Here is a 144,179-nt window from a genome sequence, read left to right on the forward strand (position 1 = left end):
CATTTACATTCCCAACGTTGAGTACAATTTATTTATTTAAAAATAAATTATAATTAAGCAGATTATTCCTCTATCTATTGGAAAAAATAGTTAAATTTTGCATTATGTTATATTATGAACACATTTTGGTAGTTTATCAGTTTGATTTGCTCTATAACTAGTCATATCACTAAATTATAAAAATGCTTTAATTCTTACTTTTGTTTATAATCTTCTAAGTACAGCTGGTTCTTGAGATTTGCTCTGTTTTTGAGATTCCTTCAGCTATAAAAATTCCAAACAAAATGTTTCAAAATTTTCAACTTTTCAACATTTCAACAAATCAGAATCTTATCCTTAACTCTGAATTAGTGATGCATGTAAACATTAAAATTTAACCAAATTTTTATTAGTTCATCAAATAGTAGCCCATTGCATAGACAAAGGTATGAATTTTTATATTCTGTCACTATATGTAATGCAAAAACATTTTATATGAGCATATACATCCAACATTACATATATTAAAAAATCTATGATTTTAGGAGCACAGGACACTTTATCAGTATAGATGATGATTTTACATAATTAGAAACCCTAAAGAGTTGTCTGGCACAAATAATCTTGAGAAAGTTTCTTGGGGTCTTCTGGTTAGTAAATAATAGAAAATGAATTGAACTTAATTTTTCTATTCTAAACAATACACTACACCAAAGATAAGTCTTGTATACAATAATCAAGGCTCTGCTTGTTGATTATAAAGCTACATAATGAAACTCCCACTCTAAGGAAAAAACACATGATTTACAGAAAAGCAGCCTTTGAAAAAGTAACTTTCTGATTTAGGTTTTTGATACATTTATATAATTATCTAAAATATGTTATTAAATTTACATATTTGGCAATTTCTTTTTCAATAGAGTTGCTAACTCAAATTTTGCAATGGATATTTTTTTTTCATATTGGGAAAAAGAACTAGATTAAGTACCAACTAATCTTTAACCATAGTGATCTTTCTCTCTGTTTTTCTCTGTCTCTCTGTCTCTCTGTCTGTCTGTCTGTCTGTCCGTGTGTGTGTGTGTCTCCCACCCTCTCTCCCCTCTTCTCTGTCTCTTTGCTTTGACTCTTGCTCTCTTAAATATATTACTTATATAACAACTCACTTGGTGCTTGTTTACACGATAATTTGCTTCATGATAAATTATGTCATTACATGATAAATGAACTTTCCCTATTTTGCATTGGTTTCCCAGTAAGACTGCAATTTCTTTAAGGGCAAGAGAATATGGCTTTCTCATATTCTTGGTAATCTAGTCAGAACCTGTCATAATTCCCTAGAACTGACATTCACTAATTGATGGACTAATTGTTGAAAAAAAAACCCAGAATTTTCCCCCAATTCTATAGCTTAGTTACTGGCATAATTAGGGAAAGAAGAAAAGGAAGAAATAGTGCCACTTTGCCCTGAATGTCATATTACAGAACTAATTCAAATGGACAATGATTTATTGCTTCTTTCCTGTTGCTTATAAAGTTCAGTCCACAAACTGGGACACTAACGCATTGTTGGTGGAGTTGTGAACGAATCCAACCATTCTGGAGAGCAATCTGGAATTATGCCCCAAAAGTTATCAAATTGTGCATACCCTTTGATCCAGCAGTGTTTCTATTGGGCTTATATCCCAAAGAAATACTAAAGAAGGGAAAGGGACCTGTATGTGCCAAAATGTTTGTGGCAGCCCTGTTTGTAGTGGCTAGAAACTGGAAAATGAAAGGATGCCCATCAATTGGAGAATGGCTGGGTAAATTGTGGTATATGAATGTTATGGAATATTATTGTTCTGTAAGAAATGACCAGCAGGGGCTTGGAGAGACTTACATGAACTGATGCTAAGTGAAATGAGCAGAACCAGGAGATCATTATACACTTCGACAACAATATTGTATGAGGATGTATTCTGATGGAAGTGATCTCTTCGATAAAGAGAAGATCTCAGTTTCAATTGATAAATGATGGACAGAAGCAGCTACACCCAAAGAAAGAACACTGGGAAATGAATGTGAACTATTTGCATTTTTGTTTTTCTTCCCGGGTTATTTTTACCTTCTGAATCCAATTCTCCCTGTGCAACAAGAGAACTGTTCGGTTCTGCAAACATATATTGTATCTAGGATATACTGCAACATATCTAACATATATAGTAGGACTTTTTGCCATCTAGGGGAGGGGGTGGAGGGAGGGAGGGGAAAAATCAGAACAGAAGCGAGTGCAAGGGATAATGTTGTAAAAAAAATTACCCTGGCATGGGTTCTGTCAATATAAAGTTATTATAAAATAAAATAAAATATTAAAAATAAATAAAGTTCAGTCCACACCTAGTTCCTAGACTACAGCCTGAAGATAAAGGCTTTTTTGAAAGTTAATATTTTAATTAATGTGGTCCAAAAGGAATGAGTGAGAGAGCAAACAAAATGATTTGGTAAACAAAACTTATTCCATCCAATATTGAGTTCTGAAAACTAGAAATATTTCTCAAGCATACCAATATGAAAGAATAAGTTTTGAAAAGACGAAAACTAATAATAAATCTTTTACCATTATACTGAAGTTAAACAGGTAAAGAGAACTGTTTTTCAACATTAGGTGGTGTTTGTCAAAATATAAGAGACAATGATTACTTTTATAGATAACTGAAAATATTGACTTTTATGTTTCTGGAGCAGAGAAACAAGCATTCATTAAGTGCCTACTATGTACCAGGCACTGTGTTAAGAGCTTTAAAATTATTTTCTCATTTGATTCACAACAACAACTCTGGGAGGTAGGTGCTATTATTATCTTTATTTTATAGTTGAAGCTGAGAAAGATTAAGAACCTGAGGCCACTTTTGAACCCAGATTGTTCTAACTCCAGATACAAAGTTCTATTCATATTTCCAACCAGCAGCCTGTCTGTGTGTATGTATGTGTGTGTGTGTGTGTGTGGTGTGTGTGTATATATACACATACATACATACATACATAAACATACACCCATATATATTTATGTATATAATATATGATATATACATTATTTATTATTCTTCCTTAGAAAAAATCTCATTCCTTCTGTGAGGATAGGTAAATACAATTATGAGTGAAAATAATTATCTCAATGTACAAAAGGTATAAATGTACAAATGGAAGTTGTTATTGATATTGTCTGTCAGTTTAAATATATCATAATATTGGTAAAATAAAAAGTGTTAGAGTGAAAACACTCCATTAATCAATGAAAAAAATTTGAATTTTTGCATACTTACTTTTCTTTTGCTTTGACGTACTTCCTCTATTAGTTTTTCCAGTTTCAAATGGTTTTGATTAAATGACTTAAGTTCTTGTGAATTCATGAGTTTTTCTTCTGGGGAATCCATTACGAGTTCTTCTTGAAGCTTTTTTATGATATCCTGATTGAAATATGTACATAGAATTTCTACTACTGATTTCATATGTCAGTATTAGCTTATATGAAATAAATATATCTTCAAAGTTAACTGATATAAATATTTTCATATACAATTTAATTGAATGAACATATATATGATCATCATAGATTTAGAAATAGGAAAAGTCTTAGGGACTATTTAATGCGATCACCTCATTTTACAATTGAGGAAAGTAATCCAAAGAGGTTACATCAGTTAAGTCCTAAAAGTAGGCATTGAGAAAAAGATCAGAACTTATTTTTTAAGACCACAAAGCTCTTTTGACTATACACACACCCTCCATTCAATATGGACCAAATGCTATCTTCCTCCTTATCATAAACATTACTTTCTGATATCCACATTCCATCTTCTTGAGAATTTTAAAACCTCCAAAGGCACATAGAGAGTAAACCTTTTTATGTACATTTCATATGGAAGGTGGGAGAATGGTGGAGGGTAGAATATGTAGCTTCTTTTATCTGATAGAAACATTAGGAATTTTACCTTCTATTTTTCAGAAAAAAGTTCTTTGCATGTGCCTTTAGATGAATAAGGACACCTATTAGAAAAAGATTCATTTTCTTTCTTTTCAGTTTTCCCTGGAGAATGATCATATGCATGTTATGCTTGTCAGGCCTAGATAAAATTACTTGAAGGAATTAATCTGATTTCATGAAAACAAAAAGTCGGGGAGGAGAGGGAGTTCATATCTTCAACTATCCTTGTGAAGTCTTAAAAGCAGGTCCTTTTTATGCAAGGAGATAATTATACTTTTGGTTGCAGTCAATGGACAGAAAACAAGGAAAACTATAGAAAATATGATAGCTCTCTTATTTATGGATATACTGTATGGTGAAAAGTCACTGCTAAAGGAAAGGAATTTCATTTCATCCTCTAACATAGAATTAAAAACCAACACACACACACACATATATACATACATAAATGTATAAATGTACACAGAATACAAGCATATTTTAGATGTGTATTGTGTTTTAATAGTCATGTTATAAAAAAAATCCGTGAATAATAGTAAATAAAGGTAAAATAAAATAAAAAAAAACTTTTTAAAATTTTTTCTCATTAGATAAGATTATCTTATGAAAAAAATTCAACTAAAACCTATTAACCTTTTGAAAGGAAACAAGCTAAGACAATGTAAAATTGTCTAAAGAAATTAATTGAATTACTACAAAAAACTAAATTCCACTGTGAAATAGATTCAACCACATGATTATAAAGACTAAAATTAAAATCTAATTTTTTTTTTTAATCTGAAATTGTTACTCAGTACAATAGTTAGTAGTCCTTCCATGCACTGCATACATTTAAAGCTTCACAACTTCTCTCCTCCTCATCCTGCCACAAAGTGAAGTCTGGCCTCTCTCACCCCACCCTCTAATCCTTGCCTACCATTATCTTAATATCAAACATTGAGCAAGTTTGCACCAAACAGTGAGAAGAGCCATTTTTCCAAACATATGCTAATAGAGTCATTGTCTCGTGGCAAATAGGTAATTAGCCTTAAGTGCTCAATTGTCTGACTCAATAATAAATCCTTTACCATTATACTGAAGTTAAACAGGTAAAGAGAACTGTTTTTCAACATTAGGTGGTGTTTGTCAAAATATAAGAGACAATGATTACTTTTATAGATAACTGAAAATATTGACTTTTATGTTTCTGGAGCAGAGAAACAAGCATTCATTAAGTGCCTACTATGTACCAGGCACTGTGTTAAGAGCTTTACTATTATTTTCTCATCCTTATTTTATAGTTGAAGCTGAGAAAGATTAAGAACCTGAGGCCACATTTGAACCCAGATTGTTCTAACTCCAGATACAAAGTTCTATTCATATTTCCAACAAGCAGCCTATCTGTGTGTATGTATGTATGTATGTGTGTGTGTGTATACATATATACACATACATACATATACATACACCCATATATATTTATGTATATAATATATGATATATACATTATTTATTATTCTTCCTTAGAAAAAAATCTCATTCCTTCTGTGAGGATAGGTAAACACAATTATGAGTGAAAATAATTATCTCAATATACAAAAGGTATAAATGTACAAATGGAAGTTGTTATTGATCTTATCTGTCAGTTTAAATATATCATAATATTGGTAAAATAAAAAGTGTTAGAGTGAAAACACTCCATTAATCAATGAAAAAAATTTGAATTTTTGCATACTTACTTTTCTTTTGCTTTGACGTAATTTCTCTATTAGTTTTTCCAAATTCAAAAGGTTTTGATAAAATGACTTAAGTTCTTGTGAATTCATGAGTTTTTCTTCTGGGGAATCCATTACGAGTTCTTCTTGAAGCTTTTTTATGATATCCTGATTGAAATATGTACATAGAATTTCTACTACTGATTTCATATGTCAGTATTAGCTTATATGAAATAAATATATCTTCAAAGTTAACTGATATAAATATTTTCATATACAATTTAATTGAATGAACATATATATGATCATCATAGATTTAGAAATAGGAAAAGTCTTAGGGACTATTTAATGCGATCACCTCATTTTACAATTGAGAAAAGTAATCCAAAGAGGTTACATCAGTTAAGTCCTAAAAGTAGGCATTGAGAAAAAGATCAGAACTTATTTTTTAAGACCACAAAGCTCTTTTGACTATACACACACCCTCCATTCAATATGGACCAAATGCTATCTTCCTCCTTATCATAAACATTACTTTCTGATATCCACATTCCATCTTCTTGAGAATTTTAAAACCTCCAAAGGCACATAGAGAGTAAACCTTTTTATGTACATTTCATATGGAAGGTGGGAGAATGGTGGAGGGTAGAATATGTAGCTTCTTTTATCTGATAGAAACATTAGGAATTTTACCTTCTATTTTTCAGAAAAAAGTTCTTTGCATGTGCCTTTAGATGAATAAGGACACCTATTAGAAAAAGATTCATTTTCTTTCTTTTCAGTTTTCCCTGGAGAATGATCATATGCATGTTATGCTTGTCAGGCCTAGATAAAATTACTTGAAGGAATTAATCTGATTTCATGAAAACAAAAAGTCGGGGAGGAGAGGGAGTTCATATCTTCAACTATCCTTGTGAAGTCTTAAAAGCAGGTCCTTTTTATGCAAGGAGATAATTAATTATACTTTTGGTTGCAGTCAATGGACAGAAAACAAGGAAAACTATAGAAAATATGATAGCTCTCTCATTTATGGATATACTGTATGGTGAAAAGTCACTGCTAAAGGAAAGGAATTTCATTTCATCCTCTAACATAGAATTAAAAACCAACACACACACATATATATACATAAATGTATAAATGTACACAGAATACAAGTATATTTTAGATATGTATGTGTTTTAATAATCATGTTATAAAAAAATCCGTGAATAATAGTAAATAAAGGTAAAATAAAATAAAAAAAAAACTTTAAAATTTTTTCTCATTAGATAAGATTATCTTATGAAAAAATTCAACTAAAGTCTATTAACCTTTTGAAAGGAAACAAGCTAACACAATGTAAAATTGTCTAAATTAATTGAATTACTACAAAAAAACTAAGTTCCACTGTGAAATAGATTTAACCACATGATTATAAAGACTAAAATTAAAATCTAAATTTTTTTTTTATCTGAAATTGTTACTCAGTTCAATAGTTAGTAGTCCTTCCATGCACTGCATACATTTAAAGCATCACAGATAACAAGAACTGTTAAGTCCAAGCTATCTCCCTGGATGCATTGGGATGAGTCAGAGTCAGGATAAATTAAAGTCCTTGATCTTTCGGGAGGGGGGGAAGGGGAGGAGTGAAGGAGACAGACAAACCTCCACGAGGCTTGCCACCAACTTCTCTCCTCCTCATCCTGCCACAAAGTGAAGTCTGGCCTCTCTCACCCCACCCTCTAATCCTTGCCTACCATTATCTTAATATCAAACATTGAGCAAGTTTGCACCAAACAGTGAGAAGAGCCATTTTTCCAAACATATGCTAATAGAGTCATTGTCTCGTGGCAAATAGGTAATTAGCCTTAAGTGCTCAATTGTCTGACTCCTTTTACACCTTTTCATAGTTTCAGCCCTTTACTGAGAACTGCTATTAGACATTTTCAATAAATGAAAGGCATAATCCCAGAAACTAAAATTCTAGACATTATGTAAGAAGTATTAGTAAAAAGATGAAAAAGTATTGACGTAATAAATATGTAATAGGGAATCAAAAGCACAATTTTAAAAATGGCTATATTATCACACACTAAAATTATTTCTTAATGTGTAATCATCATCTCTTTGAACAGAATTATTGTCCTAAATTTTAAACAAAAATAGTTACTCATAACTTATCTACAAACAGTGATCAACTGTTTAATATTTCTAAAATCAGTTCACAGTAATTTGAATGAAGGGTAAATGCCCTACACTATCTCAATTTGGATGACAAATTTGAATTGTTATATTACTCCTAGCATATTTTTTTTCGTGATTTACCTTGTTTTAGCATTTCTAACAATTTATTGCATTGCAGCATTAAATAGAATACCAAGCAAATTATTAGAACTACAAATTTATCAGTATTAATTCACTTCACTTACAAATAAATACTATGCATTCAAAATTTCATGGGTTAGCTATATAATACTTTTAGTCAAAATGAGTCAACTTAAATTAAAAAATGGATATTGGGTTGATTTTTATCACAAATGCTTCCTCATTCTCTTTTCTTGCATGTCAGAATTTTTACACTGAAAGTTACTAATATCAGAAAATTAAAATTCCTAATTTATCTTGATCAAAATAGCTTTGAAATTCATTTCAAAAATTTAAATGTTTGTCAGATGATATATAAAGACGTACCTCTGTATCTGCCTGTTGATCTTCATATTTACAGATTTGCTCTCTTAAGTGGATATATTCATCAAGTGATTTTTTATTTCTCTTTTCTGTCACACAATCTTGTTTTTGAAAGTCAGCATAAAGAATCATGGAGCAATCCCTAAACTGCCCCCCAACATCACTTAATATAGCTACTTGGAAGACCCTTTTGTTTTGGGCATCTTCTGATGGCTGTTGAAGCACCTGAATTTCCCTCTGTATTTGAGCTAATATTTCTTGCATGGACACTTTGAGAAATGGTCTCTTCAATTTTTCCTTTTGTATTTGATGTTTGTCTTCAAGTTCCTTTAGTTTATTCTTGATCTGGATTAATTCTTTTTTTGCGTTTTCTAAAATAAATCTCTTTCTCAAGGAATCATATAGTTGGTATATCTCATTTTCAATTTTAGAAAGCCGAAGTGATAGGATGACAATCTTATATATTGTTTGGTGCTTTAAAAGAAGCAACACATCTAGTTTTTTCTGAAGTTTTGATAGTTGATCACATGCAGCTGCATAGGAAGAGTAATTAATTTCTTTCTGTTGTTTTTCTCTGTTTTGTTTTTCACTTTGCAATCTAGAGTTCAATATTGCATTTGGGGAAAAAAAAATTACAAGTAATTGTGTTATATAGTCTTGAAAGATTACAAAAAATGGATAAAAGTTTAAAATAGTCAAAAAGAAATTTTGCAGTGAATTGTGAGGAAAACAACTTTTAATTTTTAGGATTTTTTAAAATATTTTTTTCATATTCCATTGTATTTTTTAAATAAGTTTTTATTTTCAAAATGCATGCAAAGATATTGTAACCCTTACCCTAGTTAAAACCTTGTTTCTGAATTTTTTTCTCCCTTCTGTCCCCCAGCTCCTGCCCCTAGATATGTGCAATTATTCTGTACATATTTCCATATTTATCATGCTGCACAAGAAAAATAAGAAAAACAAAAAAGCAAGCAAACAACAACAAAAAAGGTAATACTATGTTGAGATCTACATTCAGTCCCCACAGTCCTCTTTTTGGGTGCAGATGGCTTTTTTCATTACAAGTCTCCTGGAATTGACCTGAATCACTTCATATTGTTGAAAAGAGCCAAATCCATCAAGATTTTTTTTTTTTACCTTTAAGATATCCACTGGTATTTTAAGTCCAATAGTCTACACATCTGCTTACAGGCTGCTTTTACAACTATGCTTAGAATTTGAAGATGTAAAATGCATGCTAAATGGAGGTACCTGAAATACTGAGGAGTCAACAATCCTGTCTGTACTATTCATACTGAAAAAAACAATTCTCTGAAGTGTTAATCAGAATTTGAAATGATTTTCAGTAAAAATTAAGGAGACCAATTTTCATTACAAACATTCTTATTTTTGACTTATTTTCAGTATTTCACAATCCTGCATGATAGAGGTATTGAGACACTTTTCATAAATTTCAAAGATGAATGAGAAAAAATAACAACAACAACAACAACAAATAAGGAGTATAACTTTCAACAATGTTAAATTAAAATCATATGAAATGATTGTCCTACTGAAAATATAAAGGACAGGTTATATTGTGACTGAAAAAATCATTCTCAAATACTCCTATAGGAAATTCAAGAAAGATTCTGCAGGCTGTTTATAAGCTATTATTGTATATCATAGAACTCTCAATGAAGTCAGCCATTATTAGTAAACAAGCATTCATTAAGTGCTTCTTATGTATTGAGTACTGTGATAAGCATTGAGGATATAAACAAAGTCAAAAACACCAATCCTCAAAGTCAAAAACACCAATCCTGTCCTCAAGGTGCTTGTATTCTAGATGTAAAACAACATGTAAATAAAATACATGAAAGCAAGTTACATATTGAATTTCTGGGAGGCAATATCAGAAAATAAGGCATTTAATTATTAAAGGGACTGAATAGACTTATATGAAGTGATACAAAATTAAGTGAGCAGAATGAGCACATTGTCCATCAATATTGTGTGACGGTCATCTATCAATAACTTAACTCTTTTCAACAATACATGATCTAAGATAATCTCAAAGGACTCATGATACTATCCACATCCAGAGAAAGAACTGATGGAGCCTGAATTCAGGTCAAGTATACTATTTTCATTTTAGATTTTTCATGCTCCCCTCCCCCCCCATTTAGATTATTTCTTCTCTCATACCATGACTACTATGGAAATATTTTTAACATGATTACACCTATATAACCTATATCAAATTGCTTACTGTTTTAGGGAGGGGGAAAAAGAAGAGGAAGAGAAAATTGAGAATTGAAAATGTTTAAAAAACCAATGTTCAAAGAAGTCTTTACATAGAATAAAGGAAAAATACTCTTAAAAAGAAGAATGGCCAGTAGGGCTGGATTTCAGTGTTAGGGAGAAGAATAAAATGTAAGAAAACTGGAAAAGCAGGAAGAGGCCAGATTATAAAGGCTTTTCAATGTCAATGTCAACAAAGAGTTTATATTTGATGAAGTGATAGGGAACCAATACTACTTAAGGAGGAGGAAAATGACATTCTAAAATTTATGCTTTTGGAAAATCACTTTGGCAGTTTTGAAGAATGGATTAGTGTGTGGAAGGTCTTCATTCAGAGAAAGAAAGGAAGGCAAGTGCAATAATATAAGCAAGAGGCAATGAATGCCTGCATTTTACTGACGATTGTTAGTAGACAGAAATGGACTCCATGAAAGATGCTACAAAGGCAGAAAATTTGTCATTAGATTGAATGTGAGGAGTAAAAAGGAGGAGTTAAAGATGAGGAAGGTGGTGTCATTGATAATAGGGTCATTCACAAGAGGACAGGGCTTAGGAAGAAAGATAATTCTGTTAAGGTCAAGATGCATATGGCACATCCTCTTTGAGATATCCACACACACACACAAAAATTAATGACATATGAAAGGAGCTCAAGAGAGAGACTAGGGTTGAGTATTTATCACTGTGGAAATCATTCCTCCATAAAGATATTAAGGAAACTCATGAGGAGCCGATGAGATCACCGAGAGAAACAATACCATTTCCAAGGTTGTAAGCTCCATGACAGCTCAGGCCATGTCATATTCTTCTCTTATCTCCCATAAAGTTTCACAAAGTATTCTACATATAGCAGGGGACTAGGGCATTTAATGAGGAATTTGAATAAGCAGATATTTATGGCATATCAGAAACAGAAACTACTTTCTAACTTTATTATACATTACTTCCCTTCTTGCAAGTCTACAATCCAGTCAAAGTGTATTTCTTTTGGTTCTACACAAGACAACACAGAACTCCATTTCCCAAGGCACCACACTTTTGTGTTGAAATTCTTCTCAGCTTGGATTGTAATGCTGCTTTCCTAATCTCCCTGTCCGTTCAAATTTCTTTATTTTTTTTTAACTACTTAGGTATCTTCTTCTATATGTTACTGTTAGTAAGTACTCTCCCTTGAAATCCATGTCTTGCTCCCTGCTCCAAATTTCCATGACTCTATTGTATTTACATTTGTATTTATAGCTTATATTCTTGTATTGAATGTAAACTTCCCAAAGGCATTTCATTTTTTGTCTTTGAGTCTCAGTGACTAAAACAGTGCTTGTCACATAGAAGACACTTGATAAATGTTATGTTGATTAAAGACAACTATATGTCCTTCAAAAAATAGCATAATGAAGTGACAGTGGGCACTCTCTGAAAATTATTCCAAACAGGAAGATGGGTCATATCCCATAGAGTAAAAAAGTATTAAGGAAGGCTCATTAGTGAATTCTTTTAAAGATTTTTCATTTTTGACTTCCTAACCTCAAATGCTTCAATGTAAGAGATGTAAAAGAAATACTTTCAAGTCTTTATTTAAACTTATGAGTTCAGGATAGAAAATAAACCCACATAAGTCATCAGCATTCTTATATATCACTAACAAAACCCAACAGTTAAGAGTTACAAAGAGAAGTTCCATTTAAAGTAACTACTGATTATATAAAATATTTAGGAATCTATCTGCCAAGGGAAAATCAGAAACTATGAGCAAAACTACAAAACACTTTCCACGTAAATTAAGTCTGATCTAACCAACTGGAAAACTATTAAATGCTCTTGGATTGGGCGAGCAAATATAATAAAGATGACAATACTACCTAAACTAATCTATTTATTTAGCACTATACCAATCAGACTCCCAAAAAACAATTTTGATGACCTAGAAAAAATAACAAAATTCATATGGAAAAACAAAAAGACAAGAATTTCAAGGGGATTATTGAAAAAAAATCAAATGAAGGTGGGCTAGCTGCATCAGATCTAAAATTATATTATAAAGTAGCGGTTACTAAAACTATCTGGTATTGGCTAAGAAATAAGACTACTTGATCAATGGAATAGGTTACGTTTCAAGGACAAAACAGCCAATAACTTTAATAATCTAGTGTTTGACAAACCCAAAGACCCCAGTTTTGGGGATAAGAATACATTATTTGACAAAAATTGCTGGGAAAATTGGAAATTAGTATGGTAGAAACTAGGCATCGACCCACACTTAACACCGTACACCAAGTACGGTCAAAATGGGTTCATGACCTAGGCATAAAGAATAAGATTATAAATAAATTGGAAGAGCATAGGATAGTTTACCTCTCAGACCTGTGGAAGAGGAAGGAATTTATGACTGAAGAAGAACTAGAGATCAATTGACTACAAAATAGAAAATTTTGATTATATCAAATTGAAAAGTTTTTGTACAAACAAAACTTATGCAGACAAGATTAGAAGGGAAACAAACTGCAAAAACGTTTTTTACAGTCAAAGGTTCTGATAAAGGCCTCATTTCCAAAATATATAGAGAATTGACTCTATAAGAAATCAAGCCATTCTCCAATTGATAAATGGTCAAAGCATATGAACAGACAATTCTCAGATGAAGAAATTAAAATTATTTCTAGCCATATGAAAATATGCTCCAAGTCATTATTAATCAGAGAAATGCAAATTAAGACAACTCTGAGATACCACTGCACACCTGTCAGATTGGCTAGAATGACAGGGAAAGATAATGTGGAATGTTGGAGGGGATGTGGAAAAACTGGGACACTGATACATTGTTGGTGGAATTGTGAACACATCCAGCCATTCTGGAGAGCAATTTGGAACTATGCTCAAAAAGTTATCACACTGTGCATACCCTTTATCCAGCAGTGTTTCTACTGGGCTTATACCCCAAAGAGATACTAAAGAAGGGAAAGGGACCTGTATGTGCCAAAATGTTTGTGGCAGCCCTGTTTGTAGTGGCTAGAAACTGGAAAATGAAAGGATGCCCATCAATTGGAGAATGGCTGAATAAACTGTGGCATGTGAATGTTATGGAATATTACTGTTCTGTAAGAAATGACCTGCAGCATGAATACAGAGAGGACTGGTGAGACTTACATGAACTGATGCTAAGTGAAATGAGCAGAACAGGAGATCATTATATACTTCAACAACAACACTGTATGAGGATGTATTCTGATGGAAGTGATCTCTTCGATAAAGAGAAGATCTAACTCAGTTTCAATTGATCAAGGATGGACAGAAGCAGCTACACCCAAAGAAAGAACACTGGGAAACGAATATGAACTATTTGCATTTTTGTTTTTCTTCCTGGGTTATTTATACCTTCTGAATCCAATTCTCCCTGTGCAACAAGAGAACTGTTCGGTTCTGCACACATATATTGTATCTAGGATATACTGCAACATATTTAACATATAAAGGACCCCCTACAGTGCTTTTCAGTTCTCAATCTGTGCTAGAATAGTAGGAGACTGGAGACTTGAGCCTTAAATCTTCTCACTCCAAGACTGGGATTATTACTAATGCTTGGGTATGTATGGTGAACCACTTTCCATAGACCAATGTCAATCCTGCTGTGCCCTGTCACCAAAATGACAATGGCAAGTAATGTGGTATGCATAGAAAAGGGGAGTCTGGAACCCTTAGCTTTACTAGTAATAATTAGCTTTCCTGGCATTCCTACAGTGCACATCACACAACACCAATGTTCTTAGAAAGAACATTCAACTTGAACGATAAAAAAAAAAAAAAAAAAAAAAAATCAGAACAGTCGTCTACAATGAGAAAAAGCACACATTGCTAATGGTTTTCTATTAGCTACTCCAGTAGTAGTTTACCTTAATTCATCAGGATCTGTCTCACTTAAAGTTCTTTTATCACCACTCCGGAGTAGGATACCATTTAAAGAATCCACCTTTTCACAAGTCATACTAAAATCCTTGGAAATCCATTTCTCATCTTCAGGCTTTTTTATATATTTTCTATCCCTGACATTGAAACTCAGTGCCTAGAACAATGCTTGTCACATGGAAGTCACTTGATAAATGTATGTTTTAAAGAAACTATCTATCCTTCAAAAATAACATGATGAAGTGACATTGGGCACTCACTGGAATTTATTCCAAACAGGAAGAGGGATCATACCCCATAGAGTAAAAGGGATTGGAAGGCTCATTCTAGTACTTTTAAAGATTTTTCATTTTTGCCTTCTTAACCTCAAATTCTCTATCACAATGCTTCAATGAAAGAGAAATGCTTTCAAGTTTTTATTTAAACTTATGAGTTCTATACCTTGCTCCATACCTGAGGTCTCTATCACATTCTACTTTTTGATGCTTTAGTCGAGATTCAGTTTTGCTGCTGAATTTTTCCTTTAGTCCCCTAATTGTGTTTTCTAAATGCATAACATTTCTTGTCCATTGTGATTTTTTAATTTTTGTTGGTAAGTCACTTGTAAGGACTGCATTATCTTCCCAAAGGCAAGTAGAACCTATAGAGAGAAACACAAGTAAATAAATATATTAGGATTTTAAAATCTGCACAATAGTAGCAGTATAACTAGAATTCAGATCCTCTGGCACTAATAAAATAGTATCCACATATGAATTCTAAGACATAAAAAACATTATTTTGCTAGAGATTTAAATTAAATTTTAAATTACCTACTTCCTTTGGGGTATTGTAGACAGTTAAAGAGAATCTCTTAAATTACACATTAATTTTTTTAAAAGTTATTTGAAACCTCAGAATTCCTCACCATCTAAGAAAAATATATGTGAAAAGTAAACATGCTGATGTGTACTGTGAGTGGGACAAATAAGATTAATAAAATAGATTATCTATACATTATTAGTATGCTAAATTACTTTAAAAGTAACATAAATGTATTTTACCCCAAATAGTTCCATGTAAACACCTTTTATTCTTTAGAGACTTATAATGTAAATTGGTACACAACATTCATACAATAGCTTTCTTCCTCATTTATTCATTGGTTAGACTTCTGGTATTTTTAACCAAAATATAGCTGAGATACCAGAAGAAAGTGAAAAAAAATCACTTGTGCTACAAGGAAAACAATTGCCAAAAAATCCAGACATTTTATTTTTCAGAGAGATACACAATTAAATTTAGAACTTACCCAGAATTAGAAAAGTGATTTATATAAAGCTATAGATTGAAAACACTTGATTATCTGGTTTTCAATTCTTCATATATTACAGTGTTTAACAGAATTGAAGCACCAAGGATGTGGGGGAGAACAAGGTTGTTTATGGATACTGATTGTAATAGATGGTGAAGTTGACAGTAAGGGAAATCTGAAATCCAAGTTTCAAAGTAAAAGAAGATTACCAACACAGAGAAGTTAGAAGACTTATTGAAATTCACAGTTAGTAGGTAGATAAGGCAGAATTTGTAACTAGTTATTTGTGACATCATGTCCAGTACACTATTGTATAGGCCATGCTGACAGAAGAATTATAAAAAAAAAATTTGCAAATTTCTTCCTATTTTTGATCACTTCATGATTCACTTTTCATGAAAGAGATTACTTTATTCATTTAGTTAATGCTAATCTCTTTAATGTTTTTCTATTATCAATCATCTCTTATACATTATCTCATAGAATTCTCACAACAATTTTTGTGAGAAAAGCACTACTCATAATTATCTTACAATTGAGAAAATGCCTGGTAAAGCCAATAGCCTTGGCCAGAGTAACATAGATTCAAGTGCTGCTGATAACACATACCAGCTAAGTCTAATTGAATGACTTTGACTGGCTCTCTATCCTATTATATTGTCAGTTTTTATTGTGAAAGGATAATTTTCACAATTTCACAATAATTTCAGAATAAGACAGACATATGAAGGTATAGATGAGCCAAGAGACCCTAATCATGTATTCATACACTTTACCCTACTATTCAATATATATAACTCACATTTACTAATATAGCACATATAGGCTTAAAAATAATCCCCTCAAAATTATCCTCTGAAGTAAAATATTTTAGAGATTAATAAAATGAAGCGCTAAGATTAAATGATTTGCCTATAGACACAAAGCTACTTCCTTTGCAATTTTAATACCTTACTTTTTGCTATTTACTTCTTTTGGCTATATATTGTCCAGTAAACCTGGATTTTCACTCTCATTTTACTGCCTCCTTGCTCACAATTTCCATGTTTCAAACATTCATTTCAGTCCCCTAAGTAGCCATGATCTATTGAATTCATATCCATCCTTTAAATGCAATACAAATGCTATCTTCAAAAAAGTGGTTTTTAAAATTCATGATAGCTGATATTTTTTCATACTTTTATGCCTCAAATAGCAGTATGGTTATACACTGTATTTACTTATCATATAATTTATTAAATATTTATTTATTTTTTCTAATACAGTTATCTTCTTAGATTCTATCCCCCTAGTAGATTGCACACTCAATGAGGATAATTTGTGTATTTGGCACAAACTAGGTTCTTAATTCTTCCTGCATTGAAACAAGTAGGAAGTCATCCTTGAGAACTTCTGTGGCTGAAAAATCACCACTCTTTTTAACTTGGCAAACTCTTTCAGAGATTAGACTCTGTCAGATCCTCCAAGAATCCAAAGTCATTTTGTATTCTACTATGGGTCAATGGAATAAGATATTTCAGTGTTTTTCTCTTGACTGTAAACACATAGTTGATTCCTGTTTAACATTGATTCCTGCTGTTAGAAAATTTAAAAATATTCTTTAACATATACTTTAACATATTTAACATGTATTGGTCTACCTGCCATCCAGGGGAGGGGATGAAGAGGGGAAAAATTGGAACAAAAGGTTTTGCAATTGTCAATGCTGAAAAATTACTCATGCATATCTTGTAAATAAAAAGCTATAATAAAAAAAGAAAGAAAGAAAACACTCTAATGGCTATAGACAGCTGGAAAATGCATGTTTAATTTCCGGGAGAAAGAGAAAGTCTATTTTGCTAGAGGTGATTTGTCCTAATGTGTAGTATTCTGTGGGGGAATCATTGTAAATCTAGCAGTAAAGTAACATTTGTTTTTTTCACCTCAGAAATTAACAAAGTAGACAATATAATTAAATAGGGTGGGTAGGGGAAGTCACCTTCAGTCTATCAGGTTCCAGAGCATTTAGCCCAATGAACTCATGGGATCTTAGAATAAGTAAATATTTATATATAATTTTTGTTATTATTTTACATTTGATCTATTTTTTCCCTTTAGGAAAAGTTCAGAAAAACAAATGGGTATTGTGTCTAAGTTGAGTAAACTTTGGGATAGATTACGGTGTCATGTACATAATAGTAGGTACTCTAAGATTAGTTGATCATATTTATAATGAATTTACCTTTAAAAGAGACCAACAAATTGATAATTGCCAGGAAGACTAGTAAACTTCAGAAAAAGATTTGTAGAATTTACACATGAGAAAGTTTCTGGAAGAAGAAAAATGGCCTGGGCAGGACAATATATAGGAAAATGACCAAAATAGTTTGGCAGAAGAGGGAGAAGACAATCAGTATGAATTAAGGCTGTAAAGATGAATTAAGAGTTCTCCTGTCCAGGGCTTTGGGAGCCAGCTTCTGCATCTGCTAAATGATTACTGGCAAGTGATTCTCCTCCGCCCCTTCCCCAGATATTGGGGAAAACAGTTTCCAGAGCATCTAGACAAATGCATGGGATCTGGGGATAAGTGAATATTTATATGTAATTATTTTTGTTATTATTTTATATTTGGTCTATGTTTCCTTTTAGGACAAATTCAGGGGGGAAAAAAACCCAATGGCTATTGTATCTAAGCTGAATAAACCTTGGGATAGATTAGTATGTACATAATAGTAGGTGCTGATAATATTTATAACAAGTATACATTTAAAATAAACCCAACAGATTGAGATATTGGGAAATAAATTTTCAGGAAGACTAGTAAAATACAAAAAAGCTTAATATATTTTACATGAGAGGTCTATCACCAAAAATTATTATGTGACATGGAATGCAATATAATGTCACATAATGACTTCGCAGAGAAGTCATCTGTATAACCAGCTAATTAAATCAAAAAGCTCATTCAGTTTGCTCAAACTAAATACCATGCAAAGGCTAGACTAGTATTAACAGAGATAATTCCTAGAGCCAATTGGTCACTTTACATCATACATATCTATTTCTGTTCTCTCTCTTTGTTTCTCTCTCCTTTCAATACCTCTTCTTCCTGTTTTGGTTTTTTTTTTTTTTGTTTGTTTGTTTGTTTTTGTTTTGGTTTGTTTTGTTTTTTTTTGATTGTTTGTTTGTTTGTTTTTTTTTCCCTGCTCAGGTAAGCCTTCAGTTGATACTGTTTATAGGTCCTGTGAGTGGAACTAGGACATCATGCAATTTCTTCTTTTCTACATATTTGATGTTAAATTCTATTCCAGCCCCTATGATCTAGTCCCTATTTCTCTATCTCTTAGAGTTCATTTTTCTTTAAAAGAAACCTATCTCACTTATAATGTATTTAATTTATACTTTAACATATTTAACATGTATTGGTCAAGCTGCCATCGAGGAAGGGGATGGAGGAAAGAGGGGAAAAATTGGAGCAAAAGGTTTGGCAATTGTCAGTGCTGTAAAATTACTCATGCATATAACTTGTAAATAAAAAGCTATTAATAAAAAAAATACTAAGGTTGCTATATATAATATTGAATAAAATTAAAAATAAAAGAGACCTATCTATAATTTTACCTTCATGTTGTCTCATTGAAATGCTTTCTTTTATGTTTTGATTTGGGACTCCAACTCTATTTCTTGCAGAGCCTTCCAGGAGACTTTCAGAGGAACACTAATCAAATGAAAAGATCAACAAAATAGTAAGCCGACTGATAGAAAACAATCCTGAATGTTTTCTGTTGATAAAAGAACTACTTCATGCTTATACTTTTTAAAGTTTACTCTTTTGTCTTTTTACTTAAAATGAGATAATTCTGGTAAACAGTGTTGCAGGCTGGGATGTATACTTTTTCACACAGAAATGGCTAACTTGTAAATGATAAAATTCTAACTCAGGATATTATCATATGATAGTCATGATAATTTTACATAGTACATGTAAAATACTATTTTTCACAAGCTGATAATATGAGAGAAGAATATATGATTTCAGTTAAATGCCTAGTATATAATATACCCTTAGAAAAGAGGTGGCACATTTGATAGAGCCCTGGGTTTAAAATTAAGAATATTCATCTTCATGAATTCAAATCTTGCTCAAGACATTAGCTGTATGGCCCTGGCCAAGTCATTAAATCCTCTTTGCTTCATTTCCTTACTAAGAAGGAAATGGCAACTACTTCAGTCCCTTTGCTAAGAAAACTTCCACATTGGGTCTCAGACATGAAACTACTGAACAAGCAACAAGGTCGTGCACAGAGCAAATTGATCTAGTTTTATCCTGTCAATCTATGTATCTCTCTATCTTTTTATATATTTACAAACTTGTATATGTAATATATATGCATATACATGTAATATGTACATATAAGTCTAATAGATATATATACACAATATATATACATTCATACACACATAAACAAGAGAACAAACACAAACAGAAAAAAAAGAGGGTCAAAAAAAAAAAGTATAAAAAGAATTGAGACTAGGCCTTATATAAAATCCCCAGGAGCATTTCTCCTCATCACAGAAACAGAAAATTTTAGCTTACCATATCTTCCATATGTATTATACTAAAAAAATCATTGTTGCTAGTTCAGTATTCAATACAGTTATCACTTTCTCTAGAAGTCTCCCACACTTAAATTATGTTTTTTCCCCTTTTTGTTTAATTTCTTCTCCTCATACTTGATATCTTATAATAAATACACCTGATTGCTTCCAAACCTCTTTTGGATTATGATTTTTTTATATCCATATTGTGATATCTGGTTTAAAAAAAGTCTCAATTCTCTATTTTGCCTACATTCATAAACATCATACATATCATATAGATTGTATTTTTATTTATTTTGTTAAATATTTTCCAGTTACATTTTACTCTGGCTTTAGAGTTTTGACACCTTCGTTTTACAGTGTACTTGACACAAATAGCAGGCCTGTGAAATACTTGTTGACTTAAGGAAGTACTGTATATATCAAGCAGGGACCAGAGAGAACAAAGGGTTAGAGTACTTTTAGAGTAATTTCCAGGGGCAGACAGTGCACTCTCTCTCTCTTTCTCTCTCTCTCCTTTCTCTCATTCTCTCACCTTCTAGTGTTATCTCTTTTCTCTCACTTTTTCCCTTTTCTTATCTTCATACTTTATGCCTCTCTCTGCCTTTGGTTATTTCCAATATAAAAGAGAACTAATCCCTTCAACTCAGCCTATCACAGCTATAAAAGAGATTGTATTGTGACCCAGATTTCTGATCATTTTTTTTGCCAGGAGAGATGGAAACCATCTGATTTTACTCTCAAGTTCCTAACATGCAAACAGTCTCTGAGATAACTCCACTGAAAATTTTCCTGTCAGTTAACACTAAACAGTTACCTTAGTCTGTAATCCTGTAAGCTTTCCTCATTTCTATTCAAGATACCTTCATTTTTTCAGGTCCTTAGCCTTAAAATATTCAAGTTATCTCCTTTGCTCTCTGCATCCAATTAATAGTAATATAGTGCTGAATCTTTCTCTAAATAATAAGCAATTTATTATTTAACCTTTCCTACTTCCACACCCTACTCTAATTTTTCACTTTACACCCTATTGCAACTTTTTTTTTCCTATCATGTACCTCTGTTCCAGGTAATGTTTGATAATGAACACAAAAAAGCTTTTTTATGGAAAATAATCAATACCTTTTATTAGTGGCCCTCTGTAAAAGCTAAATTTCAAGATTTACATTGCTTCTAAACATCATTACTCTCTCTCAACATGTTTTCCTCCTTCCTCTGTCAATCCAAATATGACTATCATTACGCCCTAATTATTACCTCTATCATTGTCTTTCCTGATTAAACACAAATAATTCTGCCATTTGCTTTTGTAATGGCTTTAGCAGTTATATACAGAAGTTACACACAAATTTGTGAAGTTAGCCATAAAATCAACTTATAGATGTGCCTATGTCTTATCCCCTAACTTATAGATAAGTTAATTACGTAGTAGGGAAATAATGCTGTATTTGTCTGAAGTCTCTTTCTTTGCTGGAATATATTTTAATACCTAGAACAAACAGCTTAAGGTACTATGGTCCTTATTCCCTGAATGATTGACTAACTAAATGGCATTTTGAAACTGGTAAGATGTTTAAGGAGTAGAGTGGAAAGCCATGAGGTCCTGAAAGTTAGGATTGGCTTCTTGGCTCTTCACTAGTTGTGAGATCATAGGCTAGTTAGCTGACTTCTCTAGGTTGCACCTTACCCACATCTTCAATGGGTAATGGTACTACATTATTTCTGAAATCCCTTCCAGCTCTAAAATTCCCACTCTAATTCCACCCAGCCAATTGCATTGATTAGTGAATAAATCTAAAATGTGATTTTAAAAGTAACAATTGAGATTAAAGTTTCAAAACGACTTAATAGAAAATACCTCTAAATCCGAAAGTGTCTCTGTATCATCATCATCTTCTTTTTCTTGAAGAATTTCTTCTTCTTCTTCTTCTTCTTCTTCTTCTTCTTCTTCTTCTTCTTCTTCTTCTTCTTCAAGAATTTCTTCTTCTTCTTCTTCAAGAATTTCTTCTTCTTCTTCTTCAAGAATTTCTTCTTCTTCTTCAAGAATTTCTTCTTCTTCTTCTTCTTTTTCTTCTTCAAGAATTTCTTCTTCAAGAATTTCTTCTTTTTCTTGAAGAATTTCTTCTTCTTCTTTTTCTTGAAGATTTTCTTCTTCTTCTTGAAGATTTTCTTCTTCTTCTTCTTCTTCTTCTTCTTCTTCTTCTTCTTCTTCTTCTAGTTCTAAGGTTGACATCATGATTATAAATTATAAGTAAGTAGTCACATTAACAATTGGAATATGTGCTAATGAGAATATGAAAGACTATTCAAATATGTCTACTCAGAATTGCTTCAGGAAAACTTAAATGAAAATAACAACAGAAAAAATTTCCAGGAGATAAAATTAGATTAAAAGAACACCATTTGGATTTAGGGATTAGGGTCTTTAAAAAAAAAAAAAAGCTAGAGGCTAAGTGATAATTTTATATGAAAATATAGAACATTTTTTCCAAAAATAAACTTGACATTTAATAGTTTACCAAAAAGGACATTTTGTAAGCATATTCTACAATTTGAGGCATAGCACAATATAGTAGATACAGAGCCAGTTTGGAATTAGGAAGCCTGGATTCAATTTTTATTGCTAATATTTTGATTATGTGACCATTTGTAAAGCTGAACTTCTTAGCCCTCAGGCTACTTGGTAATACTATATGCTATAGGCTACTTAGTAATACTACATGCTATAAGACAGGAGCCAATGTGAATTACTAGAAATTTCTTTTTTGAGGATTTCCAAAAATGATGAAATCAGGAGTCCTGTCAAAATAGTAACTTACTTTTTCTATCAGCACATTTTTCTGATGTACTGTGAGTCTGTACTTCATTGGGAATATCTGGAGTTTAATGAGCTGTTTGTTTAGTAGTATCATTGCCAACTAGTACATTACCTTTGTTTTCTTCTTCCTCTAAGTCTGTTATGTATTCCTATAATTAATGAGAATGAAATATACCATGTCATCCAAATTTTTCCTTAATCTATGGCTAGCACAGATAATACAAACCTATATACCATAATTCACTTGCTAGATCGTGATAGATCTAACAAATCATGCAAGGAATTAAAATATTTTCAGGACATTTAGATGATGCAGTAGCTAGCTCATCAGCCCTGAAGTGAGAAGGACCTGAGTTCAAATGTGGCCTCATATACATAATATCTACTAGCTGTGTGGCCATGAGCAAGTTACTTAATTAACCCCAATTGCCTCACAAAAAAAGCCATTAAAAAAAGAATTTTAGACATTTGATTTATAGAAAAACTTTTCCATAAATATCAATTTACCTTAACACATATGCTGATGAATGTTTTAATTCTTACTTCAATAAATTCAAGTAGTAGGAATGGAGAAAAATAATAGGATCCATCCACAGTTCTTATCCTCAAATTATAATAATCTAGGAGAGAATATATAATATGCCTTCTGTGGAAGGGAGAGCCATGAATTTCAAAGGAGGGGACTCAGCACAGACATCTCATTTCTCACTTTGCTGCACGCTGCACTCTTTGTGACTTCACTATGTCACATCACCTGGTAGATTCCTTCAACCCTCACTTTCTTGGTTTCTTTTTCATGTGGCATGTTGTTTTCCTCTACTAGATTGTAAATCCTTGAGGGCTTTTGTTTTTTATCTTTCTATCCCTGCAACGTAGTATACTGCCTGGCATGTAGTAGATATGCACTTGGAAAGACTGAATTTTATCCTCTAAAAATTATCTGGTAAAAATTTGCTCTTAAGATGTAGTTTAATGATGGATATTTTATAATGTACAGTTCATTGCTTTTAAGTCAAATGACAAAAATCAAGCATTATAGATATCTGATGGGAAAAAATTCATTTAAAATAGATGTTTTTTTTACTATATGTGTGTGTTTGTGTTTGTGTGTATGTGTCATGGGCCTATTTTGCAGTTTTGTAAAACCTATGGAGCACTATTCCATGAAATATTTGTAAATACATGAAATAAAATACATGTTTAATAAGAAACCAATTAAAAATTAGAAAATCCTTCAACCATTTTAAATGAGACCACCACTATTTATGATTTATAATCTCAACTAGACCTTCACTGTTTTTTTTTTCATCTTCTCTCATTCTTTCCATGATTTTCCTTCTCCCCCATACTTTCAATTGAGAAACGTGCTTCATAATTTACTAAAAAAATTGAGGGCGTTTGCCATGAGCTCCCTCATATCTCCTCTTGCACATCTCCTATCACTCAGATGCCTTCTGCCATTAACTCTTTTATCCCTACTTTGCATAATAAAGTGAGTTTACTCCTTTTCATGGATGATCTTTCTATTTGTTCTGGTGATCCTGTGCCACCCCATCTCCTCCAATAGATTTGCTCCCTCTCATACCAACTCATCATTTATTTTTAATTTCTGCAATCTACTAGATCATTCCGTATCTTTTACAAACATATCCATCGTGCCCATATACTGAAAACCCTCCCTAGATCCTTCAATCCTTTCTGTCATCCCTTCTGTTCTCTGTTGTGCCCTAAGTCACTGCCACCACATCATATTGTCTCTTTTTTGCAAGCAGCCAGCTATAACTAAGCAGACTTTTCTGCAGGCTTTGCAAACAGACTTTTCAAGAATGTAAGAAAAGGACTATGAAATTGGAAAACAATATTTACAAAATAAATAAATATGGGTCACAAACCCCAAAATATCTATCAAAAAATAAAAGGAAGGAAATGGATATTTGAAAAATAATGGTTAGATCGCTGGGACTGCAGTCACAAAGTTCTGAGTTCAATTTCTACCTTAGACACTTACTAGCTGTGAGACCCTGTTTATCTCAGTTTCTCTATCTTTAAAATGGTGATGATAACAGTACTTAGCTCTTAAGGTGTGAATCAAATGAGATAATAATTGTAATGTACTTAGTATAGTATCTATCATGAGATAAGTATTATGTAAATGTTATTTATTATTAATTACATTTAACACAATTACTAATCCAATTCATTTACTAAGAGAAAAAAAAGTTATCAATTCTTATTCTTATGTGTAAGTCACTCTTCTAGATTCAATGGGAGATAAGATTTTCTGTCCCCAAGGAGCTATAAAATATTTACACTAATAATTATAACAAAGCAGTGGGGAAAAAAAATGATATTAACAGATATATCAAAAGAGGAAGAACTTAACTTCCATAGAGGAAGAAAGAAATGATTCAAAGATTTCATGAACTAAGTAGTATTTGAACTAGGCCTTAACTTATACATTATTGTATGTTTTTTACAGGATCAACAAGTAAATGGTGGAGAAGAAAATCTTTGAGTAAAGTCTTGGAGGTTAGAAAGTACAAGGCATAATTAGAGAATAAAATTTCCATAGTGCTTAGGATTTCTTTTGGCAAACAGTGAATGGTAAGGATTAGAAATAAGATTTATATCTCCTATTATACACTATAATGAATTCTACCAATATTCATTAATTTTTGTTGAGGCAATTTGGTTTAAGTGACTTGCCCAGGGTCAAATAGCTATCACATGTTAAGGATATGAGATCATATTAGAACTCAGTTCTTCCTTATTCCAGTGTCACTGCTCTACAAATAATGCTACATCTATTTAATTTAAAAATCTGTAGTGAATGAATAAGACTTTTGATCAACTAAGGAAAATACATTTAGCAGAGTAAGTAGTGGTGACAAAATTAATAGGTTAATTATATAGAGATCTGTATAACAAAAAAAAAGTTATGCTTTTACAACTTAAAAAATAGGAAAAAAATTGGAAAAATATTTCAAATCTCTACATAAACTAAGTTGGATAATGACAATATGTAATATTCACCCCTCAACATTCACATGCTTTAACTTTTGCGAATTCAAGCATTGAGTGATTTAATTAGTAACCTCATTTTTATTTTCATGATGACAACCTGTGTGCACAGCAAAGAAAAAAAAAAAAAAAGAGCCACAATGCTGCAGATTTGTGGAACAGCTGACATCTACTAAGCCCTTCATTGGTCTTTCTCATTCTATTTTTGTAGATTAAAGAAATCTGTGCATTCTGTTGTCTGTGAAATTTTTTATCAGTCTTTAAAATTCAAGATTTCTATTATAATTATGCAACCAAATTATAATGCAAATCTCATTACAACAAGAACATTGTATAAATATATCTCATCTCATAGAACCTTTAAAAAAGTAGATTAGGACATATTTAAATAACTTAACACAAACTTTACAAGCCATACAACAATAAAACTATAATCAATCCTGGGATTACACAATTATGTAACTTAGAAAAAATACTCATCCTTCACAAAAACACACACACATATATATGTATATAGATATATGTGTATATATATGTATGTCAGAGTGTTAAGTGCTGGGAATATAAATACAAGCAAAAGGGGACAGCCTTCCCTCAAGGAACTTAAATTCTAATGAGAAAAAGGAAACTGGAAAAGGGTCAAAGTCAAGGGATCCACCTGGAGGCATGTCAGAAAATTAGTCCAAAGAATAGGAGGCTAAACTGGGATAGAAATGTTATTATCAATCATCTAGTGAAAGATTACAAACTAGTGATCATAGGAACCTAACTCTCTCTTTCCCAAATGTTCAATGTATAGTTTGATTGTCAAGTCATTTTCTAACAATGCTACCTGCACAAAAATTTTAGATTGACTGTCTCTTGATACATATCTCTAAATATAGTAAAATACATCAAAATGAAGAAACAATTGAATAAAAATATCATTAACGTCATTAATAATATTCCAATTTCCCAATAGTCAGAGAAATGTGAAAATAACATTTTTATTATATCAATTAGATCAAAAATAACAAATTGTGAGAAATTTTAATATGCTAGTAGTAGGACTGCACATTAGTCCAGGTGTTTTAGAGAACAATATACAAGAATCATAAAGCTGATCATATTTTTTTTTATTCCATTGTTATGATTCCATTGCTGAGACCATCCAAAAAAGAGCACAAGAAAGAAAAATAGGATCTAGAAAGACAAAAATATGTATAGCTGTTCTTATTTGTAATAGCAAAAATTTGGAAGCAATCTCTTGTAACCAACATTTGGAGAAAGTATTATTATGGATGGATCATAGAGTTAGAGCTAGAAAGAGATTTTAAAAACATCTAGGAAACAAAAGATTTTAAAATGTCATGTTAAGAGTGGAAGTCATGGGATATGAAACCTGGCCCTCTACTGCAAATCTAATATTCCTTTCAGTGCATGGATAAATACAAAGATATAAGGAAATATGGAGAATTATATAGAAATATTAGCAGGAAGTAAATAGTATATAAATTGATTTTATCTATAGTTTTTTTCAGAAAAAAAAAACAAAACCAAAAGAACTACAACAAAACTAAACTAGAGGTGGGGAAATGTAAAAGAAAGCCTCACAGAATAAAAGCTTATTTGCTTTTAACTCTTTGGGGTGCATTTAACTCTTTGGATCTTTGATGCAAAATACAATAATTGTTTTTAATAACATTTTTTAACAAAGCACCCTCCAAAATGAAATTTAACAGTAAAAAAAAAAAAAAAAAAAAAAAAAGCAAAAATGATACTTTACCACCATATGAAAATCTAATTCATCATCTGTGCTTGGCCCTGATTTGTTAGAGAATCTTTAAAAAAGAAACCAAAAATTAGTACTTTTATACCCAGAAGACAACCATTAAGAAGAAGCCCTCTTAGTTGTTGCAAAGTGCTTTACTACCAAATGATACATTACAAAGGATTACTTAATAGAACAAGATATATCAAATATTCCTACTCCTTAGCAAAGAAAATAATGGTGTACCAGCGAAAGAACACTGGGAAATGAGTGTGGACCACATTATAGCATTTGCACTCTTTTCTGTTTACATTTTTGTTTTTCTTGCCAGATTATTTTTACCTTCTTTCTAAATACGATTTTTCTTGTGCAACAAGATAACTGTATAAATATGTATATATATATATATATATATATATATTGTATTTAACATATATTTTAACATGTTTAACAGACTGCCTGCCATCTAGGGGAGTAGGTGAAGAGAAGGAGGGGAAAAGTTGGAACAGAAGTTTTTGCAAGGGTCAATGTTGGAAAATTACCAATAAAAAACTATAAAAAACTATAATGATAATAAAAAAGAAAATGATGTAGATGATGCTCTCAGTGTGTCTATCCTCCAGAACAATCTCACTCCCTTTCTTTGATAAACCTCCAGCCAAAACAAACAAACAAACAAAACAAAACAAACAAACAAAAAAAAACATTGGGTATTAGAGCACAGAATCATCAAAATTCTGCAACCTATTTGTAGTATGTCATTGTCCTCTATGCTTTCCTTATTAAGTTCTAACATTTTCAGCATGACTATTTTTCCCTAAAGTTACCCTCCAAAGAGTTTTAGCTCTAGATAAGAGTTGTATTTTTTGCTGTTCAATTATTTCGGTAGTGTCTGACTCTGTGAACCCATTTGGCATTTTGTTGGCAAAGGTACTGAAGAAGTTTGCCATTTCTTTCCTCAGTTCATTTCACAGATGACCTGATTAAATGGGACTTGTCTGGAGTTAATATTTGATCCAGATCAGAACTCCAAGAAGAATCTCCCCAATTCCAAGCCCAAGATCCTATCTATTGCTTTGCCTAACTACCCTTTAGATATGTGAGTAGTTCATACATTCCAATCTCAGAAAGGTATTTGTTATAAGGCAACAATTCCTAGATATAATCATTGTGTGGGATGAACTGAGTGAAGACCCTCTCATGGGAATATGGCTTTAACCTATTCCCTATTTATGACTTGCAATAAGTTTAGATATAGTTAAAAAGCTGCAGGCATTTCCATTTTCTTGAATGAACATTTCCTTCCTGTTTCTGGGATAGATTTCCTTGTTTAAATTACAAGCCTGGACTCCCCCAAACAATGGGAGAAAAGGTCAAGGGGGAGGGGCATCTGTTCTACTTAAATCTTGCGTTTTGTACTCCTTTACTGACAAACACCTTGTCAAATAAGAGATGTGCTTTCTCTGGAGTTTGTAATAAGCCTCTTTTTGCTTTTTCTTACTCTGAGAGTCTGTTTTTGTAGTTGCTACTGTCCCATACATTGATGAACCTGATCAGACAGTATATAATAGAATAGAAACCATTTGTATAGTAAATTAGATATATTCATGATGTCTTTTTGGTTTGGAATGTCCATTTCCTATCTACTACTAACTCAAGTGCACCATTTCCTTCAGGATCTAATATAAGACTTATCTTCTTATAAAAAAAAAAAAACTTGCATAAATTATAGAATCAGAAAATCAATTCAGGTCAATAAAAAATTTACTCATTTCATACAATGTACATGAAATAATTATCTTTTTAAAATTATCTTCCTTGCTAGCACAAGTTCTGTGGCAATCTGCTTTCAGGAAATTTCAACTCCAGGTTTGTCAATTCACCTGGAGCAGAGGGAGAGGGGAGTTGGGTTCAGAATTCAAGGAGGATGGGGTATATGACTTGTGACTTACAAATGCACTTAACTTCCAGAGAGAAAATAATGCAGATGAGCAACTGCTGTGTGTCAGAGAATTTCTAGGGAACACTTGCTGAGGGTGACAAAGGGGAAACTTGAACCCAGTTTATCTTTACTCCCAGACTGACCCCCTGTCTATTGACTCCAAGAACCTTCTCTTCTCAGCGCATTAGGATCTGTTAGCACCAAGACAGCTTTTCTTTTTCTTTTCTTTTTTTTTTTTTTTAAGCTCTAATTCTTTGGCATGCCCAATTTCCTTTTCTTTTTCTTAAACTTGCTTTATTTGCTCTTGCTTTTTAACATCCTTTTTCGTCTCCTCTTTCAGTTGGATTCCTTATCCTCCTCCTCTCCTTAGCCTTCATCTTGTCTTCTTTATTATGTCCCTCTCCATTTTTTCAAAACCTTTCCCTTGGGCTCACTCTTTTCTTCCTTTAGATGGAGGCTTTCTCCTTCAGCTCAAATCACTTTTTCTTTATTATTAAATTTCAATTTTTTAATTTCAAAATTCTCCAGGCTTCAAAATAACATTCACAAGTTCTTAAATTCATATCCTCCAGCAACCTTTTTTTTCTCTGAGTCAATTGGGATTAAGTGACTTGCCCAGGGTCACATAGTAATAAGTGTTAAGTGTCTGAGGCAAGATTTGAATTTGGGTCCTCCTGACTTCAGGGCTGGTGTTCTATGCATTGCTCCACCTAGCTGCCCCTCTTAGGTATCTCTTTCAAAAAGTCTTCTTGACCTGAACTCTAAAAACAGCTCATTTTTTCCCCATTAATAGTAATAATGTAAATGCTGTAACAGATCTATCAACCATAATCCCATACAAAAGGTCAAATTCCTAGGACTGTCTTGTTCTAAAATTGATTTAATCATCTCATTAAACATCCTGCAATTACTCTGAGACACAATGTACATTGTATAATGAATTTGTTTCTTACCTAGGCCCCTCCCTGTACTTTCTCTTAACTCTTCCCTAATTGCCTCCTTACTCACTAGATCCAGTTCTTATTCCCTCCCCTTCTTCCCTCTTAAGACTTTACAAAGTCATGTTACTGAAAGCATCTTGCTTAATCATATATGATCTAACTTTCACATTAATATCATTCTTTATTGCTTTGATAAATATCACAGATTAATTTGCCACATTAGGAACTGCTCTCCCACTTGGTCCCCAGGTATTCATTTACCCAATACTTCATTCTTTGGACAAAAGTAGTAAGAAAGGTTCCAAATATTAAACGTCTCTGTATCACAGGATTCTTCCCATCAACCTTCTAACACTATCACTCCCTGCTTTTTCCTCTTGTGTGTTCTCTTTTCTCTTTATTTTTTTTCAAAAACATTGTATCATATCTAAGAATATTTCATTCTACTTGATTATTTCAAAAGTGGGAAGACTTTTTCCCAGACTTTTCACCTTTTTCTTTAATAAGATTACCCATTACTGGCAACAACAAAGAACACAGAATCTTTAGGTCACTGCAAAATAACATTCTGTGCAGTGGGAAAATGAGCTCACTGGAAATGAAATACTTAAGTCATTCTTGTTGATGGCCTGTACATTTAATGCTTTACCACATCTCTTTTTCTAGAAGCTCCAGAGAGGAAACAAAAAAATTTTGAGGCTTGTCACTTCTTCTCAAAATACAATGCCAGCTTGCCCACATATCATTAATTGGGAATAAGAATATTCTTGTCAAAATCAGTAGCAGCTTTCTGCTACTGTTTTCCACAAGAGTTCCAAGCAGAAACCACTCAACAGACACTTCCCTTTTCTTTCCTATTACTTCTCTCCTAGCTGAAAAAACATTTACTGTCTTAACTTAGGATACTGAAGCCAGTGACTAAAACCCACCCTATATTGATAACTCTCTGAGCATTTAAGACAAATTTCCTCAAATATAAGATAATACATATTTGTAATGCAAATGTGCCTTAAAAGGCTATTTAGGAATCTATTCCAGATGGCATTTTTTTATTCATCCAATAATTACTTAATAATAGTTATATTAGGCCATTTTGGATAGGAAGTATGTATGTGGTAAAAATATAGTGGATTCAAATTCTTCCTTTGTTACATACTGGTTTTGTGAGGCCAAACAAGTCACTTATTCCTTTTGCATTCCCAAGCAATTCTCTTAACACAGAAGAGTTGCCAAGATGATATATACAGAGTGTTCATATATATATATATATATATATATATATATGTTTGTGTGTGCATGTTTATGTTTATATATTGGTATGCTATTTGCATATTTATTTTGTATAGTGTGTATATATAGATATATGTATATACATGTATAAACATTCTGACTCTATATAAACATATATATTGAGTGTTTAGTAAACCTAATTTTTTAAAAAAAGATAATGAAGTAAAAACATGATTAATGTGATAGTGGGAATTGATTAAATTGAAGTTATGTCTTTTGGGGGTACAAGAGTCTGCTTTGCCTTGAAATGAAAAACTTAGTGAAGACTGCACCATAAGGATTAATTAAAAGAAATGTTAATCTGCTATGAGGCCTACCTGATTATAGGATCTTCTGTAGAACTTTCTTCTGCTATTATAGAAAAAAGTAAAATATATTATTTATAACATTAATAAATAAATGAAAAATAAATAATAAAACTTAAATGTTAATACATGACATTAATATGAAAAGCATAATTTTAAAGCACTGCTACAATGTGTTTTTTGAGCAATGAATATGATTCAAATGGAATTATGCTATAGATAAATATATTTAAGTAGCAAGAGGTGGGTAGAAATAAGTGGTCCTAAAGTATTAGATATTTGTCAGTGACTTGGTTATATTAACCATTTCATGAGCAAGCTGCTTCATACAAAGCACAATATCTCTAGCAGATAACAAATAGAAGGAACAAGCTGCCATAACATGAGTCATCTTAGCTTTTATGTAGTTTGAGAAAAATGAGGGTCTTTTTCACCACAGTCCTCACAGATGCAATGTTTGTAGATATAGTACTGCCACATTTACCATGACATGGCATGGCCTGTTTGTTCCATTCTGTAAATCAGAGCAAATCCAGAAACTGTTCTGTTTAGTATGACATAATATATTTCTAGCTCTTCTCCATGGCCAAGGGGTCCAAAACAATGTAACTTGTCTAGACCTCCACTGTCCCTAAAGAAAGGAGCTGATGAGTTGCAAACCAACATACTTTCCAATTGCATTTTTCCTTTTTCATGACTTCCTGGAGAGGGAAGCTAAAAACGAAAGTAAAACATATTATATACAATGCACACCCATTATTTCTTCTGACCTTCTCATGCAAAATATAGTTTAAAGATATTCAGACAGGCACTGAAATATTCTTTTTTTCTGTCAGCCATCATATTCGTCTAAGGGAAGGACTTAAGAGGTGATCATTTGCCCATTTCACTGGGTATATTATTTTATTATTGGATTCATAACCATTCATAACCAGTAAATTCAAAATTTACTTTCTCCAAGCCATCCAGAAAGATGCTGCCAGATTACTTTTGAACTAGTTGTGTTCAACTAGATATGAGATTTCATATGTATGGAAATCACAGTGATAAAAACAATTTCTCTGCAAATTATATTCTAAGTGAATTAGTAACAAGGAACAGAGGTAAAGAAACCTGTATAGTCAACCAGCTGGTATGTATCAGAAGTGGGTTTTTAACCCATGACCAGTTTTTCCAACTGGTTAGGACCTACAAGAGTATTCACTATGTCTGCTCAAACTGAAAACTTAAGAGTTCCCTTGACTCCCTGATGTATTTTGGAATTAGACTTCATTATAGAGCATAATACATATCGGGTATTAGTAATGATTATGTGAGTAACAAATGTGACCCTTACATTCTTCTTTCCATTTAAACATAGCTAGCTAAAAATGTTATGCCATATTGTACAGGATTAAAATGGTATTACTGGATATTTTCCCAAAGGGTAGACAGTCAGAAGAAAAGTCAATTAAATTCACACAAAACAAAGTATCTAGTCCTTCTTCCTAGTTAGACATGATCAGGAAATATTTTACTGTAGTAGTTTTTAAAAGGATAAACCCTTCAAAGTTGGTATCACATTGTCTCCAGTCTCATTTCATATCATAAACATGATTCCAAGAGGCAGTCTTAAGTTATATGGCAAAGTAAAATTTATATAATAAAGCAAAGTAGAAAAATCTTGTTTTATAGGCTTTATAGTATATTACTTATATATTTATAATACATATGATATATATAAATATGCTATGTAACATATATATATTATAATATATAATATACTTATAGTATATTACAATCTCTCCAGAGTCTCTTGTGGGGACAGAATTTCAAGCAATTTAAGTCCCATGGTTTAGAACCACATTCTTTTGCTTCCTTTTTAACTCAACCAACACAATGATTGTAACAAAACTTCTGTATAGTTGGCAATTACATGGATATATTGAAAATTAAATCTAGATCAGAGTAGTAGCACATAAGCAATTAACCTGAACTGTACACATAGATAACAAAATGAGACAATCTACAAAACTATCTTTTTAGTTTATCTTTTTATATATAATGTGGAGTGTACTTATAACAAGATTATGATAATGAATATAATATCAATATAAACATGAATAGACTTAACTTTATCCAATAATGAATAATGCAAAAAACTACCACTACAAAATAGTTTTAACAATAGGAATTTCAAACAAAAATCTTTATAAAAGTTCAAACTCAAGATATTTTTTCAAAAAAAAAATGCTGGAAATGCTAAAAAGATTTAACTACTACCTTTCCCCCACCAAAATCATCTTTTAATCATTCTTAACAAAATGTTCAAAGCTTCTCAAGTTAAATAACTGTACACAATTTTCTAATGGAATGCCAAAAAGAAAATATCAATATAATGGATCTTATTCTATTTTGTTCTATCTATGTAAGATTAAATTAAACAAAAATAGTCAGAAAACACCCAAAATAAAATTTGAAGTTAGAGTAGCACCTTTAATAGTTTATTATTTGAGCAAACATATTTGGTTATTTCACAGTATATGATTTCCTGAAATTCTCATACCTGATGAGTGCACTGAGTTCCTTCTTGTACCTGGTGAGTGCACTGAGTTCCTTCTCTTACCTGGTGAGTGCACTGAGTTCCCTGCATTTTTATATCCGTGTAGGAATAGGCATAAAAGTGATATATCAAACAATGAAATCAGAAAAAAAATATTTAGACAAGTAACTCTTTTCTAAAAGGAATGTAGGAATTGCTAGTATAGCTATTTGATTTACTAATTATTAAAGTACATAAAGATAAAAAAAGGGGGGCATTAATGAGGCAGAATCAACTGATTTTCTCTGTGTTACAGTTCCTCATTTCAAGTTTATGTGCCAATCTGCCAACTGGGATGCCTCCAATACATAGTCACCATCCATAAAGTTAATCTACTACTTATAATTTGGTTCTCTTTATTTACTTCTAATCTCATTCCTTATCTAATAGCACAATAGCAAAAAGATAAATGCTGTTATTTAAAGAAACTTATGTGCTACTACACAAAGAACAGGGAAAAACGTAAAAACCAATTTATCCAAACAATACAAGATGGCCTCTTTTCCCTTTGATGACCGTTGAGAATATTAATATTAATAATTTACTAAGGGAATTTCTTTTCTAGAAAAAATAAAAATTATTTCTGTCATGCTTTCTCATTCTATAATGAATGAACTATTCTTTTAAATGAAATACATGTCATGAATATACATATGTATGTGTGTCTGTGTGTATGTATATGTGTGTGTATATATATATACATATATATATTATAAATTATCTTTTTCTAAGAAAAAACTTTATGGATATTGGCTTAGAGAATCCCATGAAGTTCATCATAGAAATAATCCAATGTAGATTAAACGTGCATAAATTACCAATTTTCAGTAAAATAAAATGCATTTGACTCTAAAACTATTAAAAATTGAATAAAATTTAATTTCTAGAGAATTTATAACATCCAATATTTCACCTTTATAAAGTTATCATGGATATAAATTACCAAAATAATATGAATATATAGGAAATTAAGGTTGGTCCAAAGCATCTTTTTTTGATGTTTACTATTATTTAGAACAGATAAAATCAGTTTAACAAAATAAACAAATTAAGTATTGGTCACTTTGGCTATTAACTTTGATAATAATTGAGAACATTTTATTTTGTCATTTTCTTCATCCTCCCAAAATAACATTCCTTTGAATTATCTTGAATATCCAAAATTAGTTTTGCAGACTTTTCATTTTCTGCACAATTCTCTACTTAATTTGGGCAGAAAAGGTATAGGTTAAATCAACATAATTCTTTTCTAAAATGATTTTGTTTTAAATACATATAAATATCAACCTTCAAAATATTAACTATTACATATTAAACAATCACTTATTTTATAGATGATTTCATAGAAATCACATGATTTCATAGAATCATATAATTTAAAACTAGCAGACTTAGAAGTCATCTTATTTATTAATACCTTTACCTTAGAGGTAATAAAACAAAAATTTGGAGGTTAAATGATATATGCCTAAAGAAATCCAGGATTTCCTAACTCAAAAGCTGGTCTTTTTGCCACTGTAAAATGATGTTTCTTAAAACAACAAAACCAAATCAAACAAACCAACCAAAAACTCACAATGAACTATGAGAAGTACATATTCTTGGCCAAGACTGAAAGAAATAAAAGGAAAGTGATATTCAAAGAGATGAAAGAGCTAGTTTGTTGTAGAGCCAGGACTAGAACACATGATCCTGCCTGCTTATCTATCTACACTACAGCATGCCTCAGTTGAGAAAGATGGTTTTTACTTGTTGGTATCATCATTTAGTGGCTCATGTCATCCATATCATCTTGTGCAGCAAGATGAAATTACACAATTAAAATAATAGTTGTGCAAAAAGCAAATTGAGCACCAATTTTCAGAGTAGAGAAAAAGGATTTTGGGAATCCAATGTTATGGGTAAATTGAGGCTTTTTCACCAAAATCCTGAATTAAAACATCAAAGTAAGAAGTAGAAATAACCCCAGAATGTAATAATTTGTGAAAATACCAGGAAAGTCATAAATGGTTTTCTGACAAAACTGGGATTATTCACAATTAAAGTCTACAAAAAATGTGCTAATTAATGGTAAGAAAACAAGATAATATTCCAGGGATGTATAAAAGACTCAGGCTCCATCCAGGACTAGCCTCTAGGCACACTCATTCTTCATGACAAGAGTTTGGTTCTCCTTGAACATATAATTTATAGGAAAACTTTTATAAAAAAACTTTTATCTCTTTGTAAAACTCAAGAGGGAAATAATATCCTCACCTTCTTGTTCTATTACCCAAAACAGCCTATTTTAGATTTATAGTGATAGATCATATAGTAGGTAAGTCACTCTTACTTCACATTCAAAAGAACTGAGACATAGTCAGTTTTGAGTGTAATGTTAAGCAGTATCATTCCTGCTATACTTACCAATCAAATAATGAATTTTACCAATTTTTGATGAACATTAAATAAGGTGGAACAAGTAAATGTCTTATGGTAGAAGATGAATATTTAAGGAAAAGCAAATATATTCTATAAGAGCAAATCAATATAATTAACTTCTTATATCCTAGGATTTTTTAATCCTTTAACACTAACATTAATACACTTAGGAATAAGCTATAATTTTGCCTTATAAAGGAAGTGTTATTGGTTACTGTATATTTATAAAGTATCTATAGTCTGACATCTTCCTTGAATATATTTATGAACATTTCAGTTACTTATAAGTCATATTCTTCAATTATACTTATATTTGTTAAGACTACAGACTATAACTTTTTCTTCATTGATAAACTTTACTGACACTTCACTGTCAATGAGAATATTAATTATTATTATTTTATTAAAATTGGATTAGGGATTTTAAAAAACTGTTTAAAATTTTTATATGTAGTTAACATGATAAAAATATAATACTACTTATTGAATAATAGAACTTTAAAACACTTTTTCCCCTTAAATCTTCTCAGAACAATTTTGTGTATGTAACTAAAGATATATATTTTTTACAAAATAATAAGGGAAAGTGAGGATCAATTTTCACCTGTCTAGCAAGAGGAATTTAGAATATTTTATTGGAAAAGGATGTTTTTAGGCAATAGTGAGATATAATTAAAATTAATTTTTCTGCCACAGTTATTTCTCATTTCTTCTTTGAAAGGTTGACATAATTCATCTCTCTCTGATATATAGTGTAATGGCCAGTAGTTGAAAGTGCACAATCACTCCTTCCTGTGCAGTTTATGTAAGCTTTTTTGCTTTCATTAGCATTCAAATAGAAGTCACTAAAATGCCTACACTGTATTTCTCACAAGGTAAATAAATAAATTGATTTGAAAAAAATCTTATGAGAGATTAATTTATTATTATATGCTTAGATCATTAAAATTACAAATGGTCCAACTATCAGGATATAATATTAGAAATTAAATCAGAAAATTTATTTTTCTAAAGTTTAACTGTCTAAAATCAGGAGGCTGTAAAGTCTTCCACGTGTTATGCTGGATGAGGACACGTATGAAATTATCCATGGGAAATGTAGGAACATATGCATTATCTTCCAAACCTGATCTTTTGATCTTTGGTCTCCCTAATTCCCATGACTTTTTCTATTCTCACTAGTTTGTGTGAAGGGAAAGCTTTATGAACATTGTAAAATTTTGAAAACATTTAAAATGCATTTCCAAAGGCTGGATATGCAGAGTTCCAAAGAAGAATGAGGAATCTATTCATCTGCTGTTTGACTTATGTGTATACACATCTATATACCTATCTTTATATTCTATCATAAATAATATTTATCATTATTGTCCCATATTTCAGAATAAGAAGCAAATACTTATTGCTAAATATAATATATTTTAAAGTGTTAAAGTTTTCCTATGATTTGGTAAAACACATTTAGAATAATATAGAAATCAGAAAATTGATATTGTAGCCTATCTAAAAATATTTTTTTTGATAAGTCAGATAATAATAATACAAAAGGTCTTGATCGTGTTTTGCAGTTTCAGGTAGATGACCTAGAAGGGTAATTAAGCAATTTTCCAAAAATGAACCATTTCTTATCCCATTAAGATTAAAAAATGGAAATAGAAGAAATAGAAAACATATAAATTTTAAAATTGCTCTTCATTATTTTTTAAATTAACTATTTGGTTTTGTCAGTTCTACCTTCTTTGAACAAGGCAAATCCACCCAAAGGAAATCGAGTACCAGAAGCCTTCTCTGAGCCGCTAATTTGGGATGAACAGGGCTGTTCCTTTTGTAGTTTTTGTTCATCAATTAGAGAGTGATAACTATATCTAAAATAAAATATAAAACATATTTATTAAGTCTACATCAACCAAGGTAAATGTTTATGTAACAAGTCTTTTTGTATGTTAAATCTTAAATAATCAGATTATCATTAATTTTTTATTGTTTTGATTAAGTCTGTATAGCAAATTAATCATTCAATTTAAATGTAGTGCACTTTTTTTAAAGTCACAGTTATTATAGAATTATAGGCTTAAAGCTGAAAAGATTCATTTAGGTCATTAGCTTTAATCTCTCTATTTTATCAATTAAGTGATAGAATCCCAGAAAAATTTTGTTTGTCTGAGGTCACACTTATAGTGAGAGGCATGATTTCTCCTCAGGTCTTCTGATTCCAAATTGAGCACCCTTCCTCCTGCAAACTATTTCTCTGTGAATTCTAAAGTTGACTATTAACATTTGTGATTCTTTTTCGTTAGCATTCATGTGAAGGCAAACACAAAACTACTACCTCTTTAAATCTAAAATTATTGTCATTATTAAATTGTACAAACATTGTGAAGAGCAAATACTAAGACACATGTAAAACACTAGAATAACTTTTAATACTATAAATATGACAGCTATTATCATCATTACTACTTTTAAAAATTCTGATCTCTGTGAGACCATCATATGTCATATGTCTTGCTTGTGTACTACTGAACTTCGATAACCTAACTTTTCCATTTGTCCAATTTCTTCTTAGTTTTCTTAAGTATGAAACTTATAGAGGTCTGTCCTGTTTAACTGGGGATATGCTGAACTACATAGCAGTTCTCAGAGCTGGAATTTTCCAGAATGTTTGCCAGACAGTCATTATATCATGCAAATATAAAAGTCATTTTCACTCTCAAATTTCATGGAGGAAGATTCTTTAGATGCAATTATATAAGGAGAATAAAAATCATATTAGCACTTACAGTGGATAATTAAAACACTTAGCATACTGTTCAGCTGTCAGTCCATCAGCATCTTTGCAAGTGGGATCAACATTGTATTGAAAAAGAAGATTGACTATGCCCTTTGAGTGCATAGTGATAGCAATCATAAGGGATGTTCTAGAATAACAAAAAAAAATTCATGTTTTAAAATTTAAAGAAATCACATTTAATCACATTTTTCTGGATATAATTCAATAATATTCTTTAGTGTTAATGTGTATGGTCATCATAAACACAGTGATGGATGGAGGTACTTTGACTATTCATTGCAGCATTAGAAATGACAGTGAAGACCAAACAGAAAGAATTTTTTTTGTCTCCTTTCCATTCAGCAGGGATTGTCAAATGTAAGGCTATAAGACAAAAGGAGATTATGTCAACATCAAATGTGTTGAAATTAGTTAAGGACTTCAAGCTTGTTTATGGGCCTTTAAAATAAAGTAGAAACTCTTTGGAAAAGATTAAAAATAATCTTGGTAACTCACTCCACTAAATTCCTAATCTAATGGCACATCATAATGTAGTGGTGGCTGTGTATTTCCTAAAAATAAACCAAAACAAGATGTTTTATGTCTTAAAACACTTTCTGTCTCAGATCCAGGATCTTAGTTTTACAGTGAGACATTTTATATATTTTTTTCATTCTTTTTAGTTTGCTTGACTGACTCGATGTCACATAGATCCATTAGCTTCCATTTTCCTGTTCTAGTTTTTAATATGTGATTTTCTTCAGTTAGATTTTTGTTATCTGGAAAATGAGTAGATACCACTTGGGGAATGTCTAAATAAGTTATGATATATGACAGAAATGGAATTATTATTCTATAAAAATGATAAACAAGCTTATTTTAGAAAGCCCTGGAAAGATATACATAAACTGATGCTCACAGAAAATAAAGTAGAACCAGGAATATATTGCACAAGTAATAGCAACACTATCTGATGATCAATTCCAGGGGCAGAGCCATAATGGCAGAGAGTAGACGTGACTCTCTGTAACCTCCACTGACTTTCTGTCAAAACAACAACAGATTAAGTCTGCAAACTGGTTTTGAAGTCAAGGAATCCACAAATATTTGAAGTACAAAACATTTCTAGAAGATGATACTTTGGAAGAACTTCAAAAACAGGTCTGTTTCAATCTGGCAGGGAGACAGTTTGCCAAATCCAGACTGCAGTGCAGGGAACCTGAGGCAAGAAGCTGGCATGGAGAGTCAGAGTATTGTAGAACCTGGGAATCTTCTGTGAGCCTCTTAGGCCACTCTCTCCTGGTGGCAATCAGGTGGTTTGGCAGATTTCCCTTTTTTTAAAAGACAAATTGTAAACCACTGAGCCCCAGAACAACATTGGACCTAGCTGCATTACCCAACACTAGAAATCTTTTAGCAGAACTGCCCCATGGCAAATTAAAGCAGCTGTCACTCCTTTGCATTAAACAGACATCAAGCCTTAAAAAAAAATGAATAAAAAACAAAAAAGAACTCTTACCACAGATAGTTTTATGGAGAAAGAAAAGAACAGACCTCAAAATCCTCAGGTTGCTAAAGACAAAGTAACTCCAGAAGAAGCCCAAAAGAGAGGCATTTCACAAGGTTTTCTTCAAAAAATGAGTAAAGGATCTTAAAAGAGAGTTAGAAGAAAAATGAGGAAATGAAATGAGATCATTGCAAGAAGAAATGGAAAAAATGGAAAAAGAATGCAATGAAAAAAAATTTAATTGGCCAATTACAAAAGGAGTTTAAAAAGGAAACTGAAGAAAATGATGTACTCAAAATTAGAATTGAACAAATGGAAATGAATGACTCAATAAGATTTCAAGAATCAGTCGAACAAAACCAAAAAAAATGAAAAAAATAGAAGATAATATGAAATATCTCCTAGGAAAAACAACTGACCTGGAAAAGAGATCTAGGAGAGACAATCTAAGGATTATTGGGCTTCCTGAAAGCCATGATGAAAAAAAGAACTTAAGACATTATCTTACAGGAAATCATAAAAGTGCCCTGATACTTTAGAATCAGAAGGTAAAAATAGCCATTGAAAGAATCCATTGATCACCTCTTAAAAGAGACCCCAAAATTAAATCCCCAAAGAATATTGTGGCTAAATTTCAGAACTATTGTACCAAGGAAAAGATTATTGCAAGCAGCCAGAAAGAAACAATTTAAATACCAAGGAGTCACAATGAGGATTATCCAGGACATAGCAGTTTCTACTTTAAGGGATTGAAGGGCCTGAAATGTGATATTCCAAAAAGCAAAGAACAAACTATCCAGCTAAAATGATTATTATCTTTCAAGGAAGAAGATGGGCATTGAAGATATAGGTGAATTTCATCTATTTCTAATGAAAATACCAGAACTTGAACAAAAAAAATTGATTTCCAAACACAAAACTCAAAAGAAGCATAAAAAGGTAAAAAAAATAAAACTCTTGAGAACTATAGTTCTGTTATGAGTATACTTAGAGAATGCAGGTATAATTTGATTTTTTTTGATAATATGAAAAAGGAACTAGAGGTGGAAAGGGGATCATATTGAAAGAAGAAGAAAAAGAAGGTAAAATAAGGGAAACTGCATCCCACAAAGAGGCAAAGAAAACCTATAATAATTGAGGGAAAGAAGGGAGGAAGATAAGCATCGTGTGTATCTTACTCTCATCAGATTTGACTCTAAAAGAGAATATCAGACATTTTTGGATCATAAAGAATCTTATCTCACCTTATAGGAAAGTAGGAGGGAATGGGGGAAAAGAAAGGGAAAAGATTAATAGAAGGGAAAACAGAAGAATTAAGTGAAAAGGTATAAAAAAGGGGGAGGGACTCTAAAGGGGAAGGACTGTTTGACTGAGTGGTCATCAAAAGCAAAATATTGGGGGAAGAGGGAATGGGGATAGGAAAGAGAAAAGCATAACCTAAGGTAAATGTGAAATATGGGCTAGCTCTCTGGAGGGCTTCAGAGTCAGCCAGAGTCAGGATAAATCAGGAGAAGTGAAAGAGGCAGTCAAGCAGAATCCTGGATTCTCCAGTCCAGAGTCTTCCCTCCTTCTCTCTGCCCTCTAATCCTTGCCCTATGATGATCTTAACACCAAACATTTAGCAAGCACGCAACAGTGAGAAAAGCCATTTTTCCAACATATGCTAATAGAGTCATTGTCTCACATTGAATAGGTAATTAGCCTTAAGTGCTCCGTTGTCTGATTCAAGCACACCTTTGTCAAAGTTTCAGCCCTCTATATCCCCTTTTCAGAGTTTCAGCCCTCTATAGGTAAATAAGAAGACAGGAAATACAGAATTAGTTGTTTTAACTATGAATGTGAATGGAATGAATTCCCCCATAAAATGGAAGTAGTTAGCAGACTGGATTAAAAGCCAGAGTGCTACAATAGGTTGTTTACAAGAAACACATTTAAAGCATGGTGATACATACAGAGTAAAGGTAAAAGGCTAGAGCAGAATATTTCATGGTTCAGGGGAGGAAAAGAATGCAGGGGTAGCAATCCTGATCTCAAATCAAAATGTAAAACCAAAGATAGATCTAATTAAAAGAGATAAAGAAGGAAACTATATCTTAATAAAGGGTACCATAGATAACGAAGCATTATCAATATTAAACATAAATGCACCAAGTAGTATAGCATGGAAATTCCTAGAGGAGAAGATGAGAGATGCAAGAATAGATAGCAAAATTATACTAGTGGGAAATGTCAATCTTGCTCTCTCAGAACTAGATAAATCAAGCCACAAAATAAATAAGAAATAAGTTAAGGAGGTAAACAAAATGTCAGAAAAACTAGGTATGGTACTTCTTTGGAGAAAATTAAATGGAGACCAAAAGGAGTTTACTTTTTTCTCAGTCATTCATGGAACTGATACAAAAATTGACCATGTGTTAGGACTATGTGTCAAATGCAGAAAGGCAAAAATAGTAAATGCATTTTTTTCAGATCATGATACAATAAAAATCACATGTAATATAAAGCCAGGAGAAAAAAGAGCAAAAAGTAATTGGAAACTAAATAATATTATCCTAAAGAATGAATGGGGTAAAACAGCAAATCATAGAAAATCTTTTAAAAATAAAATTGACAAAATGGAAAAAAAAACCCACTGAACAAAACATTTTTTTTACAAGTCCAATTGACCAAATGGAAAAGAAAATAGCAAAGCTAACTAAAGAAAATAAGTAAAAAATTATAATTGAGGGGAGGATTCTGTTAAGATGGAGGAGTAGGTTGGTAAATTTCAAGCTCTCCTGATTTCCCCCACAGATAGTACAAATTTGCATCTCAGAGTGAACATAGACTGGTAAAAAAAAACAAGACGACTTGGAACATAACAGGAGTTCTCATGAAACAATTCAAGACCATCTGAAGAAAGGCTCGAGAACATTGAATGAAATCTCAGACTTTGTGAAATAAAAACACTTCCATCTAGCTCCTTAGACATAACAAGTGGAGAGTCCTAGGGCTAACAGGATGTGGCTAGAGTCTTAGTAGGAACCACAGAAATTTTTACCTCTTGGACTGTTTGCGGAGTCAGGGTTTAATTAAGTCTGGGAAGACTAAGGGAACCTAAGCTTATTAGTAATACTAGGCCCAGTTTTAGGGCAGAAACTGGCCCTGGGTGAGAAGGAACCAGCCCGACTGGTGAGGGCAAAGGCAGTGAGGCAGGGATTCTGACTTTGGGCACTTAATGGAGAAGGGGAGTTCTTGGTTTAGAACTCCTGACAGAGGAGAGAGCTGCAGTAAAGCCATAGACCTTAATCCCCCCTATCCCAGAATTACAATTGCTTACACTAATAATTCTTATTTTTTTAAAAAATGGACCAGAAAAGAAAGAAAGAACCCAACCTTAGAAGCTTACTATGAGAACTTGGAAGATTGGGGTTTATATTCAGAGGACAACATTGAAGTGAAAAAAGCTTCTACTCCAAAGAGTAACATGAAATGGCTCCTTGCCCAGAGAGAACTTATAGAAGAATTCAAAAAAGAAATGAGACACATTGTGGAAAAAACGAAAAAATAAAAATAAAAACCACTCAAGAAAACGAAGATGATTATGAGGGAAAAAAGTTAATGAACTTTTAAAGGAGTTTAACTTTTAAATCTCCTTTTTTAAAGGAGATACAGAATATCAAAGATGAAAATAATTCTTTGAACATTAGAATTGTCTAAGGAGAAGAGAGTGAAACTTTGAGAAACCAAGAAATACTAAAACAGATTATAAAGAATGAAAAAATAGAACAGAATGTGAAACATAAGGAAAAATGAAAGATCTGGTGAATAGTTCAAGAAGAGAAAATATATAATGTGTGATATTAATGTAAAATAATTATAATTAGACTGCCTGAAAGTATTATGCCACAGTTCTCTTTTATTGTCTTAACTCAGTTTTCCTAATTATCCTGACTCAGTTTCCCTAATTGTTCTGCCTCAGTTTATAATTATTCTGCTCAATCCTGCAAAAGCACCCCTCCCTCCCTTTTTTATCATAATATTTGATAAGGATAAAAGATTTTATATTTTAGAATATCAGAATACCTCTCCCCATCCTAAACTATCAGAATATCAGATACCATCTTACCAAGATTAGCCCATCTGAAGCTTTGGTAGAGGCAGCATGGCCACACCCATCCCCTCCCTCGACTGAGCATCTGGGATCATCCTCAAAATGAAGCAATTTTTGAGAGACCACTGCTTCTGATGTAATTTGGACTGATAGAAGGGAGTGGGAAAATGGTTGAATTACTGTTAAAATTTTAATTCTATTACTGTGTTTAAGATTTGTTAAAACTGTATAAATATTGCTATATGTTTGAGGGATTTTAGGAAAGTTATTGTACTAGTCTGTTATGTATAGGAATTTTAATTCACTCTGGGGATTTATATGTGGAATGGTTACTTGATAATTCCTTTCTATGAGAAAAAAGGGAGGAAGAAATGAAAGAAACTGGTTGGGAAATTGGGGAAACTGATGTATTTTTTAGGCACTTCTGCCCTGCCCCCTATCTCATTAGTTCAGACTAAGTTGGAAATTATTTAAACAGTCCTTTTCGTTTTTACTCCTTGCTTAAAATTTACTGGACTATGATTTGCTGGTTATGTTTTAAGTTTGAAATCCCTTATTCTGCTGAAATTGCCCTGGCAGACTCAGTTTTGGGATTATTTTTTAGAAATAACTAGAAATCATCACCTGTCTGGAGACTGACAAGTCTCTCTGATTTATTTCTCCATTCCTGTTACACCCCAGTTTCTTAATTAGTATTTTAGCATTCATATCAGGCCTTTTATAGTTCAGGGTTGTCTGCCGTGGTCTAACTGCATAAACTGCTTAGAAATCTGTTTCCTAGTAGCAGCTCCTATTCTATCAGAGGGGACAGGTGGAGCTATGCCAGGCCCCACTTTTCCCCCCTTTTGGAGTCCCTGACAGAGTTGGGGTTCCCTCTTAGGATGGTCAGCAGGACTGTCTTGAGCACTGCTACTCAGCAGAGGTGAGTTAAATGCATAAATGATCACAAACCTAACTCACAGTGAACTGTCCTTCTCAAACTGGATTCTCTGGTTGAGATGCTCCCCAAATGCAGAGGACCTGCCATTTCTGCAAGAGGCAGGCCTGTGCACCTCCCTAAATGATGAATGCTATTTTAATTTTTTTAAATAACTTTTTGTTCACAGAACCCATGTCAGGGTAATTTTTTTTTACAACATTATCCCTTGCACTCGCTTCTGTTCCGATCTTTCCCCTCCCTCCTTCCACCCCCTCCCCCAGATGGCAAGCAGTCCTTTACATGTTAAATAGATTACAGTATATCCTAGATGCAATATATGTATGCAGAACCGAACAGTTCTCTTGTTGCACAGGGAGAATTGGATTCAGAAGGTAAAAATAACCCAGGAAGAAAAACAAAAATGCAAGCAGTTTATGGAATGCTATTTTTATGCTAATAACTCTGGAGTTATCAGGGAGAGATTGGTCCTTGCCATAAGTCCTTGCATTTTTCTCCTTTAGTTTGGTTTATTTGTTTTACATAGGGGTTGGTCAAAATTATGGTGCTAAGACCTTCTAGAGGAAGGTAATTCAATGATTTAAATATTCAGAAGAGAGAGAGTATGGAATATTATGCCACAGTTCTCTTATTGTCCTGACTCAGTTTCTCTAATTATCCTGACTCAGTCCTGCCTCTGTTTCCCTGCTTCTCAGTTCTGCAAAACCTCTCCTCCCTCTTTATCAGAATACTTGATAGAACATCAGAATGCCTCTCCTCATCCCAAGCTATTAGAGTATCAGATACTGTCTTATCAAGATGACTCTCCCCATCCCCAGAGTGTCTCCCCCATTATGTCATCCCATCTCCTATGTCATCCTATCTCACCCCATCCTGTCAAGAGTCCCATTCCTGTTCTCAGCACCCTGACTCCGCCCCTGCCTCAATCTACCCCCTGAATCTGAGCCATGTGTATGTTTGTCATTGAGAACTCACATTGTTTGCTGGATTCTTGGAGACAATAGTCTCATTCAACCCTGGGACCAAACCATGGATCCATTTGATTTTTAAATACTCTCTAATCTCTACCTTGCCTCAGTTTCTCCAGCATTACAAAAGTTGTGAACAAGAAAAGGACCTTGATACAATAATGCAAGAAATAATACAAGAAAAATTTCCTGGAATGATACAACATGAGGGGAAAAGAATAGAAACCATCACCTCAACAAAATCCTTTCTGGAAAATGCATAAGAACATTATTGCCAAATTTGGAAGCCTCCATATCAAAGAGAACATTTTGCAAGAAACAAGAAAAGAAAATCAGGGATGATGAAGCTAGAATTAGAATTATGCAGGATTTATCAGCAGCTACAATAAAATACCACAAGTTCTGGAATCATATTTACTCATGATCAAAAGAATTAGTCCTGGGGGCCAAAAATATCTTATTCAGCAAAATTATCTGTAACTATTATAATATTGAATGAGAACAAATGGACACTATGAACTTGCACATTTTCAAGACTTTCTATCAACCAAACCCCAACTTAGAAAATTTAACAAATAAGAGCCATTATGAAAGATGAGAGATCCAGGGGTGGGGAAAGTTAAGTAATAACAAAGCAAGTTAGGAGGAGAATTAAAGCAAAAGATCAGTAGGGATGGAAAAAATATATGTATGTATGTGGGATGGGCATGCGTGTGTGTGTGTGTGTGTGTATGTGTGTGTGTGTGTATATATATATGTATATATATATATATATATATATATATATATGTATATATGATATATTCTTTCTTAACTGTAGTTTGCTTGGGGATGATGGGGATGAAAGGGGGGGAGAATAAAGCAAAAAAGGTGTGCAGCAGAAAACAAAACCACTATATACAAGGAAGTAAAGATCAACAAGTTCTTCTAATAATATATATACTTTCTTGAACTGGTGTTTGTTGGGATATATTTTGAATCTGCCATGATTGTTGAGCACATGATAATGTTTCTTTTGTTTGGTTTTGTATTCCTTCTGTGTGTTTCTTTTTTCTTATTCTGTTTCTTTAAGTAAAATAAATAAAAAAATAAAAATTAGAAATATAAAATATTCATTGAAAGAATCTACCACTCAACTTCTAAAAGGGACCTACCCCCCAAAAATGAAAACTGAAGGAATGTTATAACTTTTTCCAGAATTATCAAGTCAAGGGAGAAAATACAGCAAACAGCCAGAAACAAACAATTCAAATATTAAGAAAGTACAATCAAGAATACTCAGGCTCTATCTACTTTCACATTAAATCATTGGAGGGCCTGGAATATGACATTCTGTGAGGCAAAGGAATATAGACTATAACCAAGAAACAACTACTCCATAAAATTGAACATTATCATTCAGGCAAAAAATGAAAATTTAACAAACTAGGGGATTTTTCGTCATTTCTGGTTTTTTTTTTTAAAAAAAAGACCAGAGCTGTATAGAAAATTTCATCTTCAGATTGAAGATTCATAAAGCAATGAGAGATTCAAGAAGTATTAAAAAGTTAGACTTAAAATGCTTAAATATTTACATGGAAGATGGTACTTATAATTCTTAAGGACTGTTTGTCAGAGGAATTAGAAGGGGTATACTTAAAGCATATATATAGACTTTAATGTGGTTATATAAAAAGAAATTAGAGGTGGAAAAGGAATTGTACTGGAAAAAGAGTAGAGGGAGGTCAAATGGGGTAAATTTTATCACATGAAGAGGCACCAAAGAATTATTACAATTGAGGGAAAATAAGGAATGAGCATTATTTGACCTTTAATCTCATTGAATTTGGCTCATAGAAGGAATACCACATATATTTAGTGTGGCATAGAAATTTACTCACTATACAAAAAAAAAGAAGGCAAAAGGACAAAGGAAAGTTAGAGGAAAATAGAAGGGATGCCAAAACTAGAAGGGAAATTGGATAAAAAAGGGGGAGCTGACAAAAGAAAGGGGAGATTGAGGGAGTTCGTGATCAAAAATACTGATCAAAAAGGAAAAGGATAATCTGGGGGAAATGGAATGTCAAGAAATAGAGAGCTGGTGACATTCACTATGAACATGAATGGAAGAACTCTCCCATAAAACAAAAGCAGAGAGTAGTGTGGATTAAAAGCCAGAATTTTACAATATGTAGTTTACAAGAAATGCATTTGAAGCAGAGAGATACATACAGAGTAAAGGTAAAAAGGCTGTAGCAGAATATATTATGCTTTAGCTGAAGTTAAAAAAATCAAGGTTAGCAATCTTAATATTAAACAAATCAGAAGCAAAAATAGATCTAATTAAAAATGATAAAAATGGAAACTACATCTGATTAAAGGAGACCATAGAATGAAGTCATATCAATACTAACCATATATGCACAAAATGTAGAGCATCCAAATTCTTAAGAGAAGTTAAGTGAATTGCAAGAAATAGACAGCAAAACTTATAGTTAATGGGGGAATCTTAACCTGCTATCATAACTAGATAAATCTAAGCAAAAAGTAGCAAGAAAGGTTAAGTAGGTGAATAGAATTTTAGAAAAGCTAGGTATAATTGATCTTTGGAGAAAATTGAATGGAGGTAGTAAAGAATAGACCCTTTTCTCAGTGATACATGATGCCTACATAAAAACTGGCCACGTTTTAGGGCATAAAAAGCTCACAATCAAATACAGAAAAGCAGAAATAGTAAATGCATCCCTTTCAGATCATGATGCAATAAAAATTACATAGGGCCATGGAAAAACAGACCAAAAATTGATTGAAAAGTAAATAATCTAATCCTAATGAATGAATGGGTCAAACAACAAATCACCGAATCAAGAATTTCTTCCAAGAGAATGGCGAAAATGAAACATCATGGAAGACATGATGGGATGCAACCAAAGCAGGTCATAGGGAAAATTTTTCATCTCTAGATGCTTACATGAGTAAAATAAAGAAAAAGATCAATAAATTGGGGTTGCAATTAAAAAAGCTAGAACAAGAACAAATTAATTCCCCACCCCAATTCAACACCAAATCAAAATGTCTGAAAATCAAAAGAGAGATTAATAATATTGAAATTAAGAAGAGGACACAACTAAGAGATGGTTTTATGAAAAAACCAACAAAATAGATAAACCTTTGGTCAATGTGATCAGATAAAGGAAAAAAAAAGAAATCCAAATTATCAAAATGATCAAAATCATGAATGATCAAAAATGAAAAGGGTGAACTAACTACCAATGAAGAGGTAATTAAAGAAATTATTAGGAGCAACTTTTAAAATTGTATACCAATAAATCTGATAATCTAAGTGAAATAAATCTGATAATCTAAGTGAAATGAATGAATGGGGAATACAGACAAAAATATAGACTGAGGGCAGCTAAGTGGCACAGTGGAGAAAGCACCATCCCTGAAGTCAGAAGGACCCGAGTTCAAATCTAGCTTCAGAAACTTAATACTCCCTTGTTGTGTGACCCTGGGCAATTCACAATCCCAATTGCTTCAGCCAAAAAAAAAAAATAGGTAGATAGAGATATAGATAGATATATAGACTGTCCAGATTAACAAAAGGGAAAACAAAATACTCAAATAATCTCATTGTAGAAAAAGAATTTGAACAACTATTAATGAACTTCAGAAAAAAATTCTCCAGGGCCAGATGTATTTCAAGGGAATTCTACTAAAGATTTGAAGTACAATTAATACTATTTGGAAAAATAGGGAAGAAGGAATTCTATCAAATTCCATTTATGACACAAATATAAACCACAAAGGACCAAAACAGAGGGAAAAATGATAAACCAATTTTCCTAATGGATTTTGATGTAAAAATCTTAAAAGTATTATATATATAGAGAGAGAGCTAAGGTGGAGTCAAGATGGTGGAACAAAAGCAGGAAATCTGCCCTACCTCTTCTCCAAACTATTTCAAATTCCTTTAAATAATGACACACTCTAAACAAATTTTGGAGCATCCAAAAAGATGGAGAAGAACATTTTCCAGCCAAACACATCTTAGTTCAACATAAAAGGCTGTGACACAAAAGTGGGAGTCCAGCACGCAGTACTTGTATATAGTCTGTGGAAGCATGACCCTAGCCCCAGTTCACTCCAGCTCCACACCTGTAAAGCAGGAACTGGTCTGAGGACCATCAGTACTGGTGGTTTCTGGAATTCTCAGTCCAAAACCACTAAAGATGACTTGGAAGGTCTGCAGAAAATGTCTGTGGAACCACTGTTGAAGCCCAGTGCTCAATCCCAGTACAGGCTGAACTAATAAGCACCAACCATAGTTCCAGTATCAGCAAAACAAACTTGAATCAACCACAGAATTGGTGGCTTCCAGATTTCTTGGCCCAAAAGATGCCAAAATAGACTCGCAAGGTAAGCAGAAAAAATCTGGGATAATAGAGTGGAATAGAGTCCAGCACATGATCACAGCATAAGCCATGTCAGTACAGCCGCAGCTCCAGTCCCATTGCCAGCAAAGCAATATTCTATTGCTTTAGCCCATCAGATCTTACAGCTTTGGTGAGACAGGGATACTCCTAACAATTCTACGGCTGTAAAGAGTGCTTGCAGTCAGGTCCCTAGGACTATGAAAACAGCTGCCCAAATCACTGCAGTCCAGGATAGTGCACCCTCCACCCTGGAAACAGATCCCTACAAGTAATAAAACTAGGAAAATGAAGAGACAACAAAAAATTGTTTCTGATCAAAAAAAATTATGGTGACAAGGACACACACTCAGCAGAAGATAACAAAGTCAAAGCTTCTGCAACTAAAGCCTTCAAGAAAAATAAGAATTGGGCTAGACCATGGAAGAACTCTAAAAGAATTTTGAAAATCAAGTAAGAGACATAGAGGGAAAATTAGAAAAAGAATTGAGAGTGGTACAAAAGGAAATACAAAAAGCTAAAGAGAAGAATGCCTTTAAAAGCAAAACTGGCCAATTGGGAAAGGAGGTACAAAAGCTCACTGAGGAAAATAAGACCTTAAAAATTATAATTGAGTAAATGGAAGCTAATGACTTTATGAGAAATCAAAATACAATAAAGCCAAACCAATGGGAAAAAAATATATAAAAAATGTGAAAAATCTCATTGGAAAATCAACTGAATTGAAAAACAGATGCAGGAGAGATAATTCAAGAATTAGTAGTCTAGCTGAAAGTGATTAATAAAAGTCTTGAAAATATCAAGTGAAAAATGCCTAGAAAAATAGATGATGCTGGTTGGATGCAGATTGAAGCATACTTTTTTAAACTTTTTTTTTTGCAAGGGTCTTTTTTTGTCTATTTTTTCACAACATGACTAATATGGAAATGTGTTTTGCATGATTATACATGTATAGCCTATACTGAATTGCTTGCCTTCTCAAAGAGGGGGCCAGAGAGTGAGGAAGGGAGAAAATTTGGAACTGAAAGCTTAAAAATAAATGTTTAAAAATAGTTTTACATGCAATTGGGAAAAGATAAAATACTAATAAAAAAACAAAAAACCAAAACAAAGAAATCATCAAGTTCTGATATTCTAGAGTAAAAGTGTAAAAATAAAAATTGAAAGAATCCACCAGTTACCTCCTGGAAGAGATCCCAAAATGAAAACCCCCAGCAATATTATAGCAAAATCCTGGAATTCCCAAAGTGTTAACACAAGATAACACAAGAGTTAACAGCTTTAACATTAAAGAACCTGAGGACGTGGAATGTTATATTCAGGAGAACAATAGAGCTAGGAATACAACCAAGAATCATAATCCATCAGGAGAAAATGTAAGCATTCAGTGAAATAGAGGATTTTCAAGCATTTGTAATGAAAAAAGAACTGAATGGAAAATCCGATTTTCAAATACAGGATTCTGGAGAAACATATGGGCAGAGAGACAGGGTAAAGAAAGAGAATTGAATAAATGATGGGAAATATATTTAACAATTGTAATTCTGAATTTTGAAGCCAATTTTACTAATAAGGTCTTATTTCTCCAACACAGAGGAAATGGAGTCAAATATATAAAAACTAAGAGCCATGGTCCAATTGATAAATGATCAAAAGAAAAGATCTACTGCCCAAAAGGTATAGATCTATTCCCAAGGGATGTAAATGATAAATTCATGCATATCCTTTGACTTAAAAATATCACTAGGGATGAATACTAAAAGAGAATTTTAAAAAGAAATATAAAAAAATATTCATAGCAACTATTTTTCAGGGTAAAAAAAAATTTGAAAATTGAGGGGATGCAAATTAATTGGGGAATGGCTGAATAAATTATGGTATATAATTGTCATGGGATTTTATTGTCCTATGGGAAATGAGGAGGATACTCTCAGGAAAAAAAAACCTAGAAAGTCTTATAAAGTTATAACTGTATTCTGGGATAATCAGCTATAAATGACTTTGCTATTCTCAGTGGTACAACGATCCATGTCTACTCTGAAGAGCTTATGATAAAAAATCCTATCCATATCCAGAGAAGACACTGTCTGAATACAGATTGAAGCATCTTCTCCCTCCTTCCCTGCTTCTCTCTCTCTCTCTCTCTTTCTCTCTCTTTCTCAAATCTATATATTTTTTTCTCTTTCTTTCTCTTTCTCTGCAATACCAAGCTGGGTTGGGTCTGCTGCACCACCCCAACAAGTGCCTACTGAACAGGAACCTGAAGAAGAGGATCCTTCCGTGAACTCATCCCCCTGTTAAGGAGCTCCATATCATCAATGGTGTAAATTAAGGGAAGGCTCGGAAGAACTGTAATGGCAGCATTTCACTTTAGTTTCATCAAAGCCCAAGCTTCATTAAGGCACAAAGCTGCATAAGGCTTTCACAATTTGAGGCTTATGCAGGAAAGCTTTGTGTTAAGGGCTAAAACTCTTCCAGAATGGGACAAACACAATTCAAAATGAGAGAAAGGGAGTCATATGAGAAGGTGCTAAAGAATTTAATGAGAGAAAAGGAGAGAATTGTTCTTCTAAACAAATTATTGAATTTTTGGAGATTATTCATACATGTTCCTGAAGGAGGGCATCATAGATATAGCAAAAAGGAAAATAGTTGGGGAGCAAATGAATTCTTACTATGAGGAAGTAGGACCAAAACAATTTCCTGTTGCCACTTTTTTATAGTTTAACGTGATAAAAGTATGATTAATGGAGCCTATCTCCTGTGGCCAAATGCATACATTCAATCAGTGCACTCAAGTAGATCCAGAATAAATGGGATCACATGAAGTTTTCTCACAAAGTCTGTGAGATGGAGTAGGTCAAGTCTTACAATTACCCAAATTGTAGGAAGTCATATGATCTCCAGGCCTAGAGTTCTTTAGAGTAGACCCTAGGTGTAAGCTTCAGGATGTGTTAGGAAGTCACATGATCCACAGGAAGCAGACAACATTAGTGACCATTGGTCAATAATGGTTACTTCCTTTTTAGTTCATCTAATGAAAAGACTTGGGTCTTTTACTAATTAACCAGTTTTACTAGTTCCAGATTCCTAGACCAAAGCACATGTTGGGAGATGGGAGCTGAGAGGAGGGGAATTTTTTTACATTATCCCTTGCACTTGCTTCTGTTCCGATTTTTCCCCTCCCTCCCTCTACTCCCTCCCCTAGATGGCAAGCAGTCCTATATATGTTAGATATGTTGCAGTATATTTAGGATATACAATTAAATATGAGGAAGTTAGACCACAAAAATTATGGACAAGAGGAAATTCTCTTAGAGCCTCTAAATGATTTTCAAAAATTGATAGGGGATCAAAATTGGCTGAGACCTTCATTAGGAATTCCTACACATCAACTAAAGGCTCTATTTGTTATCTTAAAAGAAGACCAGACTTGAAATTGCCTAGACAATTAACTAAGGTATCAGAAAAAACAATTGACATATGTTTGTAGAGGGCTGCTTCCATAAACAGTCTTTAAAAAGAATTGATGATCAGAAAGGGTATGATATTTCCCTATCAAATATACCAATCATGCACTGAGGATGCATTCATCAAGAATTGAGTTAGAATGGCTGTTTCCCTATGCCAACCTAAAAAAAAATCTATCTTTTCTTATGCTTGTAGTGTTGCAGAACTTACAAAAAGAGCATTAAAAAGGGGAATACGATTGACTAGGGAATGCCCAAAGATGGTATATGTGACAGACACTAATACACAAAGAGATGAGTTGTTTTTTTTTCAAATAACCAAAATTGGTAAACATTATTATTCGTGAATCAGGGACCATATGATAGGTATTTAACAAAATATTATAAACAGCCCAATTGTATCAATGGATTTGATTTATTCTTCAAAAAAAAATGTCCTTTCCAAGAGGCCTTGTTAGACTTTACGGAGGTCACAAATAACAAAGGGACCTCGTATTTTGTTCCCACCAAAAAAATTAGAAAATCATTACACCTTTTGAATCAACTCAAAAAGTGTGCTATTATCACACTTGTAAATGACATAGGAGAAATATAATTTTAAACAGAAAATATGCAATGTACACTGAATCATATTGAGATGGCTCACCTTAAAAATCAAAGAGGAGACATGGGTAGATTGGCTAAAATGACAGGACAAGATAATGATGAATGTTGGAGGGGATGTGGGAAAACTGAACACTGGTACATTGTTGGTGGAACTGTGAACAGGTCCAACTATTCTGGAGAGCAATTTGGAAATATGCTCAAAAAGTTATCAAATTGTGCATACCCTTTGATCCAGCAGTGTTTCTACTTGGGATTATATCCCAAAGAGATCTTAAAGGAAGGAAAGGGACTCACATGTGCAAAAATGTTTGTGACAGCCCTCTTTATAGTGGCAAGAAATTGGAAACTGAGTGGATGCTCATCAGTTGGAGAATGAGTGAATAAATTATGATATATGAATGCTATGGATTACTATTGTTCTGTAAGAAATGACCAGCAAGATGATTTCAGAGGGGCTTGGAGAGACTTACATGAACCGATGCTAAGTGAATGAGCAGAACCAGGAGATCATTATACACATTGGCTAAAGACTATATGATGATCAATTCTGATGGACATGGCTCTCTTCAACAATGAGATGGTTCAAACCAGTTTCACTTGCTCAGGGATGAAGAGAGCTATCTACACCCAGAGAGAACCATGGGAACACAACATAGCATTCTCACTTTCTCTGTTATTTGCTTGCATTATGTTTTCTTTCTAAGTTTTTCTTTTCCTTCCTTCTTGATCTGATTTTTTTTGTGCAACAAGATAACTGTATAAATACATACATATATATATATATATATATATATATTGGATCTAACATGTATTTCAACATATTTAACATGTATTGGACTGTCAGCTAGGGGAGGGGGTAGAGGGAAAGGGGAAATTTTGGAACAAAAGGTTGTACAAGAGTCAATATTGAAAAAATTACCCATGCATATGCTTTGTAAATAAAAATATTTAATTAAAAAATAAAAGGATACACGGGGCAGTTATTTCATACATTACAGAAAATAAGAGAAAGGAACCAATCTATTTTCATTATGCATGTTCCATTTCACACTTCCCTTCCCGGGCCTATATCAGAAGGAAATGCAATTGCACATTCATTGCTTACGTTTCCTTTTTCATCTGCATAAGGATCACATAATCACTTTCACTAATTGGCTGAAATGCTTAGAAAACAATTTGATGATTGTTCTCTAGTGACCAAGCTAGATGTGTTGCCTAATCTTGTCAGAAGTGTGTACTTTTTCATCCTGGACCTCAGAATTCCTCTATTAACCCAAGAAGGTTGCTCTTTTAGAAATATGGCAAATGGTTGGCACTCATTTTTCTGAATTTTGAAAGCTTAAGTTCATTCATGTTTCAGTAGATATTTTTTCAGGCTACACTGCAATGATGGGGGGACCTAGTAATCATTTTATTGACCATTTATTGGGTTGTTTTGCTGTTGTGGGACTATCTCGATGTTTGAAAACTGATAATGAACTTGCTCATACAAGTAATCAATTTGCAGATTTTTGTGCTCAATATATAACAATTTTCAATTATCAATTGATTCATTATCAATTATATAATATACACCAGGTATACTTTGCAATGGACAAACAATTATAGAAAGGAAAAATTAGGACATGAAAACTGTTCTTCAAAAACAAAAAAGAAAGGAGGAAATAAGGATAAGAGAATAAGATGCAGACTCAATTCAGCCTTATAGACACATGGATACAATGAAAGTTATGTGGAAAAACCCCCAAACAGTTGTGTGGTAGGGACTGGCAGAATTACTAACATAGGGCAAGGAAAGAGATGGTGTGGATCCTGGAGAGAAATATTAAACCTATGTTAGAAAATAAACCTTAAAACACAAGACCCTGTTAATAGACAAAAGAGAAGGAAGAGGCACTGGAGCCATCAAAAAGATCCTCACTTGTTTGGCAACTTTATAATTAACAAAAGAAGGACAACAGCCTCTGAATCATTAAAGGACTCCACAAAAATAACATAGTAGGCATTCATCCAAATTCAACTCTCATGGATGAGAGTTATAACATGGGATGAACCTATACCAGAAATTGTTCTGGTGGGAAACACTTCCATGTTTGTGGGACAACAATATGAATAACTTAGAAAAAAAAACAGTACAGGAGGAATTGTTAAATATAATTTTAAAGGTTTGGAAGGGGATGTTCCATTGTGTTTTTTTAGAAAGAACATGATAAAGAAAAGTGCACAATTAGTATCCATTTCAAGATCTGTTTGGACAAAAAGATCACAAATAATGATAAATGGCAATGAAACATTTATACTGACTTTTTTGGGTCTGAAAGGGATTAATCAGAAAAGTTCCGATTCTTTATGTGTTAATTTAAGTTCACATTCAATTCCTACAGAATTATTATCATTTATATCCTTTCAATTCCAAATGAGAGAGGTATATCAGAAAAAATAAAATTATATTTGTAAAACTGGATTGGAAAGGATGGAATGAATGCATTATTACAGAGAGTGGATTAACCTCCTAAAAGATCCCATAGCAAAGGAACTCTGATGAACAATTGTGGAAGGCTTGGCTTTGTTAGATTTATGGAATCTATCAGAATCATATACCTTAGAAAGTATAGAAAATTTTATTTTAGTAAATGAAAAGTTGAGCCCGTCTTGGAGGGAATCATTCATTTATGTTTGGGGTGAATATAAACATAACGAGAGGTGAAGAAAAATGGAACATTACTTGTTTGAATTGCATTATGTTAGAATGTATTGGACCTAAGATTCCTAAGGACAACATTTTTTTTGTTGTTATTACTGGACCTAGATATTAGTCCTATTACTTTGGGCGATATTATTAAATTTGCAGCATATAAGATGAATCCACATAAATCATTTGCATCTCTTTATATGATCAAAACTGAACATAAGTACAAGACATTTTTGACACAAAATCAAATCTAAATATTAATACCAATTGCTCATGGGCAGATCTGCCAGTATACATTAATTTCCTTATTCAGAGCCATGGAAACAAACTATCAAAAAAACCCACTTGATATGACTAGAAAAAACAAAATTCATCTGCTAGAAAAGGTTAAGAATATCAAAAGAATTAATGAAAAGAAAATATAAAGAAAAATAGCCTAGATACCAGATCTCAAACTACATTCTCAAGCAATAATCATCAAAATTTTCTGGTACTGCCCAAGAAAGAATGGAATAGACTAAGTATACAAGATGGTAGTCAAAGTACAGTGCTTGAGAAAACCAAAGACCATACCTTTTGGAATAAGAACTACTCACTATTTGACAACAACTGCTGGGAAAACTGGAAAACCGAAATGCAATTTAAAACAACTCTGAAGTATCACCTCACACCCATTAGCTTGGTAAATATGACAAATTGGGACACTAATGTACAATTGGTTGAGTTGTGAACTGATCCAATCATTCTGGAAAGTAATTTGGAACTATGCCCAAAGGCCAAGAAATCTCTTAATACCTTTTTATCCAACAATAGTAGATTTATATCCCAAAGCATTAAAAAAAAAAAAAAAGGAAAAGGACCTCCATATACAAAAAACATTTACAGCAACCCTTTACATGGTCACAAAATATTGAAAATTGAAGGAAAGCCCAGCAATTGGAAGATGGCTAAAAAAAACTGATATATAAATGTAATAGAATATTATTGTGCAATAAGAAATAATAAATAGCCAAGTTTCAGACAAACCTGGAAAATTTATGAGATGAGGAGAACCAGGAAAACATTGTACACAATAACAAAAACACTGTGTAATGATCAAGTATAAATAACTCTGCTCTTTTAATCTATATAGTTTTCCAAGAGAAGTATAAAGGACTCAGAAAGGAAAATTCTATTCACAGTCAGATAAACATCACATCCAGATGGACTCTGCATATTGCAGCATACTTTTTACACTTTCTTCATTTTTTTCAAGTTTCTTTTTTTCTTTTGATGTTTCTTCTTTGAAAACTAATGTGGGGGCAGCTAGGTGGCACAATGGATAGAGCACCAGCTCTGAAGTCAGTAGGACTCAACTTCAAATCTAGCATCAGGCACTTAACACTTTCTAGCTGTGTGACCCTGGGCAAGTCACTTAACCCAATTTATTCAGCAAAAATAAAAACAATAAAATAATGTGACTAATATGGAAATAAGTTTTACATGACAATAGCACATACATAACCTATATCAATTTGCCTAATATTTTCAGAGGATGGGAGGGGAATCATGGAAGGAGAAAAATTTGGAATTCAAAATTTTGTAAAAGCAAATGCTAGCCCTATTTGTAGTGGCTAGAAACTGGAAAATGAATGGATGCCCATCAATTGGAGAATGGCTGGGTAAATTGTGGTATATGAATGTTATGGAATATTATTGTTCTGTAAGAAATGACCAGCAAGATGAATACAGAGAGGACTGGCGAGACTTACATGAACTGATGCTAAGTGAAATGAGCAGAACCAGGAGATCATTATACACTTCGACAACGATATTGTATGAGGACATATTTTGATGGAAGTGGATTTCTTTGACAAAGAGACCTGAGTTTCAATTGATAAATGACGGACAGAAGCAGCTACACCCAAAGAAAGAACACTGGGAAACGAATGTGAACTATCTGCATTTTTGTTTTTCTTCCCGGGTTATTTATACCTTCTGAATCCAATTCTCCCTGTGCAACAAAAGAACTGTTTGGTTCTGCAAACATATATTGTATCTAGGATATAGTGCAACATATCCAAGATATAAAGGACTGCTTGCCATCTAGGGGAGAGGGTGGAGGGAGGGAGGGGGAAAAAATCAGAACAGAAACGAGTGCAAGGGATAATGTTGTAAAAAAAAAAAAAAAAATTACCCTGGCATGGATTCTGTCAATATAAAGTAATTATTAAATAAAAATAAAAATAAAAAAGTAAATGCTAAAATTTTCTTTACATGTAACTGGTAAAACACAAAATGCTAGTAAAAATAAAGTTATAGCCTTCAGAAATAGCTCAAAAAGATATCATAAACATCATCTGAAATCTCAGCTCAATGAAAATCCAATCTATTATTCTTCAATATTTATATATGTGCTATTTCATTAGGAAGTGTCTTTCCTACTCTTTTGGAATCTTCCCTTCTTTCAAATACCTTTAAAATGATTCCAAAACATCTTTATAAATTATACTTCCTCTGTCATAGATTTTTTTCATCTAGTTCAGGTCTAGCCATTCTTCCTGAATCAGACTTTTGAAGTATCACCTCACTTGCTTCTCAGAAAACATCAGATATTGAGTTGGATGAATCTAGTGTTCTGCTATTGATGCTAATAAAAATAGAAATATTGATAGTTTACTTCAATTTCATATTTATTTATTGTTACTCTTCCCATTTCATAGACAAATCCTCTCAGGATGCTCTGGTTTAGGCTTCATTTGAAACAACCTACAGGATTATTCTCCTCAATGTCGTTTCATTCCTTTGTAAAGCAACAGTAATTTTCATCTTCTTCATCAATTTTTTTATTTTTTATTTATTTCTTTTTACAAATTACATTGTATTTTAAGTTTGAATTAATCTTAGCTATAATAGCTTTCTTTTTGGCAGAGATGATGTTTCCCAACTGACACAACTGTTATTTTGGCCTCTTTGGAACAATGGTTTAGTATTTGATTGATATGTCTATTTCTCATTTTGGAGAGTTAATAGCTAGTTTAATCACAACAGATTATAATGATTATAATCACTATCTGTGTTTAATCTTTATGCTTTCATTTGCATTCATTTTTATCTTAACTCTAGCCAGTCTATGATCTGAATGACCATAGACAATTAATTATGAAATTATTCCAACAGTGGTAACCAGTCATTTTTGTCTAGCAGTATGATGTCAGTTTTATGTTTGGGATTGAGTTGCTGTTGTTGAATTTGTTTTTGTTGTTGTTGTTGTTGTTGTTGTTTTGTGATCAAACCATTTTGCCCCATTTAAATGATGAAATGGAAGATTCAATGACACATTCACTCAAAAGGTTAATTTTGTTCAATAAATAAGCATCACCAAAATGTTTGTGGCAGTCCTTTTTGTAGCAGCTAGAAAATGGAAAATGAATGGATGCCCATCAATTGGAGAATGGTTGGGTAAAGTGTGGTATATGAATGTTATGGAATATTATTATTCTGTAAGAAATGACCAGCAGGATGATTTCAGAGAGGCTTGGAGAAACTTACATGAACTGATGTTGAATGAAATGAGCAGAACCAGGTGATCATTATGCACTTCAACAATACTGTATGAGGATGTATTCTGACAGAAGTGGATTTCTTCGACAAAGAAGATCTTATTCAGTTCCAATTGATCAATGATGGACAGAAGCAGCTACACCCGGAGAAGGAACACTGGGAAATGAGTGTAAACTGTTTGCATTTTTGTTTTTCTTTCCAGGTTATTTTTACCTTCTGACTCTAATTCTTCCTGTGCAACAAGAGAACTATTTGGTTCTGCACATATATATTGTATCTAGGATATACTGTAACATATTTAACATGTATAAGACTGCTTGCCATCTAGGGAAGGGAGTGGAAGGAGGGAAGGGAAAAGTCAGAGCAGAAGTGAGTGCAAGGGATAATGTTGTAAAAAAAATTATCCATGCATATGTACTGTCAATAAAAAGTTATAATTATTTTTAAAAAATAAAAATAAATAAGCATCAGTATTAAGCTAGATGTAAATAATGAGACATATGCTTATCTAAGGTATTTGTTGTCCTGCACAAAGTACAAATAGAATAGATTTGCATGTAATGGCAAAGATTTCTAAGTGCTCCTATTTGGGGATATCAATGTGCTAATTAAATCAAACTTTAGAACACAAAAAAAGGTTCCTTGATGAAATCTAAATTTTAAATTGGCCAAAGAATCCATATTGAAAAAGTAGATAAAAAGTATTTTCCACATTCCCTGAGTTTTAATGGGTAGCTTCACCTAGTTGGTTTATTTATATCTTTGTAGATGTGTTTATATGTATGTATAAATGAATATGTATATGTGTGTGAAAACATACACACATACATACAGTCTCCATGGGCATTGAAGAACAACAATACACTGATTTCTAAATTGTTGGCAAAAGAAGATCCAATTGAATCTCATTTATGAAACTATAGAGCACTCCTAATGATTACATCAAAAGCTCATTTTATAAATATCGATATTGTTTCAGGAATGCTATTTGTCCACAGCAAATTTTTTAAAACCTCAAACTCAAACATATGATCTCAGAAATCAAAATTGTAGATCATTCCAAAGATGTATGGACATATGGATGGGGAGTAAAAGTAGGTGTAGGCAATAATGACTTAGATATAATAAATGGTGTCAAAAACATGCATGAACAGAAAAACAGGTGAGCTAATCCTGTATTGGTAATAAAAGCCAGAAAGCATGACTAAAATATACTGATCCTCAAATATTAAAAGAACAAGGGGAAGGATTCATTATGCTTCCTGTATCCTTTATGGGAAGTTTATGGAAATGACAAAGTCTTGTAGGATGAGAAGGTATGGAAGGATTAAAATCTAAATCTGTGGCATGAGTATCCACAATAATAATATCAAAGGTTCATCAAAGTATTTCATCACATCATTCTTTCACTTATTTGTATTTATCAATGTGCATTTATTTATTTTGCTGAGGCAATTGGGGTTAAGTGACTTGCCTAAGGCAAGATCACAGCTAGGAAGTGTTAAGTGTCTGAGGTTATATTTGAATTTAGGACCTGCTGATTTCAGGGCTGGTGCTCCATTCACTGTGCCACCTAGTTGCCCCTAATGTGCACTTTCTTAAGGGAAATAGAAACAAGGAAAAGCAGAAATTACATGCTGCAATCCTCATAAGTAACATTAAGATCATTTTATAAGAGAATCAACTGAATCATGAGTATATAAGACTTCTATGGGATAATCTTAAATAATTTAAAATCAATTTAAAAAAACTGCAAATAGTAATCATCAGTAAACTAATAAATCGTGTATGCTCACATGAACAGTTGTCTCCCTTTCAAAGTCATTAATGAGTTTTTCTTTTCATAGTTGATCTTTGTTGACAGTTTTACCTTTGTGTAATGACAATCAATTTTAATTATTGTTTATCATTAAGTGTTCCATGATTTAAGGTGTTCTTATTCCTCTAAAAATGTTTTTAAAAAAAAATTTAAGCTTTAATTACTGTACCTTTTACTGTTGTTGGTGGCATTCACATTTGCTCCCATCTTTAAAAAAAATTCTACCAGTTCATAGCTTCTTTTTACAACTGCAACCATAAATGGTGTAAAGCCTTCCTGCAAAATCATAAGATATGGTTACAGCAAACAAGAAATCCATATTTACTTCAATTTAGCTTATGACATTTTGTAAACATCTTGTCAATTTGCTAATGACAGATTAATTAATGTACAGTACAATGGAACAATAGAATAAAAAGACCAGGACAGAAATCCTGTTTCTGATAATTAATTCCTATGAGATCATAAAGCAAATTATTTCACTTCTTTAAGTTTTCTCATTTGTAAAGTGATAGAATGAAACTAGTTATCTCTGGGATTCCTTCTAGCTATTTATATGTTTATCAGAAGGCAGAAATCTAGGATTCCAAGAGACCATTTCATATTACATAAGTATCTTCCTTTCTTACCATATTCATTCCATAATCAATTATTGTCCAAATACAGCCAAACTTATATCCTAAGAATTCTACTAAGATAAAGCTGTATCCTAGCAGAGTTTAAGGTTGAATGGATATGTTCTCATTCCCCTTGAGTATATAACTAAACTCAAAATGCAGCAACTTTAAAAAAATTGCCTTTCCTTGACAGGGCTAAACTTGGAGGAAAGTCATTGGCCTGGAATTTTCCCTCTCTTACCAACCCTCCTAATATGTTTTGTTTTTTGTTTTTTGTTTTTCCATTTTTCTCTTTCAAGTTGCAGTGACTTAAGAATTAAGTCTTTTCTTAGAAATCAGGAGTTATTCGAAAAAAGTAAACATATACTTAAGAATTTGTTCCTATGAAAATTCTTGTCTCTGTGTAGTTACAGCTAGTAGGGGCAAATTTCAAACATTTTTTCCTAAAAATTATAGCAATTCCACATGAGAAATTCAGATTATAAAGGTCTATATATAGAAAAGCATTGTAGGCAATATCTGGTAGAGCTATTGCACGCTGGGGAACAAGACATATATCATTCCAAGAAGATTCTGGAGAGACAAGATGAAATAGAATAGCTAGCTAGCTCCTGCCTCCTGACTCCATCAAAGGCAGCAAGACTTATATTCAGAGCCTACTGCTAACACATATATATACTGACTGAGAGACCCTGCAGTACTCTGCAAGTAGTACTCTAGGATACTTCCCAACACAGGGTTTCTTAACTTCTTGTGTCAAGGACCCCTTTCCAAAATAATGTTTTTAAATGACTAAATATACATAGAAAACAATCAAAGGCAACTTAAAAAACACATAATAAGTTTATAGTTAAGGGATTATCCTTAACTATAAACTTATTATGTGTTTTTTAAAGTTAATGGCCTCCAGTTAAAGAATCCTTATTCTAAGATTAAATCATAGAGCAGGTCCTGATCTAAGTCAGTAGAGGGATTTTCCTCCTTGGGATTTCTAAAGTGAATAAAATCTCCTATGTCCATCATTTTCCTTCCTCACCCTTCCATTCTGAATTAGAAAATTCTGAAGACTAATGAAATTTGACTACAGAATGATTTTAAGTTATTTTCATTAAAGAAATGCTTCCATGGATAAATAAATGATAAAATATGTGAACTGGATCCTGTTTGATTATACATTTTAGCTGATAATCTACTTTATTATCCAAGAAGTTGGCTTCTACCTTGTTTTTTGCTTCGATATTAGTTTCATATGTTAGCAGTTTTTCTACCATGTCTACATTCTGATGAAAGGCAGCATAGTGAAGTGCAGTGTTCTTGTTGCTATCCCTAGCATTAGGATCTGCACCATGATCAAGCAAGATTGTCACACATTCCTCCTCCTGACACTGTACTGCCTGTCAATATAATACAAAAAGATAAATATTGTAATATAAAATTTAGTCTATTCAAGCATCAGTACTGATATTTAAATAAATCAGTAAAGCATATTTTAATCAAAGATTATTTCATTGAATAGCATGGTTAACTAATACATACCTTAATTAAAGGTGTTCGACCATCTTTGTCCCACAGATCTACTTTGCATTTTCTCTCTACTAAGAGAAATACAATAGCTGGATAGCCTTTAGCACAGGCCAAGTGAAGAGGTGTCCTGCAGAAATGAGAAAGCAATGTGATTGATAAGGTACTATTGATTGTACATTACAATGTGATTGATAATTGATAATGAATCAATTGATAATTGAAAATTGTTTATCATTAGGATAATTTTTAATGTAACATGCCTTATTATTCTTATGCCTAAACTATAAATCATTGCCAAAATAAGGAAAATGGTCACTATTATCATCTAGAAAAATACAAAATATGGATTTGATAGACAAAGTTGCCAGAGAGAAAGAATATCCATAGATTTTACTACAGATAGGCACAGGAACTTTGCTCAGTTTCTGACCTCAACTGGTTCACCTCTCCTGAGACATGATGATCATCCCTAATACCTTGGGTCTCATAATACTGACACAAGACTTAATGCAGACACCCTACTGGCATAGACCACTGCAGATCAGAACTCATTAATATAAGAGATCTGCCAATCTCAGGCTCCCTGGTACTTGGGATTACAGGTGGGTTTAACTTTGCCTGGCTGTTAAATATAATAATTTCTTTTCACTAAGAATATTTATCCACAATTACAAATATTTAGCAAAGCAGCTGTCAAAAAAAAACCTCTTACACATTTATATATTATGTATTTGCACAAGCACATGTACATATGTGTGCATTCTCCACTAACTCTTACTGAAATGAAGCATTGTACAGTTGAAGTGACTCTCTTGTTGCCACAGATTATTCCAGTAGTGTGTACCACCACGCTGAAAAGGTTTTCAGTAAGAGTCTGATATATATGCTGTTCACAGCACAACCTAACAAGGTTATAAAGATAACACCAAGTTGGTCAAAGAAGATTAATTTTTTTTTTATTGAGAGCATATCTCAAAGTCCATCTTTGTTTAGTCATTTCTGTCCTGTTAAGAGTTTCTCACCTATGTTGGGTTTTCTTGGCAAAGATATTAGAGTGGTTTGCCATTTCCCTCTTCAGATCATTTTACAGATGAGGAAACTAAGGCAAACAGTATTGAGTAATTTGCCAAGAGCTACACAGTTAGTATCTGAGGGCAGACAAATTCGCAAAGATGAGTCTTCTTGGCATTCTATCAAAAATTATGCTGCTCCTGGCTGACCATCTACCAAGTTTTAAAGAGTATATGTTATGCATTGGTGGAGGAAATATCCATCACAATGAAATCATGTATATTTGAAATGATGAATGTGTGTGTGTGTGTGTGTGTGTGTGTGTGTGTGTGTATATATATATATATATATATATATATACATATATATATATATATATATATATCCCAGCTGCAATAGTGACATTCTTAGATGTAGCCTTAGAAGGATAAAAAAATAGCATCTATTATGTGTTTACTCAGCAGTTTACAAATATTACCTCATTTGATCTTTGTAATTACCCTGGGAAATAGATATTATCTTTTTTTATAATTGAGGAGACTGAAAAATAAATTTGCTCAGGGTCACATAACTAGAAAATGTATGAGGTTAAATATGAATTCAAGTGTTTGAGTACTTAGTATTTAGTAATTAAACAAAGGAGAAAAACAATGAGACTTTTGCATCTCTTAAAAAATAGAACTGCTAATGTTTAAAAATTCCAATTAAAAAAGGGAAAGATGAAATGAAGCCTTTTTAAAACTGAAATTATGAAGGGGAATTTTAAAAGTTAATTGAGATCTGTTAATGCACAGTTTTAACTATTAATTTTCTTTTTCTTAATCCAGATGTACTCCATGCATATCAGCTGTGATAAAAGTAGGCTTTTTTACTCACAAAAGAGATAAGCAAAATAAAAGGAAGACAGGGTAAAAAGAATGATATTCCTGCTAAGGAATGGGCAGAAAAGAGGAAAGAATTTTTATGACATTATTTATTTACATTTGTGAAATTGCTTAAGCAGGAAACGGACAAATAGTGAAAAGGAGGGAGCAAAATAGCATAAAATGCTCATACTAGAGGAAAGAGGGTGAAAAAATAGATGCTGGGTCAACCATTATGACTGGCACCATGGTGGGAGGGCAACTTAGTTGCTGTGCATTTTAGGGGAGAATATAACTGTAAAAGTAGAAGGGAGAGTAAAGAGTCTGAGAGTGTTCTCAATGAATTTATAAGTAACTGGTGCTTGCAGATTCAATGTTCATCGTTTTAGATGTGTTTATACATTAAATAAATATCATCAAAATTAAACTTGGTGAATAATAGTGACATTCTGTTTAGGCTCATTTGCCAGAAGCTCTCTGATCATTATTGAGGACATTTAAAAGTATTTCAACCTTGAAAAGGGAATAACATTTTCTTTTGTTGAATGTCATATTGAATGGCTATAAGATTTTCATTTTTCTTTAGTTTTAGAAAATATTTATATTTTAAATTCATAATTACCTACACTCATTTTTATTATCATTACTATATTTAAATAATTTTTTGATAATCATATCAAAAACTACACACACAGACATATATATATATATACACACACACACACACACACTGTGAGCCTAATTAATTTACAAATTAATATATCCATCTGAAGAAGATCAATAATAATCAGTCATTTCAAGGATCCAATAGTTCATCTGCTTTAACATATAGGACTATTCTTACTTATAAATATCTGCTTTGGCCTTGTAAATGTTAAGAGAGGTACTCTGATGTATAGCTATATGGGCAAAAAATGCTTTTATTTCTTGACTTTTAGGATAAGGAAAACTATTAAGAAAAACTCAAAATATAGCTTGTCACTTTTTATTTCGAAAGCTAATGAAAGATTGATGTTGGAAGTGACATGAAAAATCATTTTACATCAGGACAGGGTTTTATGTTTTCTAAAAACACATTTATTTATTATGTTTTTACAAATTAAGAAAATATAAAATCCAATTTGTACCTTTGAATCATCAAATTTCCAACCAGGAATCCACAGATTTTCAATATATTTAGGAAACAAAATAAAACATACATGTTCTTTGAAAAATACATATGGAGTTTTAATTTCCCTGCATATAATTTCTGTGACTCATGCTTAAGAGATTCTCTTGTATAAATTATTTAATCAACACAAGAGAGGCAGCATAGTATGGTGGATAGAAAACTAGACTGGAAGTTGGGATGACATACGAGGTTCAAGTCCTATCTCTGACACACACTGGCTGTGTATGATCCTGGGCAAGTCAATTTGCCTCTGAGAAAAGCAATTTTTCTAAAGTTCTAGGTTGCAGAGAAGCTACTTACCTGCAGGGGTAAAGGAAGTTCCTTCCTTCATCAATAAAACCACATAAACCATATATCATAACTTCACCTATCTCTATGTTCTAAATCTTTATTTTAACTTGAAAATATGAATAAACTGTTTTTAAGAACTTAGGATTTTTAGAGGGTAGGGGAATTATTAGAATTATTTAAAGAAAAATAAATTGAAGAGATGATAACCCTTTGAATATATGTCATAGATATGAATTTCATTTTTCTATGACTATTAGTCTCCTCTTGCTCTATACTATGTACAACAGATTAGCCTGTTGTCTCCAATAGTTTGGTCAAGAGAGTAAGCATGGAAAAGATTGTTGTTCATCCTAGCACAAAGTATTCCTACCTCCTGATTCCAGGAATTTTCATCAGATGTTTCCCCACTCATAGAATTCTCTTCTATCTCTTGCCCTACCTAGCACAGCTAAAATCCTACCTTCTACAAAAAGTTTTCCCCAATATCCCTTAATACTGATGTCTTTTTCTGTTGATCATTACTAGTTTATCCTGTATGGAATGCCATTTTAAGATGTTTTCATGTTTTCTCCTCCCTTGTAATGGGGGAGTGCTCTCTTTCAGCAGGAACTATCTTACATTTTTTTTTTGTATCCCCAGATCTTAAAGTGTCAGTTACATAGTAGATATATAATAAATATTTGTTGACTGACTGACTGTAGTTCACACATAGTACTCCATCTCCTGACACTAAATGACCTTAATAGCTGTCTCCATGCTTGGAATGCTCCTCACTTCCACCTCCTGGCTTCCTTCAAGTCTCAGCAAAAGTCTTGCCTTCTACAAAAAGCCTTTATCCATCTTCCTTCTAGAGCTATTCCTTTAAGACAACTCTCACTTTAGCTTGTATATATCTTGTTTACACATACATGTTTTCACCCATGTGTTATCTTACAATCTCTCTTCCCTTTCCAATGCATTATACTTCAACACACATTAGCATAACCTCAAATACCTTGACTTCACAGTTCAACTTGCCCATTTCATATGATCTACTTCTTAATCTGATTTCAGCCAGATACAAACAGACTTTTGATAACCCACAATGCAGCACTCCCATTATAAATTTTCAGCTTCTCTTACCTAACTACATTCTATTGTCATTTCTCCTCTTCCTTTGCCTTGAAAACTTAAAATTCTGTTTTTCATCTAGACTTCTAATTCAAGGCCATCACTCCTGCACTAGCTACAACTCCTCTCCTTTCCCCATTTTGATTCCTTGGTGAACCATTTAATATCTTTGTTCATCTCTACTTGCCTTCCATTGAGTCCATTGCCCATTTATCATATTGCTAATTGTGTCCTGCTAAGCCTCAGCTTTGAATGCTTCTGTATATATATATACTGCTAAATAAGGCTGGAGAAAATCATGCAACTGTGCTTACTAGAGCCACTACAAATTTGTTACATGACCTCACTTGGGCTCTCACTGATCCAAGTCCATTATTTTATATCTCCCTAAATGATTTGCTGTGCTACTTACCACTTAAGCTCTTTCAAACCTTTTCATCCCTCCTCAAACCTCCTATGCTTCACTCTTCATCTTCTCAGCTAACAATCGAGCTTCACATTTTACTGGGAAAAAAAACAGGCTATGCAGGGAGATCTCCCTCTTTTTCACCTAATATCTAAATGAGTACTGCCAGTATCTTCTCCTTCACCTGACATGAAGAGTTAGTCCTTTTCCTTGCCAAGGAAAATGCTTCCACATGTACTATCTTAACTATCATTCCTCTAACATTCCTCTTCTTACTTATTTTTCATTTTTTCCCTGCATCCTGGCTATTTTCCTACAAACATGCCTATGTCTTCTTCCCCATTTCCCAAAGAATCCACCCCCACTATCATCCCAAATTTGTCCTGTCTTTTGTAGTTAAATGCCACTAGAAATGCCACCTGTTGACATCAGATGTCTCCATTTAACATTATGTTCTGTCTTCCAAATTCTTCAAAAATATTAATGCCAAATGTAATGGTCTTTTCTCATTTCTCCTTTTGTTAACTTCTCTAAAGCCTTTGAAAATGTAACCTTTTTCTCCTTGATATTCCTTGCTAGTTAAGATTTTTGTTAATATCACTCTCTCCTAGTTCTTTTCCCAAGTATCGGTCCTTTACTGGTCAGTCTCCCTTTTAAGTCCCTTACTTAACTGACCTTCTAAAATAGGAACAATCCCTGCTCCCCTATTCTTTTGTATCTGTTGCTGTTAGCCCATTGCCTGACACATAGTATGTTTTAATAAAAGCAGCAATTAATTTTCTGCCTTGAAATTTTTACTTTTTACAAATTTTTACACATATTTCACCATCTGGGTTATCTAAGTGGCACTATGAATTCTGGACTTGGAGTCAGGAAGACTCATCTTCCTGAGTTCAAATCTGATGTCAGACATTTGCAGTTGTGTGATCCCAGGCAGATTACTTAACCGTGTTTGCCTCAATTTCCTCATCTATCAAAATGAACTGAAGAAGGAAATGGCAAACCATTCCAGTAATTTTTCCAAGAAAATACCCCTAATGTCCTAACAGATAGTCTGACACAGTTGGTTTAGAAATGTCAACATTTCAGCAATAGAAAATATTATTTGCTCCCATGTCGCCATCGATTAAGAATAAGTTAGTTGGACCCTGGCTAAAAGTCAGATGAAGGAGTTTCCCATTCATTAAAACTGGACAGGCAGGAAATAGAGGTGATTCCAACTTTCCGCATCTGCTATCCAGTGTCTAGGAAGCAAAACGTGATCCTGATCTTGTCCCAGGTGCTGAGGAGGATTGCTTTTCTGAGGGAAGCGCGAGACTGGGGAGACACTAATCTCATGTGGAGGGAGGGGGGAGATGTCTTATATTCCTCCGATGGGGGCCTTCCTTCTCTCCCCCTCCCACAACCCTTGCTCTTACCGCTTCATTTTATCTCGATCATTCAAGTTGTGCTTCCCAAGCCGCAGCAACTGATACACTTTCTCCACATCCCCGATGGAAGCAGCTTTGTGGAGCTTCCCATGGTTTTTGTTCCTGATCACATATCCTGGGTTGAGATCTGGTGTTCCATCTTCAAAGTAATTCTGCATCTTAAAGAAGGGGTGAGAAAAAGACGGCTCCTTCTTCTTTCCGAAGTTGAAAATTTTCTTCATCCTGGAGGTAGGCTTCAGGACCGGAGGGAGAACTCGCGGGGACGTCCTCCTTTGGGCCCCTCAGCTTGCTCTGAGGGGGCGTTAAAAAGGGAACTGTCAAAAACCGGAGGCCGGAGGTTTAGAATCCTGTGAGCCCTCAGCAGTTATAACGAATTCAGTCCTAGAGGCGCATGCAACCCTGGCATTGGCAGGTGGGGAACTGAACTGTGCGTGCGTTTGTCAGGTCCCTGGGTCGCGAGGATGCGATAAAGGGAATATGTTTTAAACTAAAGTGATATTTTTCACTTTCAACTAAAAGTGATATTTTTTAATTGGAAAAATATTAAGTGCTCTTGGATAGGCCGAGCGAATATAATAAAGATGACAATACTCCCTAAACTAATCTTATTTATTTAGTGCTATACCAATCAGACTTCCAAGAAAATATTTTAATGATCTAGAAAAAATAACAACAAAATTCATATGGAACAATAAAAAGTCGAGAATCTCAAGGGAATTAATGAAAAAAAAAATCAAATGAAAGTGGTCTAGCTGTACCTGATCTAAAATTATATTATAAAGCAGCAGTCACCAAAACCATTTGGTATTGGCTAAGAAATAGATTAGTGGATCAGTGGAAAAAGTTAGGTTCACAAGACAGAATAGTCAACTATAGCAATCTAGTGTTTGACAAACCCAAAGATCCTAACTTTTGGAATAAGAATTCATTATTTGATAAAAACTGCTGGGATAACTGGAAATTAGTATGGCAGAAATTAGGCATGGACCCACACTTAACACCATATACCAAGATAAGATCAAAATGGGTCCATGACCTAGGCATAAAGAACGAGATTATAAATAAATTAGAGGAACATAGGATAGTTTATCTCTCAGACTTGTGTAGGAGAAAGAAATTTGTGACCAAAGATGAACTAGAGACCATTACTGATCACAAAATAGAAAATTTTGATTACATCAAATTAAAAAGCCTTTGTACAAACAAAACTAATGCAAACAAGATTAGAAGGGAAGCAACAAACTGGGAAAACATCTTCACAGTTAAAGGTTCTGATAAAGGCCTCATTTCCAAAATATATAGAGAACTGACTCAAATTTATAAGAAATAAAGCCATTCTCCAATTGATAAATGGTCAAAGGATATGAACAGACAATTTTCAGATGATGAAATTGAAACTATTACCACTTATATGAAAGAGTGTTCCAAATCATTATTGATCAGAGAAATGCAAATTAAGACAACTCTGAGATACCACTACACACCTGTCAGATTGGCTAAGATGACAGGAAAAAATAATGATGAATGTTGGAGGGGATGCAGGAAAACTGGGACACTATTGCATTGTTGGTGGAGTTGTGAACGAATCCAACCATTCTGGAGAGCAATTTGGAATTATGCCCAAAAAGTTATCAAATTGTGCATACCTTTTGATCCAGCAGTGTTACTTCTGGGTTTATATCCCAAAGAAATACTAAAGAAGGGAAAGGGACCAGTATGTGCCAAAATGTTTGTGGCAGCCCTGTTTGTAGTGGCTAGAAACTGGAAAATGAATGGATGCCCATCAATTGGAGAATGGCTGGGTAAATTGTGGTATATGAATGTTATGGAATATTATTGTTCTGTAAGAAATGACCAGCAGGATGAATACAGAGAGGCTTGGAGAGACTTACATGAACTGATGCTAAGTGAAATGAGCAGAACTAGGAGATCATTATACACTTCGACAATGATATTGTATGAGGATGTATTCTGATGGAAGTGGATTTCTTTGACAAAGAGACCTAACTCAGTTTCAATTGATCAATGATGGACAGAAGCAGCTACATCCAAAGAAAGAACACTGGGAAATGAATGTGAACTATTTGCATTTTTGTTTTTCTTCCCGGGTTATTTTTACCTTCTGAATCCAATTCTCCCTGTGCAACAAGAGAACTGTTCAGTTCTGCAAACATATATTGTATCTAGGATATACTGCAACATATCTAACATATATAGGACTGCTTGCCATCTAGGGGAGAGGGTGGAGGGAGGGAGAGGAAAATTGGAACAGAAGCGAGTGCAAGGGATAATGTTGTAAAAAAAATTACCCTGGCATGGATTCTATCAATATAAAGTTATTATAAAATAAAATAATATATATATATATATATATATATATATATAAAATAAATAAAAAATAAAAGTGATATTTTTCCCCCATTGGACTGCTGGAGTCCCTCCTCCTTTCTGCCCTCTCCATTAGTAACACCACCAATAGGGCATTTTAAATTCTGCAGAATGCAGATTGAGACCAGCTCTCCCCTCCCTAGCTAGGTTCTTTATTCCATAAAAATCTTTCAGTAAAGGGAAAGGAAGAATCCTCGTTTTCAGTCTGGGAGCCTTCGGCTTCACAGAATTATTGAGGACTGCACGAGGCTTGGGAAATTATCTAGTAGAATGTCTTCATTTTAGACAAGAAGAAACCCAGGCTAGGAAGGAAGGTTTAAAACGTATTCTAAGTATTATTGTTCTGTAAGAAATGACCAGCAGGATGAATACAGAGAGGACTGGCGAGACTTACATGAACTGATGCTAAGTGAAATGAGCAGAACCAGAAGATCATTATACACTTCGACAACGATATTGTATGAGGACATATTTTGATGGAAGTGGATTTCTTTGACAAAGAGACCTAACTGAGTTTCAATTGATAAATGACGGACAAAAGCAGCTACACCCAAAGAAAGAACACTGGGAAACGAATGTGAACTATCCTCATTTTTGTTTTTCTTCCCGGGTTATTTATACCTTCTGAATCCAATTCTCCCTATGCAACAAGAGAACTGTTCGGTTCTGCAAACATATATTGTATCTAGGATATACTGCAACATATCCAACATATAAAGGACTGCTTGCCATCTAGGGGAGGGGGAGGGAGGGAGGGAGGGGAAAAAAAATTGGAACAGAAACGAGCGCAAAGGATAATGTTGTAAAAAAAAAAAAATTACCCTGGCATGGATTCTGTCAATATAAAGTAATTATTAAATAAAAATTAAAAAAAAAATACGTATTCTAAGGCTATAGAGGGAGTATGGTCTCATTCAACTCTGGGCTGGTGAGATCCTGTTCAGAGAATGTGTTATTTAAGGATGCCACATTCTAGGAGGGAAATTGATGAATTCAGAAACAAAAGACACAGATAAGGCAGAGAAGATTAAGGGAAGCTATGATGACTATTTTCAAATATCCCCATATAGATACTTTGATTTTCTATATTAATTTATATCATTGTTGCAAGTTTCCTTTAGAAGAGATCATCAAAATCTGCTTTGTTTTTAAGTCACATATAATATAGAGTAGAAAATAGAAGTAGTTTGTTTTACTGACATCAGTTCAACCCCCAAACCGTATGAAAATTTCTGCAAAGAGAAACAGTACAGGTTATTATCTAACTGGCCTTGGCCTTTCACCCCTGTTTCTTTATCCACTTCCCTCTCTACGTTCTATTCCTGAGGTGAAATGTATCTTCTGCATCACTAGCTCACTTTGATTTGTTCTTTCAGCTCTAGGATCACTGAATTTGAGAATATAGAAATGATGCATACCCACCCTGATGACAATTTGCTGCTTCTGCTTGCCCTCCTCCTTCTCTTCTCTCTTCCTCCATCCATGTCTCTACCCCTTTCCTCTTATCCCTTGTCTTTTCTCTCCCCTTCCCTCTTTCTTTTTCCTTTCCCTCTTCCTCCTCCCCTTTTCTTTTCCCCTTTGCCTCTCCTCTTTCTTTTCCTCCTTCTTCTTTTCCTTCTAGTCCCCTTTCCCTTCCCCTCCCATGCTTTTTCCCTTTCTGCCTTCTTTCCAAACAACCAAAATATCAGTTCTTTCCAAACAACCAAACAACCAAAATATCAGTTCATCCTGTAGGTGTTAGTAGGGACTATTTGTGATCCAATGTGTAAATCCAGTCTTCAGTATGTTGTTGGTTATACTTGTGATATGACTTGTCAATATCTCTTCAAGAGATATACCTTTCCCATTACATGTGTCATAACTGATAATATGCTATAAAACTTCAATGCTGTCTCAAAATTGCATATGATGTTCTATAACATTTTCTCTCATTTAGTACCATGATCTATTACTCTGAATACATTTGGACAATGGTTTGGCTATTTAGAAATCCCTTTGAACAAGTTACAGACTCCATTATTATATACATATTATCCTTTGTCTAACTTGTAGAAAGAAAATTTGTCAAAAATTATACATTGATTTGAAAATAGACTTCTTTTTGGAGAAAAATTCCAAGGTATATGAAGAATAAATAAGTAAATTTAGTTTGTTAATACTCCAAGGCAAATCATTAATTAACATCTTCTGACTTACATATCTTTGACTAAAATCTAGTATGAAATCTGGAAGTTAAAAACCATTTTCATGATATTTTTTATTGATTTTCATGATGAAAATCGAGTAGATGAAAATGGACAATTTTTTTGTATTTCTTATTGACAATACTAATAATTCCCACATATCTATTATCTTATGGCTTATACAGCCTTTACACACTTTATTTCAATTTTTACAGAATTTTACAGCAGATAGGCATTTTAAATACATTTTTCTCACTTTCAAGGCTGGGAACAAAGCTAAGAAATGACAGCAGCTAGATTTGAACTCAGTTCTTTGGATATCGAATTTAATAAAGTCATTCTTTTGAAGTTTCTCCTTGGTTTTCCTACTTATAAGAAACATCTGCATTGTGTGTGCCCTTTTCTCCAGCTATTTTTGAGAAGTTATAGATTATGTCTATATCTGATTGAGCCTATATGTGTTGTCTTCCCATTGCTTCCCAAGCCAGAGCTTACTTTAGTTCCAATTAATGAAAATATTGAATCTTGTGAATTGGTCATATACATTAGTTGGATGTGCACTGCATGACTTAATTGGGCTAGAACCAATTATATTTTGCATAAGTGTAATTTCAAATACTCTGAATATGTGAGACAACTTCAAGGAAGTCATTATTTGTACTAATCAAGAGTTATCTGTATACCCACAATTCTGACTAAAGAACCAATGAGAAGGTTCAAACTCCTACTTCCCTCTTCCTTGCCCCCTCCATATTCCTTTTCTTTTATGGCTTCCATTCATAAGGACTCTTCAAAAAGCTTCAAGGGAAAGTAGAGTAAGAGAATGATAGAGGAGTTATCGTTCCCAAAGTCAGTAGATGACTGATTCAAAACACCAAAATAAATGAGTCCAGATAACCTTGTAAGTTTCAGGAAAGTCATGAAACTTTGGAAGGCCACTAAAGCTGGACTGAAGTATTTACTGAAGTGGTCAATTGTAGTAGTAGCAGCAGGCTGAAACAAAAGGAAAATATGGCACTTGAGAAAGACAGGCCACTGAAGAAGACCTCCCTTTGAAACACACACATACACACACCACATACACAGACACCTGTTTGAACCTTGTTCTTGAAAAATGTGAAATTGTTTATTAGAATTGTCAAACTGAATTATGTGTTAAGACTTGTGTTAAGCCTCCTGGAAGATAACTACAAGTTACAACTTGGCTACAAGTTGAATTTACAAATCCTATTTAATTTATTCTCTTAAAATACACTATAATTCCTTTATACTCATCATTGCCTTTTAACTGGGAAGAAAATAAACTTTCCTATTATCTTGTGCATGGGATAGCATTTTTACCTTTTTCTCCTTTGGGGAAACTTTAGATTCCCAAAAGTAAGACTATTGTAAATAGCCATTTTCCCTGTGAAGCAGGATGAAGATGGGTAGAAGAGAGGGAGAGGAGCCAAAGAATATTCTAATAACTTCCACTTTCATACTTTCCTTGTGCCATTTGAATGTCAAGAAGCTCCCAAAATTGAACCTTGGGGAAAGGGTGAAGGCAGGTAAGGACAAAAATTAATGGAGGTTGAGATTCTCTGTGGCTTCTACCAAGGGACATGTAACTAGCCATTGCTACAAGGTGGGGACTTTAGCATAATTTTGGAGTTCTTTGCATCTGTAGGGTAACTAGGGGGCACAGTGGATTGAGTGCAAGACAGGGAATCAAAAAGACCTTATTCCAAGTTCAGGCTCAGATACTTGCTAGCTATATGTAACAAGTTAGTTACATTCTGTTAGCCTCGATTTCCTCTTCTGTAAAATTGGGATAATAATAGTATCCACTTCCCAGCATTGTTATGAGGATCAAATGAGATGACATTCACAAAGTACTTAGTATAGGATATGGCATGTAGTAAGTACTATATAAATGTTAGTTATGATAACAGTAATGATAATTATTGGAGGGATTCTCCATAGAAGACTCTTGTAAATTTGATGGTAGGGGGCTTCCTATATGGAGAGTCTAGCATAGGCTCAACTAGCTAGATTTCTTCCAGAATCTTTAGATTTCCTTTGACTTCATTGTGTATTTTTTTCCCTTTAGCACTGACCTTGAAAATATTGTAAGAAGTGATGGTTGTTGTCCTTCACTTTTGAAGAGGGCCATAATGACATTACTATGTTAGTGACATATTAATGTGTTCCATTGTGGTTGATCTGACCAATATGAGCTTGGAATGCTCTGACTGAGATTGGATACAATTAGTCCCTTTGAACATTTGGGATAGCTTCTCTGATTTTCACATCTCCTTCTTCTAAGCTAATTTAATTCTGCTTTGCTCATGAAGAACAGCACTTTTCTCTAATGAGGGCACACCATGGTGGCCAGTCTCAGTCAGTGTCTCCCATGTCAAAATATCATTTCTAAAGAGAAACCTTGAGAAAGTTTCTGTATTGCTTTTTCTGACGACCTTGTGAGTGTTTGCCCTGTGTGAGTTCTCCATAAAGTAGTCCTTTTGGCAAGCATACATGAAGCATTTGGAACAATGTGGTCAGTCCAATAGAGTAGGGCTCTCTGCAATAGAGTTTAAAGTTTAATTAGAGAAAGAACCTCAGTGTTGGTATGTTATCCCACTAGAGGTGATCTTCAGAATCTCCTCAGAATTCAAGTGGAAGTGATTCCGTTTTCTATTATGGTCTGGTATACCATCCCAAGTTTCATAGGCATGCAACAATGAGGTCAGCACAACTACTCTGTAGTCTAATACCTCTCCTCTCCTGTGCTTTACCTCAAAGTCTCCCAAATACTGAGCTAGCTCTGGCAAAGTTTGTGTCAAACTCATAATGTGTACATTTCTGAAAGTATACTGCCAAGGTAAGTAAACTTATTCACAGCATATGAAACTTCTCCATTTGCTGAAATAATGATCCCACATATGGATGGTTTGGTGTTAACTCATGGAGCACCTGAATTTTCTAGGTGTTGTTAGGTCAAAATTAGTAGAAGCAGCAGAGAATCAATCCATATTTTGTTGCATCTCAGATGCTTCACAAACTATAATGAGTGTACAATCATCTGGAAACAAAAAACAGAAGCAAATGCTTTCATTATTATGATTTTCAACTAATATGATATAAGAAGCATTAATCAACAATTTCAGGAATACTGAGCAGTGTTGTTGATAATTTCAGAGATTTAAATCCAGCCTCAAATATTCTCTAAATGTGTGAATGGATTATATGAGATTTACATATGTAAAGTACTTTAAGACCTATATAAATGCTAAGTATTGTTATAGGGTGATTATAATTACAGCAGGAGGTATGAACTGGGACCAAAGGGAATAGTTTACATGGGAAGAGAAGAGACAAATATTGAAAATGAAAAAGTCAGAGCAGAGAAACTAAAAATCAGAAAATTCTACTAAATTGTCTTATGCCTTGTGAAGAGCAGCACTGAGAAAACTGAATTTTGGCTTCCTAAAGGATCTAAAACACTGAATTCTAGTCTAGCCATTCTATAATTCTCTAATTGAGAAATCAAGTTTTCAAGCCTAATGTGGAAACTTGCACAAACTATATTGGCAAGTAAAAACCTGTTTGGCCCAAGTTGTTGATACTTGGAGCCTTAGCTAAACTGTACCTCACTAGCTGCTCTGCTAGATGTTATGTGGATGGAGAAGATCATTGACTGATTGGACTTCTGTGGAGCCAGAAGAAAGTAAGAAAGTTCAGTTTGTAATGCCGGAGTATAATGTTCTCTTCTCTAAATTATAATCGTTCTCTTGGGGAGCTTCTGGAGGTAGCCTTAGTTTCAGTTCAGTGTAATCACCTCAAATGCAGCCAACTGTTAAAGTCCAGTCCTTTATTGTCTCTTCCAAAATAGCTCGGTTAATTTTCTTGGAGCCTATCTCTCTCCTTGCCGCTAGTCTTTTGCCTCTGCCAGCTTCAGTCTCTTGCTCTCTCTGAATCCAAAGCCTCCAGCCAGCATAAAGGTGATATATGGAATGAATTGACTTCTCCTCCAAGAGTGGGATTGTGGGAGCTGTGATTTGTGAATCTCCTCCACTGAATCCTGACTTGTGAATCTCCCAAAGTCTCTAGTTGGCTTGTGGGAGCTCCTTATATATGATCTCTTAAAGGTGTGAACTCTAAAGGTGTGAGAGTTGTGAACTCTGTAAGTGTGAGTTAATATGTGAACTCTCCCAAAGGTGTGAACCATATACATAAGCATTGTTTCTATCATTTCAGTGACTTAGCACCTTGTTTCAAGTTCTGGAGAAACTGAGGCAAGATAGAGATTAGAGAGTTTTAATATTTTATTTATTAGAGAGTTTAATTGATTGATGAACAGGACTCTTGTCTCAAAGTATGCAGTAGTAAATGTGAGTTCTTAATGACATATGTACACACATGGTTCAGCTACAGGGGTAGATCAAGGCAGGGGCGGAGTCAGAACATTGAGAGTGGGAACAGACTATCAGTCTGGTTCTGACAGAGTGGTGGGAGACACTGGATATTCTGGTAAATTGGGATAAAGAAGAAGAATGACAAGATAGGGAGTAGGACCATAAATTCTTAATGACAGAAGGAGTTAGGAGCTAGGAAGTCTGAACTCCCCCTTATCTGAAGTCTCACATTGACAATTTATAACTTTAGAGCAAGTAGTCCTCAGTCTTAATGAACCAGAGGAGGAGTTTGCGATTAAGGAGATTGAGGCAGAACAGTTAAGGAAACTGAGGCAGAACAATTTAGAGAAACTGAGGTAGAACCAATTAGGGAAACTTAGGGCAATTAGGGAAACTGAGTCAGATTATTTGAGGCTGGATTTAAACTCAGGTCTTCTTCATTGTCCAACACTCCACACTGTGTGCCACCTCTATATTTATCAACAACACTACTCAGTATTCCGGAAAATGTTGATTAATGCTCTTTATATCATATTCATTGAAAATCACAATAATGAAAGCATTATACTTTTGTTAACAAATTTAATTGCAGATGCATTATTAGAAAAGATTATTATGCATCACAATTTTGAAGTTATGATGATTAAATCCAAGAGCTCTCTAAGGTCAGTAGAAACTTTTGTCATGCCTAGAAATCACATATGTGCAGATGAGTTGGTTGATTTCTCAAAAAATGTGTGCTTTGAATGTTTTGGATGATTATACTAATCACAAATCATTTTACCAAATCATCAGCCTTTGTGTTTGAAAGTTGTTTCTTAAAACTGGAAAGTTCAAATTGCCTCTGATGACTATGGATAAGTGTAGAGGGTGCAAAGATAAAATCTAAATCTTTGCCTCAAATATTTCACAAATAGAATTCATACTATTTAGAGGCAGGTGGCATTAAAAAATGAATGCTATCATATTTAATGGGGATAAACTGGAATCATTTTCAATAAGATCAGAAGTGAAACAAGGTTGCCCACTATCACCATTACTATTCAATATTGTATTAAAAGGGCTAGCTTTGGCAATAAGAGTTGAGAAAGAGATTAAAGGAATTAGAGTGGGTAATGAGGAAACCAAATTATCACTCTTTGCTGATGATATGATGATATACTTAGAGAACTCCAGAGATTCTACTAAAAAGCTATTAGAAATAATCCACACCTTTAGTAAAGTTGCAGGATACAAAGTCATGTCATCAGCATTCTTATATATCACTAACAAAATCCAACAGAGTTACAAAGAGAAGTTCCATTTGAAGTAACTACCAATAGTATAAAACATTTAAGAATCTATCTGCAAGGGAAAATCAGAAACTATATGAGCAAAACTACAAAACACTTTCCTCACAAATAAAGTCAGATCTAACCAATTGGAAAAATATTAAGTGCTCTTGGATAGGGCCAGTAAATATAATAAAGATGACAATACTACCTAAACTAATCTTTTATTTTAGCACTATATCAATCAGACTCTCAGAAAACTATTTTAATGACCTAGAAAAAAAACAACAAAGTTCATATGGAAAAACAAAAGGTCAAAAATTTCAAGGGAATTAATGAAAAAAAAAATCAAATGAAGGTGATCTAGCTGTACCAGATCTAAAATTATATTATAGAGCAGCAGTTACCAAAACCATTTGGTATTAGCTAAGAAATAGACTAGTTGATCAGTGGAATAGGTTAGGTTCAAAGGACAAAACAGTCAATAAGTTTAATAATCTAGTGTTTGACAAACCCCCAAACCCCAACTTTTGAGAAAAGAACTCATTGTTTGACAAAAACTGCTGGGAAAATTGGAAATTAGTATGGCAGAAACTAGGCATCGACACACACTTATGACCGAAGCATAAAGAATGAGATTATAAATAAATTAGAAGAACATAGGATAGTTTACCTCTCAGACTTGTGGAAGAGGAAGGAATTTATGACCAAAGAAGAACTAAAGATCATTATTAATCACAAAATAGAAAAAATTGACTATATTAAATTGAAAATTTTTTGTACAAACAAAACTAATGCAATATTATAAGGGAAGCAATAAACTGGGAAAACATTTTTACAGTCAAAGGTTCTGATAAAGGCCTCATTTCCAAAATATATTTTGGAGAATTGACTCTATAAGAAATCAAGCCATTCTCCAATTGACAAATAGTCAAAGGATATGAACAGACAATTCTCAGACAAAGAAATTGAAATTATTTCTATTCATATGAAAAGATGCTCTAAGTCATTATTAATCAGAGAAATACAAATTAAGACATCTCTGAGATACCTCTACACATCTGTCAGATTGGCTAGAGTGACAGGGAAAGATAATGTGGAATGTTGGAGGGGATGTGGGAAAACTGGGACACTGACACATTGTTAGTGGAGTTGTGAATACATCCAGCCATTCTGGAGAGCAATTTGGAACTAAGCTCAAAAAGTTATCAAATTGTGCATACTCTTTGATCCAGAAGTGTTACTACTGGGCTTATATCTCAAAGAGATTTTAAAGAAGGGAAAGGGACCTGTATGTGCAAGAATGTTTGTGGCAGCCCTCTTTGTAGTGGCCAGAAACTGGAAACAGAGTGGATGCCCACCAATTGAAGAATAGCTGAATAAATAAATTGTGGTATATGAATATTATGGAATATTATTGATCTGTAAGAAATGAACAACAGGATGATTTCAGAAAGGCCTGGAGAGACTTACATGAACTGATGCTGAGTGAAATGAGCAGGTTCAGGAGATCATTATATACTTCAACAACAATATTATATGATCATCAATTCTGATGGACGTGGCCCTCTTCAACAATGAGATGAACAAAATCAATTCCAATAGAGCAGTAATGAATTGAACCAGCTTCACCTAGCAAAAGAACTCTGAGAGATGACTATGAACCACTACATAGAATTCCCAATCCCTCTAGTTTTGTCTATTTTTGCATTTTTGATTTCCTTCACAGGTTATTTGTACACTATTTCAAAGTCCAATTCTTTTTGTACAGCAAAATAACTCTATGGACATGTATGTGTGTGTGTGTGTGTGTATAGTATCTAACTTATACTTTAACATATTTAACATGTATTGGTCAACCTGCCATCTGGGGAAGGGGTGGGGAGAAGGAAGGGAAAAATTGGAACAAAAGATTTTGCAATTGTCAATGCTGAAAAATTACCCATGTATATATCTTGTAAATAAAAAGCTATAATAATAATAAAAAAAAATGAATGCTAGATGTGGAGTCAGGAAGACCTGAGCTTAAATCCTGCTCACTGGTTCCTGGACAAGTCATTTAATCTCTCAATTTCAGTTTCCTCATCTATAAAATGGAGATAATACCTCTTAGAGTTATTGTGAGACTCAAATGAGATAATATTTGCAGAGTTTTTCCAACCTTAAAACACCATATAAATGTTAGCTTATTAGAAATCTAAGATAAATTAATGGTATTTCAAAAACAAAGGTTAATTTGAAATTTAAGAAGAAATGAGCAAATTAAAACCATTTAAGATCAGTCTTAGGCTATGATAAAAATGTAAATGTATTTGAACTTCTGGAGCTTTAGTTTTTATCATTTTAACTAAAGCTCCAGAAGTTCAAATACATTTACATTACATTTACAATACAAATACAAATACATTACTTAGGACTGCAGAATTAAAATAATCAGTTTCTGGAAGTGATTTTGAAAATCTGAGGAAATGACAGGTATTTAGTTAAAAATATATAGCTGTGATTGTTTTTTCTTTGAGATCCCATGTAACCCCCATTGACCATGATGAAATGTTTCTGTTTAGATACTGGAGGTCATAAGTTTTTAGAAGTCATCTAATCAGTGAGTCCCAACCTATGGTGAAAATGGTTTGTTAATCCATAAATGTTAAACTGTACCTTATAACAACTGAATGATTTTTGCATTGCGTACTTACTGCTTTTTTTCAATTGTAGATGGATGTATATATTTGTACTTGAGATTGATGAAGTAAAAATGCATTTAAAAGCACTACTAATGTTATATTGCTTTTTGACATATCTCAAATGATGAAACTGAGCCTCAGAGAAAGGAAATATTGGGCCACCCACGTATGACAGTATTTTAAGAGTAAGAATGGACCTCAGTGGTCATTTAACCTATATTTAAACAAGAAACTCCCTTACAAAATAGGAAAGTGGTTTTGCTTTAAGATGTTCATGGTAAAAGACATCTATCAATTTGACACAGTTTAACCTACTTTTAATAGCTCTAATTGTTAGGAATTTTTTCCTTACCTCATTCTAGATTTGCCTCTTTATAATTCCACTTCCTTATACTTCATTACTCCTAATTCTGTTCTATGGAGCTAAGCAAAATAAGTCAATTTCTTCCTCCATAGGAGATCTCTGCAATTGCTTGAAGACAGAGTTCCCAACCATCCACCTGCCATCACTTTTTATCTTCTACAAGCTAAGGAAATTTATTCTAATATGGTATGAATTTAATCATTCTGATCAGCCTCCTCAAGATTTGTTCTTTACCTTATCAATAATCTTCCTAAAGTGTAACACCCAGCACTGATCAGGGCAGACAGAGAGTATCATTGCTTAATTTCTCTGTTCTCAATGTTTCCTAAGATTGTCCTGATTTTTTTGTTTCCTTTGTAGTAAGGATCAGAGGAGAGTCAAACACTATACAATACACACTGTACAACATTATACAAAAATGTTATTCCCATATTAGTAAGAAACTTAAATAAAAATGATTTTCCCATTGATCTAAGAAAATATTCCATAAGTTACATCCCTCTTAGTAAACTCGAGTACACTGCAATCTCTTCTCTAAATAATATGAAAGATATTTCAGCTTTAGTTTCAATAATTAATAAAATAACAAGTCCTACAGATAGTTGTATCAATCGTATCTAATTTACATATTAAACAAGAAACCTTATTTCATATAGACATGTACATCTAGCAACAGAGAGATGACTAAACCAAATTATTCATTTGCCTAATTATACAATATAATGACTACATATTTTCAGATTGAAAAAAAGCAAGATATTACATACTTAAATTGTGCTTATGCTTTCTATTGACCGCTTGCTCTGATTATAGAAATATGCTATAAGAAGAAAAAGCAGGGACTGCATTATAATTGCATCAAAACCAATCTTTCAGGGCTTTAGTCTGAGGACTCTGAAGTCACAACTCATAATTAGTCTTATAGTAACAATTCTTCCTCATAAACAACTCAGCTTTCAAATGGTGAGTTACTAACTTAATTCAAATAACCATTTCCAAATTCAAAACTCAAAACAATATCAGTTATAATCCCAAGAAATTTCATCTCGATAGCAAGTTTCACTAATTGGAGGTTTTTTACCTTAATCCCATGTGCCTGCAGAGCACAGCCAAAACTAGATGCAAGACGTCAAGTTGAAATTCTGCTCTAGGTACTTTAAGAAAGCACAGTTGTTATCATATTCATTAAACAATGAGAATGTTCAGTGTGCTGTAGTGACATAATTATACTGAGGAATTTAAGGGAGTCTCAGACACAGAAGACTCTCAGCCACAGACACAAGAGAAGATGCCAGATTCCAGACTCCATCTTTGACCAGCCATGTGGCCCTCCTGCCTCCTTCACTCCTCCATTAAGACCATGCACTCAGAACATATATTGTATCTAGGATATACTGCAACATATCCAACATATATAGGACTGCTTGCCATCTAGGGGAGGGGGTGGAGGGAAGGAGGGGAAAAATCAGAACAGAAATGAGTGCAAGGGATAATGTTGTAAAAAAAAATTACCCTGGAATGGATTCTGTCAATATAAAGTAATTATTAAATAAAAATTAAAAAAAAAAAAAAAAAAAAAAAGACCATGCACTCAGGCTGATCATGAAGTCCTCCAAAGAACTAGTCCGGATTTTACAGAGAACCATATCCAATGGGGCTTGAAGGGCAGACTAAGCCTTTACCTTCCCAAACCAGCAGATCATGAAAATAACTAGTATATAGTTTTTGATCCTAAATTTAAAATTAACTACCAAAAATCCCAATCAAAAACGTAAACGTGAAGAGACTGGAATTCTACACCCAGAACCAAGCTTTTCCCAAACCCAGTAAGTTCATAGACAAGGTTGAGTCCACCTCCCCTGCCTGTACAACCCCACCTTAGAGTCCCAGAGGCAGGTAGTGAAAAGGCAGTGATAGAGATCAGTTTAGCTCTATGCTCCCGTTTAGGGAGGTGGTCCATTCCTGGTGTCTATTATACCCTCCATTTTGTCTGTAGCCTCTTTCCTAAATAAACGTAACTTTTGCCAAAGAGAATGGCCACTGAATTCATATTACCAAATTCCAACTTTTGGTTCCCATCATCATCTGGTGTGCCAATCCAACATGCTGTTCCTCTCTGTTCCATCATGTGTCTATCTGTCTCTGTCCAACATGCTATCCATCTCTCTCTCTCTCTGTCCAACATCCCTACATCCCTCCTTTCTCTCTGTCAAATATCCCATTTCTCTCTCTACCTAACATCATAATTCACATCAATAATACTTAATAACTTTAGGTTTTGATGTTATTGCAACACCAAATAATTTAATTAGCAATTTCACAATTTTCATTAGTGATAGCCAAATAGATATAACATAGCCTATCACAAAAATGGATAGGAATATCATGTAATTTACAGTCAAATTTCCAATTTTAACATACCAATTAAAAAAAGTTACTTTAAAAAATCAATACTTTAGCTTGTGAGATTCTAACAATGTTGCATTCAAACTAGCAATCTTTCTTGTTCCTTGTTTTTAAAACTACTTTAAAAAAAACAACTTTTAAGATTTACAATATAAGTAATATCTAAATAACTTTGGGCCAAATTTCAAAAAACTTATACATATGTCTAGAAGAGATGACAAAATTTTAAAGCATAGCTCATAATTTTTTACAAATTACCCAATATACATTTTAGAAAGCAATGTATTTCATCTAATGAAGAGATACAAACATGTGATCTCTTTAGGTAAGTTACCAGAGAACTTTGTTTTAATAACCATTTTTTAACTTCAAACCAATACAGATTTAAACTTCTAGTAGCAATTCTATAATATGAATGCACAGATATTTCTAAAATCTTACTCCTAAATGCATCATATACCATTTAAATATAAACACACAGTAAATTAGGTCACATTTTTGGGTGAAAACTCTTCTTTCCCCTTAAAAATTCCATTCTTTTAGCCTACCCAAAATCTTTGAAACGACAGCAAACTATTTGAGACTCAAGATGTAGATAAGGCCCCTGAAAGCAAAATGGCGATGGTTCCTACCTTCCCCACTAAATCTTGTACTCTTCCCCATGTGGATTACTGTTCTGGGAAGGGGGAAAGATACTAAATCATAAACTGGATTTCCCTAGAAATCCAAGCCATGGGGAGATAGACCCTTTTACAGAATTCAGAGTCCCCAGAAAAGAGTTTGGGGACTCTGGGGAACATTGGGACCCATCTAGAGAGAAACTGAGACTGACTCCAGAACATGGTTTTTTGGGGAAACCTATCATTATGATGAAATGTGATTTGGGGATCCCCTGACCTTGGGGCTTCTGTTCTAACGGGTCAATGGTCCTAGGTCTTCTGGCTTGGAATCTGCCTTAGGAAATGGCACACTGAATCTGCCTGATTCTGACTACTCCTTAGATAGCTTTTGGCCTTAGGAAACTCCCACAGATCAAACTCTTGAGACAATAGTGAATAAGACCACTCTTCAATTGATTGCTGAGAGGCCTTTGGTACTTCTTCCCAAATCTCTTCATTGATTGAGAGGATTTTAAGGAAATTGGCTTCTGGAAAGTGAGGTAGTATTGGCTAAAATGAAATTCTATTGTAGTAAGATTATTCATTTGTCTTTATAGCTAGAGTAATTGAAGAAACGGTTAGTATTTCAAAGATTTAATGTACTATTGTGTCTCATTTGAATCAAGATGTGTTTCTAAAGAGTTGTGTAAAAGTTATACTGGAATGGAGAAGAGCTGTTCATTGAAAGGAACCTTAAATTTATTTTTTTTTTTAAGGAAAGAATCCTTTCTCATTTTGGATAATGATTGCTAACAATTTTTTTTTCAATTCAAATTTTCATGTTAGATTTTCTTAAGTGCAAAACATATCTGTGAATAGAATAATACACAATAAAACTTTTTTAATTTTTTGCTAGCTTTAGGTTTGGTTGCTTTGTTAGTTAGCTTGTGTTCCAGGAAAGATTTCTCTGTGTGTTAAAGTATTCAAAAAAGTAAGGAATTTGGTCCCCAGCTTGGTAGCTACATCTTAAAGACGTATTTAACCTTAAAATATGTATTTTAGACTGCAATAATTTGAACAAGTAGAAGTTATATACACTTGCCACAAGAGGGCACTCAAAGAATGTTAATAACATTTATGCCATTTTAAATTTTTTTTTTTTTTTTTTTTGAAAATCAAGTATTTGAAGCATGGCTTATTAACTAATTTTCTATTTTACCTTCCTTTCTGTTCTAGGTAATAGGTGTTATAGGAAGAGCTGAACTTTTATCATCAATCTTTTTTCTAACTGTATTTTTATCATAGACAGAATCTAAAGATCTGAATAATACCCTAAGTAAATATCTACACTTTCTGTTACTATAGAGTAGTAAAGAAAACTACTTTGTAAGAGGATACAAAAATTGCTTTAACACATATACTTCTTTTGGATTTATCATTAAAACACCAGAAGAATGCTATATTTTCCATGAAGAAAATCTGTATATATTTATTTTCTCAATATAAATTTATGATTTGTAGAAATGTCCTCTGATTTAAACGCTTTTATTTATTCCCAGCTTTATGTTTTTAAATATCTCTATTTGGTGCAATTGACTTAACCTTTACTGCTTTCCTTTAGCCATGAGACTGAAATAATATTGGTGACACATTTCTAATGGGGAGCATTAATGATTCTTCAAAAATCTGTTGTGATTATGTAATTGAAGTGAACTAAAAATTAATTTTTACTCTTCAGGTATTTGACAAATTAAAATGTGTAAAGAAAAAATTACATTGAGTTCACTTCATGTGCTTATTAACAACATGTTTTTATTTCAAACTGGCATTCTAATATTTAATGTCCAATATATTCAGAACATTGTAACCTTTTTATACATTATGTACTTGCAGAATACAAAATGATTTTTTGATTACAAACTGCAGAATATGTCAAGCATTTGAAAGGCAAATTTGAAAGAATTCTGATGATGTCTGTACTTTTGAATTAGCCATGACACTATCTCCTCCTTGGTTTGGCTAAAAAAGAATGACTTGTGTGTAAAGTAAGTTTAGAACCCTACGATTTTAGAACAGGAAGGAATATTAAGGCTAGAAAAATGATTAAGAATATAAAATTGTTATGGTTTTATTTCCTCTACTAAATCCAACTCACATTCATACTAGTGAAAATCACAGATGTTTGAAGGAAATTTCATATTTCTAAAATTTTCAGTGGGAATGTATTTAAGCTGATTTCAATTATAGATGAAGAAACTGAAGCCAAGAGTAGTAAAGTAATGTAATCAACATTAGATGATAATGAGAACCTGACTAGAACCCAGATTTAACAACTATACTTGTTTTTGTAATTCAAGCAAATGGATTAAAAATACTCAGTTTTTGCAGAATTACAGAGTTTTAGTTACACAGTCTGCCCATATAACAATGAATGTATCTAATGTCATAGTATACCGTTAGTTAGACAATCTTTTCATGCAATAAATAACTGGTCGACAAACTAGAATTACCAAGTAATTTTTTCCTGTCTCATTTTCTTGGATCCCTTTGGAATGCCATTGCTTCTTAGTGTTCTCCCTTTTGTTAAGTCACTTTGTAATGCTGGAGAAACAGTGAAAAAGAGGTTAGAGACCAATTTAATAGTTTATTAAATGGAGAGATATACGGGACCAAATGGATCTTGGTCCCAGGGCTGGATGAGACTATCATCTCAAAGAATCCAGCCCTAAGTATCAGAAAGCAAGATTTATTATAAGATAACAAGAACAATGGAATAATGGGGGAGGTACCTGGATGGGGATAATCTAATGGGGGGAGGATGACACAATGGAGGGAGGTACTGGAGAAGTTACTGATATTCTAATGACATCTAAAATAGATAAACCTTTATCCAGTCAAACATCAAGAAGGAACATTTATAGCCTAAAGATATAAAACCTTTATCTCATCAACCATTTAAGAGGGAATGATTATAGCCTGGGGTTTTGGGGCATAGCAACTGAGGTAGACCTTTATCTCATCAAACATTAAGAGGGAAAGGTTATAACTGAGGCAGAGTAACTAAATAGGACAATGGGGAAACTAGGTCAAGATATCAAAAGCGAACTGTGGCACAACAACTTAAGTGTCATTATAGAAACTGAAATGAATTCTTCTCTTTACCTGTTCCTGTGTTGTCTTCTTCACTGAAAATTGCTTCTGTCAAACAAATTTTGCTTTGTTTTAATACATTTTAATTTTTGTTTCATGTCAGTCATTTCTGGATATGTTCCCCACACTATACCATCACGGACCTTCCTTTTAGAGAGAACACTCCCTTCTTTCTAAAAGCTGATAATCATGCAACATTCTGTCTTCCTAGACCCTGCTCTATAGAGACAATATTAGTTTTTTAGTTCACTTCCTATTAATTGTCTTTTTTACATTGCTGTAGTAATTATGTTTGTTCATTTGGTTATTTCACTATTATCTGTTTGTCCTGTCTATTCCAAACACTTGCTCTTTGTCATTTCTCATTTCACAATGATTTTCCATTACATTGACTTATCACAGTTTGTTCAATCATTTATCAGTCAATGGACACTCACTCTGGTTCTGCTTCTTTATTACCAAAAAAAAAAAAAAAAAATAGTACTTAGAATATCTTAGGACATATTAGATCTTTCTCTTGCTGACCTCATTAGGATTTGTGCCCAGCAGTGGAATCTTTTGGTCAAAAGCAGACATTCTAAAATATCTTTTCTGCTCTCTTTCATATTTATCCATTTGTCAAGGCCTGCATGAGGTCCTTTCCTCTAATAAATCTGCTCAGTACTGCAGCTTAATTTTCTTCACTGACACTGTTGGAGGAGAAGAAGTGTTCTTATTTTAGAGTTGTCCTGGGGCACTCAGAGGTTAAGTGATCAGCTATTTTGTATGGCAGTATTTGAATGAGCCCAGTCCTCTACTGCACCAAGCTCCTGTGCAATTTAGATTAGAAGTATAATATAGTTAACATTCCTGGCCAAGTTAAAGTGAAGAATTCTCATTAAAATTAAATACATATTATATTTTAAGCAAGAAGGTTTGGGGGAACAGTATGCTACATAGGGCTCAAAAATGTTGTTGACTTTTTCATTAATCAAAAATAGCAATCAAATCTAATTTAGTCTGATGCTGTTATCAGATTATTTCATAAATTGTTTTTGTTCCTTATAATATGAACTTCAATTGCACGGATTGTGGTTCTAGTAACTATTGCCATGTTATGTAAAGAGCAATAGGTCACTGTCACGGGGATATTCTGTCTCTATGAAGTGTTTATGGCATAAGGATTAAGTAGACAAGTAAACTTTTGCATTGCTTCTTTTTTTAAAACAATTCATTAAAATTTTGTTTAATATTTAATAAATAGGATTCAACTTTTTTTTTGCTTTACAGGCAAATTAATTTTAATTACTATTTTTTAAGAGATATTTACATGGCTTAATATTTTAAAATAGGAACTACTACCCTCTTCTTTGCCAATTCTGAAAATTTGTTAATGTAATTGTTAAAATCAATTTCAAACCAGAGGCTTATTGTATAAAATATATTTTTATTGGCCTTTATTATTTTGTTTTACATTTTCAGACTTCATCTATCTCATATTTTTAGATTTCTACCTTTTTCTCACATTTGCAAATTTGTTATGTTTTATATCTGTCTGAATTTGTGTTTAACCTAGTGTTTAATGTTTTACATTTGTTAATGAACTAAGCCATTTAACGCTTTTCTCCTCATCAGTATATCTTACTATTAATTATTATACAATATTGCTATGCAGATTCTTTGTGGAAAGGGCAGTATTCCTTTTTCTCTGTTGCAGATACTACTAAAATTTATTGTCTTGATATTCAGCATGCTGTTGCTTATTGTGATTAGGTTCAGATTACTCAATCTCAGCTTCCAGTATTTACAAGATAAAAAACATACTAATAAGTTTATGCTTTGGGGGTTTTGTGGTAGATTAATACAACTATAAATGGTCAATTATTTCAGAAACACTTAATTTTAAAGTGACATTTTGTGACTTTTTATTCTTAAAAACACTTGTTTTTAGAGCTTAGCCTTTTTATGCTATTTGATTTGCTGTAAGTGAAATACCATTAGACAAACTGGCAGCTTAAACAAAAATTCTGTTTAAGAGAGATTCCTCTCCAGTTGACTGTAATGCTGTACCATTTACAAAGGCCTTATCATTTGTGGTTTAATCAATTAACTACACTAAATAAAATACGTGGGAGGCAGTAAAGTCTAATTGATAAAGTTCTACACTTGGAAGCTTATATTGTCTCTCATTTTAACTATTTTTGACCATAAGCAAGTTACTTATCTCCAAGCTTTATTTTCCATATCTATAAAATGGATATGATAATATCTTGCAAGGTTATCTTGAGCAGATGACATTATTATATAAGCATTTGCAAATCTAAAAGCCATATGTAAATGTTATTTAATAGTATTATTCTAGGAGTTGTGAACTGGGTGGTGATTTTTCAGCAACAAAAATAATATTTATCTTGGATTCTAAGTAGGGATCTAGCCGCAGTATTTATTAATATTAGTGCATTTTTAAAGTTAATTTTATTTGGTAATTTTTATTTAAAAGAAACTGTAGGTATTCATTTTTTTGTTTGTTTGTTTTAACCAAAAAGTTTTAAATAACAATATAACTGAGAGTTATGGTTTCCCATTGACTTAGAAAATAATTTTTTAAATTGTTAATTAGGAGTAAGATTTTGTTTTAATTCTTACTTGTATGTATTGTTTTGAATACTTTAAAACAATTTCAAAATTCCTTTTTTCTCTCCTTTCATCCCTCTAGGTTTGATAATCCAGCAGCTGTAAATCCAACTCCTACAGGTAATTGACTTTTAACTACCTCCTTCCTATAAATACTTGGCTTCTGTTTAATCCCTCAGAACTGTACTGTATTTGGACAATGGGAACAATGTCACTTATAGAGTCCTTTTTAGACATTACAAATCTTGCCACATTTGTTTTCTTTGCTTTTTGGGGCCACTATTAGTATTCAGTGTTCCATATCCTGATAATTCTTCAGACTCTGTGTTAATGATAAGAACTTCTTTGTTGCTAATAGTTTTATTTTTTAAAGTTTTATACTGCTTATTTTTAATACATTTAATGAGTATTCCTTTTTTTAATTAAACTACATTAAAGCAGATAACTTATGAAAAAGGTGTTTTTTAATATTCTCTTTTATTTTTTAAAATTGTAGTTCTATGAAGGCAATTGCTTTATTTTAAATTTATCTACAAAGCTGAGTTAGGTATTTTGTCTCTTTTGTCATTATTGTTTTTTCATTACTATACATTTACAAAAATTCATGAAAGTCTTTCAGTTTTATTTATGTATTGTATTGCTCCAGTAGAATTAAAAGGATTGAGTTAAAAGCCATATGTTTTATAAATCCTGAAGCAAGGAAAAAAATAAGTTTTATCTCAAATCTTCTGAGGCCAGACCTACTTTTGGTTCACTCAATTAGCTACTCTAGATAATGACAGAATAGTGAGATAAGAATGCAAAAGTCCTTAGAGAGAGTAAGGGTTAAATTTATTTCACAGCACAAGGTTTTAGTATAACCATATGGTAACTCCAAGCAGTTAAGAAATATAATAGGGAACTGTCATGTTTTACTATTAATCTTCTGTGCTAATTTGTTGTTGTAATTTTTTAAAAATACTATTTGTCAGTCATCAGTTCTTTGATTCAAAGTAATATATTGTGTTTCAAGTTTTTGAGACTTAATAAGGAACTTTTATCTATGTGCTTTAATGTAGAGATAGAAATATATGCTATTAATTTTTGTTTTAATAAAAGTTTGTAGAAATGGATGCATAGAAAACCAATGAAACTGGATTCTGTGAATAATTCCACAATTCAGATTGAATCTGATGTTAATTATCCTCAATTTAAGTTTTTGTTGAATAATTAGAATACATACATAGATGCATATACAGTAGAAATTACCATTTATCCTTTTTTAGTAACTATTGCTACTCATTCCTAAACAAAATCCATTTTGAGAGTCTAACATTAGTAAAATTTCTAGCATATTCATATGTGCTAATATATTCTGTTACAGCACAAAGCCAGACTCCCCCCTCCAGGTAGTCTTAAGGTTTTCTTAGATCTAGTAAAATATCCTTTACTTTTGCTTTACTTAGTTTTATAATAATTTTCATGTGCAACTCTTCCACATTATAATCCTAAAGTCACTATATCATTTAAATCAGTTAAGAAGATAGATTTAGATTTTTTAAAATCTAATTGAATTTACCTAAATTTCTAGGTATTTTCCTTTATAGGAATTTTGTTTAATGACAATATAATTTGTTCCTGCATAAAAGCTCTTTTTTTCTAATTGGATTTGTGATTGCAGAGCAAGTATTGTGTGTACCAAGAATGGGATTCTGTATTTTAATTGCTCATGTTTGGCAGAAATCATCTAAAAAAAAAAAGTTAAGATTTTAGTTCATTTTGATGATTACCAGTGGTGAGGGGTCACCATTTAATAAAAAAGCTGGAGAGATCTCTGGAAGCAAAGCTAAGTTTATTATACATTCTCACGAAAAGGGCATCCCACCCATCAAGCAGACAATCAAAGGGAGGAAGCACCGTAGGGGGCAGGGGCAACACTTTTAATCCCTAACGCAAATACCCTCTCCCACCACTGACCCTCATCCTTATTGGCTGAGGATCTTACATTCTAAACTCGGGAACTACTCAAGAAATTGAACTTGACCAAAAAATACATAGTTGCCCATATTTGACTAAAATAGGGAGATGCTGATGTCATGGGAGGATAGCAGGATGCATCAAGTCCTTCAGGCCTACTCAAACTCTGAAATAGATGAAGCCTTACTTGATTTTCACAACTGTCTTGAAAGATCTCACCTTATCTCGTTCACCAGTCATAGAACCAAATCCAACAGACCCAAGATTTTAAAGTAGATGTGTGGATGTACTAGAATTATTCTTGTTTGAGTTTTATTTTGATAGTTTTTTTTTTTTTAAATTTCCTTACAATCTTTTTTTAAAACCTTTTTTTTTTTAAACTTTCTCTTTGATATTTGCTTCATTCACTTCTATTGCTTGCTTTGTCAATTTTGGAAATCTTTTAACCTCTCTACTAAATGTTTTTATTAGACTCTGTGATATGAACTAACCATTGCTTGATGTATATATTATGGACATAATAGAGTCATAGACTTAGAGACAAAAAAAAAAATCTGGGGAATCATAACTCTAGAGGTCATATAGTTTAATTCTTTCATTTTACAGAAGTAAAAAACTGATTTGCCTAAAGTCACACATTAGTCATAAGTTGCAGAATCAAAATCTTACAATAAACTGCCTTTCAAATCAAACATGGGTATTCTTGGAAACAGTTTCTATGTGTTTAATAATTGGAATTTATCTTATTCTAGTTCAACCACTCTACTCTCTCTAAATAGAATTCCTGGTTTGGGATGGGCTTAGGGCTTTATCCTTGCTTACAGCTCCTTCTTTGGACCCTTTGTCCCTTGTCTGCTAGGTCTGTTGATATACTGATTGGCTAAAATGACAGGAAAAGATAATGATGAATGTTAAAGGGGCTGTGGGAAAACTGGGACACTGATACATTGTTGGTGGAATTGTGAACACATCCAACCATTCTGGAGAGTAATTTGGAACTATGCTCAAAAAGTTATCAAACTGTGCATACCCTTTGACCCAGCAGTGTTATTACTGGGCTTATATCCCAAAGAGATATTAAAGGAGGGAAAAGGAGTCACATGTGCAAAAATGTTTGTGGAGCCATTTTCATAGGGGCAAGAAACTGGAAACTGAATGGATGCCCATCAATTGGAGAATGGCTGAATAAATTGTGGTATATGAATGTTATGAAATATTATTGTTCTATAAGAAATGACCAACAGGATGAATACAGAGAGGTTTGGAGAGACTTGCAAGAACTGATGCAAAGTGAAATGAGCAGCACCAGGAGATCATTATACATTTCAACAACAATGCTATATGATGATCAATACTGATGGACGTGGCTCTCTTCAACAATGAGAAGATCCAAATCAGTTCCAATTGATCTGTAATGAACAGAACCAGCTACACCCAGAGAAAGAACACTGGGAAATGACTATGAACCACAACATAACATTTCCACTCTTTCTTTTATTGTTTATTTGCATTTTTGTTTCTTTCTTCTCAAGTTATTTTTACCTTTGTTCTAAATCCAATCTTTCTTGTACAGCAAGATAACCATATAAATATGTAAACATACATTATATTTAACATATACTTTAACATATTTAACATGTATGGGACTACCTGCCACCTAGGTAGAGGGAAGGAGGGGAAAAGTTGAAATAGAAGTTTTTACAAGGGTCAGTGTTAAAAAATTATCCATGAATATTTATGTTTTGTATATAAAAAGGTATAATAAAAAAATATAAAATATTCTTCCTTTTCATAAAACAAAAAGTTGCTGATGATTTATAATAAAGAAGATTTTTATCAGATTGGACTTGTTTGCTTCTGAAGTTATTTCTAACTGAGATTCTATGGTAATTTTGATTGTAACAGTATGCTTTAAAAAAGCTGTCCTGGCTTTGTCTATCTATATCTATCATCTTATAGTGATCTATAAGGCAAGATCATTCTTGCCTTAAAAATGCTTCACAGAAACTGGGATTAGGAATCTGAATATACCTTGTTTATGTCTATCTTAAAGGTAGGTAAAGTGTTTTTCAATTATTCTGCAAAGTATATTTCAAAACCACATTTGTGAAGCACAATCAGTTTGTTTTTGTTTTGTTTTACTTTTGACAGTAATAAGAGATTTGTAAATTCCATAGAGAATTTATAAGCTTCACTAAGTATTTTAGCATTTAAATACTCATTGTGCCTGGTTCTGTGCTAAGTTAATTAGGTGTTAATACAAAAGTACATATCCAGACCCTATATTAATACTTTCTCATGTTAAACAAACAAACAAAAAGTTGTACTGGAATTAAAAATAAGAGAATTTATTATTTTTCACAAGTATGTATTTAGAATATATATTTCATATATTACTTTCTGATTGTAATTTGAAAATAAAATACTTCCTGCTAATGTGTTAGAATTTAAAACTGAAAGGTTAGTTTGAATAATAATAGAAAATTAGAGTTCAAATTTAAAACTTGTTATTGGGATCCTTTGAGTAAATAACAGTTTTGATACAATTAGTTTGTTAATATTTGGTGGATGGAAAATAACCACTAAAGTATTTTGTTTCTATGCTGTGAATGCATCAAACAGAATAGGGCCATATGAAATATAAACACATAAACCTGTAATAGAGTAAAAAATATTATCTAAAAAGAGATTATTATGGAAACTTCTTACTTTGATAATATATAGATCACTTAAAGAAATGGTGAGATTTAGCTGGAAATAGTAAAAAATGAGTAATTAGGCCCAGTGGTAATAATTAGAAGCCTTCCAAATTAATGAAATATTAATTAGATGTTACTTATCAGCAATGATAGTACATTACACCTATACAGCATTTTATATTTTATGTAATTTTTCATATCATATCACCTGTTCCTTAGAATATTCCTTCATCTCTAAATAATAGACCCATGGTCACAGGTGGCTAACTCTGAGACTAGCTTTTAATCCACTATGCTATGCTGCCTCTTGGTGTAAAGTTTTTGACATGGGATGAGTCTTCAATAGATATCTCTAGAATCTTTAAAGAAGTAAAATAAATTGGACTCAGTCCTGAGTAGTGAGCAGAAATTGGTATGGCTGAATAATTGTAATGATCCCAACACTATTCATTCCTCACCATGAGGAAAAAAGTAGAATTCATCATACAGCTTGAGTTAAGTTGTAATGTATTATTAGGAAGTATTTGAAAGTTAAACTTTGACAGTTATGATCACCTTATTAAAAGTACAAGATTAATGTCTACTAAGAATTGAAATTGCCAGATATTGTAAAGGATAGGAAAAGACCTAGGAAATAAGTAAAAGGATACCTATATACTAGATTCCCTTTATTCCCTGTATTTGTCTTTGGTTACTAGACTGCCCCTTCAGATTTCAAACTGTCCTTACTTATATTCCAAAACTGTCCAAGAAGAGGACACTTCAGTGTTTCCTTTGCTCTGTCCTTTAACAATAATATAAGTCATCTTGGATATTTAAATGATCATTTATATATAGGCTGTAAAGCTCAATAGGGAAACTTAAAGTGTAGAGAGTTGGGGGTAGTAACGTTTTTAAAAATGTAACAGTGCAGTTTATAAAAGGTTCCTATAGTTTAATCCTCATCTTTTGTGGGTTAAATATATCTACTACTCTCCTTAGATTTCCTCCTGTCTAAAATTCTTTTCATTGCACGTCTTAATTTTAACTCAGTTTTGGTTTGTAGGTCTTCAAAGTAGCAAAATTGCTCTCTTTAAGAGTCTGCTTCTTGACTTTCAGCATCTGGGAGCTTCACAAAACTTGGTTCTCTAGTCCTCTAATTCAATAAACTCAGGTGTTTGCCTACAACCCAATAGCCAGACTTAGAAAACTTTTCCTACTCTAATCATTTCTTCTCTAGCACTGCTCTTTCTTCTTCACTGAAATGAATTGTATAAGATAGATTTTTGTGAATATTTGAGCACTTAATGAAGTAAGATTTGGGATCATATCTCTTACCAACTGTGTGATTTTGAGCAGATTATTTTTTTGTGACAATCTAGGTTGAAATTAGGAACATTATGTAAAATATTTCCTAAACCCTAAAGTTATATATAAATGTCATCAATCATTATTTCAAACAAGTCTGTTTTCCACCTGTATTGTGAATATAGTAACCTTTATTAACCTGGCCAAAACTCTTCCCCTTTATTATTCTGAACATGAGCTTTCTGACCATACTTGAGGATCCAGAGATCAGATTTTTTTTTTTTTAATTTACACAACATTGCTAAATACTAACTAAAAGTGCATTAAAATGTTTGAAAATCATAAAATAGTAGATTCTTAAATCAGATGGAAAAGAAGTAGAGTGTGAATGATGAGGAAAACATTAAAGTGGATAGGAAAAGAATCCAAAGTGTTAAAAATAATAAGAGGGGATATGGGAAGAGAATAAAGTTCAGATCAATAGTTATCACTCTTCCGTTTGGGCATGGCAGGCTCTGTGACCCAGAGTTCAAGAAACATAATTGATAAATATCCAATATAAAGGATTAAAAAATTATATTATCTTTGCCCTTGAGGGATTTTACAGCCTGACAGGGAAATTTAAATAATTTGTTACAGGGTAGTTGAAGTGAAGTTAGTAGGCATAGTAAATAGAGTGCTGGGCCTAGAATCAGGAAAACTTTGTGAGTTCAAATCTAGTTTCATACACTGGTTCCTAACTATGTGACTCTGGGCAAGTGACTTAACCTCTGCAATTCTTCATATATAAAACAATCTGGAGAAGGAAATATCAAGCTATTCCAGTACCTTTGCCAAGAGAGCACCAAATAATGTCATGAAGAGTCAGACATGACTTAACACAATGAAAATAATGTGATATGGATAAGCTCACTTTGAGGTGACAAGTAAAGGTAGAATTGTGCAAAATTACATAGTGGAGGAAGTTCCTCATCTCAGTCTTAATGAAAGAAAAAGATTTTTATAGAAGCATGAAGAGTGCTTGTGAGTACTCAGATATGAAATTAGATTAAATTGAGAGGCTACTTTTCATTTAGATTGACTAGAAAAGTAGGACAGGGAAAAACTCTGAGAAGATAGGCTACAGACATTGTAGAAGGCACTATACATGAAATTTAGGACCTTAATTTTCTAAGTAACAGAGATCTCTGTACATTTTCAACAGGATATAGCAAGACCTGCATAAAAGGAGGATTGTTTACTCATCAGATTATAAGGCGGATTGGAATCAAAAGGGAATACCAGAGGTGGATTATGGAAGGGGAAACCACTAATAAATGTTTCTCTGCCCATAGCAGAAAATGAATTTCTTAGATACACTTGCAATGGAACCAGATTCATATTTACCCTTCATAAGGAATCAGGACATTATCTCATTGAAAAACATCAAGAACCATAATTATCTCAAGTAGATGTACCTTATAAATTGTCCTAGAATGCTTTCAGGGCTCCCCAGATGTAGTTATATCTGGAGTCCTTTTTCAATGAGATACTTTCATTTAGCAATTAGAAATAAAAGATTTAAACACAAATGCTATACCTTTCATTTATATTATAGTATAATAAGACATTTCAAGCAAAATATAATGAGTCCCATTGGGTCTCATATTATTAATCCCCCCTCCCCTCCTTTCCTGTATTCCAGAGTTTCAAAAGCTTTGGAACTCACCAACACTTTGTTCTTCTTGATTCATGCTTAATCACAATTCATCTTTTTTTATACTTATTTGTATACATCTTATAACACCTCTTTTAAAAAAGAAAAAGACAGTAGGAAGATTGAGGAATTTTTTTGGTTTATAAGTACTTAGGGATGCATTTATTATTAAAAGCTAACATGATTTCATCAGAAATAAGTCATACAAGATTAACCTTGACTTTTCCTATTTTAGTAAGTGTATTAGATCTATGAGATCCCTTTCAACTTTAAGATACTGTGATTTTACTGAACCAGAGGCCTGACATATGGATGAATTGGTGATGACTTCTCTATGGCCTAGGGAGTGCTGTGTTGGATGTTACTTGTTCTTTCTACATTTACAAAGTAGTGCTTATCTCGTAGGAAACATAAGAAATACACACATAAGTATAAAACAAGACAAAATATGATTAAACACTTAAAAGAAAAGTATAAATTTCTCTTGTTATTAGTCCGTTAAGAGTGGACCACAGCATCAGGAAGGTGATATCAGGACTTGCAAGTGAATTAGATTTAAATTTAGGAGGGCTGTGCAGTCACTAGCCTCACTCTCTCCTGAGCCATGTTGATGAGGTGGCCCCAAGAAAGAACTGTAGATGCACAAGAGGAAGAGGTCCCCTCATTTTGGAGAGGGACAGGGTTCAGGGAAATGACAAAAGATGTTCAATCTTCTTTGAAGGATCACTAAGCTATGATCAGGTGGAGAGGAGGATGGTCAGAGTTTAGGGCTTTATAAGTGAAAGGAATGGAATAGAATTTTGTGAGGTCAGGAGATTTGTGTGAGATAAAGCTAGAAAGGTAAATCAGGTCCAGATGATGGAAAAGACTTTGAAAACAAACTAAATAAGGAATTTTTATAGTCTTTTTATACTGTTTTCACAATAATTGTGAAACATTAATTAGTATGAATGCTATTACTCCCATTATGTAAATGAGGAAATTAGGTGGATTGTTCAGCATCACACAACTAATGTGTGATGCAGAGCCAAGAGGGACTCAAATTCTTTGATCCAAAATCCACTACTCTTGTTACTACATCATGCTCTTTCCCTATTATTAAACAGTAAGAACCTATAAAAATTATTCAGCAGAAGAGTTACATGATCAAAGCTGTATTTAAAAAGATTAATCTTTAGAATGGTTTGGGATGAGACAGACTGATATTACACTTGTCTTACCAGCAATGTAGAACTGATTCAATATTGGGGGGAGGGGAACTGTGATAGTAAATAACCATATCAATAATAAAAACAACAGAAGTAATGTGATTATCTCAAAAGCTGCAGAAAGGATTATTGACAAATTCAGTACCCATTCTTTTTTTTTTTTTTTTAATTAAAACAACACTAAAATGGCATAGAATCAGTGAATCTTTTCTCAGAATGTTTAGTATTATGAATCTAAAACTAAGGGCAAGTGTTATCTGTATTGGGGATAGATTTGAAACCCAGTAAGATCATGGGTAAAGCAAAAATACCCATTATTATTTGATATTGTATTAGAAACTAGCTAGCTATAACAAGATAAAACTCACTTATTACAGATAATATGATAATATACTTAGAGAACCCTAGAGAATCAATTGAAAAAGTAGTTGAAATAATTGACAATTTTACTATAAATCATTAGCACTTCAACAAAACTCTGCAGGAAGGGATAGAAAGAGAAATTCCATTTAAATTAACTACAGACAATTTAAAATAATTGATAGTGCACCTTCTAAGAAAAACCCATGGATTATATGAACATAATTATAAAACACTTCTCATGCAAAGATAACTCTAGACAACTAAAGAAATATTAATTACTTATAGATAAGCTGAGCCAATACAATAAAAAAAAAGTTCCATTTAACTTACTTATTCAGTACCATATCAATCAACTACTAAAAATATTTTATGGCGTTATACAAAATAATACCAATTTATCTGGAAAAAGAAAAGGTCAAGGGAATTGGTGAAAACATGTGGACAAAAGTGGCCTAGCCATTCTAAGTTTCAAAATATATTATAACATGGTAATCATCTACTTCTGTAATTAGATAAGAAATAGAGTGGTGAAACAGTGAAATTATAATACACAGTAGTAAAATGATCATAGAATCTAGTTTTTTATAAACCCAAAAATTTGGCCTTTGGGGATAAGGGCTCACTGTTATGACAAAAGTTACTGGGAAAATTAGAAAGCAGTTTGGCAGAAACTAGGCACAGAGCAATATCTCACTGCAATTGTGTAATGCCGGAGAAACTGAGCAAGATAGAGATTAGAGATTATTTAATAATTTATTAATTGGAGAAATATACTGGGATCAAATGGATCCATGGTTTGGTCCCAATGGCTGAACTAGAGTATCGTCTCCAAGAATCCAGCAAATAGTGTGAGTTCTCAAAGACATATATACACATGGCTCAGACTCAGGGGGTAGACCGAGGCAGGGGCAGAGTCAGAGTGCTGAGAGTGGGAACAGGACTCTGACAGGGTGAAGTGAGCCACCAGAGATGAGATGACATAATCAGGGGGAGGCACCCCGGACATGGGGAGAGGCATCTTGATAAGATAGTATCTGATATTCTAATAGCTTGGGATGGGGAGAAGCATTCTGATATTCTAAAACATAAGATTTTTTGTCCTTATCAAGTATTCTGCTAAAGAGGGAGGGGAGGTTTTGCAGAACTGAGAAGCAGGGAAACTGAGGCAGGACTGAGTCAGGATATTTAGGGAAACTGAATCAGGACAATAAAAGAGAACTGTGGCATAACATTCTACACTCTTTCTCTTCTGAATATTCAAATCATTGAATTAACTTTCTCTAGAAGGTCTTAGCACCACAATTTTGACCAACCCTATGTAAAGCAAATAAACCAAACTAAAACTAGAAAAATTCAAGGACTTATGTCAAGGACCAGTCTCTCCCTGATAACCCCAGAGTTGATTAGAATCAAACAGCATTCCTCATTTAGGGAAACACACAGGCCCCCCTGTTTAGGTCCTCTGCATTTGGGGAGCATCTCAGCCAGAGAATCCAGTTTGAGATGAACAGTTCACTGTGAGTTAGGTCTGTGGTCATTTGTGCATTTAACTCGCCCTCTGCTGAGTAGCAGTGTTCAAGACAGTCCTGCTGCCCATCATAAGAGGAGCACCCCAAGTTTGTCAGGGACTCCAAAGGAGAAAAAAGTGGGGCCTGGAGTAGCTCCATCTGTTCCCTCTGATAGAATAGGAGCTGGTACTAGGAAACAGATTTCTGAGCAAATTATGCAGTTAGACCAAGGCAGGCAATCCCGAACTATTATCAATGCTGCAAGGTCCTTTTAAGTAAGCTGAAATACTCATTAAGGAACTGGGGTAACAGGAATGGAGAAACAGATCAGAGAGACTGCCAGTCCCAGGACAGGTGTCTGATTATTGGTTGTGTCTAAAGAATAATCCCAAAAACTGAGTCTGCCAGGGCAATTCCAGCAGAATAAGGGATTACAAAGTTAAACCATAACCAGCAAATCATAGTCCAGTAAATTTTAAGCAAGGAGTTAAATAATTTCCAATTCAATCTGAACTAATGAAATAGGGGGCAGGGCAGAAGTGCCTAAGAAAAATCATCAGTTTCCCAATTTCCTGACCAGCTTCAACACACATCATTTTCCTTCTTCCCTTATTTTACATGGAAAAGAAATGATCATATTACCATTCCACATATAAATCCCAAGAGTGAATCAAAATTCCTATACATAACAGACCAGTACAGTAAGTTTCCTAAAAATTCCTCAAACATATAGCAATAGGTAAACAGTTTTAACAAATTTTAAACACAGTGATACAGTTAAAATTTTAACAATAATTCAACTACTTTCCCACTCCCCTATTATCAGTCCAAATTACATCAGGAGCAGTGATCTTCTCTCTCTTTTTTTTTTTAATAACTTTTTATTGATAGAACCCATGCCAGGGTAATTTTTTTTACAGCATTATCCCTTGCATTCACTTCTGTTCCGATTTTTCCCCTCCCTCCCTCCACCCTCTCCCCTAGATGGCAAGCAGTCCTTTACATGTTGAATAGGTTACAGTATATCCTAGATACAATATATGTGTGCAGAACTGAACAGTTTTCTTGTTGCACAGGGAGAATTGAATTCAGAAGGTAGAAATAACCCGGGAAGAAAAACAAAAATGCAAGCAGTTTATATTCATTTCCCAGTGTACTTTCTTTGGGTGTAGCTGCTTCTGTCCATCTTTGATCTGAATTAACTCTCTTTATCGAAGAGATCTACCTCCATCAAAATATATCCTCAAACAGTATCGTTGTTGAGGTATATAATGATCTCCTGGTTCTGCTCGTTTCACTTAGCATCAGTTCATGTAAGTCTCACCAGTCCTCTCTGTATTCATCCTGCTGGTCATTCCTTACAGAACAATAATATTCCATAATGTTCATATACCATAATTTACTCAACCATTCTCCAATTGATGGACATCCTTTAATTTTCCAGCTTCTAGCCACTACAAACAGGGCTGCCACAAACATTTTGGCACATACAGATCCCTTTCCTTTCTTTAGTATCTCTTTGGGGTATAAGCCCAGTAGAAACACAGCAGTGATCTTCTCAAAAACTGCTTTCTGCTGAGGAGTCCATAGAGGGTGTGGCCATGCTGCCTGCTATCAAAGCTTCAGATGGGCTGATCCATGTCTCAGAAGCAAGTCAATACCTGTAATTGACCAAAATCTAGAACAAAAATACAAATCTGATGAATGAAGGTTAGAAAAAACTAATACAAAAAGTGAAGAGGCCAGTATGAATTGGCCCAATGGATAAAACGGCAGTTAAGCTTTTGTCCTTTCATTAGTTAGAGATCTTAAAAAACAAACAAACCAACAACAACAACAAAAAAAAAGACTTGAATATCCAGACACAATATCCAGTAACAGATACTCATTTGCCAAGTAATGATTACATATAACCAGATTGGAAACAGCAAGGTATAACACATAACAGATAATAGAATTGCATAACAGTTTATATTGACCATTGCTCTGATCATAGAAATTAGTTACAGGAGGAAAAAATGCAGGTTCACAACCATAACATAAGCAGTTAAAACATAACTTTCAACAAAACAAGATAAAATAGCTTTAATTCATTTTTACTCCACTTAATTATCTCACTATCAGAGGGCAGATCTTTAAAACTCCCAAATAGCATTAACTATAAGCCCAAGGAATTTACTTCTAATAAGTTCTATTAACCAAGTTTCAGACATATCCTAAACAGATATTTACCATAACCATATATTTATGACAGTAAGAATTTGTCTCCGTAAGTTCACCTCTTTCATATTTCAGTAGATGTTCCCATAAGTAAACATTATACATACAAATCAGATCTGCTTTTAAAAATACCCAATACATAGACAAATATTCCAAATTACATATTGTCCATAACAGAAATGTGTGGAGTAGAGATAGGGTGAAGAACTTCCAATAATGTTTAAATTCCTTTTCTGTATTTTAGTTTCTCTAGGTTTCTGTGACCTGCATAAGTATGTTGAATATTAGCCAATATGTACTTAGATTTTAGATATATGTATTTAACCTAAAATGATGACATTTATCACTGTTCAAGTTATCAATGTTTAGACAACTAGTTGCCTGATGTATGGTTTGTCCAGGAACTAGGGAATCTGCTGTTTTTGGCATGAATAACATCCAATTGGGGGGGACGGAGGGGAGGCACCTATCTCTTTATGTTCCCCCAACCCATGATGTAATCCTTTGTAACTAAAACCTATTAAAAACTGTATATCTTCTCTTAGTTCTTTAGCCCTTCTACCATGAGTTCTCTGTCTTTCCCTCCTCATGGTGGAATTGCTCATTCTCATGAGAATTTATTAAATAAACAACTTTTCTGCTTTTTATTTCGAGAGGTCCCTGAGTAGTCATTTTTGGATAGGATTTTCTATCTCTCACAGAGACATTTTCAAAAGGACTAAAAGTATATTATTTTCAGAGGCTCTTTAAATGATCTTAGGATGACCTAATACTATCAATTAAAACTTAGAATATCCTATACAGAACATCCTATTATCACATAAAAGAATCCAAGAGGTTTTTAAAAATATTAAACTTAGAAATACCATAACCTCATATTGATAATAGCAATAAATTTGTTTCAATAAGTTCACAAGTTAGCTTTCACATTTAACAGAAACATTTTCAAAAGGACAAAAACTATGGGCATAAGCTCAAGATACAATCAATTAAACTTATACAGAATATAATTCTGTATATTCTATAGAAATTCTACAGAATTCTACAGAAAAGAATCTGAAAGATTCTTAAAAATATCCTTCAAATCTTTAGAAACATCCTTACCAAATTATAGATCAATTAACTTAAAAGCAGGCCTATCTCTTGAAATCTTTTGCCAAAGCCAAGCCTCTACAGAAAGAGGCTGGAACACACTTAGTATGGGTGGAGAGGGGAGAATAGGGGAAAGGAGATTTCGCGTGACTGCCCTTCCCAATGGACTTTTCCTAAGCTTCAACTTGGTGTTGAAGGCTTTAGAAAAGTCAGACCTTAATTGGAGACATGTGACCCCTTTCAAGTAAGTTAACAGAACTTCACCCCACCGAGTTCTTAACATCTCACATTCAAAGATAACCAAATCTAGCCTGCAAAGGCAATGGTAAAATTATTTCTCATAGTTTAAAACTGCCCAAAAGAATACTCAGAACAAATCTGGCATGCAAAGGCAACAGTAAAATTATTTCTCACAGTTTAAAACTGCCCAAAAGAATACTCAGAACAAATTTGGCATGCAAAGGCAACAGTAAAATTATTTTCCACAATTTTTAAAATCATCTTAAAATTTCTAATCAGATGTTTCCTCCAGCCAGAGTTCAAATCAATTAGCATAAACTCCTTTTGTTCTCCAGAGCTTTATCTAGGCTAGTTCAACCCAAGCCACGCCTGAATTTAAACTATCCAAGTGTCAGTTTTTTTAAAGTTTAAAATCACAAGTAAATTTTAACTAATCCCAAATTTCTTAATTTAGCAGAGCTCTGAACCAACAGGACAGACAAACAGCATATAAAACCAAGACATTTACTGAGCAGTTATAACATAAAACAAGACATTTAACACAGACCAGGGGCTATCTAGAAATTTTAGACTAGCCCTGAGGGAAGTTATCAGGTTCCGCCCAGACAGTGTCTTAAAAAAAAAAAAAGACATATACTCTGGAATGCCTCTGCATCCAGAGAGCCCTACTCCCAGAATTTATCCCCATCATCATTTCATAATTCTGGGAATCCAGATGCTAACATACACAGAGCAGAACAGGTCTTAAGACTTTACCAGATGGTACCTTAAAAGGTACACAAACAGAGTTACTTTCCATTGGCTGAAATCGAGCTGTCTACCATTAGGCTGTTGTGACTGAAAACTGCTCTCTTTCCTGGAGGCCCTGGAAAAAAAAATCCAGGGGGCCGACCTCTCCAGGCCAAGAGTCCAGATCCCCAGCCATCCTGAGGCCCAAGGCAGAGACCCGAAAGACTCTTATCTCTAATCCAGCTCATTTTCTAACATCTCATCGGAGCCTCCAAAATACAATGCTGGAGAAACTGAGCAAGATAGAGATTAGAGATTATTTAATAATTTATTAAATGGAGAGATATACTGGGATCAAATGGATCCATGGTTTGGTCCTAAAAGCTGAATGAGACTATGGTCTCCAAGAATCCAGCAAACAATGTGAGTTCTCAAAGACATATATACACATGCTCAGACTCAGGGAGTAAACTGAGGCAGGGGCAGAATCAGGGTGCTGAGAGCGGGAACAGGATTCTGACAGGGTGGGGTGAGCCACCTGAGATGAAATGATATAATCAGGGGGAGGCACCCTGGACATGGGAAGAGGCATCTTGATAAGATGGGACCTGATATTCTGATAGCTTGGGATGGAGAGAGGCATTCTGATATTCTAAAACATAAGATCTTTTATCCTTATCAAGTATTCTGCTAAAGAGAAAGGGGAGGTTTTGCAGAACTGAGAAGCAGGAAAACTGAGGCAAAACTGAGTCAGGATAATTAGGGAAACTGAGTCATAATAATAAAAGAGAACTGTGGCGTAACAATTGGAAGAGGTCAAAGTGGTGAAATGACTTAAATATAAAGGGTAATAACCAATAAATTAAGGGAACATGGGAAAATGGACTTTTCAGACCTATAGATAAAAAGTCTTATGACCAAAGAAGAGACAGAGAACATCATGGGAAGCAAAATAGATTATTTTGATTACCTGAAATGTAAAGGCTTTTATACAAACAAAACTAATATAGCCAAAATTAGAATTAAGATGAGAAGCTGGAAAGAAAAAAATATATAACAACCTACTTTTATAAATGCTTCATTTTTCAAATATCTAGGGAACTGGTGCAAATTCATTTTAAAAAATGAATCATTCAGTGGTCAAAGAATATGAACAACTAGTTTTCAGAAGAAAATATCAAAGCTATTAATAGTCACATTAGAATGTTCTAAATTACTACTGACTAGAGAAATGCTGATTAAGACAACTCTGAAATACTACTTCATACTTATCATCAAAGTGGCTAACATGACAGGAAAAGAAATGACAAATGTCAGAGGAGATATGGTAAATTAAGGACACTAGTGCACTACTGATGGAGTTGTGAATTAGTCCAGCCATTCTGGAGAACAATTTGGATGTACTGCTATAAAACTGGATATACATAGTCTTAGGCATAGCAATACCACCATGAGGTTTGTATCCCGAAGAGAACAAGAAAAAAAGAAAAGGAACTGTTTGAACAAAAATAGGGCAGGATATTTTTTGGTGGGGTTGTGTTTGTGTGTGTGTGTGTGTGTGTGTGTGTGTGTGTGCGCGCGCGCGCGCACGCACGCGCGTGTGCATGTGTTGGCAAAGAATTAGAGATCAAAGGGATGCTTATTAATTGAGGAATGGCTGAACTTGTTGTAAGCACTCCTAGTACTACAGGTTACAATATATCTATGCCTTGTCTTTTTGTAATTCTTAGCTCAAAGTTTTCTGTAGAACATATATCCAAGATGCAGTCCTCTGATTCTTTTGATATTTATTGATATCAAAGTAGATACTGTTTATATTATTCACGATTCTTTATTAGATCATAAAGCTCCTAAAAGTGTTTTTCTTTTATGTTAAGAATACAATCTTGTTAGGAATATACTATCACAAATGTAAAATGGGAATTTACTATAATTACTATTTTCATATAGCTGAATCCCCTGGTAGGAGAGAATGTAGTTAATTCCCAACCACAAAGTTCTACTAACCCAGTTTTCTGGGTGGATAATTCACTGTTTTTTAGTCTACATATTAAAAAGTGATCTTGCTTTTTTTTATCCCTCCCCTCCCCCCAAAAGGGGATCTCATGCATTCTAAACATTCCTATATTAAAAAGCCAGTACAACTTTTGAATTTTAATATATTTTCTACTAAGTTTGATATCTTAAAGTATATTGTGCTTCATGGAGTAGTTAAAAAAAGTAATGCATTTGGTATTAGAAGATTCTTTGTGTTTTGAGTAACAGCTTCTATCACTTAGAAATTATGTAACCATAAATGGATCTCTATTTCCTCATTTGTTAAATAGAAATAATAATATTCATACTACCTATTAATGTCAAAGTATTGATACACACACACACACACATATTTGTAAACCTTAAAATATGCTATATAAATGTAAGTTAGGACTATGTAAGCATTGATGTTAGCATTAAAAACAGCTATATAAACTGGATATCTCATATTTATATCATATTTTCGTGTATTTTATACATTTAAGGTAAATAAAAATGCCAAACTACAATAATGTGGGTCATGTTTTGGAAAATGAAAAGAATTTTGAGAGAGCCTTAAAATACTTCCTACAAACAACACATGTTCATCCAGATAAGTAGTATGCATTAAGTCAAAATCATTCTAAAGTAATTATTATTAGTTTATTATTATTTTTTAATTTGACAATATTTGAAAAGTAAAGGCTTTTAAATTTTTTTAGCAAGTCATAATTGAGTTTTCCAAAGACTTTATCCCATCCAATGCTTCATTGCAGTTATTGCTGAATTACTGTGGATTTGAAAGGTAAAGTTCATCTTATCTTGGTTGCTTACTATCTGTGAGGTCTTGAGCAAATTTCTTAAATTCCTTTGTGATTCAATTTTCTTATCTTATCAGTGGGTGAGGTAAACTAGATGATTTTTTTTTGCTTCTTTCCCCCCTTTTGACTGAGTCTATGATTTCCTTGGTATAGGAACTCATAGTAAAGAAACTCCTTACTAATGCAGGTCAACTGCTCTCCTTTTTATAGTTATAGAAAATTGTTTGGGTCCCTAAGAGGTTAACTGATTTCCTCTAGTTCACATATCCATTAAGTATCAGAGGAGAAATTTAAACCTAAATCTTTTTGATTGATTGCACCCTGCCTTTTTTTAGGCAAGTTGATCTTTAATACTCCTACTATATTAATATTAATTCAGAATGAATTAAGCAGGACTAAGAAAACAGTATACTCAGTGACTACAATAGTGTGTCACCAAAATGGCTCTGAATAAGGAGTATGCATTTTCCTCCTTTTTTCTATAAAGTCCTGAGCAACTACAAAGATGGTATACAGCATATTGGTTAGTTTCCCTTCACTGTTTTTATTTTCTTTTTTAATTCTCATTATAGGGGTAGCTCTTGGTGAGGTTAGGAAATTAACATGATGAAAAAAGTATATGTGTGTGGGTATGTACACACACACACACACACACACACACACACACACACAAATACATTCAATAAAATTTTTTAAAAAATTATTTAGTCACAACATAAAAAGGATAATTGACAAAGCATTATAGTACTCAGACCTGGCCCCTGAACCTCCTTTCCATTCCATATGGAAAATGGTCTATTTCGCAGATTACGACAAGTGCCTTGGCCTTAGTTTATATCTGTCAAGTGAACAGAGTGACCTGGAAGCTCCTTCAATATGGTCTGCCACATAAGTTAGGCAATCTCACTTCAGCCTCTTGGCCAATCAAAGCTGGGGACAGATTCTGTAGCATTTAGGAAAAGAACTAATCTAATATACATGGGATTGGGTTGAAGGGAGAAGGCAAACTATGGCCCAATACTTTATATTAACTTTAACAAATACTTTGTCCTAGAAAATATGCCATATGGTATCCATATCTCATCCTATAATCTATTTCCTATGGCTTCTGAAAGATCTGTTTAATGTCTTCAACCTAAGATTCATCTATTTCCATTGTATAAGGATGGGTCTTTGACATTTTTTAATATTATGTTCTCTTAATTTTCTTTTATACATCCTCTGACTTGAACTTCCTCTTTGCCTTCCTCATCAAATTCTTTTAATAAGTTTCTCCCTTCTGTTTTCAAAAGTCTTGTCAGGGAACTTTTTCTCCCACAAGTCTTTCAACAAGGGGAAGTAGAATTTAAAGCTTGTTCCCCAAGCTATACTTTTCTTAAATAGTCTTAAAGTTCAAGTCAACAAAATATTAAACTATAAATTCTGTACTTATTGCCTTCTTTATTCCTGTGACAGATATATAAACTAATAGGTTTGCCTTGTTCCATGGGGCCATCCAGCGTGACTTGGGAGGATAAGAGGGAAGAATGAGTCTCTCACCTGGGACAAAACATACTATCTGTTGATTAAAACAATGCAGAAATAATAGCCAAGAAAGCATTTGTCTTTTTGTGGTGGCAAAGAATTGGAAACTGAGAGAATGCCCATTAATTGCAAAATGACTAAACAAATTGTAATATATGAATGTAATAGAATATTCTTGTTCTATAAGAAATGTTAAGCAGACAGTTTTCAGAAAAATCTGGAAAGACCTACATGTTGTACACAATAACAGCAATATTGTTGCTGACAATGATCAACTTTGACAGGCTTAGTTCTTCTCAGCAATACAATGATGATCTAAGACATTCCAAAAGACTCATGATAGAAAATGCTATCCAGATCCAGAAAAAGAACTATGGCATCTGAATGAAGATCAAAGCATACTATTTTCACTTTTTTAGCTTTTTTCTTTCTAGTATTTTTTCCTTTTGTTTTTGTTCTTGATTTACAATACAAATATTGTAGAAATATGTTTAAAATTATTACACTTGCATAACTTTTATCAGACTGCTTGCCATCTTTCACCCCAAGTCTTGGTTATCTCAGTATGCATAGAGGGGTAAAGGGATGGGAAAATAGTAATTAAAATCTTATAAAAGTAATAAGTTGTCTTTATATGTAATCAGAAAAATAAAATACTATTAAGTGGGGAAATAGAAAAATAAGAAAAGAAAAATTGTCCCATAGTGGGAGGGAGGGAAGGAAAAAAGGGAGGGAGGGGGGAGAGAGAAAAAGAAAGAGAAAGAGAGAGAGAGAGAGAGAGAGAGAGAGAGAGAGAGAGAGAGAGAGAGAATTTTTAACATGGTGATAGTAACAACTGAGTTATAGTCACAAAAAAAAAAAAAAGATCCTCCATCAAATCCTTTTCAAACATGATCGTCTGAGAGTTACATTTACATTGCTAATCAATTGCTATGATAGCACAGAAAAGAGGTGGAAGGAATCTTCAAATACCAAATATGATCATAGATTCTGGTCAGGGAGTGACCGGTGAGAAAGGGAAAAGTTGATTAAAAAAACACAATAGTGAGAAGCTTTCCTAGATAGCAGGTAGATACCAAAGGCCAGATCAACATCACAAAACAGTTGAAAATCTTGGAGGCCAGGGAATCACATATGATGGCAGGTGGAGGTGTATAGTGTGAATAGCAGTGAGGGAAAAAAAAAAAAAAATCCATATAGAGCCTGAAAACCAGCAGATGGCAGCAGAGAGCAGTATTGGGTCATTGCAGATACCCCGAATACTTGCTGAAAGCAATTCTGCAGAGAACAGATCAGCAAAGGACAGCGTCTCAGTAAAGAAATCAGCAGGTTACTTCATCAGATGAAAACAATTTTCCTTTGCCCAGCTGCTATTTTTATATAATTGGCCTTCTTCTTCTTCTTCTTCTTCTTCTTCTTCTTCTTCTTCTTCTTCTTCTTCTTCTTCTTCTTCTTCTTCTTCTTCTTCTGCTTCTGCTTCTGCTTCTGCTTCTGCTTCTGCTTCTGCTTCTGCTTCTGCTTCTGCTTCTTCTTCTTCTTCTTCTTCTTCTTCTTCTTCTTCTTCTGCTTCTGCTTCTGCTTCTGCTTCTGCTTCTGCTTCTGCTTCTTCTGCTTCTTCTTCTGCTGCTTCTTCTGCTTCTTCTTCTTCTTCTTCTTCTTCTTCTTCTTCTTCAGGGTTTTTCCCTTTTGGATGTTGACTCAAAAAATTCTGTTATCCTTTTCTTTTCCTTTTTTCTGGGGTGGGGGGAGGGGGAATAAAATCAAGGGTATTATTGCAATTGCTGGGCTCAGTTTTCAGTCCCATTTTCAACCTTACCCTTCATTTTTCAAAATTTTGATGTATTTTATTATTAGAAGTCCTATAGACCATACCTAAAGGGACTCTTTGAATCACTTCTACTCTTTATTTTTCAACCTCTCAGTTGGACAAAGTGATGGTAGGACATAGCATATTTCTATTCTTAAAAAAAAATCAAACTTTGTCAATCAAAAATCTCTTTCTTGATCCATATGTAATAAATGTACTTTCCACAATAAATATCCTTTCCACTTCCTTCTTTTGTCACATTCTGCAATTGCTCTGTTCCTCATTCCAGCTTTTGTAGAAAGGCTCTTACAAAAAAAAAAATAGCCATCATGCAATCATGTGGGTTCTAATTTTTAATATTTCTTCTTTCACCCTAAGTCTTGGTCATCTCAGTATACATAAGATCCAGGAGTGCTTGAACTCCTTAAGCAAGAGCTAAGAACTTTGAAAATTGTCTCAATCTTAGGTATTATTATCATCCGCAATCAGTGTAATGAGAATGAGTCCATTCATGCACAAAGCACAAAAGCCAGTGGAATGAAGAAAACATATTGTCTAAATGGTGGAAAAGCCAATTCGCTGGATAGATCCATCTACATTACTTCTATCCCAATACTTACATAAACAATGAGCAGGACCACAGTTCACCAACTAAATAGGAAAAGGAAATTTGGCTGAATGGAATTTGGGAAATCATAGTGTTTTCAATGGTCAAAAGCTGCCAATTGTCACAAAATTCTTAATGGCTAAATTGAAAAGAAATCACCCAAAGAACAATGGAAAAATGGCATGAGTAGGATAGGGCATATTATTGATGATAATTATAAGTAGAAAGTGATGTAAAAGACATCATTAAGAATATGTAGCTGTATATGATTGTACATATCTCTGTGTATGGATGTATATGTATTTGTGTGTATATATATATATATATATCTGTGTTTAATATAAATTATTATTTTTACATATATATTATGTTATATTATCATATTATATATTTTATTATATTACATATTATCTATATCTGTGCCTTTGGGGAGGGGGGTAGAAGAAGGAGGGAATAATGAAAATAAAGAGTACACAACAGAAAACAAAAGAATATCTACAAGGAAGCAAAGATGGACAGCTCTGAACACCTTGTGTAGGTTTTCTTGAAATGGAAATTTATTACTTTATATTCTCATATTCTACTATGCACATGGTAATATTTTTATTTTTATAAAGTTTTTTTTAATATTAAAAAAATAATAATATATAACACTGGAAAAAGTGCCTGGACCAGCCATGTAGTATGATTAAGGGATAATAAACTGCCCACATATTGGACTTGAATACACAAATTTTTTAGATTTTTCTTAAGTACAGTCTCATGGGTCTTTATGGAAAAACTTGGCTCAGAGTTGTAAAGATTGCAGTGAGATTCACTGAAGCATTGAAGTGTACATTTACAATTTGCAAAAAACATTTTGCCTTTTTTAACAGCCTCTATCTTTACTTTATCCTTTAAGAGCTTTCTTTAAATCATTTTACAAAATGTCACTATTTTCTGGCACCTCGGGAAATGAAGAAAGAATTGATTATCCTTCTTAGATTTTAAAATTCTTCTCCATTTTTATAATAATTAGTATTCTAATAACAATTAATACTTAGTAATGTAGTACCTTGAGGCAGCCTTGACTTGCATGGAGAGGGAGGGATGCCCAGACAAAGAAGAGATGGAATCTCCTATATGGGGAGCAGCAAGTAGTAGTTTGACTGTAAGGCAGAATATATGAAGGTCAAATGAAATGCCATAAGCTTGGTAAGGTGTTATTATTTGTATTTCATTTTTGAAGAGGACCAATGGCTTCACAACATGATGTCTTGACTTAAATGTGAATTAGATTTAAGTAAGGCAGAGTTACACAAGATTATCAGCCTCAACCTCTCTTCCAGAGTCACTGAAGTGCAGTGGCAAGATAAAAGTTAAAATGCTGGTAATGGCTTGGGATGCAGTGGATGACCTTAGTATCTTCAATGTCTGACCAAGCTCTAACCCATGCTACAAAGCCTGCTTCAACCATCTTCATAGTCACTGGAATAAAGTTTTCCTAAATTTGGCACAGATATCCCCTTAATTCACCACCCCCTCAACCTAGTTCAGCCAATCTGCCGAGAGAATTTGCCAGGATGTGGCTTTGTGCATGCTACTGATTTAGAACAGGAACTTTAATCCACCCATCCTGTTCCCATTGTCACACACAAAGGTAAGCCAACTCCTTCTACTGATTGTTAGCAGTATCTAAAACAGTCTCAATTGTCTCACATGCATCCTCCAACTACTCAAGTAGATGGAATGTGCTTTTGAGTTTGTTCTTGTCCTCTCTAACTCCTCCCTAATTCTTCCCTAACTGCCTAGATCCTGCCTTTACTTCTCTGCCCTTTCCATCTGACTTTAAAAATCTATGTCACTCAAAACAGATTGCTTAGTCATATGTGATTTATCCATGCTTAATTTCATTTGATTTATCCCAGGAGTGTTTCACATTAGTAAATAGCATTCTTTGGGGCTGTGATAAATATCTGCATGAGTTCTTCCTGTTGTGAACTGCTCTCTCACTGGTACCGAGTACTTTATTTATCTGGTACTTCTTCACTACAACTTTTTGGAGCCACAGTTGAGAACTGATTCACCTAGATTAGGAGGGTAGGCAGGTTCTAAATCATGAAGAATTTTATATGTCCAGCCAACAAAAGTTTGTATTTTTTACCTACAGACGATAAAACTCAGTGGCTTCTAAAGTGCACAAGTGACAATGAGCGTGGATTAGAGAGGACAGAGATATTAGGTAGCTCTCCCAATCTGATAGGCAGGAGAGCTAAGAATCTTAGCTACTTTTTTTTTCCATTTTATTCTTACAATGACTTAGGGAATTAGGTGGAGCTATTCTGTCCCAGCTCCTCCTTTAGTTGTCCTGGGTCAGGACTTTCCTCCAGTTAAAAATTTACCAGTCCCTTCAGAGAGAATTACCAGCCTTCAGAGAGAGACCCAGGAAAGAAGTGATTTACCTGATGTTTCTACTTCTGAGGGAAACTTAATTCCTCTTCTACCACTTAAATTGACTTCCTCAGGCAGATTGTTTTTATCTAGGAGTCAGGAATGGGGAACCTGGATTTACTTGTACTTTGCTTTAGAATATTTATCAAATATTATTACATAAAAATCACTGATATTCTTTGTCATTTGGGGCAAGCCTCCAATCAGGATAAAGCCTAGAACTTGTGATTCTAACTTCTGCCCTTCCCCCATTTAAAAAATGTTTGTATGTTCACTGTTCACTGCCATTATTCTTTCTGTTTCTCTCTTATCAAAAACAGATGGGTTCTTAACCTTTTTTTTTTTTTTTTCTGTCATGGACTCTTTGACACACTAGTGAAATGTATGGACCTTTCTCAGAATAGTATTTTAATATATAGAATTACAAAGAAGACCTTTTTAAGTAAAATACAAATATCAAATTAAAAAAAGTTTATGGACCATACGTTAGGAATCCCTATGATAATTTTAAAAAATCTCCAAAGTGCTAATCAAAGCATAATTTTGAAGACTAGACTCTTATCCCCTTGTAGCATCCTATGACTCAGTTCCCTTCATCAAGATAACAGCAACAAGCATTGTAGTACACTGCAGCTCAGAAATTTAAAAAACAAAATGTTAAGGACTGTGCCTAGGTGAAAAGGCAGGTCAATTCTCTGAGAGCCTCCATAGCTGTGACATAAACTTGAAGGAGTTGCAAAGCAGCCTTTGCAGATGTTCCTTGTGGATTGGGAATGAAATAAATTGGAGACAAGAGGGAAGAAGAGAGAGGTCAAAGTACAGCAACTGCCTCTCAGTCTCCTTGCGTCGTCGTAGTCATCATGCTCCTCCTCCTCTCACATGAAGAGATCCATTCTACAGGTTTGAGTTAGACTTCCAGCAGTCACTGGCAGGTAACTGCTGTATCACAACAACAAAACACCTTTATTTTTACCCACTTTACCTCTCTTTCACCCTCCTTCAAATTCTTATGCTGGGCATATTTTCTCTATCTCTACGTTCTCATGCATATCCTCATGAAAACTAAACCTGGATGTCTTTTTCTGTCATAGACATTACCATTTATCTTGACTTTCTCTTTGTCTAAGACACAGTAGTGATTACAACAGCATTCTAATTTATTTATTTTAAATACACATTGTTTTATGAATTTTGTTGGGAGAGAAAAATCAGAGCAAAAGGGAAAAACCATAATAGAGATTAAAAACAAAAACAGAAAAAAGAATTGAACATAGCATGTGTTGATTTACATTGAGTCTCCTTAGTTTTTTTATTTTTTTTTCTGGATACAGATGACATTTTTCTATCCAAAATCTATTGGGATTGCTTTGGATCACTGAATTATTGAGAAGAGCCAAGGCTTTTATGTTTATCATTGCACATTGTTGCAATTGTTGTGCACAATGTATTCCTGGTTCTGCTTGTTTTGCTCAGCATCAGTTCATAAAAAATTTTCCAGGACTTTCGAAAATCAACTTGTTCATCATGTTATATAGAACAATAATATTCCATTACATTCATATACCACAACTTATTCAGCCATTCCTCAGTTGATGGGCATCTACTCATTTTCTAATTCTTTGCCATTACAAAAAGAGCTATTACAAACATCTTTGACATGTGTGTCCTTTTCCCTCCTTTATGATTTTCTTGGGATACAGACCACATAATTGCATTGCTGGATCAAAGGGTATACACAGTTTTATAGCCTTTTAGGCATGGTTCTAGATTGCTCTCCAGAATCAGATCATTTTACAACTCCACCAACAATTCATTAGTGTCCTAGTTTTCCCACATCCCCTCCAACTTTTATCATTATCTTTTCCTGTCATCTTAGCCAATCTGAGAGATGTGAGGTGGTATCTCAGTTGCTTTAATTTGCATTTCTCTAATTAATAGTGGTTTAGAGCATTTTTTCATGTAATTATAAATGGCTTTAATTTCATGATCTGAAAATTGTCTGTTCATATCCTTTGACCATTAATTAGGGAATGACATGCATTTTTAAAATAAATTTGACATAGTTCTTTATATATTTTAGAAATGAGACCTTTATCAGAAATACGATACTTTACTGGTTGTAAAGATGTTTTTCCAGTTGTGTACTTCCCTTTTAATCTTGTTTCTGTTGGTTTTGTTTGTGTAAAACCTTTTTAATTTAATGTAATCAAAGTTGTCCATTTTGCCTTTCATAATGTTCTCTACTTCTTTGGTCATAAATTCCTCCCTTCTCCAAAGATCTGATAGGTAAATTATTCCTTGTTCTTCTAATTTGTTTGTGGTATCATCCTTAATGCCCAAACCATGTGTCTATTTTGACCTTATTTTGGTATGGGGTGTAAGATATAGGTCTATGTTGAGTTTCTGACATATTATTTTCCAGTTATCCCTCTCCCCCACCCCAGTTTTTGTCAAATAGTGAGCTCTTATTCCAGAAGCTGAAGTTTGAGGGTTTATCAAATACAATATTGCTATAGGCCTTGCATAATGTGTAGTGTGTATCTAACTATTCCACTGATCTACCACTCTATGTCTTAGCCACTACCAAATGGTTTTGATGATTGCTGCTTTATAATATAATTTTAAGTTTGGTACTGCTAAAACCACCATTCTTTGTATTTATTTTTTAAATTTCCTTGATATTCTTGACCTTTTGTTCTTCTGGATGAATTTTATTATTATTTTTTCTAGTTCTATAAAATGATGTTTTGGCAGTTTGATTGGTATGGCACTAAAAAGTATATCCATTTAGGCAGAATTGTCATTTTAGTTCTGCCTAGCCATGAACAATTTATATTTTTCTAGTTGTTTAGATCTGATTTTATCTGTGTGAATTTACATTTGTAAATGTGTTCAAATAGTTCTTGAGTCTGTCTTGGCAAGTAGACCCCTAAGTATTTTAGTTTATCTGCCATAATTTTAAATGGAATTTCTCTTTCAATCTCTTGCTGATGGGCTTTGTTAGTAATGTATAGAAATGCTGATGATTTGTATGGGTTTATTTTATATTCTGAAAGTTTGCTAGAGTCAATAGCATTCTAAAGATTTGATTTTATGGGTCATATTGTATTCAAAAAATTTGATTTCATGTGTTACATTTAGATTTTTTCTGATGTTAGAACCAAAATGTAGTACAAGAAATCTTCTCCCAACATTTCTATTCTAATTCAGTTCTAGAAAGCTACAATTATTCTTAAATATTTTTTTTCCATTTTGTATTTCTTTTGAAAGATACACACATTTCAATTTGAGATGAGTGAATTGCGGCTAAGTGAGGAGAATATACCCAATGGTTCGGAGCAATCCAGTATTATTTATTTTTAAATTTACTGACTACCTTTCCCCCAAGGCACTCCAAGGAATTTGTGCTAGATTTAATTGCTTTCATCTTACATTTTAATATATTCTGTAAACTTTGCTAAGACCTAGAGTAGCCTCATGACAGATGTCTTACAAAGTGCTAGATGTGGACATCCCCATTGTGATGAATACTGATGCTCTTAGATAAGGTATGGATAATTATCCCGATAAACCTGTTAAGTTTAAAGGGTGAGAACTTTATTTTGCTTTTGAAGATGTTATCCTATGGGAGATGCAGAAATGCTTATGATTGGTTGAATTTTAGGCCATGAAGATCTAAACTTTATAAAAAGGAAAAAGAAGATAGTATTTTCTCGAGGATGAGAAGATTCAAGTAAAGAAAAGCAGAGTTGAGCCAAATGTCCATACGTACACAAGTGGTGTATGTACACACATATACAAACATACCCATGTGGGCTCAAGTCCTTTGAGAATAAATTTTCTGCATTTGTTTCTATTCTCAATTCCAGATATGGAAGACATGGAAAGTCTGTCACAAAACAGTTTGTTCCTAGAGAACAAAAATATGTGAATACAGAAAAGAAGAGGACTCTCTGGTTTAAGAGATTACAGTGATGAGAAGCCATGGGAAGATTTCCTATAACCCAAAGCAGAAGGATTTTCTAGTGAATGCTAAGATCTTAGACTAATCTCTTGAATAGAAAAAAGAGCAATCATGTGGCTTAAAGGGAAGGTGAGCAGTTATTCCTTTATAAGTCTAAAGTTGTTAGATTCCATTACAAGATAGTCTCAATCATATTGTGACACTTTAAGCTTATAAAATTTATTAGGTCAGAGTGAGAAGGGGTTGGGACTATGAGATTCAAGAAAGTAGAGAGTTATTCTTTTTTCTTTCTACATTTTTATGAATTCTTTTATGGATTCTATTTTGCATTCCTCTCATGGGTTCAAATAAAGATCATTTTACATTAACCTGAGTACTTTATATAGAAGCCAAGGTCCCTGTTCCCCACATGAGCTATATTCGGCTGTCTGCAGAAAAGACCCAGAGAAGAGGAGACAAACTTTGATGATTATAGGAGAAATTCTGGGTAAAGATACATATCATTGAGTGATCAAATTTGAATTCTCTTTATGTAAACCCAAAAATTAGGGTTCTGGGACATAGATTACATTGTTGAAATAGGTCATTTTAACAATTTTCAGCATAGTACATAGTTTAATTACCAGCTGGGAAAGAAAGTATAAACATGGACTACATTCATCTGTGACAATGACATTGGGATGGGGAAAGATCTCTGGTGCTGGGCAAAACAAAGGACATGTGGGACATTTTTATTTTAAATCAGTTTATAAATTGGCTAATGGAAATGAGGACTCTGCTCAAGAAATCTGCACACCTGTCTCCTCAGTACCTATGGGAAAAAAACCATGTACTCTCTATGAGCTCAGGGCAGTATCAATTGACTAGGTTGGAAATTCAGATGGTAAGAAGAATAAAGTTTTTCCTTAGGCCAAAAGTTTCAAATAGACAAGATCTCTATTTCTTCTTGTACTCTGGGAACTAGAAGAAATCAGGTGAATTAATAAAAAAAATATTGTGGCCCCTAAGGGAAAAGTCTTGAGAAGGAGCAAGCAACTTGAAAGAAGTCAAACAGAGAGTTTGATGCTATTGGTATTATAACTTGTGTCAAACCAGTTAAGTAATGTGAAAACATTTCTGTAAATAACTTGTTTCCTGAGACTTCTTAATGCTATAATAAAAGTAGTTGTTCACTTGAATAGAATGTGTATGTATCCTGACTGCTGTAGATATAGGGAAATGAAAAGATCAGACTAAAACCCAGAAGCACATTCTTTACCTCATTCATACCAGATATCTAGTCAGGTCCCGTGTTTTACCAATTTTATTTTTCCAACATCAATCATATTCTTCCTTTTCACTCATATTACTAATGGGACCTCCTTTCCCTTCTTAGACTCTTACATTAGTCTCTTAATTTATTCCTTTGCCTCTTATCTTTTTCTACTCCAATCTGTCCTCCATATACTTGCCAAAATGATTTTTTAAAATTTCATTGCTCCAATATATATATATATACACATACACTACTCCCTTTCATGACTTCTACAATCTAAATCAATTTGCCCATCTTACTGATCCTCTTCACTCATGACTCTCCATTTCTTGCCTTTGACCAGAAATCCTTCATCTCCAAAATGCACTCCTTTTTTACTTCTGCCTCTGAAAATTGGTAATTAGTTTCAAAACTCAATTAAGATGCTTTTTCTGATTTCCCTATCTGCTAATATCTCCCTCTGCAAGAAATAATCTTATTTGCATATGAATACATTTGTCGCCCAGAAAAAAAAATTAAGCTCTTTGAGGGAAGGGAATTAATTTTTGTATTTGCAGCTTCCCATTTTATATATGCTTCGTAAATAGTGTACTTAAGAAAATGATCACTGAATGACTGATGCAATGAAGAAACATTATCCATTGTTCCCTTGTGGATAATTTAGTAGGATGAATTGTTTGTTATTTGTCCTTGCCATGGCATGCAAATAAATTGGAGTTGAGGGAGGGAGGGAAGGCTTTGCAAAGTCACTTGACTCACTTTCTACTCCAGAACCATTTGAGTGACCAGATACAAATCAGGACCACTGGAAATGGCCTTGTGTGCAATGGGAGACCTTGACATTTTTAAGCTAAGGTCTTTAATGAGTCTCAGTTTGACTAAGAAAATGTCGAGTCAATGATTAAAACTAGGTAAGCAATGAGGTAGACAATGGCCTTTTTTATTTCCTCAAACAAAAAAAATCCAATTTGGGAGGGGTAGACCCAGTTGCTATTTACATTGACTCTGAGTCAATCAGGGCCAAAAATATGACCAAATAGGGATTGACCTGGAGCTTGTTGTTGGCCAATCAATGAGAGCCATAGAGATTTAGGTTTTAGTGGACAGTTCCTCAAAGACATCACCAGAATCCTAACTAGTTGTGACAGTCTTCTTGGTAGGATTTTCAAGTCAAATCAATACATCTACAAGCTTTTATTATTCCTGTACCAAGAACTGTGATAAACTGGCTGTCCAGACAATACTTACTTTTGTCCTATTGCTGTAACTTGATTTCTTTCTATGTGGACTCAAACATAATGTTAATACTCTATATTCATGAAAGGGTTTTTTTTTTCCCACTGTGTTCACATCCATTTTCTCCTCTGATTTTTCCAACAGCTCTGTGAAGTGTTATATAACCCCTCAGTCAGACACTTTCCTGACCAAAGGGCCCAGTTGTATACTTTGATGAGTATTTTCACCTCCTTGGCTCATAGCTCTGACCCAGAAAATGGGGGTTAACAGATTCACAGTACTACTGAGAATGATTCCCTGTTCACAAGCACACAGTTCAGAGCACTGGAGGGGAATATCATCTTATAAGAAAACATGACCAAAAAAAAACTCTTGGGAAATAAAAACACCTTTTGCTGAATAACCCCTTCTTGGAGTTTTATAGTTTATATAGCATTCAATATAGTTGAATAAAATATGTATATATGTGTATGTATATATATATATATATATGTATATATATATATATATATATATACGTATATATATATATATATACATATATAAAACTTTATATAGCATTCAAGGATGTACAATCGTAATTAGGTAGGACTGCCAGCAAGAATTGCTACCTATGGTTTCGCCACACTCTTAGCTTGTGTCTCTCATCACAATTCATCATAAATCCTCTTGCAAATCCATCTGATTCTTGAGGGGCAGCATGGACATTGCTCTCTATTATAGCTCTCCATATCTCCTAACACATAATGACCTTTATACACTCAACCCTTAGCACAATGCCTGACACATGGCAGGTATTTAAAAAATGCTATTGACCCTAGGAACATAACTAGAAGGGATCTTAGAGACTATCTGGTTCAAATTCCTCATTTTTTATATAAAGAAATTGAGACTCAAGGAAGATAGATTACTAGTTCACAATAGTATAAGCAGTTAATTTACAGACAATACTGTAACCCATATTATTTTATTCCAGAATCTTTACCACACTGTCTCAAAACCTTGGTTAGAAAACAAAGATACCACCCTTTTTGTCTGCAAAAGAGTTCCACTATCTGCATAACAAATACCAATCTTGAATCCATTCTCCCCAGGGAGAGATATTTTCCCCTCCCAAGGAGGTATTCTCCAACCTCTTGAGAAGCTAATCAAGTATCCCAACTCTTCTCTAAATTCCAAATAATCCCTAAAATAAAGGGTCTGGATTGTTCAAATTAGGTTATCAGCCAAATCCAATATTGAAGTGGAAAGGAATGAATTAGCTCCTGAAGTTGTTTGTTATGAAGAGTTCAGTCTTGAAAATGACTGAATAATAACGTCACAGTAAGGCATCTGCTTTGGATGGGAATTAATAACCTTCCACGAAAAAATGAAAAAATGGCCAATATTGTTATTGTTTGTTATAGACTAAACTCCATATCTTTGGTTGTCTGCCATGCTTGAAATATTCTCTCTCCTAATCTCTACTTCTCAGAATCTTTGATTTTCTCCAGGACTCAGCTCAGGGCCACCGTTCTTCCCCAAATTACTTTATATTCATTTTATATCTAGAATCCCTCAGCTTCTAGTTCCCTCTTTTTCACAATACCTTGCATATGCTATATAAATGTTTAAAGTGCTATAGAAATGCTAACTACTATTATTTAATAACTTCATGAATATTTCTATTTGTTGTACTGTGTATATTTTCATGTGTATTGGGTTCCCTCTTCCTCATCACCCATCACAGTATAATAAGCTTCTTTGTGAGTAATATTTTATTCTTTGTGCTTGCAACCCCAAAGCTTAGTATAGCACCTTATTTTTATTTGCTCCTTTTTAGTCATGTCCAATTCTTCATGACCCTATTTGGCAGGGATAGTGGAATGATTTGCAATTTCCTTCTCCAGCTCATTTTACAGATGAAGAAACTGAGGTAAATTGGGTGAAGTGACTTGCTCAAGATCATACAGCTAGTGTCTGAGGCTAGATTTGAATTCAGGTCTTCTTGACTCCACGCCAGGCATTCCATCCATCATGCCCCCACATGCCCCTTAAACCTTAGTAAATGCTTACTAAAAACTTAATTGATTGATATATACTCATATCTATATTTGTTTCCTTTAAGGGCAGGGTCTGTTTTTATTTTTTATTTTTGTTATGTCCCTAATTCCTCCCAAGTGCAATGCCTGGTACATAGTAGGTAATTAACAAATTCCTTTTGATTGATTGCTAACCATCAGGATTCTTCCCTGATCTTGACATATCATAGTCCAAAGTTAGATGATACACAGAGGTGACCAAATATGTATTTTCTAATACTATGAGTTAATAAAAGTATATTCCTAAAGCAATCAGTCTTTGGCATGGCAAATAATATAATCCTAAATAAAGCATGATAACCAGGTGCAATAATGGGTGGTCATTATAAAATGTTCCCCTGGTAAGGGCATGCTCTAATCAGTAAGTTACAAATATACTAAGCAGAGCATAAAACACATGCCAAGTGTAATGGATATTTTAGCAAGCATCATTTGCCTTGGGTTGGGCCCAGTTCATCTACATCTGGACCAGATGTAGGATGCATCCTTGAGTGAGGGAAGGAAACGGGAAGCTGGTCCAGGAATTGGCTGGGCAGGTGCCCATGATTACAAGTATGCTGAGTCAAGAAACAGATAACTTGTTGAAAACAAGTCCTTAGGCCTCTTAGGACTGAGTCTGGCAGAGCTCTTGGCCTGCTCCATCAATGTTTTTATACTATTATACTACACTATTACATTACACGTCACCAATGTTTTACACTATTATACTGCTCTATTACACACATCATTACAAATCTGGCCTTTCATTGAACCAAAACCTCCCAATATTAACAACTTTACTGAGGAGGAACTTTCAGAAACCATGGAAAGTTAGCTTAAGAAATTAATTCAGTGCTAAGTGGTCTCATCTGGAAGTCAGTCAAACTTTTTTCTGGTCTTGGATAGATCATTTGTCATTCTGTGACTTTTGACAAGCCTCTTAACGTGAACTCATATCTTCATTTCAAAATCTGAAAAATATCGTGGATCCCCTTAGTCTACCACCTTCATAAGGTTGCTATTATTTAATCTCTTACCTTCATGCTTTTGCAGAGATTGTTTCCTATGTTCAGAATGCAATTCCTTCTCAACTTTGCCTCTAGAAATGCCTCAGTTTTTCTAAAACTCAGTCCAATCAGGTACTTTCCACATGAGGCCCTATCTTGATCTAAATTAACTTCTATTCGTTTTGCAATCCCCTTACTTAAAAGACCATGTTTTACTGGAAGCTTTGTGGAATCTTTCTTAATTCTAGTACCTTTCCTTGGTTAATTAGGGTTTTTTTTTGTATATAACTTAATATGTAGTTATTCATATGTATATCACTCCCTCTACCAGATTACAAGCTGTTAGAGAAATGATTATTTCTTATAGTAATAATAAATTATTGAATTGCATTAAAATGAATGGCACTGTTGATAGATGAGATAGTCCAAATATCTAGGGTATATGCCTTTTGATCCTGGGTGGGAAACCCTAAACAACTATTTAACAAATTTAATCAAATCTGAATGAAATCTGACCTTGTTGTGTTCTAAATTAGGTCTGACTGTTCAAAGTCACAGCCCCTCATTAGAAGAAGTCCATTTCTCATTACTTATTAATCAATCAGAATCAATTGCTACCCTTGGGAGTGGCACCCATTCCAAGGGTTCCATGAGGAGTCTTTGGCATTCAAGAGTGCGTCTGACCCCATTATTATAGCATGATTAGTAAAATGATTAATTTTCCTGAAACTATGACTCTTGAACTTTTACATGTCACAGTTCCTTGAGGATAGGAACTGATTTCCTTCTCTTTTTTGTTTTCCCCTCGCTTAGTATAGCATCTTGAACATAAAGGAGCTTATAAATAATTGATGGATTGATTGATACTCAGGCTATCTCCCATGAATTAATGTAATCTTCTTAAGGATAAGAACTGTTTCATTCTTTTACTTTTATCCCTAGTAGCTAGTATGTAATATGCACTAAATAAATACTATTGATTGATTGTGAAGCATAACAAATATTGTTGTTTGTCCTTTATTCTTTAAGAGGACCATGACATCAGAGAAGTAATATCATGACATGCAAGTGAACTGAATTTAATTGAGAGAAGCCTGTACAAGGTTACCTGTTTCATTTTCTCCTCTAGAGCCATCTGGGTCTGTGACATACTGTTGTCCTGAGAATAAAATAATAGCTGTAAACATGAGTGACTTTTGTTCACTGATTTATTCCCTGTTGCCTACAAACGTATCCAAGTTTCCCCCATCCTTAAAACATTTTCACTTGATTCCCAAACTAGCACATGACATCCTTCTCCTTTTTCATAAACAAACTAGAAAAAGCCAAGAACATTTCTTGATTACATTCCCTGTTTCTATTTTCTTATCTCCTATCACTCTTCAATTCCTTGCAGTCTTGAGCTCCCAAATCCAACATTTCTCTGAAATTACTCTTGCCAAGATTATTAATGATCTCTTAACCACATTCTAAAGGTGTCTTATCAGACCTCATCCTTCTTAATCTCTCTACAGTTTTTGACAATATGAACCACCACTTCTTGGAAGCTTTCCCTTTATTTTTCTTTCATGATACTGGATTCTTTTGGCTTCCCTTCTATCAATGAGACCATTTCTTCTCAGCTTCTCATGGTTTTAATCTATATTTCATCTCCTAACTATAGGTATTCCATAGTCCTCTACACTGGGAACCTTTCTCCCATGAGTACATAGATTTTGGAACTGGGAGGGATTTCTGATAACAGTCTACTTTTCCCTCATTTTACAAATGGGGAAATTGAAGCCCAAGAAACTTAAGTGACTGACTCTAAAGTTATAATGTATTGAAAGGGGGAATTTGAAACCATATCTTCCTGGAAGCTTTCTCTTTCCTTTTTTTTTTTTTTTTTCCCCATGACACTGGATTCTTTTGGCTTCCCTTCTACCTGTTGGACCATTCCTCCTATGGTGGGCTTTATTTTGTATTTCATCTCCTAACTCTAGGTATTCCATAATCCTATGCACTGGGCACCTTTCTCTCATGAATTCATAGATTTTAGAACTGGGAAAGATTTCTGATACCAATTGGTCTACTTCCCCCTCATATTATTATAGGTGGGGAAACTGAGGCACAGGAAGGTTAAATGATTAGCTCGAAGGTCACGAGATTTTAAAGGGGAATTTGAACCCATATGCTCTGACTCCTTGGCTGTGCTTTTTCTGCTTCATCATGGTGGAGTTTGATGAAACAAGATCATATAGAATGCTGTTATTGTTTGTATTTCATTATTGAAGAAGTGGTGTCATGATATCAGGAAGGTGAGTTGAATTTAAGTGAGAAGGGGCTAGGGATGGTCACCAGTCTCACTTTCCTCTCCAGAGCCAACTAGGTCCAGTGGCAAGATAGAAATTAGAACTCCTGGAGGTGGCCCTGAAAGCTATGGGAGACTTTGGCCTTTTTAAGCTAAGGTCTTTACCAGGTCTCAGTTTGACTATTGTATTCCTGGATAGCACAGTAAATTCTCACTAAGAGCTCAAGAAAAATACTTTGTCCCTAAACAAATGCTACAATTTGTAAGTCTTGGGGTAAAATATGTAAATAAAAACATACTTGTTCATAGGCAGAAGTGCTGTATTTTTATGCTTTTATTTTATTTCCCAAACCATAGGTAGTTGCTGTTGGTGAGGAACCTGACTCACCCGTATAGATAAGCAGTTCATATTAATCTGCAAGGTTAAAGTTTCCTGGGGGCACTGAGGGAGGAAGAGATTTCTCCACAATCCTATAATCTGTGCATGTCAGAGGAAGTACTTAAACCTAGCACTTTCTGATTCTGACCTTTACTCTAAATCCAATAAATTAATTCTCAAAGGCACATACATACATACAAACACATATGTATATGAATAGGTATACTTATATATGTATACATATGTGTATATTTGTATATATAGGAATATGTATTAAATGTATATTCCTTTGAGGAGTAGGTAATGAATAAAAGCAGTTTGTGCATATATTATATGTGCATGTGTACATATATGTGCATATAAATGCCTGTGTGCATGTATATACACACACATACATACTACTTAGAAGACATAGTGGATAGAATGCCTAGCCTAGGAAGAGTAAAATCAGCTTCAGAAACTTACTAGCCATATGACCCCTGGGCAAGTCACTTAATCCTATTTACCTCAGTTTCCTGATCTGTAAAATGACCTGGAGAAAGAAATGGTGAACCACTTCAGCATCTTTCCCAAGAAAACCTAAAAATAGGATTATGAAGTTGGACATGACTGAAATGATTGAATGACATATACATATGTACTTATATGTTTTATAGATTATTAAAAAAACTTAAGTATTGATGCTGAGTAAGTACTATTTTGGGTAGCTATATTAAGAACAAGGAACTTTTAGAGTAGGTAGACTAAACTATATGTTATTACAGAGTGTATATGTGGGTATTTTAAAACATGGAAAAGGAGAATGAGTTTCTTGAAAGATGGAAGAATTATCACTGTCAGCTATTCTGACAGTGAGAAAACAGGTATTCTTTTACCTGCAGGGATCTGTTGGAGCCAGCTCTTATAGCTTTGGAAAGTCAGAAATTAGACATATCTTTAAATCAGGGTTTAAGTTATTGTTTTGTTGATGGTCTAGACCAAAGATTCGTCATATGGGGTCAAATAATTGATTGCAGGGATTGTGATGTTTTGATTTATTATCGATAAATTTTTGATTTGAATACCTATTTTATGTACCCACATATTTGGAGTCCCATAAAAATTTCTTAGTCAAAAAGGGGTCATGAGTAGAAAAAGTTTAAGAAATCATGGTCTAAATGTTATTCTTCCTGTCAGTGTAATAGTCACATCCCTATAAAAGGGATAATAATACTTAACACATCTGAATATTGTATATTGTGAATATTTTCTCAAAGACCAATTGTTAAACATTTACTATATACATATATATATATACACACATTATATACTTCTATATGTGTGTGTGTGTATATATAAGTACATATATACGCGTACATTTCTTCCTCCTTACTATCTGCATTCCTCCCTCCCTTCCCTTCTTTCTCCTTCCTTAGCTCTCTCCTTCCCTTTTTTCTTTCTTCCCTTTCTTCCTTCCTTCTTATTTTTTTCCTTGCTTTCTTCCTCCTTCCCTCCTTTTCTCCTTTCTCTCCTTCATTCCTTCCTTCCTCCTTTCTTTCCTTCCTCAAATACTCCAAAAAGAAGACCTGGAATTTAGGAGGCAATTGGGAAGAGAGTGCTACTTAACAGTTTGCCTTTATCTATCTTTATTTATTTATTTATTTATTTACTATTTTTAATAAATTATGGTAAATTAACTTTGTCCTATAAGGATACAGGAGGAGGATCATTTGTTGGGGCTAGAAAATGGAAAGGAGAGGTAGGGATGGTACAGCCACATTTTTCATATTTAAATAATTATGACAGGGAAAGATAATGTGGAATGTTGAAGGGAATGTGAGAAAACAGGGACACTGATACATTGTTGGTGGAATTGTGAACACATCCAGCCATTCTGGAGAGTGATTTGGAACTATGCTCAAAAAGTTATCAAATTGTGCGTACCCTTTGATCCAGCAGTGTTTCTACTGGGCTTATACCCCAAAGAGATATTAAAGAAGGGAAAGGAACCTGTATGTGCCAAAATGTTTGTGGCAGTCCTGTTTGTAGTGGCTAGAAGCTGGAAAATGAATGGATGCCCATCAATTGGAGAATGGTTGAGTAAATTGTGGTATATGAACGTTATGGAATATTACTGTTCTGTAAGAAATGACCAGCAGCATGAATACAGAAAGGATTGGTGAGACTTACATGAACCGATGCTGAGTGAAATGAGCAGAACCAGGAGATCATTATATACTTCAACAACGAGACTGTATGAGGATGTATTCTGATGGAAGTGGATCTCTTCGATAAAGAGATCTAATTCAGGTTCAATTGATCAAGGATGGACAGAAGCAGCTACACCCAAAGAAAGAACACTGGGAAATGAATGTAAACTGTTTGCATTTTTGTTTTTCTTCCCGGGTATTTATACCTTCTGAATCCAATTCTCCCTGTGCAGCAAGAGAACTGTTCGGTTCTGCACACATATATTATATCTAGGATATACTGGAACCTATTTAACATGTATAGGACTGCTTGCCATCTGGGGGAGGGGATGGAAGGAGGGAGGGGAAAAATAGGAACAGAAGTGAGTGCAAGGGATAATGTTGTAAAAAATTACCCTGGCATGAGTTCTGTCAATAAAAAGTTATTTTAAAAAATTATGTCATAGTTAATATCATTCCCTTTGCTTAAATTCAGAATCCATTATCTTCACTTTGAAAAGCCATAAAGTGTGTGATGGGAAGGATATTAATCTGCATGTCTATAGGCTGCTGATCCTCTGGTGAGCTTTTAAGATGGTTATTTCTTGAAGTAGCAAATCAATGCGAACAGGACTATAGAACCATAGAGTAAGAGCTGGAAGGGAACTCCTCTCTTTACTAGTGTTGGAACTGAGATCCAATAATGTAAAGGGCTGAAACTCTTGAGTTTATGCACTGAGGTTTGGCAAGCAAGCACTTAAAACTAATTACCAATTGGACAATACTCTATTAGTATTTGCTTGGAAAATGACCCACCCCATCATCCTGTGCTGGCTAGATCTGTTGGTGGATAGAGAGATTGGGAGGAGGGATTAGAGGGTGGAGTAGGACAAGCGAGGGTGACTCCAGGCAGTAGGAAGAAAGAGGAGATTCCTGTGTCTACTTACTCTCCTAGCCCTTTGCCAAAGAATAAAGATCAAGGACTTTTGCTTATCTTGACTCTGACTGATTCTAAAGTATCCAGGGTGCTAATGCGGTCATCACATTTGGTGCCCAACATAGAACCAAGGACCCTACTTTCACTGAAGAAGTCTCCAGTGACCAGGAAATTAATAGACAAACAGGGAACTTACTTTATTAGGGGCTAAACTAGTAACCTTTTCTGGCTGAAATGGGACAGATATTAGGAAAAGATTCTCCTCCATCCCCAGCCCCACCCCTATCCCCACTCCCACCCCGAAGGGACATTATAGAAAACATGCTTAACTTGATCAAAGGACAAGGCTTAATTATAACTTGGGAACAGATTTCTAGACTCTTGGGTACATTAGAACGCATGTCCCCTTGGTTCTTAGAGGAAGAAGAAATTTTGCTAGAGAATTGGAAGCCAATAGGACAACTATGTGAATACTATAATGATAAAGGTCTCGGTTCAATTTCCAACGAAGCATTCTATATATACCACATAATACAGTTGGCCTTAAAGAATCCTACAAGTTATAGAAAAAAGAAAAGTTCTAGGAACAGTCAGATGAGGAAGTATGAGGAAAAAGAGGAAGACAAAGAACAGTTTAATGACCATATTGCCAAAGGGCATGAGGAATTAAGTGAGGTTCAAGGGTGTGGTGATTTTCCATCTCACCAGGCAGTTTCAATCCTGCCTGCAGAGCAGATAATTGACACAACCCCATCAATTTCCCCTTTCAGGATGGAGGAAGGAGGAGTAGTGGGAGGGGCAGTGATGCCACCAGCACTTCCCCTTCAGCAACCAACTCCTCCTATGAGTAGATTGCAAAAGGCAGTACTTAAAGCCACAGAGGAAGGGAAGGATATAGCTGAGTTAAAACTACAAATATATCCTGTGATTCAACAGTTTAACTCTTCAGATCAAGAAAGTAGAAGATACACTCCTTTTGATATAGAAATCCTCAAAGACCTAAAAAAAAAGCTTGCACTCTTTATGGGGCTACATCAGCTTATGTTAAGATGGTATTACAGAATTTGGCTTATGAAAATCTTAATCCCTAGTGACTAGAAATCTATAGCAAGGGTATGCTTAGAACCTGGACAAAACTTGTTGTGGCTTTCTAAATATAGTGAGCTCTGTAGGATACAAACCCAACAAAATAGTCAAAGTGGAGTTAATCCTCCAATCACCTATGACCAACTAACAGGTGTAGGTTCTTGCAGACATTTCAGTACAGATTAATTATTCATAGCATCATATGAGCAAATTGCTGCTGTTGCTATCAATGCATGGGCTTTTCTCCACAATAAAAACAACAAAGGTGAGGCCTTCACAAAAATTGCATGAGGTCCAAATGAACCCTTTGCTGATTTTGTGGGACATTTGCAGACAGCTGTCATACGACTTAATGGTGAAAATGCAGTAACAGACATTTTGATAAAGCAATTTGCTAAAGAAAATGCTAATAAGGTCTGTAGAAGAATTATACTAGAATTATACAAGGATGCTCCTTTAGTTGAGATCATAAGATGCTGTGCCACAGTGGGCACAAATGCCATTTATAGCTAGGCTATGATGTAGACTTCCCAAGATCCCAACATGGGAAGACAGGGTCCCTTCTGACCAGGAACTTCCAGAGAGACTCGTAGATGTTTTCAGTGTGGAAAAGTAGGGCATTGGAAAGCTCAATATTGGCATAGAGACAGAATGAGAAAACAGGGTGGGAGAACAAGACCCAGTAACTCATGTCCAAAATGCAACAGAGGCTTCCATTGGGCCTCAGAATGTAGACAGCTTCAGGGAAACATAATGAGGGGCCCAGCTCCAGGACCCCAGGCAAAAAATACTTGGGGCATGATGGCAGCCGATGGTACACCCAGAGAGTGCCTAGAAGTCCAGTATGATCAATCAGCCAGGCAGCCATCTGATGAGAGAAAGGGATTACACAATAAAACAGCCAGGAAGCAACCTGATGGGAGAAAGGAATTACAGTTGGGGAGAATAGAGTTGGGGAGAAATGCAGCTGGGACAACTGATATACACCCTGGAGAAATGAAATCTGTTCCTCTCCAGCCTATGGATCCCTCGCTTCCAGGCACAGTAAGCTTGACCATTTCACCTCCTGAGAGTACAGTGTCCATCCATACACTGATGTAGAAAACTGGAGAATGTATAGATAATATCCCCGTCACTAATACAAATAGACAATGTGTGACTTATCATCCAGGAGAAATTGTAGCATCAGGTTTACTAATACAGATTCCTAAAAAGCAATCTGGGTGATTATCACCCAGATTCTGCCTCCAAGCAACAAAATCCAGGAATATACTAGACAGCAGCTGACTGATCTATGCTCACTATCTATATAAATGGCAAATCATTAGAAGGAGTGGTAGACACTGGTGCAGATCGTATAGTCATTAGAGGTGCCAACAGACCCAGTCACTGGCCAAAGATTAAGGCAGACATCTACATGTCTGGTGTAGGAGTATTAATAGTAGCTGAAGTTAGTGCTACCCCTTTCAGATGGACTTTTGAAGGTGAAACAGGATTTTTTTACTCCTTTTATAATTGAAAAATTCCCCATCAATCTATGGGGAAAAGACATTTTACAACAATTAGGGTTAAAAATGAGTACTTTGGTTTTTTAGGCAGGGCTGCTGTTGAAGGCCTGCCAATACTTTCACCTGTTCCTATCTAATGAAAAACTGATACACCAGTGTCGATAGAACAGTGGCCCTTGGATAGTGATAAAATTCAGGTCTTATTAGACACAGTACAGGAGCAACTTGATGAAGGACACTTACAACCTTCTCTAAGTCCTTGGAATTCCCTGTATTTGTTGTAAGAAAGAAATCTGGAAAATAGAGGATGTTGACTGATTTAAGAAAGGTAAATTTCTTTGCGAGCCATAGATCCCAATTTTACACATGGGTCTCCATTAAAGATAACCAGACTATTACATAATTGGTGATGGATTTTTGAAGAAAAGGTTTCTAAAGTTCCTCTTAAAGGACCAACTATCTTTACAGATACATCCAAATACAATATTTGTGCTGTATACTCTCATGACTTAACTATAAAGAAAGGAGTCAGAACTCCTTTTCAATCCATTCAGCAGAATGAATTGTATGCAATCATTCTAGCTCTTACTTATTATCCAGGAGATATAAATATGATATCTGATTCAGTAGGTGTAGTACAAAGAATTGCCACAGCCCAAATAAAATTTGTAGCCTCTAATATATATCAGCTCTTTAAGGAACTTCAAGAGCAAGTGAGAAAGTATCCAGGTAAGATTTATATCTTGCATGCCCACTCTCATAATGGACTTCCAGGTCCTATTTGTGATGGTAATTCAAAGACAGATAGCCTTCTAACTATGTTGGCTAATACTCCTTTATTTCAAGAAGCCCAAGAATCTCATTTTAAATATCATCAGGCTACTCGAACTTTGCGTTTACAATTTAGAATAACAAGAGAGGAAGCTAGGAGCATAGTAAAATCCTTGCCTTCCTTTCCATGCTCCTACACTGCCTCCAGGGAAGAACTCTCATGGTTTAAGACCCAATGAAAGTTGGCAAATGGATGTGACCCATTACAAATCTTTTGGTCATCTGTCTTTTATCTATTTTGTGGCAGATACCTTTTCAGGATTCACTTTTGCAATACCAGGAGCAAAAGAGACAGCCCAAGTGGTCACTGAATTCCTTATATAAGCTTTTGCAATTATGGGTGTGCCACAAACAATAAAAACAGATAATGGACCTGCATGTACTTCTAAACATTTTGCATACTTTTGTGCACAGTATAAGATTTTACACACCACTGGTTTACCCTTTAATCCTCAAGGACAGGTGATAATAGAGAGGAGAAACAGAGACATTAAGCCGCTCCTTAACAAAAGAAAGGGGGAGCCACAGGTAACCCTAGAGAACTTCTAAATCTAGCTCTTTATACTATTAACTTCTTGATTTTTGACAAATTTGCACTGGCTCCAGCAGACAGGTTTTATAACTCACTGGAAGGGCAGTGTCCAGTGCAAGTGGCTCCATTATCTTTAGATAATCCCCAGGTGATGTGGAGAGACCCAGAAGGAATGGAAGGGACCTGACAGGCTAACTGCCTGGGGAGAGGGTTTGCTTGTATCTCTACAGATGGAAAAGGAATCAGATGGTGCCAACGAGCCATATTCACCTTGTCCATCAGAGAGAGACAGAGCAGACCCTTGAAACAAAGGGGAAGACCCAAGAAACATTGGATGGTTCCACTGCTTGACTGCGCCCATCACTGAATGAACATGGCAGTTATGGTGATTGACTCATGGACATCAAAAATTGTTGAACTTCAAAACCCTCAGGAATCATTGGATTCTCTGAGACATGATAAGATTGTTATAGGACTTGAAAAACCCTCAGGAGTCATTGGATTCTCTGAGACATGATAAGACTGTTTTAGGATTTGAAAGTCTTCAGGAATCATTGGGTTTTCTGAGAAATGATAAGACTGTTGCAGGATTTCAAAATCTGCAGGAATCATTGGATTCCCTAACATATAAAAAGACTGTTACAGGACTTCAAAAACTTGTGGAGATCATTGGATTCTCTGACACGTGAAGCAATGGACAACAGATTGATTTTGGACTATCTCTTGGCTGCTGAAGAAGGCATATGTGTGACTGTTGTTTACATCCCCTCCTTCTAGGACTTCGGGGAATCTTTTACAACACCATGTTGATTCATATCATTTGTTATATCATTACTTGCATGTACAATTCATGTTTGTTACACCATATTGAGCCTGCACTGGCTATGGGGAGAGTCATCACTAATAGCCTCTGCGTTATTGCTGTGTGCTTGTGTAATACCTCCCATGCTGATGGGTTTGTGCATACCTGTTTCTAATAAGACCCTTCAGGCCCAGAAACCTGCTAGCAATCCCCCACTTCCCTTTGGTATTTTTCATCTCCCTTCCTGAAAAGTCAGGGGGGCGTGATCACCTCTTTTTTGGTGTTTTCACCTCCTTTTCTGAGAAATCAAGGAGGGTATGATCACTTTCATTTGGGGGCTCTCACCTCCCTGAGAAGTCAAGGATGGCGTGATTACCTGTGATCTAAAACAAAAGAAAACAGGAGATGTAAAGGGCTGAAACTCTTGAGTTAATGCATTGAGGTTTGGACAAGCAAGCACTTAAGGCCATTTAATGATTGGACAATACTCTATTAGCATTTGCTTGGAAAATGGCCCACCCCACCATTCTGTGCTGGCTAGATTTGTTGGTGGATAGAGAGATTGGGAGGAAGGATTAGAGGGTGGAGTAGGATGAGGGAGGGTGACTCCGGGCAGTAGAAGAAAGAGGAGATTCCTGTGTCCACTCGCTCTCCCCTCCCTTCAACAAAGAATAAAGATCAACGACTTTTGCTTATCCTGACTCTGGCTGATTCTAAAGTATCTGGGGTACTAATGCGGTCATCTTACAATAACTTGCTCAAATCACTTAGCTGTTGTTGTTTAGTCATTTTTCAGCTGTGTCCAACTCTTCCATTTGGCTCTATTTGAGGTTTTTTTTTTGGTAAAGACACGAGTAGTTTGCCATTTTCTTCTCCAGCTCATTTGTCAACTGAGAAAACTGAGGCAAACAGGGTTAAGTAACTTGCCTAGAGTCACATAATTAGCACATATTTAGTACAAGGCCATTTTTGAATTCACGTCTTACTGATTCCAGTTCTCTATTCACTGTTCCACCACTACCTAAAGTGGATACTTAATGGAAAACTAAATTATTGCATTCTTTCTTTGAGTAATCAAGTGACATCCTGACATCTTGCAGACAATGAGTACTGTTTACATGAATACAAATATAAAAATATAAAATAAAATTTTGCCTTTACAATACCAGCTCTGCAGTCTAGAGTGGGCAAAACATTGACTTTGAAGTTAGAAGATGTAGGATCAAATTGCCATTTACTACTTATTGGCAAAATATCTTGGATATCAATTTCTTCCTGTGTCATATGAGGGAGGCAGAGAAAGTAGCAGATAATCCTTGATGTCCCTTCCAGCTCAAGATGTGTGATCTTATATTTTAATAATACTTTTTATTTGTTAACAGTTTGTAATGAAAACACTTCTCCATAACCCCCTACTCAGTAGTCTCCTCCCTTGTAACCCAGAAGTAAAGCAAGTTAAACAAAGCAATGTATTATACAAGTCTAAAAATATATGCCCCATTCTTCAATCAAATGTAAACTTCTAACACAAATAATTTATACTCAAATTCTTATCCCCAATGGAAAATGGTTAATGAATATGAAAAATAATGTTCCCCAAAAGAAATCTCTAACTTACCAACCACATACAAGATTGTTCTAAATCACTAATAATAAGAGATATAAAAATCAAAACAACTTTGAGCTTCAGCAATTAGCAAAGTTGTTAAAAGAGAGGAATATTCAGTATTACAAGGATTGTAAAAAGACAAGTGTGTTAATATTCCATTAGTGAAGCTGCTAATTGGACTGATTATTCTTGAGAGCAATTTGGAATTATCCAAATAAAATATTTTTTCTGATGTGGCCAATATGAAAATTGCTTATTTTCTTTCCATGAGATTCATAAAGATTTACTCAAAGGAATTTCCAAATACATGGAAAGTTTGCAAGTTAATGAGGTTTTAAAAAAAAGACAGACTCAGCTGCTATGTGCTGCTATGTATTCACTGCAAATTAGTAGTAAAAGAAATTGTCCATTTGTTCAGTTAAAGTCACCAAAGGCAGAATTAAAGCAGAAACATTTCACATTGCCTAAGACCAAAAGACATTCATCTATCCAGAGCTCCTGGCAACTTGAACACTGACAGATATAGAAATTAGGATCAGAGATTAGTCATACCAGATGTTAGATAAGAATGTTAGATTCACAAAGAAGAACTTCGGTCAAAAAGTTTAGAGATTTACTATCCCACCTGTATTACCATAGTTTGGAATTGAATCTCATGGCTCAATGTCAACTTCTTAGACATCTCAAGACATCCTATCCTGAGGTTAGTTTCCTATTGTACCTTCCCTATGCTAAGTGCAGAGAATGCTGATAACATCATGTTTTTACTCACTTAACTCATATGATGTTGCTGCCTATTTCTAGATCTTACAATAAGGAGGATTTAGATGTATAAATGCCTTTCTTATGTTACATGTTTCATCTTTTTCATTTTTTTCCCAAAAATTCATCTACCCATTCTTATCCCCTCTCATTCTGAGACAACATAGTGGTGGGCTATAACAGCTCAGTAGCCTATATGATTTTTATTGGGCTCTCCCAGAAGAATCTTCTTTATTATTTATAATAATTGCAAAGGTTTTGCTTTTCTTTTTTTTTTTCAACAAGAGGTGGAAGGAAGATAAAGTGGATTTTTCTTCTTAGAAATTAAGTATTCAATTAATTATTCAAATTAGGTGAATAGTTGATTAAAATGTCTATATTTTTATCTCATATTCCAAAGATGAAAAAAATAAAAATAAAAATCCCATATATACCAAAATTTTATAGTAGTCCTATTGTAGTAGTGAAGAATTAGAAACCGATATCCATTAATTGGAAAATAGGTAAACAAATAATGGAACATTAATTCATGAGATATTACTGTGCTGTTAGAAACAATGAAGATAAGGAATATGCAGACACATGGGAAGATGTAAAAACTAATGCAAAGTGAAATAAGCAGAATTAAGAAGAAAATATAATTTCAATTACATAAATATAGAAGTGATTGAGAATGGTATGGTAATCAAAAAATTGTATTATTTCTAATTCAGGCTAAATAGAGGCTTCTGAGGATATGATCTGATTTTCTTTGATTTTTAGTTCATGTTGAAGCATTTTTTATGTTTTTCAATGGTGATGAATAATCCTATATGATATAAATTATGGTAACTTGCTAAATGATGTTTTTATTTCTTTTTGCTATTCCATCATTTATGACTCTTTTTGACTCCATTTGGATTTTTCTTGATAAAGATACTGGAGTGATTTTCCATTTTCTTCTCCAGATCATTTTATAGATAAGGAACTGGGGTAAACAGGGTTAAGTGACTTGTCCAGGATCATATAGCTAATAATATCTGAGTCTGGATTTGAATTCAGGTTTTCCTGACTCCAGACCTGGTATCAACTGTACCATCTAGCTGCTCCATGTAATTTAAGTGAGTTTTATAATATAAAATGATCTGAACTCTGTCTTGATATTCTTCATTAATTGACATTTTCTTGATGAATATCCAAAAAAAATGAAGGTTAGAATCTTTCTATAAATTTTGAGTAATTTTATAATTATTAGATTGTCTTTCCAAGTTTTGCCTTCTATTTTTATTACTTTTGCTTTTAAAGTTTTCACGCATTTTTCAAATTGAGTTCTTTTTTTGGTAACCGTTTAGCTCTTTCTCCTGCTGCTTCAACTAATTGGTTGTCCAGCCTGAGAATTCTATTCCCCATTAATTTTATTTCTTTATTCAAATTCACTACTTTATTCTTCAAGATTTTTTAACTATCCTGTTCTCTTTTTAACTGATTTAAAAAATTGACTCTAATTACAAACATGACATTTTCCCTTGATAATACTAGATTATTTCTAATTTCCTGTAAAATGTTTATTATGTAATTTGGTATGTCTTGTAGTGGGCACATCCTAATTCTGTTATTGAAGTTAATTAGATATATTACTTTCTGATAACTTTTCTTCAGGATTTTCTAATCCATAATATTTGTTCATCATGTTGGAAATTGGTTTTTCTTTTCTTGCTTATTTATTTCCCTCTCTTTTAGTTTTCCTTATCTGAGAGGCTAGTCTATTTTGAAATTCTTGTTAGTGCTCTTCTTTTATTTCCTCTAATCTTAATTTACTCATTAATTTGGGGGCAGTTTATCTCTTCAGTTGGGAAGGAGGGGAATTGAGCTGTCACTTCTAGAGCCTTTCACTCTGTCACACTCTATTGGAACTATCCATCAATTTTTGTTTGTTTAATTTTAAATAGATTTCATATTTGCCTTTTTAATTCTGTAGAAATATGTTATACAGTTTCAGAGAAAACTAGGAAAGCCTGTATGAACTTATGCAGGAAGAAATCATTAGAACTAGGTGAATAATTTATAAAGTAATAATACAATGTCAAGAAAATGACATGCAAAAACTTTAGAATTCTAATCAATATAGTAGGAAATCATGATTCCAGAAGACTAAATATGCAACATGCTAGTTAACATTTGATAGTAAAGTGAAGGATGAAAAATACATGAAATATACATTTTGGACATGGCCAATGAGGAAACTTGTTTGATTATTCACATTTTATTTTTCTCCTTTCCTTTTTTCCTTCTTCCCTTTCTTTATCCTTTCTCTTTCTTCCAGTCTTCCTACTTTTACTCTTCTCTTCCTCCCTTCCTTCCTTCTTTCCTTCCAACCTTACTTTTTTCTATTATTTTACTGTTCAGTTGAAAAAAGGAAAAAAGTGGGAAAGAAAATAAATGTTAATTAGAAAGAACATTATTAAACAATCATAAATGATTGCGGTTACATAGATCTATGTATTTAAAGCAAGAGTTGTCCCATTTTAAACCAACTAAAGAGGAAACAGAGTGTGGGGCGATACTGAGGTGAGGTGAGTTTCTAGGCCAGGGTGTGTGGTGTGGGGAAAGGAGAGAGATGCAGAATACAGAGAACTGACGGCCCGCAGCCTTGTACAGTAATGGCAGCCATCACAACAGACAGGCATGGGGGACATGTATAGTTCATGCTGCGCATGTCACGGCTGCTGCAGGGGGAATTCACTACAGCAGTGAAGGTCAGAAGCGGGAACGTGAAGAGTGGGAGAGAGAATGCAGTAAATGCAGGCATCACAGCGCAGAGGCAGCTTGGAGGAAATTGGGT

The 144,179-nt window shown here is 33.8% G+C and overlaps 1 protein-coding gene across 1 annotated transcript; it reads right to left on the bottom strand.

Annotated features, from left to right (window-relative positions):
• Positions 1-204: 204 nt before the first annotated feature.
• Positions 205-72,990, bottom strand: LOC127538756 (POTE ankyrin domain family member A-like). The gene is made up of 15 exons (XM_051962498.1): positions 72,666-72,990; positions 66,408-66,522; positions 66,092-66,265; positions 64,424-64,530; positions 40,218-40,355; positions 39,172-39,302; positions 32,448-32,481; positions 27,973-28,027; positions 23,299-23,335; positions 22,325-22,588; positions 14,947-15,133; positions 8,311-8,905; positions 5,662-5,805; positions 3,282-3,425; positions 205-264 (listed from the first exon to the last, which is right to left on the bottom strand). The coding sequence occupies exons 1-15, from the start codon at positions 72,896-72,898 to the stop codon at positions 205-207; spliced, it is 2,418 nt and encodes an 805-aa protein (XP_051818458.1). The 5' UTR covers positions 72,899-72,990.
• Positions 72,991-144,179: the final 71,189 nt, after the last annotated feature.

This window comes from Antechinus flavipes, chromosome 5 (assembly GCF_016432865.1).
Source record: "Antechinus flavipes isolate AdamAnt ecotype Samford, QLD, Australia chromosome 5, AdamAnt_v2, whole genome shotgun sequence".
NCBI lineage: Eukaryota > Metazoa > Chordata > Mammalia > Dasyuromorphia > Dasyuridae > Antechinus > Antechinus flavipes.

Coding starts and splice junctions, on each gene's coding strand:
- LOC127538756 (XM_051962498.1), bottom strand. CDS start 72,898: ATGAAGAAAATTTTCAACTTCGGAAAGAAGAAGGAGCCGTCTTTTTCT. Junction 39,303..40,217: donor AAGTGTTTTAATTATCCACT/GTAAGTGCTAAT, acceptor ATTTTATTTTAG/ATATAGTTATCACTCTCTAA. Junction 3,426..5,661: donor TACGTCAAAGCAAAAGAAAA/GTAAGTATGCAA, acceptor TATTTCAATCAG/GATATCATAAAAAAGCTTCA.